This window comes from Quercus lobata, chromosome 10 (assembly GCF_001633185.2).
Source record: "Quercus lobata isolate SW786 chromosome 10, ValleyOak3.0 Primary Assembly, whole genome shotgun sequence".
Lineage (NCBI taxonomy): Eukaryota > Viridiplantae > Streptophyta > Magnoliopsida > Fagales > Fagaceae > Quercus > Quercus lobata.
Window position 1 is genome coordinate 5,775,423 of NC_044913.1, and position 130,585 is coordinate 5,906,007.

The window sequence follows — 130,585 nt, forward strand, 5'->3', positions numbered from 1 at the left end:
AGTGTAAGCTTAAACATAGAAGAGATAAAAGTCCCATTATGATTGACCTTTCACTTGAGTTGTAGCTCAAAGCATAATTTTTTTATTTACCAATAACCACTCTCCAAATTCACAATTTGTATAAAAGTTTGCAACTCTAGCATTTTCCTCCATTTAAAGGCCATAAAAAAATTATAGATATAAAATCTAAAAGAAAATATTCAAGCACTAAAAAAATTAGCCCAACGATTGTTGGGGATTATATTGCAATTGTGTTCTAATGGGAAGGAGGGAAATCAGTTAATGACAGTTATTAACAGCTGTGAGTTGGTTGTGATAGTTGGAAAGTGGTTATTGTGTCAATCAGTTAGAGTCGGGGATTAGGGAATTGCTGTGTGATGTATTAAGAGGGCATTACTAATTGAATGAAGGTTAAGCAATAAGAATGTTCTAAATTCAATTCCAATTCTTTTCTTCTTTTTTCACTCTCTCTCTCTTTCTCTCTTGGAGGTCCAGCTAACCTCGAATACAACTAGATACACACATTTCTTGATTTCCACACTTAATAATGACAAAAATTACCAATATTAAAGTTCAAAACAATTAAGTTCAATCAACCAATTTTGCTCAAAACAAACAGCCTGTCCCTTTAAAAAATTTTAAACAAAATAATTTTGTCCTTACACTGTAGCAAATGCACACATCAAAAACTCAAATAAGTAATAAATAAATAAAAACCCCTTTGCAGTAGAGCAACAAATTCAGAAGTCGGAGTCATCGCACGCAATCATAATGGGATTTTTTGTCTCTTTTATTTTATTATATATATATAAATATATATTATTGGTTAGAAATGCTCCTGCTACTACCGAAACCCCTCCTCCCTACTAAGTTACTACATTTGAAACTTCTAATAGCAATAATTAGACCAAAAATACTCAGAAAGAAAGGTGGCAATAGTATAGTTCAACTCAACTTAAGCGATAGAATGGAAAACACCACCTAAATGGGGTTTCAATTCATTTTACCTTTCGTTTGTAACCAGCACTCAACTCTAAAGAAATGTAATTGGTATTTTACTATTTTATAAAGCTTTTAAGAGGCGACCATTCACGGTTGAACTAGTTTGTTAAATTTCGATGCCCACTGGTCAGAATCATCCAATTTAACCCCACTTGAATCAATACCATCCATAGAATAAATACCAGCATTATTTTTCCAAGTGGTTGGGGAAAATTTCCAACCATGCCTACCACGCCAAAATCATATTATATCAACTTGAATTTTTTTTTTAAAAGGGTCTCCATGACAACTATATCTTATTATTTATCATAAAAATAAAAATAAAAACAGCAATACCTTATTAATAAAATCACGATAAGAAAAACCTGGTAAATAAATACTTTTTTTTTTTCCAGAGAAGCAGGTGTTGGAAATAAAAGAGAGATAATACCTGAATTTTCCTTGGAAATTATACAATTTAATTTACCAAAAAAATGTGGCAGAGATGAGGCGTGGACTAAGTCATTGTCTTGAGACAAATCGTGCCGTCTATGGTATATCCAATGTAGTTAGACAAATAGTTTCTGCACGTTGTCCCCAGGATACAACAGCCCAGCCACCTTTGCTGATTATCCTTGCGAGCCTACACTGCTCGTAGGATATAAACTCTCTATAGTACTTTCTTTTCCCATAAAATTCTGTAAAAGATAGAATATTTTGTGAGTAGTAAGAAGCAATAGATGGTAAGTGTTTAAGACAAAAAATTGTTTTTGAAAAGTTTGCAGCTTTCTAATTCAAAATTAAAATGTGTGTCTCTGAAACTTTTATTTCTTTCCATATATATAGAACCAAACATGTTGCTTGTCCTTAGCCAAAAAAATAAAACGTTTGATACCAATTAAATAGTCATAAAGTTATTGAAATTAATATATATAATAAATAGCTTTCTTTATATATATATATATATATATATATAATATAATATAATATAACATAAACCGGATATCAAGTCTTTGCCAGACTTTTGTACGTTGAGAACAAGAAAAGAAAGTATCATGATGCTATGCATTTAATGTCCCATAAAGTGGCTGAAGATTAAAAGCCATACAATTTCAAATATGCATAAATATAGTAAACGCTTGTGTATATATAGTAATATAAAATAATTCAGCAATAATTGTATATTTAAGTGCTGAAATTCTTCCATATATGACGTTATTATGTCATATTCAATTAAGAACGTTTGAATACAAAATGTTTAGAATGGAAAGTATATATTTGTAATAAAATCAAATATGCTGACAATTGTGGTATTAATATCACGTTAATGTCCATAAATTTCCTGATTAAAACCATTGACAAAAACTATTCAAATTTTGAATTATATTTGAATTTTCAAATTTAGCAATCAACGTATCTGATATTAAGGGATAATTAATACACATAAATGAGTATTAAATTAAATATAATATTTTTTATAAAAATATCCAACAGCAGGTAAATAAAAAACTTGAATGTGCGAGGCTTTATTAGTTTTTGGATCCGATAATCGAGTATTAAAGTCTATTGATTAAGGTTGAGCATGTTTATCATAATCAGTCAGTTTTTTTATTTTTTTTTTTTATTTTTTTTTTTTATATTATTATTTAGTCCAACAACTTCTTGTTAAATAGATATTTGTTTATTAATTTTTGATACTTTGACACAGAAAGTATCTTGCTTTATCTCTTTTCTAAGGCATGCGATTAAACTTTGATTAACATATTTTTAGTTTGTTTAGCCCAAAAAAAAAAAAAAAATAGTTCTTAATTTATTACTACTCGTACACAAGTTTTTGAAACTCCCATTAGATCACCACCAATCAAATCTAGTTATTTTGTTTAGAGGTAGTCCCATGTACGGCTCTAAACACGTTACATTTTTCACTTCTCAACAACGTATGAGGTGGTGAGCATCTAGGTATTCGACACATGACAAGCATTGATAAACTATTGTCCGTACACTCCTCCATTTAAGAGATAAAAAAATTTATCACCGCACACCCTTAATGTGATAGTCACTCCACAAATATAAGTGCTTGTGGGGTGTATGGGGCAAGAGATGGGGTTCAAGTCTCCAGGAAGGAGCTTCACACGCATATACATTTAGATTAAGTTAAAGTATAATTTCTATCTTGTATTCAAAATAAATTAAAAAATTAAAAAAAAAAAAAAAACAACCAGAGATAAAAGAATTTGGACAAATTTGTGGGGTTTACTATTTTCAATTTATTTACAATTATGTCATCAGAAACATCTTATGTATCTTGAAAACATCCTCTCAACTATTTTCAACATCTTATTCAGGAAAATTCGTTACAATTTAGGCTGTGTTTGAATCCACTTCAAAGTAATTCCGGAAATGATTTTCCGGAAAATAGGTGTGTTTGGTTGGTCCGGAAAATTCTATTTTCCGGAAATTGAAATCCGTTGACTGAAAAAAACGGCCTTTGACCACGGAAATCAATTACCGTCTCTATTTTCACTTCAAACGATTTCCAGAAAAAGAGAGAGAGAGAGAGAGAGCGCGCGCGCGCGAGGGAGAAGACCAATCCGCACCGATCTCCAGTCCGCGAGAGGATAAGAACAGTCCGACGACGGCGATCGACGCTTCGCGAGATCGCGCCGTCGATCGCGATCTCGCGAAGCGTCGATCGCGATCTCGCCTTCGCGAGATCGCGATCGACGGCGCGATCTCACGAAGCGTCGTTGGCGAGATCGCGCCGTTGATCGCGATCTCGCCTTCGCGAGATTGCGCCGGATCTAGATCGCGATCGACGGCGCGATCTCGCGAAGCGTAGATCGCGATCTCGCGAATGCGAGATCGCGCCGTCGCGAGATCGCGACGTTGATCGCGATCGCGCCGTCGCGAGATCGCGACGTTGATCGCGATCTCGCCTTCACGAGATCGCGCCGGCGAGATCGCGATCCGCCGGCGAAATCGCGATCGCGCGATCTGGATTTGTGTTTTCGGGTTGTGGCTTGTGTCACAATTTGTGTTTTCCTTTCTTCTTTTCCAAACACTAGAAAATATTTTCCGGAAAATTTTTTGGAATGCAACCAAACACACAGAAATATTTTCCTTTTCCAGAAATTAGCATTTCCGGAAAATACATATTTTCCGGAAAACGTTTTCCGGCAACCAAACACAGCCTTACTGAAACTAGTATTTAAAGAATATTGTGAAACAATAAATTCAAGTGAGGGACCCACCAATTTTTGGTTTGCAAAACAAAAATATATTTAAATCCTCTTTCCATATAGACCCTAAGTCTTAGATATCCCAAAATGTTCATTCTCAACTCGCTTACAGAATTACATGTTTTCAATTAAGAGGGATAAATTTGAAAATTAATATGAATGGTGGAAGGGTAAGAATGGTGAATGAGAATAGTAGTTGTTATATGCCACTTCAAGGGGACCTAGACTTAAGGGTCATCAAATAGCCCATGGCCCACGGCTCGACCCAGTAGCCTAACAACCCATGTGGCTAATGGGCAACCCGACCCGTTATTATTGAGACCCATGGGTAGCCCACAAGCCCAATGGATTAAGTTGTGGGCTAGTTTTTATGCCTATGGGCGCTTGATGGGGCATACCCAGTAGCACAACTCATTGGCCAAACTCGTTGCCCAACCTAATAACTAAAAATTCATAACAAAAATATATAGGATGAGTATAAAGGATTGATTTTGAGACATTATTAAAAAATAAAAAATTAAAAAAAAAATTCTTAAGAGAACTCCCCCAACCACTAAGATACTTAAAATGATTGTGTTAAATTTAGTTTAATAATATATATATATATATATATATATATTTAGTAGTCTAGCAACTTTAAATTAACCATTTGACCTTTTTTTTATTAAAGATAAAAATAAAAAACCATTTTAAAGCCTTAATAAAAAAAATTAAATAGGTTTCCATCAACAAAACAAAATTTTAAATAGATTTAACAGTAAAAAAAATAAAAATTAAAAAAAAAATTAAGCATTAAATTTTTTGATTATTTCCATCAAAAAAAGATTGATTACTCCCTTATTAAAAATTGATTATTTCCTTATAAAAATAATAAAATAAGATCCTAAGACAAGCTAATAAATAGCCAATTAGGCCCAACCTAGTATTCTAGCCCGCTAAAAACAAAATGGGCATATTCCATGGGTTGGAGTTTTCTCTTTCGGCCCAACCCAACCCAACTCATTAACTAGTTAATAGCCTATTATGCTCAATCCATTGTACCAATGGGCCAAGTAAAAATGGGCTGACCTGGCCCATTGACGACTCTTACTTAGACCTTCCTAGAAAGAATAATGTTGGGTTTGATACAAGGTAATGTTTTAAAATTTTTAGAAATATTTAAAAATTTCCATGTTTAGTTGCAAATCACACTAGGGAATCAGATGTTAGGGAAATTTGGATTCCCCCTTTCAACCAAGGGAGTCAATTTCGTACCGAAAACTGTACCGATTTAACCAATAGAATGACATATTTCGGTACCGGTGTACCGTTTCAGAATTACCGCTAATTATATAATAAGAATACAATTTACACATTTAAAAAAAAAAATTACTATTGTACAATTTACATAGGTTTTTTTTTTTTTTTTTTTTTTTTAGGCATAGAATGATATATATATATTTTTTTTTGGAGTTAAAGATTGGAATTGTTCTCATATTGTACATATATATATATATATATATATATAAACTAAGGTAAGTACTTTTTTTGGAGTTAAAGGTTGGAATTGTTCTCATATTGTACAGAGAGCAAACAAGTACTCCCCAGGCCACGTGTCCATTCGGACGGGTAAAAAGTGAACGAAAGGACTAGTCTCTTTCACTTCCCATCAGACCACAAGTTTCAAAATGTGCATAAGATATTCACGGAGGAAAAAACAAGGAAAAGAGGGGGAAGAGCAAAAAGTGAAATAGAAAAACAAAAGAAGAAAGAAGTAAAAGAAGGAGAAGCAGATGTTGAGGCGACAAACTTGAAACTGAGAACTGAGAAACAGCAGCAGCTTAGTCGATCTGCAATGACTAGTGAGCAAATTTTTCAAAGATTTTAATAAGCGTCAACTTCTTCTTCTCTTGTTATTCTTTTTCTAAGCCCTACCTTAGAGGTTTTGGTTTCGGCCCGGTATCAAATTACCGGCCGAAATCCTGAATTTACTCCGGTATGGTCAGAACAACTCCAGTACAACTAGTATTTTAGCCAGAGTGATATAGTAGATTTTCTGTACCGGCCAAGGTTCCGGCACGGAAAATACCGGCACAAAATTAACTCCACTCTTTGAACCCCTAAGTAGTAACGTGGATTTCCTTTAAAATAGATAGCTATCCAGATTCTCAAACTTAAAAGAAATTATATTTTTTATAAATTGACAATTTTATTCTTTTTCCTTATTATTTAAGAAATTAATATAAAATATAAAACAAATCATCAATATCTTTTTTCTTGTCTTTATTTTTTTCCGCAAAAATAATATAAACAAGATAAACAACTCTGTTAATATATTCTTTAACAAAGTTCTATTTAAGTTTCACTTGTGATAAAAAAAAAAAAAAAGTTTGAAGAAGATCCTTCATTATTGTCAAGTACTCACTTTTGTAGTTATGTATGTATTGCTCGACAAATTATTAATAGTTTATGTTGAGAGTGGAAGAGTCCCCATCCAGGCCTAGGGCCCAAAAAGTAGTTGGGCTGCAGGAAATGAGTTGGGCCCAGCTTATACACTACAAGGAAGGCCCAAGGGATAATGGGTTGTGAAGGAAAAGTGACTAGACCATCCTAAGTATTACGGAAGAAGAAGGTAACATAGGAAGGTAGTTTTCGTGGAGAAATAAAGAACTAGTCTTATCGGAACGATGCTACACAGATTGTCCACATATAGTTTCCAGGAGATGCCTAGAACCACGGAAAACTTCCGGAACACACAAGAAGGTTGAAGATATTTGCCTCCGCATTAATGATGGGGTTCTTACCTGACCTCTACTACATTAAATACAAATAACACAGCCTAAACAATACAAACAACCCTCAAAAGTCAGAGTTCCAGGATAAGGATGGGGAGGAAACTGATAAAGTTACAGGACAGTTGTAGTGATAAGAGCAAGGACTGAAGCTATAAAAGGGGAGAGAGAGGCAAAAGGCAAAGGATCCATAAGAAGAAGGAAGAAAATACATAGTAGAAAAATCTATATGAGGAAGAGAGATAGAGATAGGTAAAGAGAGTGTGGGTAATACCACGGGAACGAGAGAGTTACCAATTGTAGCACCTGAATAGAAATTGTAATACTTGTGGTCAAAGAAATCAACTGCTTGAGTTTCTCATTGTGGAGTATTTATCCCCTGTTATTTACTTATATAGTTTGTTTAAATAATTGTAGTGGTAATCTGTGGAAAACTCCTCAAGGGCTAGTTATTGTGTCCCCACAGTTTATATTCTGTTTTTCATTATTTATTTAGATGAAGATTTTTTTTTTTTTTTTTGAAAGGACTTGATAGTTCACATTCAAATCTAAAAATAGAATGAGAAAAATAAATAATTCATTTAAGATTCCAGGGAATAAACCAAACATTTTCATTTCACATTCCTAGGAATCTTAAAAGATTCATAATAAAACCAAACATAGGAATAGCTACATTCCTAGGCATCCAGATTGTAAGGAATCACATTCCTAAGAATTTGGATGCCCCTGGATGCCAAGAGTAATGTAGATTTTCTCGTACCAAACGTCACATAAGATAATTGGGAATTTATTTATCATTTGCATGCCAAATATAGTCCTTTGAATGAGCCTTTATACACTTGTGCCTTTCCCGCCCAAATAACTAACTTCCAGCAACTAACTACCTAACTAACTAACCCACCCAAGGTAGAAATCTTAGCTTACAAGACTCATACCTATTCCCAGTACATCATATACAGTATATTACATTTGATCACAATCATATTAGACTCCTAATATTCATCTCTTACCCTTCTTGAAATTTAAACATACACTTTACCTTCCATAAAAAAGGCCCTCACGTTCCTCACGTTTCCTTTTCTTCTATTTTGTTCGAAATTCAAATAAGTCTATATTATATTTGAACTGAAATTGAATTTTTTTCTTAATTTTAATTTTTAAATATATATCATCCTTATCCCATTCCATCCAGTTTATAAAATAAATAAATAATTAATTAATTAATTAAAAAAAACACTATTTATCCTTATCAGTAAAATAAATACTCATTCTTCTCCTAGCGTTTACAATTGCTAATGGATAATAAATGGTTAAAGTTGTATACAGTTGCTACAAGAAAAATGAAATTGTTTCGTGTTGATTTGATGAATCATCATTTCGTCATACATATCGGAGGATTCGAAGTGTAGAAGGTGAATAAAAAATGGGAAGGTCAACTGCTAACGGAGGTAACGCTCTTTCATCCAAATAACTTTTTTCTGTGAGTTTTAGAATATGATTTTATGCCTATGATTTGTGTATGAATGTTTTTGACGATGAAGAAGATTCAAACGTAGAAAGCTTGGGAAAATTTGTATGATTCGTAGTGGTAACCCTGGAACAATTAATTAAGTACACAGCTTGGTCCTTTCGGACAACCACTTCAAAAATAATTTAAATTTAGGACTATAATATCAGTTTTCTTCCCTTAATCTATTTTATTTTGATAAGAACTTACATTAATTGTTTCCTATCATGATATAGTTAGATTGGGTTTCAACATTGTAAGGAATCTCAATGATTAAGCCCAAGCAAGAGGCTTTTAAGAATGTTACGATTTCCATTGGAAACCAATTGGGAGGTAAATACATGCTCTCCTTAAAATTTTTTTTTTTTTTTTTTCGGATTCCAAAATAATCAACCATTATATGTGGATGCGCGTAGCAAAAATGCAAGAGGTCTTTCATGTTCTTTTTTTTGTTTAATTAATTTTTTATCAATGAACATTTTTATTCTTAATTTTCTTCTTAAATACTAGAGGTCTAGAGAGTTTTGACTATGTTTTATTTGCAAAAGAGAGAAAAGATAGAGAATGAGTGAGAGACCTGTTAAGAGAGAAAGAGAGTGGGAAAGAAAAATAAATAAAAACATAGCAACTTACGTTAGCGAATTGCTAAAATGTTTTAGATTTGGCACAATTGATGTAGATCTTGTTTTAGTGTTTTGAGCTATAAAATAGCATTTTAGCAAATTTCACATCTTTGATGTGAATGCTATAAGCAATCACGAGCATGCTTAGAGGCTCTTCTAAGTTGTTTTTTTTTTTTTTTTTTTTTTTTTTTTTTTTTTTTTTTAAATGGTTATATCATATTATGTGTTTGTGAGTAAAAAAACTTTTATGTATATAATTCTCATCACACCCTTGGGTATTGTTGTAATCAAAAAATGCAGCAAACCTCAAATTATAATGAAAGGAAATTGTTAACCTTTTAAAAAAAAAAAAAAGTGTGCTTAGACGCTAGTTTTTGCTAAGATGGTATAAATCATAAATGTATGCAATAAATGTTTATCATTGCAAAAAAGTCAAGTTGATAATAAACAAAGATAGTAATAATCCAAAAACAATGCAAGATTTTAAGCTAATGAATAATAAACTTGGAAAAATGCCCATACACCCCCTAATCTTTGGAGTAAATGGCCAAGACACCCTCTAAACTTTTATATTGACTAATTTATTCCTTAAACATTTCCCAACTTTCAAATCAATACACCAATTAGTCAAACGTTAAAACACTAGCGGAAGTGGAAAGTGAGACACACTTGAACTTGAAAAAACACACACAATCCCAAGAATTTGAATAACGATAGAATGAAGAGAGACAGACGTAGGTCTGAGAGAGAGAGAGAGAGAGACGATAGAACCAAGTGAAAAATAATAATAATAAAAAGATTGTTCTAATTCACTTTTGAAAAAAAATTGGTTAATTTTTGGGAGGGTCATGAAAATTGAACTCATCCTAGAAACCTCATCAGTAACATCGCCCTTTTTAATTTCTTTCTCTTGATTCTATTTGGCATTAGCTTTAATACATTACTTTCTTTTCTTCTTCTTTTTTTGGAGATACATACCTTTAGTTATTTCATATTAGGGAATGAGATTACCAAGCTATATAACAATAGGAATTGACATCATTTTTAGGCATCATATTACTTATTGTAATGAATAGAATAATGGATTGATGCTTGATGGACAAATACTTATTGATAGAGGGAAATATTTGAGAAAATAGAAAAATTACAAATATGCCACAAATCGACAAAGTGAGTAAGCTTGTTTTGACCCATGCGGTAGAACAGCACAACAAGACCACCAGGGCACTTTCGACATAAAAAGTGCAAGACGATGGTCGAATAAAGAAATAGGAGCCATGCCACGGTGGTTCTACCGCCTCTCTCTCTCCTCTTTGCCAGTCAAATATAATATTGCAGAAGCCTAAAAAAAGGACACACAATGCTCTCTTTGATGGAATAGAAACTAAACTGTTAGTTTCTTGTAGTAAACCTCTAATCCATGAAGGATTCCTTAAAATCACAAGGTAATTGGGTTCTAGAATCCACCTAAGACAACAATAGAGAAAGTCTATATTTTCATTAATCTCAAAATTGAAATACCTTTGGAGGCTACAATGCATTTAAATAGTAAAATGAAAACCTAGGGCGTCTAGGAAAACACACAATAACCCTAATTTGACTAAAAAAAAATTAAAAAAACCAAAAATGTAGGAAATAAATAACTTAAACCTAAAATAATGAAAATTACATAAATATACCAAAATTAAATAGTAGATTAAATCCAACGCCAAACCCCTCCACTTGAAACGAACACGGCATTGAGTTGAAAGTCAAGATCTGAAACATTCCGCTCCAAATAAACAAATACTTTGAATGCTTTAGTAACTTAATCAAGGCTTGAAATACATAGTAAAATTTCTTCTCATCTGCCTTCTATTTATTTGCAACATCAATTAACAAACGGTTGGTAATAAAATTAAAATTTTCTACTCTAAGAAAATCAACATATTGTGTAGTCATCTTCAACAAGTCAATTGAAACCTAGGGACTGTGAGTTGTGGGCTCATCCTCATATTTGACCTCAATTGAATCTTTCACAATATTATCAACGGTTACTGTCTTTTGATTTCTGTCATTATCCACAATCAACTCAACCTTCTTTTCTTTGATCTCTTCATCAAATTTATGACAAGTAGTATCTTCAAGATTCAATTCAACAACTTATTGCATGTCTTGATCTTTTATTAACCATTTCAAAATTTTCTTTAGAAACTGGCTACATCTAGTCAACTCTCAAACTGTTGTCTTTTCTTAACACAAGGACTTCGCTAACCTTTCATGTTTTGAACATAGTGCTTTTTGTACGAATATACAGACTTATAATCAACACTTGTGTAATCTAGTATATCATAATAATCATTAGAAACCTTAAATCAATTAATACCTTTTTCATTCTTTGCCAAGAGCAAATTGGATGCTTACCTCGACGTCTTTTGTCAATTTGAATGTCTTCCCACCATTCCACTGCTTCATCGTCTGATTTATTAGATGCAAGCCCTACTTTTTCTTCATCATAAATCTTCCAAAAATTAAAATTATCTTCCAAATCAAGAAGCCAGTTAATAAAATTCAATTGTAGTCTGGCCTTGTCAAATACCCCTTCTTTTGTGATAAGGATTAGGATGAGTTCACTACTAAGTTCATATTCATAGTATGAAATGGTAAGAAAAGACAAAGGCAAACATGCATTATTGCATTGTCTTGTGGTCAAAAGTTACTATTCTTACAAATTGTATTACGAAACACCCAAAAATTAATATTATCACATTATTATCACATTAGTTTGTAATCAGACAAAGGTAAATATATATACATTTTGCTGTTGGATTGATGCTAATCTCATTTATTATCACATTAGTTTGTAATTTTTTTAAAGTAAAATTAATATTAATTTTAACAATTTTCATCACAATTTAGTAAAGATGTGGACTTTATATATATATATATATATATATATATATATATATGGACAACAGATTTAACTAAAAAAAACCTAAATATATAAGTCACATTACTAATTTATATATATATATACATATATATTTAGACAACAGATTTAACTATAAAAACCTAAATATATAAGTCACATTACTAATTTTTCAAAATCCTTGATTGTAGATAAATTCTACCTTTAGTTTAAAACGGTTCTACATTATAGTACACACTATCTCTAGTTCTATATAAGCTACACGGCTCCTTTCAATTTCTTTGCACAGAACTTTTAATTTCTTCAAATTTGTTTTTCTCTACTCTCTCTCTCTCTCTCTCACTCACTCACAATTTCTAGCAAAGAATAAGAAATGGCAAGCTGCAGCTTGCTCTCTCTCATTACCATTCTCTTCTCTCTCCTAATCCCAACCCCAATTGCCTCCAGACCAGTTAACAGCCCTGAATTTGTAGTAAAAGAAGTACAAAGGTAATAAATAAACTATATATGTTACAATGTTACCTTAAAAAGAAAAAAAAAAAAGAATCAATTACTTTAGTTTTTACAGTTGAGATTCTACATTGTTAAAATGTGTCATTTTTTATATGGCAGGAGCATCAATGCCTCTTTGACAAGGAGAAATTTGAAGGGAGATTCCTCTTGCTCAACTGGGAACCCAATTGATGATTGTTGGAAGTGTGACTCCAATTGGAATAAGAATCGGCAGAAGCTAGCTGATTGTGCAGTTGGGTTTGGCAAGAATGCTGCTGGTGGAAAAGATGGTAAGATTTATGTGGTTACAGATTCCAATGATAATGATGCTGTAAATCCCAAGAACGGGACTCTAAGACATGCTGTGATCCAAGATGAACCATTGTGGATTATATTTGAAAGTGATATGGTGATCAAATTGAAGGTGGAATTGATTATGAACTCGTATAAGACCATTGATGGTAGGGGAGCTAATGTGCACATAACTGGTGGTGGATGCATTACTATTCAGGACATAACTAACATTATAATTCATGGGATAAACATACATGATTGTAAGCCTTCAGGAAATACTAATGTGAGAAGTTCCCCTGGTCACTTTGGGCATAGGGGTGTTTCAGATGGTGATGCTATGAGCATCTTTGGTAGTAAACATGTTTGGGTGGACCATGTCACACTTTCGAAATGTGATGACGGTCTGGTTGATGTTGTTGAAGGTTCATCCTTGGTTACCATTTCAAATAGTTTATTTACACAACATGATAAGGCTATTTTATTGGGACACGCTGATGACTACACTGCAGACAAGAGCATGAAAGTCACTATTGCCTTCAATCACTTTGGAGAAGGGCTTACTCAAAGACTTCCAAGGTAAAGTGCCAAAAGGAAAAAAGAAAAAAGAAAATGTGTAAATTAACCTATCAATTTAATTGGTTTGGTTTGTTTGTTATCTAGTTGGTACATTGTGATGTTTTAACATATACTTTTTCACATTAATTTGCAGGGTTAGGCACGGGTACGTCCATGTGGTGAACAATTACTACACCAAGTGGAAAATGTATGCCATTGGTGGGAGTGCTTCCCCTACCATCCTTAGCCAAGGGAACAAATTTGTTGCTCCAGATGATGAAAAAAGCAAAGAGGTAAAATCCCCTTATTTATTATTCAATTGCTTACTTTTTCAGAAAAGTAAATGCATCATTTTTAACTTAGGTTTCTCACTTTTATTATGTACTACCAATTACAATATATCATATTCTTGAATCGAGTTGGTCCAAAATTATTGCATTTATAATTTTTACTAAAATTTATCCTATTGTGAACTTGTGCAGGTGACCAAATACGAAAATGCACCAAAAAGTGAATGGCATAAATGGAATTGGAAATCTGAAGGAGATGAATTTCTAAATGGTGCATTTTTCACATCCTCCTCTGGAATTATTTCTTCCTCAAATGCTACATTTTTCACATCCTCCTTTAAATCTAGTTCTTCCTCAAGCGCTTCCGACATAACTGCAAAAGCATCTTCTCTTGTTCCCAAACTTACAGCTAATGCGGGTGCACTTAAATGCAAGAAGGGTTCTGCATGCTGATTTGTGATATCTCTCAAACATAGCTTAGAAGCCTTTTAGGGTCAAATACTTTTCTCTAGTAGAGATGTAACTCTTTTTATTTTTCCAAAATTTCACAATTTTTTAAAATAAAGAATTGTGAAAAGTTATTTGTTAAAATAACAAATTGTGATACTAAAGATACATTTCTTCACTAGTGCATAGAGCATTACAAGATACATTGGATTTCCTAACTGTTGTCTCAAGACTTGTTGGAGGTAACTTGGAGATCAAACCAAACCAATAATGCTAATAATGTCTATTTTGAAGCAAAAGAGTTGATGAGAATCATAATCTTCTCAAACTCAATAAGTTAATATATGTTAAATATTGTAGCCCAAGTTGACCTAAACTAATTATAGGATCTACGTACTTGTAGAATAAGTAACTTAACCTCCTGTTAATCTATGTTTAGTCTAGGATTGTTTAAATATTCTCTAATATATAAATTCTACATTAGGTACATTGTATCTTCCTCATCCTCTTCGCTATTTCCCTCTCCATGGAGATGCCATCTATTATAATGATTTGACATCCCTTTCCATATGAGGTCTCCTATAACCTCAACTTGTGTTCTTCCATACCTATTGTTACAATCATTACAAGGACATTTTATCTTCATATCCTCTTCTTTGACACATTGAAATGCAAACTCAACAAACTCTATTACTTCATTTGCAAATTCCTCACACGACCTATTAGAAAGATTGATCCAAGATTTATCAACCGGCATTCTATCTACACCCTCGAAAAATGATATCTCATCACACATCTTGGTAATTTTGTAATTAAAAAATATATCAACTCTAAATTATGATGAATGAAAATTGACAAATTGTACTAACTACACATTTTGGGCACTAGTTCAATATCAAGACAGCAACTGTCTGTTATCAAATAATAAACTTTTTTTTTTATATATACAAGATAAACTTTTTGAAGGAATTTTTTGACCCAACCCACCATGATGGGTCAAAAAAAACCCAACCCAACCCAACCACCCACATGAGTTGGGTTTGGTTGGGTTGAACCCATGGGTTAGACAATTTTTTTTATTACTATTATAATTAAATTGAGCAGAAAAAAATATATTACACTTACCACCAAAGTTGATAAACAAAATATACATTAATATATAAACTAATATTCCAACTTAGTTGTAAAAAAAATATGTTTAAGTATCCAACTGAGTTGATAAACAAAATATAAATGAACTACAAAACTAGTATCCTAATTCACTTATAAACAAAATATATATGAGTTCCTAACTCAATTATAAACAAAATATATCTAAAATTTTTAAACTTTTTTTATTAATTATATAATATATTTAAATATATATTAAAATAAATAATAGGATTTATATTATATATGATAGTAGGAACCAAGGAAGTGCTTCACAGCTGGTTTTTTTAAAAAATTATTAAATATATAATATATTTTAAACATATATTAAAATATGGGTGGGTCGGGTCGAGTTTGTAATTTTATAACCCAAACCCAACCTGACCCGCTATTAAAAAAAAATTGTAACCTAACCCAACCCACCAAGCCCTAAAAATCGACCCAACCCGCTAGGTTGGGTTTGGCGGGTTGGCAGGTTTTCTACACACCCCTACCTTTTAATATATAGAGATATATAGAGATATCTGATATCTATAACCTATGTTTGTCTCCCTTTGTAGCTTTATAGACAAAGAACAGTCAAACTCATAAAAAGACAAACTACAAAATACTAAAACATAAAATTTGGCTAATGTGTTGGCTGAACTGGATGCGCAGCTTGTGATTGATCTGTTAATGAAAGATGCGGGGAAGTTTTTTTTTTTTGAGAAACTTAGGCTCCGCTTGGGAGTTCATAAGGGAAAGGAATGGAATGGAATGAAATGATCATAAAATAATGGAAATGAATGGAATGGAATGGAATGTATTTAAGTAAGGGAAATGAATGGAAAAGAATAGAATGGAATGGAATTAAGTAACCTTGATTAGATGTTTTAAAATAAAGGAATGGAAAGAAATAAAAATGAATGGAATGTAAGTAATCTTGTTTGGGAGCAACATGGAGGGAATGGAATAGAATCATTTTATGACAATATTACTATTAGACCCTTATTTTAAAATAAAGAATTGTATATACTGGGGTATTTTGGGAGTTATAGTAAAAAATCATTAAATTTAATTCTATTCCCTCTCATTCCTCCCAATTTCGGGGGGAATGAAAATTTGAGGTTTTAAGGGAATAGAAAGGAATGAGTGTTCCCTCCTACCCATTCCATTCCCTCCTACTTAAACTCCCAAACAAGGGAAGGGAAGAATATTCTAAAATGATTCTTTTCATTCCTTTCCATTCCATTCCATTCCATTCCCTCCTTCCAAGCAGAGCCTTAACGATGAAAGATGAGGGGAAGTCTAATGGTAATGATGTAATTATTGCTGATTGCAATGGTGGGCTACTAAAGAGCCTGAGAGTCCGAATCTAGCACTGCTATAGGGAAACAAATAAGTGTGCTGATGCTCTTACTAGAAGAGGTGTTGTACTTTCTCAAGATTTTGTACTTTTTTGTTCCCCCAGCTGATGTTGCTCTTTTGGCTAGCCTTGATGTTGTGGGAACCTTGTATGAGCATAACTGCTCCTTTGCCTCTATTTCTTAGTTAATGAATTACTCCTGTTTACCAAAAAAAAAAACATAAAATTGAATGCAACACATGCACGGACCTAGAAAGTGATATATAATGCAGTAGAGGTTGGATTTGCAGCCATCTTCAGCCACTTGGTTGGCAGGTAGAGAGAGAGAGAGAGAGAGAGAGAGAGAGATACGTTATGGAAGTAAAACCCAAAAAAAGGGAGGGAAATTTTTTTGATCACCGGTGTAGGATCCCCTTGCTAGCAGTTTTTTGAGCCCCTTACTAGCAGTTGAGATGGTGTACCCTACTCTCTTAATTCCCAAAGTCTAAAACTGGGTTTTTTATTTTTTATTTTTTATTTTTTAACTCTCATTTGTGAATTTCATGACTTATTGTGACAAGATTATATTATGTTGTGACAAATATTGTTGTGACAATAAGTAATCAAAGAACAGAACCAGCTCTAAATAGACTTATTATGACAACAATTGCGATCTGCCACAATAACATTTCAATTTTAAAAGACCACAATAAACGTGAAAATGTTTAAGCGGAAAACTATCAAACTTATATACAGTACCTTAGGTACTGTTTCTTAGGTTTTCCTCTTAAGATTCTGTCTTGTGACTTAAGGAAAAAGCCACATAGTAGAATTTTAAGAGGGGAACCTAAGGAACAGCATCTAAGTACTGTACCTAAGTTTTGTCCTTATTTAAAACTAGTCGGAAACTCGTGCAACGCACGGGAACTTACCTATTTATAATAGACTAAAATAATTTTATAAAATTTTAAATTGATTATGAAACTATACTATTGCGTGAATTGCTCCTATCTTTTTGAGTTACAATTTGATGAATAAGCCAAATTTAGATATTGAAAAAAAAATAACTAAAAAGTTCTGATGTTAAAACGTTCGAAAGGGGAAAAAAATCAGAAAATTTACTGGCATTGCCTAGAAATTATTGAAACAAAACAAAATATATATGACTACCAAATAGAGAAATATAAGAAAAAGATAGGTTACCTTCAAGAAAATAATCCATAGTTATAACAGTTGAAATTTGCTAAACTGTTTCAAATATTGCAAAATATTGAACCCAAAAATTTAGATGGTCAAACTTTCAAAAGACAATAAAATTAAAAATCAAAACATTCAGAACCTACAAATTATTTAAAAAAAAAGAAGTCATTATTGCGAGACAATTTCAGTAAGGATGGAAAGCTTTTCTAAGTATTTTTTACCCAATTCTTCCTAATTGATGAAAAATTTGGTTCAAACATTGTAGAACACTTTGAAGGTGCAAATAATATAGGCTTCCAACATAATCTTTAATTAATAAACAAAGAAGCATGACACTATAAGAGAAAACATAAGATAACATATAGTACATATACCTTACTCCACAACTGTGAGAAAATATCCACACAAAAGGAATTGAAAACTTATACATACGTCTCCATAAGGTAAAGCTTATGGTTATATAATCTAAAATAATATAGAATATAGCATCTTTGAACCACACAAAAAGTTAGCAAACTTACTACAATACTTGTAGTTATACTATATATTGTAAAGTACTACTCCATACAAAACAAAAGCAAAAAAAACTAATTCACAAAAAAGAGAAAAAGCAATAGCAAGCGTACCAAAGAAATTGAAACTTAGGGTTTTCTCTCTTAGTGAAGACGGACAGAGAAGATTGCTTTAGGGTTTTCAAAGATTTTGTCTCTTATATATATATATATATATATATATATATAAGAGACTCCTATTAGGACTCTCTTACTATGTAGTTTTAAAAATTAAAATTTTTTTAAATTAAAATGATGATGTGGAAAATTGTGAGAGTTTCAAAGGTTTCGGTTTTATATATATATATATATAGATAGATAATAATAATAAAATGATATTGTATAGGTGGGTTTCTTTTATAGCAATATAATTAACCTCAATATTTATAAATAAATAAATAAGCTTTGTATATTTTATTTGGCAAAATCGCCCCACTTTTTGGTTGTTGTCACTTTGAAATTTGAGGTTTGGAGAAACTATACTCCACCCTAAATTTGAAGGAAAAAAATATTTTTTTTCCACCCTTGACATCTAATTGACACAATTTTATTAAATTAATATTAAAAATGTTGTGTACTAACATGCCATTTGCTTTCCAAAATTATCTTATTTCATAATTAAAATTCATTTATTTAAATTTTTAATTAAAGAATATTTTAAAATATTTAGAATGACTCTTTATTATTTTTCTGTTTTTCAACAGTTCTTAGACCCAACTTCAAAGAGTATTTTAAAATATTTAGTTGACCATGTTTGACCAAATATTTACCGATTTTGATCAAGTTTCGCAAAATTTTCCTCACAATCCGACCGTTTCATTGTTGTCATACTTCACAAACACTAATATATTAGCACATTCTTCCAATCCAACGGTTAGATTCCCGACGGTTTTTTGTAGTCATCAAAAAAGTTTTGTCCCAAATAACAATCTTTTTTGTAGTGAATAAGCATACGCACCCTTTCTTTTTGTAAAAGCAATGTGATGGTAAGTGTAAGCTTAAAAATAGAAGAGATGAAAGTCCCATTATGATTGACTTTTCACAAGAGTAGTAGCTCAAAACATAACTTGTGTAACATGAATCAAATTCCACTAAAAGAGCTTTCTTTTCTCTCTCCCTAGTAGGAGTTTATTTCCTCTCGTTTGAATACGAGTTGCTCCATCCCTAACCTTCCGTTTTAGGGGTTGTATAGTTACTCTTTTGTTCTCTTTCGGAAGGAGCCAAAATTTCTTGGTTATGGATCTAAGTATTCTCTCTAGCTTACAGAACCTGCAACTCACAAAAGAAGAAGAAGAAGTTATTCCTATCACTGTCACAAACTGCTCAGGCCTCTTTGAAGAATGTTCCCTAAGTCTTTTTGGGTGGCTTCTCTCTAATTGGCAACAGAACCAACGTGCTCTGATGAACACCCTTAGATCAACATGGAAAATGGGTTCAGACATGAGAATTGTAGAAGTTGGAAATAATATACTCCAATTCAAGTTTAGCTCAAAGTATCAATTGGAGTGGGTTGAGAGGTGTGGGCCTTAGAGCTTTGATAACAACCTCCTCTTACTTTGTAAATGGAAAAAATGGCTGACTTCCACAAATATTTCTTTCATCCATTCTCCCTTTTGGGTCCAAATTTGGGGTCTTTCTTGAGCATATGTCATAGGAAGTTAGGGAAGAAATTGGTAGCAAGTTAGGTAGATTTGTTGAAGTCGATAGGTGTTTGTGGCAATCTGATCAGGCAAAAATCGTAAGTGTCCGTGTGGAGTTGGAGATTGATAAGCCACTAAGAAGAGGAGCTTATATTGCAAGCTCTGATGGTGAACGACTATGGCTTACGTTTAAATATGAAAGGCTACCTACTGTTTACTTCATTTGTGGGAAGCTTGGGCATGATAATAAACATTGGCCAACGTTTGATGTCTGGCAAAGTGCTGGCCATCAATATGGGGACTTGTTAAGGGCTAGGTGGACTGCAAAAGTGGCAGCCAAAGAAAGGAACTCGAGCAAGGACACAATCCGAGTTATCTTCGATGAGCTAGAAGTGCAGCGAAAGACTTGGCCGACGACTGGTTCTGCTTTGGCATGTTTTGAGGTTTCAGGTATTGAGGGCAGGAAACAAAGCTTGGAGAAGGGTGATACCTGGGGAAGCGATAACACCACATGTGTGGATGGACAGCTCGCTAGTGACATACGAGTCTTCAGTGGATTTCCAGAGCAGGTAATGAGTGAAGCGACAGGGTAGGTTATGAGTGTTTTGGGTTCTTGTGAGAAGTCACGTGATCATCTAAGGCATGATATTTCAATTGAGCACAGAGGCATGGGCCAAAAGGCCCTACTTCACTAGGCCCAAAAGGCTCTATTTCTCAAGGGAGCCCAAGTACTAAAGCTCCTTTAGATAAGAATGAGAAAGACCACCCAATGAAGAAGAATGCGGCCAATGCTGTCCAAGTTGGTGTAATTTTTCAGGCCAAAGCTAATGAAAAAGGAAAACCAATTTTAGGTAAAGGCAGTCTGAAAAAAGTTGCCCGTGCGAAAGGAAAAGCAAGCGATGATCAAACTCTCGCCCAGATGATGGAGATAGGAACAAAGCGCTTGAGAGCGAAAGAAGCTTCAGAGGAAGAGAACAACCGGGCTCCTAAGAAATTCTGTGAACCGGTCAACTCGAGTTTTGCTGACTCTGTCTTTGAGCCAATTTAATTGGCTACACTTTTCGATGCTTAGTTGGGATCCTTGGGCTTTTCTTGTTTCTGTTAGTTTTGTCTACTTGAAAAGGGAGTTCAACAGGACAGTATATAAGCTTTTTAGCTGGCTAGTCTGTATAAGGTTAATCTTTTTAGGTTTGGAAGGGACCTTCTTTGTTTGCTATTCCTGCGCCAGCAGGTTAGTAGCTAGAGGTCTCTTTTCTTCTTTTGTTTTTCCTGTTGTACTTCAATTTCTTGTGGCAATGAATCTTTGTTCCCCGTCAAAAAAAAAAAAAAAAAAAAAAAAAACATAACTTGTGTTTTGAATTTTGACCCTCTAAGCAGGCCTTTTAAAATACAATTATCTTGGACCACTAATAGGGGGTACTTGAGAAACAGTGTGTGGGCTTTCCACATAGTACATAACTTCAGGAGTGAGTAAATTTGGACCAGCCACGAGGTAGTTGAACTTTAAGCCAATGCTTTAATACAAAAGGTTGATGGTCCTTGTTCAGTGATGATTTGTGTTTGACAAATTCAATTACAGTTTGGGCCTGTAACAGTCCACATGCATGGGTATTAGTATCACCATCTAATACAGCTTGGGCTTCTGGTCATTAGAGATGTTGCCTAGGCCGGGCCACTTTTAAAAGAAGGTACTGCACGGTGCACCATTGGTCCATTGCTAAACTAGAATCGATTTTGATTTCATAATCTTTTTTGCTTTTGGGTTGGGCTTCCACAATTCATATATGATATATGGGGCTTATAGCTAGTAGCGATGACTAATGAGGCTGTAGTACATTAGCCCTTGATCCATCGACACCCACCAGTAGTCTAGCAATTTTTTTTTTTTTTTTTAATACTTTTAGGCCTATTGGCATTCAAAATAAAAATGTATCTACTGGACCAAGAGGAAAATATATCCACCATAGCATATTTAAACCTATAGGACTGAAATGGTAGAGCAATTATGAAGCACTGAAATTGCTAACTATTTTGAAAATTCTAATCATTAGATTGCATGTCATTTATATTCTTAATACAGATATAAAATTTTGTGTCAATTAGATTTTATTTACTTTTCATTTTATAAACTTATTTTTTATGTATAATCTTGTACTACAAAAAACTGAAGTTTAAACATTTTGATTGATGACATAGATCATTAAAAATATATTTTTAAAAAATGTAATCCAATAGTAGATTTGTCAAAATTTACTTCCAATAATCTAGTAATGAAACAGAATCTTTCTAGTATTTCAATGCCAATTCAAACTTTAAAAAGTAATTGAAATGACTGGTTTAAAAGCACAATGATCTAGAGGGACTATGAGTTTCCATACTCGTGGTTCTTGTTTCACACTTTCAATCACGACAGTTACACACTCATAAGCATGACCGTCATGCTATGCTCTTATTATACGTTATGATAAGAAAATAGTAGCTGGCCATAGCCTTTCTTCTAGGAAACGACCGATCACACGGTTGCACTAGTTTTTTTTTTTCTTTTTTAATGGCCACTGGGTCAGAATAAAATAATCCCACTTGAATCAACACCATCCACTTTGTCTAAAATAAATACCAACATTATCTAATGTTTTTTCCAAGTGGTTGAAAAGAAAAAAATCCAACCACGCCAACCACGCCAAAATCATATAATATCAAGGTGAAATTAAAAAAGTGTGCATGACTACCATACCTTAATAAAATTAGGATTAAGTAAACCCTGATAAATAAAAAATATATGGAATTTTCAAAGGTGTATTAGTTTATTATGGGTTTGCTTAATAGTTTCCAAATGCATCGGTTAAGATTGAGATCGATTTGTGGGTTCTAGTTAGCATAAATTCTTTTGTTATTAAATAAGAGATCTAGGGTTGGATCTCCAATTACACCAAAAATATAAAAAGCAATCATCATAAATAGACTCTATACTATAGATTGAAGCTATTTCTTAAAAACAATCGACACTTATTTTTTTGAAGAATCAACTTTCAATCAAAAAAAGAATGTATCAAATAAAATATTTGAGATTTGATCCTCAACTGATATATCTTGATTTAACAATAAAAATTAATCATCAAGACTCTTGAATTTTTAGTGTAGAATTAAAAATCAATCATCAAATCAAGATACTAATTGAGTTTTTGACATAAAAATAAAATCTATAAATTAAAATATATATACACACACAATCAACTATTTTTTAAGAGTCAACTTTCAATTAAAAAATGTTCATTAAATTTTACTATATTACTTAGAGCTGATTCAATTCTTTTTAAACGGATGTAATCAAACACCCATGAACATATTCTTTAGCTTAATATAAAATATTTTATTTATATTATCAAATGAAATTATTTTATTTGGTACCGCGGAACAACATGGTAGACCTGACGGCGGAGGCGGCTCCGACACAAGTCTTTGAAACTCCAGATTAGATCACCGCCAATCAAAATCTAGCTTTTTGTTTAGAGGTGAGCCCATGTAAGACATTAAACACGTCAGCTTGTTCACCTCATCAACAACATGTGTCAACGTGTTCACAACTAATTGGTTAAATTCAATGGTCACAAACTGGCCTGGAACAGTGTATTCAACGCGTGGCAAGAATAGATAAACTATGGGCATGTTTGGTTAGCGTGAAAAAATAACCTTTTTTGTTTTTATTTTCAATTTCCAGTGGATCTCACCACTAAAAAAACACTAGTTTGATTTTAGCATTTGTATTTAGTTTTTATTATTAATATCTTAAAAGTTTGATTTGAATACAAAAAATAAATACAACTTTTCGACGTTATCGTTTTCTATAAATACGAATACAATGGCATATTTGTAAATATTATTTTTTTTAAAAAATTTAGTGATGTGATATGTGTGAATGAGAAAAGTTACTTTTTAAAAAAATAGAAAGCAATGACCAAACCTAACTTGATGCATTTTATAACCAAATTATGTATTCAAAATAATTTATTAAACGGTACTAAATTCGAAACTAAATGCTTTTTTAATATTAAAATAATATAGAATAAAGAAAAAAAAAATGAATATACCACTTTTTGAAAACAAACAGGCCCTATGTTGCTTGGCTGCTACAAGCGGACGAATTCACATGTGGAAATGGATGAGAACGAGTATGACAAGCCAGGTCAGATTGAGTCAAGCCCTTGTGTTCACCAAAAGTTATTATTTTAATTTATTTTTTATTTTAAATTTTGGATGACAAGGTCGGGTATTATCCATCCACTGGTCCACGTCAGATTCACAAAGTTCATCCACATTGTCTGAGTCTCTGAGATAATACATTTTTTTTAAGCAACTTTCCATGAAGGCAATGGGAATATATGGGGAACTTTGTTTACTCCATTGGAAATTATGAATGTTCGCCACGCCCCCCATGACTTTAAAGTTAACAGAATTATTAAAAGTTCAATTTTATTTTAAAAGTATATTACATATTAAGTTATAAGTATATTTTTTATACATGCGTACACATAAAATGTATTCTTAAATCAAATACCATAGTGTTCAAGATGCAGAGGTCATTGAGGCATTGGCTATCCGGCGGCTATCAGGTTTGCAATTGAAACTAGCTTTAATTGTGTTATAATTGAGAGTGACTCTCTCTCGGTGGTTAAAGCTATCCAAGATACTGCCGAACCTACTTGTCATATTGGAAACATCATTGAGGACGTGAAGCTTTTGTCAAAGACCATGAAAAGCTGTGAATTTCATCACACAAAGAGGGAGGCAAACCAAGTTGCTCACACTTTGGCCCGCAATGCTATCCATGTTGACACAGAGTTGGTCTGGATTGAAGAAATTCCCCATTGTGTGTTTGATGTAATCCGAATAGTTGCTGTGTAATAGCTATTTCTGCTTGTTTTCTTCTTTGTTCTATATGAATCTGTTTTCTCAAAAAAAAAATAAAAAATAAAAATACCATAGCCTGAACTTGTTTATAAATAGTATTTTACTATTATTATGTTTGAGCTTGATTTGTTTGATAGTTGAGTATAAATTTAAGCTTGACTTTGACTCATTTGCTAAATAAATTAATATAAACAAGTTTTTCCCGCACTTAGTATGAGTTTTTCATAAATAACTTAGTTCATTTACGGTTTTGGGACCTAGAGAATAGTTTTTTCGGTCAGGGCAATCGAATATGTCAAAATTGCACCATAAAAGGGTCAGGCCCCAAATCTACGGCAATCTGCATCATACATAATCAGAAGCAACACTCCTCACAATCATAGAGATTAGTGGCCGATCTTGACTACCTAAAGATAAGGGTAGGTAGAAGGCCACCTACATTCACATCCCACATTACTTACGCCTCAGTGCCTCACCAAAATAGCTCGCATGTAAAACAACATGACAATGGCGAGACTTTCCACTTGCAACCATGGGTAACATATGTGGCCGTAGCCACTGGCAAATTCCCAAATTTTCCTTATTGCTTGGAAATGAATAGAGAAAGGAGTGTACTCCACTATCTCAAACACTTTCTCATTTTTTACTTGAGCTTATTTTATGAATTAGCTTCACAATCTAACATTTGCTCGCGATCAAGATACCACATTAAGTAAGAGATTAGGGATTCAGTTCTGCCTACACTTAAAACTAACTAGTATCTTAATTTGATAATAAAAAAACTATCATTAGGAATAAACACAATAAGTTAAAACTCTATAATAAAAAATAAAAAAGATGCCACATTAAATTACATATGGGTCTATTGATTCTATTTTACATGTGATGCGTATATGACAATTAATTTATTTGATGTCATATATGACAATTAATTTAGACTTTGAAATTGCATAAATATTGTGATTTATTTTTAAATGGGTTGTCGTTGAGAAATAGAGACAAGTACTATTCTTTAAAATATTTTCCATTATAAATACATATTACCGTCAATAATGGCTAGGGAAATGGATACTTTCTAAGCTTTTGAACGTTACGTTCGGTTATATGGTAATTTTTAACCACTTAGAGGCGATAGCAATTTTTTTAAGCACTTAGACGTTGATAATCATGAGTTGAACAAATGGTAAGAGTGGAATGAAATTGGAGTTTTCTATATTTTATAACTTATTGATAATGTATTTGGGAATTTAAATATATAATTCAAAACCCAAGTTACTTTATTATTTGACAAAAATAAGAAGATTTAATTAAATACTGCGTAAATATATTAGCTCATTAATTTGATCCCCTTCTAATCTTTAAAAGATGAACTAGAACCTTGAATTGCCGAGTCTCCAAAAAACAAAATTCTCGAATTGCCAAGAGGCCCAAGACAAAAAGGAAACACTCTTCAACGGATTAATTTATATGTGATGCGTATCTGACAATAAATTCTACACTTTGCATGTATAATGTGATCTTTTTTTTAATGATTCTGGTTGATGAATGGTGACAACTATTCCTAAAAATATTAATCACATATAAAAACATATTTTTCATCATTAAAATATATCATGGTCAAGAATGATAATGGAAATTGATACTTTTTCTAAGCTTTTAAGCGTTACTGTTTGTGATAGTAAATTTTTTAACCAGTTTTTAATTTGTAAGCCAATTTATGATCAAAAGAAAAAATTTGTAAGCCAGTTTTTTAACCAGTTAGACTTTTTTTTTTTAGAAAGAATTGAATGAAATTGGACTTTTTTTTTTATTGTATAGTTATTGATAACGTATTTGGGAATTTAAATACATAATAATCTATAAAACGGAGTCACTTTATTATTTAACAAAAATAAGAATATTTAAACTAACTACTGCATAAATATACTAGCTTATTTGATCCCTTTAAAATCTTAAAAAAAAATGAACTAGAATCTCGAATTGCCTAAAAAAAAAACAAAAAAGGGACAAGAAAAAAAAATGGGAAACCCTCTTCAACGAATTAATTGGTTTGACAAAACATTGTTAACTTCCTTACCCAAACAAAAAGGACCACCCAAGTTTCATCTATTTGTCTCTATTCCTTTGTTTTTCCCTTCTTTTTTTTTTTTTTTTTTCCTCTTATGTCTTGATTGGGGATGAAAACACAACCAACCTACCTAACTTCAAACACCCCAAAAAGATTCATCACCATATCATAGTCAAATGCATTAGAGCAATATTAGAGACACAATTTTTTTACTTCTTATAGTATGCCTTTTAAAGTAATAATTTGTGATTGGAATATATTTATATATTTGTATAAATGCATCATTGACACTATTTTTATCACACACCAATTACAAAAAAAAATGTCAATTACACACTATCATCAGTTTAGGTTATTGAAATGACACTCCCCAAACATTTGTATAAATAACACTTATCCTCAAGATTTATCAATAACACGTATAAGTCTATGCCTAACTTTCTTAACAGTTTCTCTAAAAAAAAACTTTCTTAACAAAATATTTACTAAAAATAATATTTCTACCCAAGCTATGAGCAAAATGACACTCCACTCCACTAAGTTTTATATATATGCCACTCTTACTCCTTAATAGAAATTTGTACAAATGAGTTGATTTTTTTTCATTTTTTTAAGTATAACATTCTATTAGAGAAGTAATAGTGTATCTAAGAGAGTAGGATCTAGATTAGGTCCAGTGCTTTCAGTGCACTGGACCTGGTCAAATGGTGACATGTGTCTAAAAATAGACACGTATCATGATTCCAACGAGTTTAATACAATTAGACACTAAACCCAAACCTCCCAAAAAGAGTATAGGCTTTTAATGATGAAAGAGTATAGGCTAATTTGTTTCATTTAAAAGTATCATTAATACAAAAGTTTTAAGGAAATTGGAAATTTCAAATTTCACTCCAATACATCTCAATGGAGGTTGGTGCAACTTTCAAAAAAGAAATTAAAAGTGAATGACACGAGATTTATTTATTTTATTTTTTAATAAATAGGTAAAATTTTCCCATAAGAAAAATTTTAAAATTTATAGGATTTCCACTTTATCACCTGAACTAAACTGTATTCTGAACATCAAAAAAAAAAAAAAAACTGAACTCCACTTTTCCTTACCCAAAAAATAATAAGAAAAAGAAAAAGAATAGAAACAACTGTACTCACAAAAATCAGAATACAAAATGAATTAAAGACAGTGATGAAAGCGCGTGCGTGGCAGAGAGGGTTAGTCAATTTAACTTTTTTTTCACTTCTTTACTTCCTAGTTCCTACTCCCTTCTTATTCCGCTGTCTATAAAAATTAGCAACAACCCCAACCCCCAACACACGCACTCATTTCATTTCGTTTCATTTCTCATATTCTCTCTCTCTCTCTCTCTCTCCCCAACAAAGATTCTCATCTCTCTCTCTCTCTCTCACGGACACAAATGGAAGAAAATCAAACTACATCTCTTAACATTTCCGATGACTTCTACGGTTACTCCTCAGCCAGTGCCCGAGAGCTGCCGGAACCCGACGTCCACATCATCACCTCCGCTGCTCTTCGCATCCCTGCGCACTCTAGCATCCTGGTACTACTCTATATTTCCAGCCCATCTCTCATTTTTAGAAACTTATATAACATACTTTAATTACTTAGCCGAAAACAATACAGATGTCGATTCTAACTAATCTGTGGAAGATCGAATATATACTATATTCGATCCAATATAGCTCGAGTAATATTTTCAATATATTGGATCCGATACGATTCAGACACGTGTTCAAAATTTATTACGCGTCGATCTGTATCTTGTCCTGCACTAGAGCATTGGACAAAACCTTTGTATAGTTGATTTTGTGGTTTTTATAATTAGCTCTATACCTCGTATGGTCGTGTATGATTTAACCTTAGTAATTTCAATCTGACATGGTATGTTACTATGTTTCATAATATTGATTGATTTATGTTAATTTGTTTTGGAAATTGTGAAGGCTTCGGCGTCACCGGTGTTGGAGAACATCATAGACAGGCCACGTAAGCATCGGAGTTCGGAGAGAGTCATTCCGATTCTCGGAGTTCCCTATGACGCTGTTGTCTCCTTCGTTCGCTTCCTCTACTCCTTTAGGTTGGTACACGCTTTCTAGTTTCTAGTCGCCTCTTAGTTTTTACGGTAACTTCACGCAAAATAGCAGCCGTCCATTTCATCTACCGTATGTTACGCCTATAATCAATCCAACGGTCGTCAGTTTTCGGTCTAGTGTGTAAAAATAAATTTTAGATATGGTCAAAACTCATATCTAGTGTATACACGTGCTATTAAATAAAGGGGTACTTTATTACTTTACCTTATAGTACTTTCCTTTCTTTTATTTTAGAATTTTAGAATTTATTTACACATTTGACCCTGAAATTTTGAAATTATTTTTATTTTGAACCTTAAGATTTATTTTTTTTCATTTTAATTTGTTAATAATTAGTAAGTTTGATTTTGTTCAAAGATTATAAATTTATTATCTTAGCCGTCTTCATAACTTATTTGACTGCTAAGTTCTGATTTTTATTTTATGTTATTGGGATATATCATGTCGCTCTCATGTGATAAAAATTCCATCAAATCAATTGTTAAATCTCATCTCAAAAAACATGTGAGAGGGATATGATATATTTTCGTGACCATCATAATCAATTTAAAAATGAAATCAAACTTAATGAATGAAAAATGGGTGATCGTGTGAAATGACAAAAGTGTCACTGGTGGTTTAGGTGTTCGGAGGAGGAGATGGAGAAGTATGGGATTCATCTACTGGCGCTGTCCCACGTGTACTCGGTCCCACAATTGAAGCAAAGTTGCACGAAGGTATTGGGTGATTGGCTTACGATGGAGAATGTGGTGGATGTGCTTCAACTTGCAAGAATGTGCGACGCACCAAATCTCTACCTCAAGTGCATGAAATTGGTGGCCAACCATTTCAAAGCTGTAGAGAAAACTGAGGGCTGGAAGTTCTTGCAAGATCATGACCCTTGGCTCGAGCTCGAGATCTTACATTTTATGGATGAAGCTGAATCGGTAAATTACGCCAGTTTTTGTTAAATTTGTTACGTCATGATTTATCAATACATGTAACCGATCCTAATTAATCAATTGAAAATCCATAATCGATTCGAAGTTTTCATAATATACTTAGATTAGATCAACTTAATTATATATTTTAGGCTAAATCTGCTGATATGTTTTCAATTCAATTCAATTCTTTAGTTCTTTAACTTATATTGATTAAATTTGGATTTGGTAATAACAGAGAAGAAAGAGATCAAGAAGGCTGAGGGAGGAGCAGAGCTTGTATTTACAGCTAAGTGAGGCAATGGAATGTTTGGAGCACATATGTACGGAAGGTTGCACAAGTGTTGGGCCATATGACATGGAGCCCACAGAGAAGAAGGGGCCCTGTAGCAAGTTCTCCACGTGTCAAGGTCTCCAACTCCTGATTAAACACTTTGCCACGTGTAAGAAAAGAGTGAATGGAGGGTGCTCAAGGTGTAACAGGATGTGGCAGCTCCTTAGATTGCACTCCTCAATCTGTGAGCACCATGATTGTTGCAGAGTTCCTCTTTGCAGGTAATTTTATTTCATCCTCAATGGACTCTGCTTATATCAAGTGCTCTAGCGCATTGAAACCGACATGATACAAATATGTATTTGATTTTTGCCACGTGTTTAAATTGTGTCGGTTTCAACACAATGGAGCACTGAAACCAAGTCTTGCTCTCTCTTATATAATATTATATATGATTCATCTATTGGTCATATGATTCATTTATTTATTACTAAGTTTGTTTGTCACAAAATCGATATAATCATCAATTGATGATACAAATTGATCCCAAAAATTTTAGAACTAAATCTTAGTTGCTTTTCATATATAATCATTTAAATGGGCCATTGAGAAAATGAAAATTGAGAGTTTTGAGACACGTTTTTATATGGTTTTGAAAATATTTATATGTTATAGGGGTGGGGTACATCATATACGACCTTTGAATTTTACAATAGCCTATATTAAATAGGTTCATGTGCTTATCAAAAAAATATAAGTGAATAGGTTACATGAGTACGGCAGTATTGGCTTGTTCAAATTCGAATTAAAGTCTAGAATCGTGTTTGGTTAGCTTTCAATTTTCTCTTTCCCACTTATGGCAGCTGGCATGATTTAAAATTGGGTCCAAATGACACACATTAAACTTTCTATTTTTGAAAATATTTTCTCGGGAATTAAAAAAGCTGTTATTACTTTTTCAATTCTCGAAAAAAAATTTTTCAAAAATGAAAATTAATGTGTGCCTTTAGAAAACACATTAGTAAAATCCTTTAAAATTTGTCGACAGTCCACATTTATTGGCATGGTCCAGACTGATTTTCGATTTATATATAAATATCAATTAGTTTTGCGTAGTACATTTGTACCGTAGTACCCCCATTTAGTTTTATATTAGATAGTGACTCTGGCGGCTATCAATGCATGGTTGGCCTCCAATGAAGTTAGCTAAAAAAAGAGAAGAAGGGTCAGCCTCTATGGTATAGTTGCTAGTGTGTCATAATCGTATAACCTGTGATTTTAATCTTTTAAACCATAGGTAAGCTGGTTCTAGCTTTTGCTCCGTGCCAACCACATTCTTAAGATGCTATACATCAATGTCACAGCTTATTATGGACCAAACTTTGATTAGGAGCAACGGGCCATGAACTAAACTAATAAAGCCAAGAAATGGGGTCCCACTCAAAATGACAAGAAAAGTAAACCTTTTCTTTCTTATTACTTTCCCATAAGTCCAATAAGATTAAAGAAAATGGTCCTCTCATAGTGTACTAATCATGATCATGAATAGTCCACTATTAAACATGACCATAAGTATTTTAGGTGCTTGCTAGTCTCACTTCATGCAACAGATATTATGTCACATTTAGATACATGCATGATTACTTTCCAAGTGTATGGGCTCCACGATTGTAAGTCTGGGGACTTATGCACCATGAAAAGAAAAATACATATAGTCGACAATAAGATAGAAAAATACATATAGTCGACAATAAGATATTTTCTTCACTTCATACTATTGAAGAAATCGACTCCTACAACTTGTGCTCCACAATCATAAGTCTGAGACTCATACTATGAAAAGAAATATACAGATATTCGACGATAAAATATTTTCTTCACTTCATACTTTTAAACCAAAAAAAAAAAAGACAAATAGATTATTGTCGAGTCCAACGACTTGCCATTACAAAATACCCTTCAAATCTTTTACTGGTTTATAGGTGATTAGAAAAGATAGGATTGGACAAGTCCTACTTTCTATCTCTATCTCCCCTCGAACAAATATTATGATTTTTGTGTGTCCGGAGTCCAATGTATGCTCTGTCCTTTTCCCTAGTACACTATGGTGAATGGTCCATTGCCCTCTTGCATTTCTTTTCTTTTTACCCAACGGTGGCTATTGCGTGCACTGAATGCATGCTGCCGTGTTATTTTCAAACATGGGTTTGTCAATTGGTCATTGAATTGATGTAATTGTTTTGGGAATGTGACAGGCAATTTAAATTGAGAATGCAGCAAGACAACAAGAAAGATGATGCAAGGTGGAGATTACTGGTGAGGAAGGTTGTGTCAGCCAAAGCAATGTCTTCCTTATCATTGCCCAAGAGGAAAAGAGAGGAACTACAAGAGACCAACAACAACAACAACAATCATGGAATTAGAAGCTTCAGATTATAAATTTCTTAATTGCTCATTGTATTAGGGCCAATATATTATAAAAGTGTCATTATTCTATTGTCAATTATTTATTTTATTAAGTAGTAAGTTTGAGTCTTCTTTGTATATGAAGGTAGGCTAGTACTGTTGTGCAGCGCTTGTTTTAAAAGAGCGAGTCCCAAATTGTGAATCTGGGTTCAACACAGAATTTAAGAGTTAGTAGTACTGGTAGGTGAGACTTGAGAGTTGTTGCTTGTAATTTTAAATCTCTCCGTTTATTCAAATGAAAGTAACTTATAGTTTTGTTGTTTGTCTTCAATTTCCTTAGATTTCCGTATCTAGTTGCCAGATATTTATTAATTTTTTTCGGGAGGTAATACAAGGAAGAAAATAAAGTGATTAATTTATCCATCATATCTAATTCATATAAACTAACCCCTTCACACAAGTTATATGCATATTTTGAGGATTTATTTTATTTGATTTTTAAATGAATGAAAACTTTAGAAGTTAACCTCGTTTTGATTTCTATTAAAAAAAAATCCTCCTTCTGATTTCTAAAAAATAAATAAATAAGGCCAACCTCATATCAAATGCCCTTTAAAATAATAAAATGTAGTTTTTTTGGGGTAAACAAATATATATTTTATTTAAAATGGACAAAATAAAGATAAGGGAATCTTATCTATACCTATCAGAATCAAGAAGAGCCCATCTAGAATTGGAGTTTTTAAGTGACGTGGTTGCTTAATTTAAATCTCTCTATTTATGGAAAAGCAAGTTTACTTATGGTTTTGTTATTTTTCATCCATTTCTTGAGCTTTCTATCTTCCTTACCAAATATTTATTAATAATTTTTTTGGGGGTTTGTTTATAAAAAAAAAAATAAAAAAAATAAAAATAAAAATCTTTTTTGGGGTAATACAAGGTCGAAAATGAAGTCTATAATTTATTCACACGATATCTGATTACTGATTAGTTTAAATTATGTAATCTCCAAGGCATCACTTATCTTATGGGTATTAGTATTTAAAAATTTGGAAAAGACTGACATTTTCAACTGCCTCATAAGTTAGCAACTTATAGCTTTCATTTTCTTTGTTAAAAAAACTCAATTTTCTATTGTCATTTTTAAGGACAAGATGGTTTACCAAATAATAATTAATGCTCGGAATTTAGATAAATTTTTGTAATTTAGTGGAAGTACTGCCTTTCCTTTTCTCTTGCTCTGTCGTCATTTCTTTACTTATAAATTTATAATCATATCATGGTGGAGATGCTTTGCACTTTGCACCTTGAAAACGTGGTACACATAATTCTCTTGATCAAGATGCTTCAACAATTACTAGGATAATAACCTTGACCATCGGAAATTAGTGGAATCTTGACTAATGGTAAAGTAGTGGAACCTTGAAGGTTGGAGAAGAGTAGGATTAAAGGCACCCTCAAATGGACTAATTAATGGAGATAAGTTTATGTTCAAGATATTTTCGCAATAAATCTTAAGTATCAGATTATTACTAGTTTTAGTCTAAACTTAACACTGAAATTATTATTTGTCTACTAGTAACAGCAAGTAACAACTTATCATCTAAGATTTATTATGTCCCCTTAAAAAAAAGATTTGTTATGAAAATATTGTGGACATAAACAAAAAGTAATACTAAAAATATTACAAATTTTATTAGATAGGTCTTACAAATTGATGTGTTATCATTGTATCAATAACCAAAAAAAAAAAAAAGAAGCAATTAAGATAGTTTTTTATTATGTATTGAAGTGACACCAATCATATTTATTGGCACATTAGTTTATAAAACTTTCATAATTAAATTTCTTTTTTTTTTTTTTTTTTTTTTTTTTTTTTTTCATTTTCCTAAGGAAATATTGACAGGCTGTCATGGGCAAAAAACTTAGTATCGGTTTGAAAAATACTATAGCTAATATATTACATTATTACAACAAAATACTTATAAACTCAAAAAAAAAAAATGTAATTACTGCCATTTCAAGATATAATAATTAAATATTTGAATGACTTTTTTTTTATAATTGGTGGCATATCAATTTGTAAGATTTTATATATAATAAAATTTGTAGTATCTCTGTTTGGTGTATGTTTCTATAATTTTGAGCAATATCTTCCCCCTCCACCTTAGGGTAAAAGTGCTTGCTAAATGAAAAGTTCAATTACTACTGTATTAGACTACAGTTAATTAACGTAGCTATTTATACTATACAATGGAGAAGAGAAGATAGAAGCCTTAATTTGTAAAGGTGGTGATTGAGCTTAAGCAAGCTCAGGGAACTCAGAAGAACTGGGCATTTCATCAAAGGGCTGTACTTGAAGTGGGAAAAATCCTAGTAATATTTGTGTCAATTAGATACAGTAATCAGTTATAGGCATGTGTTGTATTGTGAAATCATTGTTGGGGAAATGATTTTGCCTATGACTTGTAAGTTTTGAGCGAAGGACTCGAGTCAGGAAACTCTGAAGAAATATTTTCGGTGAAATTATTGTCTCTCATGTTTTGTGTTTTGAATTGATTAGATATATCACTACATAAATACCTCTAACCCCACCCCTCCCTCTCAGGGCTTGAACCGAGGCTCTTGTGTTTTCTCATGCACTTAAGGCATAGGGAGGTACTATCTAGCTCAACTCACCCGGTACCAGTGGTATGTCTCTCACGTTTGAGATAGGAAAGTTTAGGTATACAACTTTTATGTCACAACTTTGATGTGATTTATTATATATGAGTGATGGAGAAAAAATTGTGAGTTCATGCGTAAATGATTATCTATTACTCACACTCAGTTATTTCAATAAGTTATGGTGAAAATTGTGACATTACATTGATATGATTTATTAAAGGATCAGACCTAACATGATTTTTCTCCAAAAGAGGGTGAAGTCATGCTTGCTGGCTGCTTTATTTAGTCCAACCGGTTACTCGTTAGAGTAAGACTAAACAGATGCATGCACCATTGGTTGTAGTCATTGCTGTCTGATAGTGTCACACTTGGTCCAAAAAGAAGTAATTTCATGATAGAAAGTAAAGCTAAGGTGCTCATCATGTTAAAAACATAGGTAATCAATGATAATGTTGGAAATACTCCTGCAACAAAGGAATCTTCTCATGACCCTACTTGGATCTACCATTTCCAATTACAATCTTCTTTTACAATTTTCAAATACCATATTAACACTTTCCTAGAAACTTCTCCTATGTGCTGAGAAAGTTTTTGCCTACAACACCACCAAGTAAAGCATAGAAAATAGAAATTCATATGATATTTTTCTAGCAGTTGTTTGGTGATGAGTTGCTGTGTTTAGCATTATCACAGAAAGTCAGTCAAGTAATTTGAAATTTATTCAGACAACACAAAATGGTTAGTACCTTTCCAACAGTTCTACAGTTAATTTGGCAATTAGAAAAATATTAAACGTCGGCATGGCGATTTTACCTTTATTTATCTTCTATGTTATCCATGTTGATGTGGTTTATCCAAATCCAAAAGGTACAAATAAAAAAACCTTCAGTTATTTTCTATGTAATCAACGTTGTTTATCCAAATCCAAAAAGTATATATAGAAAATCAATACATCTACTTTCACAACTTTTTTTTCACAGTTTTTTTCACAACTACTAAGATGATAAACTATGAATGAGAGATATTGAGTGATATTAGATGTGAATATCATCATAGCTTACCGACTTAAGCTGTAAAATCATTGTGAAAATGTGGTGTTTATAACATTAGTCACCAAAAAACAATAAAAAATGAGCATCATGTTTACCAAAATTACAATATCACAGTTACTATCATGTACAGCCCCGTCAAACAACACTAGCTACCTTGCTTTACTGCATAGTATGATGGACTAAATCATGCATTCTTTAACAATCACAACCAAAAGTTGGAATCTAAGAACAATGAAAATCATGATTGGCGTGCCCCTTTTGATACCTATCTACCAACAATATGTTTCCTATTACAACAATAAAACTGCACAGTGAAAGAAGCAATCTGGGGTCTTAATTATGTCCAACAATTAGGATCTTTTTTGAGTGGCTCTCCAGCTCTCTCAAATTCTTCCAAATGCTTATCTAACTTTCCCTGGGCCAGAGTTTCCGTATGTATTGTGCTAAGACACATAATGAGTACTTTTGTCATCAAATATTCAGTTTCCTAGGAAATTAGATTATAAACCATGCATTCTTGTGAATCTAAATTATACCATGTAACATAACATTAACATTTTACAGTAAAATGAGAAGATTTTAATGTTTTAGCTCAACTTTAATGTGTTTGATCGTTTACTCAAATATGTGTCACTTGCCGAACTATTCTATTTCTATCTATGCATGAATGAGTGGAGTATAGCTAGGACCTCCTCACTGTGTCGTAGATCAACACTAGATGTAATGAGTAGCTTGCCCTTTTAAACTAAACCTGTTTCCAAAAGCTTTTGCTCTAACACTTGAATATGTCTAAAGCATGCTGTCCACTACTGAAGCTCTTTTTGTCAGTGGCTTGAACACTCGTGTCCAAAGTTTCCTGAAATAAGTCTAGCTTTCCTTGCACTAAGCCTTGGGAGACACAGAATGAGCTATATGGAATCCCATTGGGGTTGCCTAATCATGGTTCTTGAATTTTGCATAATTTATTTTTAGCCTTGTTTAATTATGTTTTAATTTTCTTATTTAGACCACAGCACAAAAAGTGTTTGTAGGGTGTGGAGGGCACAAAAAGTGTTTGTGGGGTGTAGGGGGCAAGAGCCAAGATTCAAGTCTCCAAAAGAGAGCTCCACACACACACACACACACACACATATATATATATATACTTAGATTAGACTATAATAGAATTTCTATCTGGTATAAAAAAAAAACACACACACACACACACACACACACATATATATATATATACTTAGATTAGACTATAATAGAATTTCTATCTGGTATAAAAAAAAACACACACACACACACACACACACACACATATATATATATATATATATATACTTAGATTAGACTATAATAGAATTTCTATCTGATATAAAAAAAAATAAAAAATAAAAAATCTTATTTAGCCCCATTTTGGTTCATGAATTTTGAATAATTTTATTCCTTAGACCTTTTTTTGAAGTCCTACAAGTTTTTTAACAAGTACCAATAAAATTTCAGTCTTTCATTTATTATAAAAATAAAAATAAATAATAAATGGTCTCGTATAATAAAACCTTAAAGGGAAATGGAAGGGTCACATTCCCATCAATGGAATACTAAATGATCCATACGCAAGCCCAAATATGTTGGGCCAAGTGTTTATTCTAAAGGTCCAATCAGGAAAATTTAGGCTTGGAACGTCAACCTTCTTAGGCAAAATTTAAGCTTGATTATAGGAATCCTGCACCATGGGCTTGGTCGTTTTCAAGGCCAGGGAGACCATAAATCTCTATGGCCATTTGGGCTTTAGTTATAGAGACAAAGTCTATTTCCGTTTATTAGAACTTTAGGTTTGAATCCTTATCCCTTATACACAAAATATATATAGCTATATAATTGGTACTATCCTCGTCACACCGCTTTGCATGTGCAATGAGACTTTTTATTTTTATTTTTTGGGTTTACACGTTTTACTCATAATAGTTTTATTTCATTTTTTATTTTTAAAAAAAGTTGTATTAGTATTTGACTACTAATGTGAGAGAAAAATATGGAGGTGGGAAAAAAACAATTTAGTGATAAAAAAATGGTACGTTTGTGAGGAAAAAAAAAGTTTTATTTTTTATTTTTTTTTTCAAAAAGGAAAAGTTGTATTAGTATTTAGTACAATAGTAATTGACAATTAATGTGAGAGAGAAATGTGAAAGTGGAAGAAAAACTTTTTTTTTTAATTTAGCTAAAAATTAGGAGTTTTTAAATTACTAATTTTACATGTCTAAACCTATACTTTAAGTCTTAGAAATTGATGAATTTTAGGGTATTTTAGGCATTTAAATTGAGGATTCCAAATAGAAAAAGCCCCTTAAATAGTAGTATAGATGATATATGTTAATTTACATTATATTTTAATTGGATTAATTAGTACATATTAAAGGCTTAGTTAGTATTTAACAGTCTTGCCATTAACGTGCATGAATAGAATGACAAGATTAAAAATAAATGCAAGCTTTAAGGATAAAAACCCAAAAATTTTAAGCATATGAAGCAAAATCAAATTCACCCCAAATTTAGTGAATGCAATTTGCAAAAGAGATATGTGCATGATTTTTTTTTTCTTTTCTTGTATTTTTAAATGTGCAAGGTTTTTTTTCTTTTTTTTTCTTTTTGAGAAGATGGTTGCCTTATGGTTCTTGAATTTTGCATAATTCTTTTTTTAGCCTTGTTTGATCATGTTTCGATTTTATTATTTAGCCCCATTTTGGTTCATGAGTTTTTATTAATTAATTTTATTCCTTAAACCTTTTTATATGTCCTTGTTGGCCTTAGATAGTAATGCTTAATTCTACAAGTTCTAACAAGTACCAATAAAATTGCCGTCTTTCATTTATTTGCTTATTAAAAAAAAAAAAAAAAAATTCTATTATGATAATAAAAGTATAAAACTCAAAAGTGAGATGGGAGGGTTTACATTCCCATTAATGGAATAATTAAAATAATTGATCCATACGCAAACCCAAGAATGTTGGGCCAAGTGCTTAATCTAGAGGTCCAAGCAGGAAAATTTAGGCTTGGAAGTTGGAACGTCAGCCTTGGTGGGTAAAGTTGATCTTTGAACGTCTTTCATTTGCTAAAATTTAAACTTGGTTTGGAATTGGAAGCACTCCATCAGCTGCATCATGGGCTGGGCATTTTCAAGGCCAGGGAGACCAAAAATAAACTAGTACACTTTGTGAGTATGTGATTATGATGGAAAAAAAATATGGGTATATATATAGATTAAAAATTAAATACTTTAAGTTATTTTAAATTTTTTATTTTTTTGTTTTAAGAATTATTTGTGTGTGTGTGTGTGTATATGGCTATTTAATTGATGAAATATATGTTAATCATGATATTTTAATGGGACAAATTAGTATATGTTAAAGGCTTAATAAGTATTTAATAGTCTTTCCATTAACGTGCATGGATAGAAGGATAAGATTAAAAATGGATGCAAGCTTTAAGGATGAAAATCCAAAATTTTAAACATAAGAAGCAAAATCAAATTGACCCCAAATTTAGTGGATGCAATTTGCAAAGAGATATATGCATGATTTTCTTTCTTTTCTTTTCTTTTCTTTTTTTAAATGTGCATGGTATGTTGGGTGAAATATTATTCATGTCAATGATAATACAATGTCTCAAAATAAATTTGTTTTGAAAACTTTTGAGATAGTTGATCATGATGAAATTATGTCACTTTAAGTTGATGTGAAACACCTTCGAGTACCTTCTTAACATCTTCAAGATGCAATTTGATTTTAAATAGTAAAAAATTATTAAATATAATGGAGATAGAATATGATTGCTCGTTCATTTTATGTGATAACCAATGTAAAGAAGACATCTTAGACTCTTAGTTACATTTCTCTATTTGATGTCAATGTGCAATATACAAATTTAGAATGACGTAAGTATAACGTATGTTGGGTATTTACCATGTGCTTTAATAGTAGGAAGTCCTCCAACTCTTCACTTTGCGAGTAGAGGTTGAGAGTTCAAGTATTGACGCACTCCATTAATTGTGTGAATAATTTCACGTTATTTATGAGTAAGATTCAAGTAGAACGAAGGCAGTGAGCTCACCTATGAGCTCTCTCTTTTTAATTACCCTCTCTCTCTCTCCATTTAGTACTTTTATTCATTGGAAAAGACAAAAAAAGAGAAAAAACAAAAATTATATGATTGGGCTAAGTAGATGATGTGGTGATAAGATATGGCTGAGTTAAGTAGGTTGGCTATATCTGTATGAAATTTTGATATTACTTATTGAAAGGCCGACTCTCGAAATTGAAAGGTCATTGCAATGTTTATTACACATGTAACCCATGTTCTAACATTGTTTGTATTGTTGTTGATGTTTTTATTAAAAATATAACAGTAAAACCACTACTTTAATAGCAATAAATAAAATAAATAACATTAAATAATATAATAATATGCATGTAGCATATAATTTTTTTTATTTAAAAAAACATGTAGTATATAATTGATTGTTGGGTTAAAGAAACTATTTTCATTTTTAAATACTAATAATAATATAATTGTGGTGTGCTTTTATATTAGAACTCATTTCTCTCTCCCTTGTATGTGTGTTTGTTTCTCCAAAAAAAAAAAAACAATAATATAATTTATTTAAGGAGAACCAATGATGGAACGTTATTATAAACTTTTTTTTTTTCATTCCTTGTTATGATATTTCTAAGTAGGATTATTTTACTCTAAATCAATATTTCACAATTTTTTTTTTTGAGAAATAATTACAACATGCTACTAACCCTGCAGCTCGAACTATTTCCTCCCTAAACCCTCAAGCACTTTGTGCATGGAGAGATGTCAATTCAACTACAAGGCCTTTGGCCAATATTTCACAAATAGAATCAATGTTCCTTCCAAATATCTACAAAAATGCGATGAATGCTAAGTGTTTTTTAGAAATTCAACAATTTCATTAAGAAATACAATAAGATATAAAGTTTCGATAGTCTTGCCATTAACGTGCAGGAATAGAAGGATAAGATTAAAAATGGATGCAAGTTTTAAGGATGAAAACTCAAAATTTTAAACATAAGACGCAAAATCAAATCAACCCCAAATTTAGTGGATGCAATTTGCAAAAGAGATATATGCATAATTTTTTTTTCTTCTTTTTTTCTTTTTTTTTTTTTAAATGTGCATGGTATGTTGGGTGTAATATTATTCATGACAATGATAATACAATGTCTCAAAATAAATTTGTTTTGAAAACTTTTGAGGTGGATGATCATGATGAAATTATGTCACTTTAAGTTGATGTGAAACACCTTTAGTACATTCTTAACATCTCCAAGAAGATGCAATTTTTTTTTTTAATAAAAAAATCATTAAATTTGATGGAGATAAGAACATAATTGCTCATTCATTTTATGTGATAACATGTAAAGAAGACATCTTCATTATGTTTCTCTATTTGATGGCAATGTGCAATATACAAATTTAGAATGACGTAAGTATAATATATGTTGGGTATTTACCATTCGCGGAGATGTTTTAGTAGTAGGAATTCCTCCAACTCTTTAATTTGTGAGTAAAGGTTGAGAGTTTAAGTATTGGCATGTTACATTAATTGTGTGATTTCACGTCATTCTTGAATAAGGTTCAAGTGGGTCGGAAGCAGTGAACTCACCTGTAATTTCACTTTTTTTAATTACCTCTCTCTCTCTATATATATAGAGAAGAATATTACACAATTGGGCTAAGTAGATGATGTGGTGATAAGATAAATTGGCTGTATCTGTATGACATTTTGATATTACTTATTATTGAAAAGTCAATGCAATGTTTATTACACATGTAATCCATGTACTAACATTGTTTGTATTGTACGTTGTTGATGTTTTTTTCAAAAATATTACAGTAAAAACCACTACTTTAATAGCAATAAATAAAATAAATAACATTAAATAATGTAATAATATGCACGTAGTATATAATTTTTTTTTAACATGTAGTATATAATTTTTATTTTTATTTTTAAAATAACATGTAGTAAAGAGCTATTATCAAGAGTAGAGGTCATAATTGAAACTTTCAAAAAAAAAATATATATATATATATATAATATATAATTGATTGTTGGGTTAAAGAAACTATTTTCTTCTTAAAATACTAATAATAATATAATTTTTTTGAGGAAACAAATGATGGTACATTATTATAAATTGGTTTTTTTTTTTCATTCCTTGTTATGATATTTCAAAGTAGGATTATTTTACTTTTATATTTCTAAGTAGGATTATTTTACTTTTCATTCTTTTATTCGCAAACCTCCAAACAAGAAGAAAAAAAATGAATGTTTTATTCATTTTCATTTATATTTCATTCATTTCATTTTATGACTTCCCATATATGCTATATGTAAGTGGAATGAATATGAATGTATTGTGTTTTCTCTAATATGTTTGAAAGTATATAAAAAATGAATGCTAAATAAATACTTTTGCCATAATATATCTTACTTATCAATTTATCATATATTAAAATAAAGATAAATCAATATTTCACAAATAGAATCAATGTTCCTTCCAAATATCCATGAAAATGCGATGAATGCTAAGTGTTTTTTTGGAAATTCAACAATTTCATTAAGAACACAACAAGATATAACTCAAAGCCTCCACATTGCAGAGACTGACACCATCACACAATTGGAACAAATCCTATAGACTTAATCTATTCAACTAAGCCATATCAGCTTCACAAAATCACACACTTGGAACAACATAGCCTACAAGCCCTTTCTTGATAACTAAGCCATATCAATTGTATAACACATCCAACATCTACCACATTGAAATGGAATGGAATGAATATTTGTTCAGCTCCATTTTTTTAATTACCATATATATATATATATATATATATATATATATTGTGGGGACACAGTTTGGAGCCCAAACCCCTATCTTGTGAAGTCTTGGTCCAAAAAAGCCCAACACAATGAATTTTGTAGAGTATGGATCAAAAAACTAGGTTTAGATAAGTTAAACAGAGGCTTGCATGGGATAAATAAACACACAAATAAGAACAAAAGCCATTGCGTTGAAATATCTTATGGTCTGAGGAGACTAAAAATTTGATTTGTGAATACAGACCAATACATTAGGGTTTCTTTGCATGCTACAATATTCTACCCTGTTTTTTTCGTCCCTTCCTTATGGGGGCTTCTATACATTATATAGACTCTTCCTTATCATCTGAGCTTTACACTTGTTGATCATCCAAACCTCCACTTGAGCACCTATCCCATCAAACACCTCTTTCAGTCTTTTGTGAGTTATGGTTGCCAAGGTAACACTGTTCAGGAGTCTTCTCCATATTAATGCGGCCAGAAAAATAGCTATAGTGTATTTAATGTGGTGGTGGCAGCTTTTACTTAGATATTTTATGTTTTCTTCATTTTCACATATTTAGGGGATGTGCTTCAGTGAATTGGACGTACCTCCGCTTCAAGTTTTTAGTGTCTGAGGAGGAATTCCTCCTCAGACCTTTTTTCTTTGTTTCCCTGTGATAAAGTTTAACGTGGATCCCCTAAGCCACGATGCCTCCTCGGACAGGCTAGCGTCCTCGGACGGGCCCAAGGTCCAACTCGTTACTTTGGGCCATAGCCCCCACATATATATATTGGGCATTTTACTTATTGGAAAAGACAAAAAAGAAAAAAAGAAAAAAAAAAGGAAATAAAATGAGAGTGCATGATTGGGCTAAGTAGATGATATGTGGTGATAAGGTTTGGTTGAGTTGAGTAGGTTGGCTATATGTATCAGTTTGATATTATTGATTACTGAAAGTTCACTAACAATTTTTGTATTTTTGTTCATATTCTTATTAAAAATATTACATTAAAAACTCGACTTTAATAGCAATAAATAAAATAAATATCATATAATAACATTAAATAATATGGTAATATCCATGTCCATGTAGTTAGAATTGACTGTTGGGTTCTCTCAAAAAAAAAAAAAAAGACTGTTGGGTCAAAAAACAAAAAAACAATTTTGTTCCTAAAATACTACCAATAATACATAAATATATCCCATAAAAAAAAATTAATACGGACATATATATATATATATATATATATATGTGGGGCCCAATAATTTAAGGACCAAGCCCAATTGCTCCTGGAAAATCCGAAGGCCCAATCCGAGGAAAGCTGTGGCCCAAGCTCTACAGTGCAGAGCACAAAACAATTTTTGGAAGGCAGCCGAGGACAGTTTGGTCCTCGGCAGATCCTGAATCCCACCGAAATGAAGGGATAAAACTGGTATAGGGACGAATTTGTAAGGAGATCCAAAATATCTTGGGGAAGTTATCCTTACTACCCTTCCAGATAAGACCCAACACATGACAGAGCCGTACTCTGCAGCCTTATCAACCATACCCAACAATTCTGGGATTAGACTGATGGGACAAATATCAGTCTTGTAAAGATTGACCCTACACGTGGACGAAGGACAATGAACACGGACGAGTATAAAAGAAGAAAGTAAATAAATCTGAAAGGGATCCCATCCCACCGGAGAAAGAAAGATCACATGGGGGAGAACATCTCAACAACACCGGACTTCACTGAAGAAAGTCCGTCGTTGGATAACCGGGGTAAGGCCTCAATGGTCCTCGGATCAACTCCGAGGAGTCCCATCCCATAGGGTGCGACGTCTTAGGGCTTAAATGTTCAGGCCCAACTCCTTTTTCTACCTGAATTCCTCTAAAGCCAGGATCGGACATCGCCCCGTGACCAGCGGCTAGCTTTTCAAGCCCACTCTCTACAAATCATATTGTGAGGGATCTTTCGTACGCGAGCCCAACATCCTTATTGGGCCGCCAGAGAATTGTGTCCTTACAATATATATATAATTTTTTCACTCAATTGCATTACTCTCGTGTTAAGAGATGATACAATAAAATAGTTCATTATCTAGCTCGATGTGCTATTAATGTGCCAAATTTTTAGTTTCAATGGAGGATGTTCCACCCTTTTTTTCTTTGGTACTTCAAGCTGATTTTGCTGGTATTTCTTAATTTTTTTTTATTGCATTATCTTGTTCCTTGAAAAAAAAAAGCCTTATTCATTAAATCAACATATTTTTTTATTTGTACTAACCAAAAAATAAAAAAAAATCCTCATTCATTATGTGGCCCACGAAAATCGTTTGTACCTGACCAGTTCCAAAGCTAGATACAGTCTCTGCCACTTAAATTATACACACTCTATAAATCAACCTCTCTCTTTTGTCAAACCAAAGATAAAGAGTTTTTTTTTATTTGAAGAAAATGGCTACCACAGCTGACAACAACAACAAAAACCCAGCTCTGGACCCGGATACGGATACTCCGAACGACCAGGGCCATGAGTTTGCTCAATTCGGAGCCGGGTGTTTCTGGGGCGTGGAGCTTGCGTTTCAGCGAGTGGCTGGAGTGGTGAAGACTGAGGTTGGGTATTCTCAGGGTCACGTGCCGGATCCGAATTACAAGCTGGTGTGCACCGGAACCACGAACCACGTGGAGGTGGTGCGGGTCCAGTTCGACCCGAAAGTTTGCCCGTACACCAATCTTCTCTCTCTCTTTTGGTCTCGCCATGATCCTACAACCCCCAATCGCCAGGTACAACTTTTGATTCATTTCTCTTATCTTTTTGTGGTGTTTCTTTGGACAGTTGACTTAGGTGGGCCAATTTTGGTTTTTTAGTGGGCTCCACACTTTCAGTTTTCTATTTTTTAGTATTGTTTTAAATCAAATGTTATTATGAATTAAATGTGAAATTCTATCATATGTGAAAAAAAAAAAAAAAAGTTGGGTTTAAACAAATACATAGAATTTTTAGTATTTTTTTTAATGATTCCAAAATTTTCAGAATTTATTTTTTCAATAACTGATTGTGATATTGAATAGTTGGTTGTGGGGATGTATACTAAGGGTCCGTTTGGACGCAGTTAAATACTGAAAATTGAAAAATACTGTAGTAAAATAATTTTTAAACATTTGACATGGGACCTATTTTTAATAGAAAAGTTGTTAAAAAGTGAAATTTATGGGTCTATAAACAGTATATGATGTGCACGGACTAAAAAAATAAAAAAGTCAAAATTTGCAGTTACTGTTTATTCAACAGTGATAAACAGTAATCACAAATCTCACAAACGCGTGAAAAAAAGAAAAAGAAAATGCAGACGGTAGTTTTCAGCCCAATCCAAACATAAGCTAAAGGTGTTTTTTGGTTCCTGAGAAAATAATGTTGCTATAATTATAAGTTTATAACTTATTAAATTAACAAGTTGTAAAAAAAAATGTGATAAAATATTAAAAGTCGTGCCCTTTTGTATTTATCTTCTTTTGTTATTTCATTTATTAATTTGAGAGTATTTGAATCAGGAGGTTAAAAGATTTCCAATTTATTATTACTTTGTCCAATATTGTGTTTGAAAGTTAAGTGGCGAGTTGTGTAGTGTCACAACAATTTCCATTACTTTTGTCATAACTTGTTTATGTGGCTATGTGGCGTGTGGTAAGCGGTGGAAATAAAATAGTGGATCCATGTGGAGCCATGATTCTAACACTCCCAAGTCGTCATGTGGCAAAGTTGTGGAATTATTTATGGTACCAAACTTACTCCCTTGGATTTGGAGCAATAGATGTGACGATGGTGAATTTTTTGGACATTGCTGTATGTTGTTTGGTGCAACATTGCAAGATGCTGGGTGAGATTATAAATGAGGATTATATTTATATACAAGGTAGGAAATTAGGACCAGAATTTTTTTTTTTTTTTTTGGGTAGTAAAATTAGGACCATAATTGAGAGCTCATAGTACTGAAACTTGTTGGCCAACTGGGCATTGGTTTTCTTGTAGACTTTTTTGTTTGTTAGAGATATATTAGCCCATTAGCATAGGCCTAAGCCTAATTCTACTTTGTGTGCAAGTCAAGTCTCCTTCTCGTACTAGAAATCTATTAGTCTAGGGTTTAGTCTACTATATATACACATGTTATAATTCATTGTAACACAGGATTTGTACTACACTCTAATATATTATTAATGTAACCCTTTAGGGTTTCCTCCGTAGATGTAAGCCGTTAGGCTGAACCACGTAACCCTCGTGTGTTATTGTGTTTTATACTTTATGCTTTCGCTTCCGCATCTATACTAGCATATTCAACATGGTGTATCAATGCTAATATTTAACATGGTATTAGAGCCACCTTCTTGTAGTCATGGTTTTCTGTCCTTGCGGTATATTTAAGAGCAATCTTTGTCTTCCTCGGTGTTTTTCTTCGCTGCGTTCATCTTCTTTGGCTTCCTACTACTGCCGTCAAAACTCTCCGGTATAGTCAAGCCACCGTTAGAAGTCGCATCAACACTGCAAGACCATTGCCTTCCTCAAACTACCGTCACAGAGCCAAACTTCATTCAAGGGATCTTCTCAACCTTATCAAATCTCAAGATTTCATCAAGCTTCCATCTTGAGTTTGAGAGGGGGTGTTAGAGATATATTAGCCCATTAGCATAGGCCCAAGCCTAATTCTACTTTGTGTGCAAGTCAAGTCTCCTTCTCGTACTAGAAATCTATTAGTCTAGGGTTTAGTCTACTATATATACACATGTTATAATTCATTGTAACACAGGATTTGTACTACACTTTAATATATTATTAATGTAACCCTTTAGGGTTTCCTCCGTGGATGTAAGCCGTTAGGCTGAACCACGTAACCCTCGTATGTTATTGTGTTTTATACTTTATGCTTTCGCTTCCGCATCTATACTAGCATATTCATATGAGAGAGAGGTGGTTCTCATAATGGATGTAATGGATGTAATGGATTTGTATTACACTATAATGGATGTAACCCTTTAAGCTTGGGCCTATGCTAATGGGCTAATATATCTCTAACATTGTTAATCATATGAGAGATGGTTCTCATAATCGTTAGGAGAAGTAATAAAGAATTTAAAAAATTAAAAAATTAAAAAGAAAAAAAAGAAAGAAAAAGAAAAGAGAATTAAGGAGGTAATAGAGAGAGAGAGTGATTTTGGATATAATAGAATGGCAAAAAATAATACATGTAGTCAACTATGACTAGTTTGTTTGAGGATCCATACTTGATCCCAAAATTTGGGATTAAGGCTTGGTTGTTGTTATTATTATTGATTATTGTATAAGAAAGGTAATTCAAATGGATATTGATAGCAGTAGGATAAACGTAGTGGAAATACAATTTTGGTGTGAGGAGTGAAATTGCAAAATAAAAAACATTTTTTTGTTAAATGCTTACAATCTGTAGCTTGGTCAACTAAATCGTTAAAGAATGCTTATTCACGGAAATATTATGGTAGTCATATTTAACTAAGAGTGATGAACATAACTATGAGGTGGTTTGATTTGGTCTAAGTTGAATGTTCTAGATAGATGAGGGAGGTCAAAAGAACGTGTATTGAATTTCAAATCCTAGAGAAAAGACTAATTCCTAGCACAAAATAGAGCAATTAGATTTAATTTATGCAGTAGATTCAATCTTGTTGGATATATGATTCAGTCAACTGTCAAGTTGTGTTCCTTGAATTAAGAATCTTATTTTTGGTGTTTGATTGTTTCACTATGAACTCACTCAGTCACCAACTTAATATTTAATTTAAACATAGTTGCAAAGATCTTGGGGGTTGTAAACAATGAGATGAGGAATTACAAACCAAAAGGTTAAGAATCTTGATTAGATTTTTGAGGATTCCCAGCCAACCCCCAAGTTTTGAGACTAAGGCTTGATTGTTGTTGAGGGACCATGAGGCTTCGAGTAAACATGAAAATGAAGGGTTTTCCTGTACTCAGGATTGTAATCAGGTCCCTGATAATTTTCCTACTACTCATTGGAGAAAGTAGACTTAGTCTGCAGGAACCTTAAAGTTCACACATCATCTGAAACTATAAAGGAGAATAGGCATGATTCCACTGCAGGCTTCTGTCGAAGTAGAACAATTCAACTCTGTAAAACGGCCCTTTTGCTCTAATTATTGCAATTCTGAGATTCTATAACCTTGCCAACCAACAAGCCCTAGCTAGGCTCAGTGTTGGAGCCCTGTAACAGCCCATCCAACCAAAGTCATTTTGAGATTTCATTTCTCTTCCTTAAGATGGACCAAATGATAAAGGCTTAGACATGGTTGTTTACCTGATATTTTAAGGACATTTTTTCTGGATGTAATTATAAAATATGTACTGAAGAAGTAACCAAGCATTTCAAGTTTTCAACATGAATCACATGTGTCAGGGTGGTGATGTGGGCTCACAATATCGATCTGGAATATACTACTACAATGAGACCCAGGCTCGTTTAGCTCAGGAATCAAAGGAAGCTAAGCAGTTGGAATTGAAGGACAAGATGATTGTGACAGAAATTCTTCCCGCAAAGAAGTTTTACAGAGCTGAGGAGTATCATCAACAATATCTGGAGAAGGGAGGAGGCAGAGGCGCAAAACAATCTGCTGAAAAGGGCTGCAATGACCCCATCAGATGCTATGGTTGACAAATAATGTTTGATGCTATGGTCAAAATCCTATGTTGGAGTTCTTGCTTCGAACATCTGGTTTGGTTTCTAAAATGCTGCCAAATATTGGCATTGTACTTTACACTTTTTATATATTGAACACATTGTGTTATATGTTGAATGCATTATAGTTTACCAATAAAAAACGGATTCTAGTAATATTAGTATTTGTGTTTTCTTGGAGTTTTGTTATGTCAATTAATGATTACTCATTTAAGAATTGAATTTGATAATCAATTTATTTGTATGGATGTGCTGTATTGTTTGCCTATATTAATGATTCTAATTATCCCCTCAGCTGGAGACTTCTGACCTTGTTGCAAGTAGATGTTTTTGGATTGCTAGAAAATATAATTTGAAAGATATAACTTTTATTCACACACCCAAACAGGTCTCAATTTTTGTATTAACATCTAATCTCTAAAACATTATTTGTTTCTGAAACCATGAAGCATGCAACTTCTAACACGCAAGAAGAAAGGAAACCACAGCTGAAGGCGAGCAAAGTTGAAGTGAACGGTGAATATTGTTTAGAGTTCGTCTTTAGGATATGATGAAGGTCCTAGTGGATTAGTTGAGGAGTTCTTGATGGGATATGAAGCCTCCATTGCTATACCACAGAGTCCCTCCTTATCAGAGATGCCACGCTCCATCCGTATGTAACCCTTCTCCCCCCATTTAGGTCCCCAAGAATTCTTCACTATCCAGTACTTGGTTCCATCTAGGGTTGTTCCATAGCCCACAATAGCAACTCCATGATCAAGCTCTGTGCCACATTTTCCATTAAACACCCCCTGTGTTCATGCACAACCAAATTAAGATAAAAACTCAGTAAATTCTCTAATAATTAGCAAGTTATTGCCTTGAGCTCAAGAAAATATTTTATTTTGATCTTGGCTTTCCCTTTTACTATCTTGAAAACACATTTGGTGGCTGCAACTTTAAGGTCCTAGCTACTTTCCACAAATTTTATGTCACATTAGATTATCATATGGTATACCTCTGAGTAGAATTGGAAATCGGAACCCCCAGCCTCTATGGCAACAGATACAGGTTGATTTGCGACTGCTTTAAGTAATGCGTCCTCATCATTAGCAGGCACATGTTCATGTCCATCTATTGACACTGATGGAGAATTTACCTGTCAAAGCAATAGGCTTTATCTACATAGTTCTCAATCCATAGTAAAGGACAGTGTAAATTAATAAACAGAATTTAGTTCAAGTTGAGCACAACTTTATATATACCTTGGATGTATCACAAGTTCCATCTTTTGCATGGTAAGGGTAGTTATTTTCTGTTGATATGCCCCCCTTTCGCTTGATGAATTCGAAAGCATAATGCATTAGCCCTCCATTACAGCCATGATTGTGTTTAGTGTCACAGTCTACCAACTCTTGCTCAGACAAAGAAACTAGCTCATTGGTCTTGATTTGATTAAGACCCTCAACTGCTACAATGGTTGAAAATGCCCAGCAACTACCTGTATAACCAACAACCAGTCAGATCAAAGTATTATGTTACTAGAAGCAAAGGTCACTATGTTATCCCATTGAAATGTTCTATGAATACATGGAATTAATGAATTTGACAAGAATTGCACTTCAAGGTTGATGTGGATTATGGTGTGGCGTAATTGGCAAAAGAATGAACTTGAAAAGATTAAACAACGTAGTTTTGAATAGAAAAACTATATATAGGTTGAGGTGTGATATCTAATGGTTGCCTTAGTAATGGACATAGAAGGATTCATTTTAAACGCCATATAACATGAAGGAGAAAAATCTAAAATTTTATACTTAAAAAGGAATAAAATCAATATAACTCTTAAATGGTGAAATTTAAGAAAAAATAATAAAATGAACGACTTGGGTAAGGCTCGTAACAAACGAACAAGATTTTCTTTACCACAATGGCGTTGATTCTTCACATTAGTCACAGCACCTTTCAACCTCCAATCAACAGAAGCTGGAACACTGTCCTCCCTCTCATACATGAAGCTCCCACTCCCACGTGGCGTTCCTCGGAACATCATGTGGTGCTTAATCTTTGAGCCAGCATAAATGCTCCTAAACTCATGGTTAGTCATGTCAGCAAAGCTGTTCAGTTTCAGCTTGTAAGGCTTATCCATCTTGTTGGTGTTATGAACATGCATTACATTTTCCTTGAACACATTGAAGCGCTTGTGCTTCTCATCAAGACTCCTGGAGATTGTGTGGTGGCTCCTCCACCTCTCATACAAATCCCATAAACTTTCCTCAGACGCCAAATCGTTCTCATGAAAATCAAAACCCTTAGTGACCCCAAGAACCAAAGCAAGTAAGACAGCAACACAAAAGAACCTCATTTTCATTTGCTAGCTAGGATTCAACACAAGATGGGAAATGGAGACCTTGGAGCTGCTTTATATAGAGTAATGAAATAAATTAAAGAAACAATGTATAATAAATGGAGAAGTTACAGGTTGCTTATGGGCATCAACAATTTCTAATAATGAAGAAGAAGAACAAAATGGGGTTTGAGTGTTATTGAGAAGATGATGACTGGGATTGGTTCATCTTATATAAGTGAGCTATTTCACACATGCCTTTAGGAGGAGGAGGGAAGGTTTTTCTGGTCATTAGGGGTTAAATGGAAAAAGCTGTGTATGCTTGATAGCTTTACATGCCATACAAGTTGTGTGTGCTTGATAGCTTTACATGCCATACAAGTTATAATGTAAAGATGTGTGAGAGAGAGAGGATGAGCCACGATTTATTGCAAGTGCGAATTAAAGTACATATAACTGCTTTGCTTTTTATCTTTTAACTGAAATCCAAGTGCACTTAAATGGTTTTGATAGAATTATAGATCTTAAAAGTAACTGAATGAAAATGTGCAAGTGCAACTATGCAATTAATCCTTTTGTTAGACCATTCCTTTTGCAGTTTGATCTTTGAATTGATAATAAACATTTAAAAAAAAAATTTAAGAAAAGGAAGGGAGAGGGGGGAAATTTTAGAACATGGAATTACATTATATCACATACACTTTTGCTTATGTGATGAGCTTTAACTTCTTCTTCTTTTCTTTTTCTTTTTAAAATTTTTTGTGATAGTTACAATATGCTGCAAACTCTGCAACTCGAATCCTTTTTCCCTAAACCTACAAACGCACTTTATGCTAGTGATGAGCTTAACTAAAATTGAAAAGTTAATTTACCCACCATATAGTATTAATGGAATACTTAATAAATAATCTGCATCCCTTTTTTTTTTTTTTTTTTAATACAAGATAAAATTTTTACTCTAACCTAATTTAAGTATATATGTATGTGAAACTCTCTCTTGGAGACTTAAATCTCGAGTCTTGCCCCTCACACCCCATAAGTATTTATACTTGTAGAGTGATCATCACACCAAAGGTATGCAGTGGTACTGCATTCCTAATATTGTTGTTAGTACCCTTTTTTTTTATTTAAAAAAAAAAAAAAAAAAAAAAAAAAAAAAAAAAAAAAACTTGTTCTTCGGATTAATGGATTGCTGCTTTGCTTCTTGATACCCATTTGAGTAAGACATTTGAGAGATGGCTAATAAATAATAATTAAGTTGCATTGGTTTTATTTTGTATATATTTATCTACATATATATCATTTGTCGCATTTCAGAAAGTTCGATTTTTGTTGCGTAGTCAATTATTTCCCGGTCTAGATTGTCATGATTTGTTGGTAAGCCGAAATGAATGGCAAGAATCTAAAATTTTAGAAGGCCATAAAATAATCGTTTATGGAGTTTTCGATTGGCTAAAGCGTTACAGACTACAGAGTCCAAGGTATTGCTTGCAGGACACAATAGCGTGGTGTATTGGGCATTGTTCACTTCTATCGTTAGAAGTTAGAACACACATGGGAGAGATCTTATATTACATGTATGACGTATAGTACTTGTTTCTTGCAAGTGACAAAATGACCTTCAATTGGAGAGAATATGAGTAAGTAGCATATAATATCTTTGGGTCGGGTAAAAAAAAATTAACTTGTAATTGCTACATATTAAGAAAACAAGAATATGGGTGTTTTCACTGTTTTATACAGAACCGCATAGCCAACATGGTAGATATCAAGCTCAATACTCCAACATGAAGTAAAGCATGTCACTCCATGTGTTTTTCTAGTGATTTACAATAAAGTGGGCTGGTGATGTGACTTATTTGCCTTCATGAAGCTTTGGCTAAAGCCAATCAGTTGGTCATTGAAATCCAAATACATTAAGGGGTGCAATAATTGTCTCAAACCTATAATAAGTAGGGTATAGTCCAAATTAATAATCCATTCTGCAGTTTGACTTCGAACAATGACATAGGGTATTTTTTTTTTTTTAATAAATAATATCACTTACATAATTATAACAGGTAATAAAATTCACTCCTCTCCCATACTCTGATACTCATAACACTAATTATTGTTAGTGTTACTAGGCTAGTGATTCATAAAACCATTTAAATTTATATCTTATAGCTTTTCTGGTGATTTGATATAATTATTGTGTATTATTTGTATTGACTTTAGAGCGGAGTATCTCAACTATGGGGATTAGCAAGTGGAGGAGAAAATCAGGACAATGGTACTTTGGCATTAGATGAGAAGTATTTACCATTCTTTCTAATCTTTTGGCTTGTAATTGTTGATTAGTAAGAAGTTGTATTGTGTTGTCAAAAAAAAAAAAAAAAAAAAAAGATATGAAATCAGTTAGCAGGAACGGAGCCAGAGCCTTGAGTTAAGGGAGGGGCGGTTTTACTGTTGGCTGTGTGCAATGATTTCAACCTTTGACTCTACTACTACTTAGCTGCTAAGTGTTTTTTTTTTTTTTTTGGTTGTCAATAAGAACAAAACTATTTTTGTTTAGAATTTTGTAAATGACAAGGTTGTTTATTTTAAATAAAATTGGTTAATTGAGCTTAATTTTTTTTTTTTTTTTAAGTTTTACTATTGGTAATTTTTGTTATTAAGCTATTTTTTTGGGCTTGTATATTTTGTTTTAGATTTTAGATCTATAAATTTTTTTGTAGTCACTAAAATGAGGAAAATACTAGCACTATAAACTTTTTTTTATAAATTATTGATATAATAAGTGGTTACTGGTAAGTAAAAATATTATGTGAGTGGTGGGTCCATGTGCAAATCAATAAGAATTTGATACCAAAACAGTTTATAAAAATGTTGTAAAAAAGTTTGAGTATAGCATTACTCTTAAAAAAATCAATAATATTGTTTAAGGAAAAAAATGTAATTTTATAAAACAAAATTGCTAAAATTAGTACACATATATATAATAATATATATATATATATATATATTTTTTTTTTTAAATTTAGGATGGGCAAAGCCAGCTACGTCCCTTAGCCCTCAACCTTAAGATATAGCTACCATGTATCTCTTGTTCTGCATGTGTATATGAGAGAGAAATATCAGGCATAAACAAAATAATAGTGTTTATTATACACACTTCAAAGCAATTTTTGTGAGTGTCTAAAAGTGTGTGCATCAATGTGTATGAAACAGGAATTTCCCAAAACATCCACTCCAATCAGCACGGCATAGTAGAGGTTAAAGTGGGGCATCCGTTCAAGGAGAAATGGTGCCTATTGCTGTAGTAATTCAAGCACTAGGTGCCACCTCTCCTGCGACAGGAGCTCCACTGCAACCTCATATCTCTTTCCCAGCTCACTTGATCATCTTCTTAATTTGCGTATACATGTACTTACTAGAAGTTGAAGGGATTCATGTCACAGAAGGATGGCCCTAGCTGAGCTTTTGCTTGTATAACCTAGCATGGGCCATCTCTCCTGCGACAGGAATCCCTCAACCTCTTTTCTTTTCTTCCTTTGCTTCCTATTTCCATGCCTCTCATCATACCTTATAACCTTCATTTTATAGACCAAAATCTGGGCTCTTTCTCTGTCCCTTCATGTAATAATATATACAATGAAATTAATCCTATATTGCACTGAAGTTGCTTACATTTTGGTCAAAGTTCAAAGTCTTAGAATTTTTCTACTTCACATTTGAAACTTGCTGATAATTCCTTTAGCTTCCTCTTTAAGATAACTCTCCTAATACCTTGTAAACCCCACGAAATCTATAGACCAAAACTATCTATTTTCATGGAATATATTACAATGAAATTACTAGTGCAATGCAATGAAGATTACAGGGGCTTTTGCCGTCAATGAATTGGGTGGGAACGGTCATAAAGCATGGTCAATATTCATTGTTATACAATTTCTACTTCAAACACGAATTTTACTGGTAATTAAGTTTGATTTGCTGAGTAAGTTGGCGTTGGAGACTAGTTGATTTGGAAGAGACCGTGGAACTCGATGCTTTCAGTTTGGCCGTAACGTTCTCTTCTTCTTCTTCTTCTTTCTTACTCTTGACTTTTTAATGGATTTATAGCTAGCTGCTCACTATTAGAATTATTTGACACAATGTTGTAGGCTGTTTAGGTTGTGAATAGAGGCATGAGGTGCCAAAAAGTATTAGATTATGTACTCAAATTATAGTTGAGTGGTTTTGTGCAAACATGTGATCTACTTTTTTTTTCCCAAATGGTTTTTGCCCTTTTTGGCCATTTTTTGATCGGTTAAAGACCCAACAAACAAACCCAACTATTTTGATTCTGAGTCTGACTGACCTTTGATAATGAGAGAATTATCCTTTTACTGAAGGTATTAAAAATTTAAAAGCCCTTTCACTAAGGATTATTTGGGCTAAGCCTGTTAACGTAAGCTTGTCACTAAGTAGGGTAATAAAAGTGGTTAGATCTATGTTAGATTTATTAAGATGGAGTTTTAACATTGGCCGAAAAGTCCTGGCCCATGGGTTAGTGAGCCAAACCTCATTCTCCATGGTTGGGTAGTCAATAATATAAATATTAAAAAAAAAAAAAAAAAAAAAGATTATTTAGTCTAGTTCTAAAAATATGGTAACTTTTAGAAAGGTACACCGCTTATACTGCTTAAGCATCTGAAAATTTGCACCACTAAAGATATCATGCCTCAAGGCTTCAGAGGTGCCTTGCCTCGCCCATGCGCCAAGGTGAGCACCTGGCTCGCATTTTAATTTTCACAACGCTGGTTGCGTTAGTACGTTTATATAACATAGGTTGATTTTGTGTGATTTTGAAATGATTCCAACTTATCTTCATATAAATCGTCATTTTTTGGGTGTAAATCAGGCCAAACAAAGAGTGGATGAGATACAAGGTCTAAATATGTGGCTAGGATTTTGAAAAGCTGCAAGGAGGCTAGAACTAGATGTAGTCATATGCAGCTGAAGGCTTGCTGTTAGCTTTATGAAGCTTGAATTCTTCTGTTTCATTCAACATTTTATTTGTTCTTCACTTTTAATTCATTACATTTTCAAGACTAGAGTCATAGACTCATAGAAACTAGAGAAAAAAATAAAATAAAATAAAGAAGAAGAAGAAAGAATGTCTACCTAGGAGAATTAAAATATGTATGACTAAAGGAAGCACTCGCTGATATTAACATGGTTTTAAAAATCGAAACGATCAAATAACAAAAATTAGGTCCTGTCCTCAATTTTGTCGGACCGATTTAAGGTTAGTCTAGTCTGATTTTTAAAATAATGGAGATTGGCGCTATCATTCATCATGATATACTAACATCTTAAGTTTATTAATGAAATTCCAATCAGTCTTTCATAAAATAAAAATAAATAAATAAATAAGACCAAACCACTCATTCATCATCTCTTGTTGCTACCATTAGCCATGGTATGGTTGTTACATAGCATTTTTCCTATTTCTTTTGTTGAGAGCGATATGTCTTATGTGTACTTTATACGGATTAGTGTCTATAAATACAAGATATTTTTCATTTTAAAAAAAAAAAAGCTGTCAAGAAGGATAAAATCAAGTTTTAAAAATTCCTTTCATGTTGATAGGGTAAGATCCCTTCTCATGAAACCAATATTCTGGTACGGTAAGACATTTGATATTTAAAAATTAAATAAATGTCAAGAAAATCTAACTAAAAATAAAATGGAATTGAAGAAGATTATTTTTTCCGGGGAATACAGCCAAACATAGTGTTTATCCCACCATATAGTACACATAATAAGATAAATTAAAATACAAATATGATCATCTACTCTACTTATTGGATAAAGTTTAATTTGGTGTTAAATTATTAATTGTGTCAATTTAATTCCTCAACTTCAAAATCAAGTCAACTTTATCTTCCGTTTAAATTTTAGAGTAATTAATTAGTATGGCAAGTGGAGCAAACATTGAAATGCTAATGGAAATTGTAAAATTTTCAAAATAAGTGAATTTTAACTATTAATTCTATTTAAATTCAAATGGAAAGGAGAGATCTCAAAAGTTGATGAATTGAATTGACATAATTAATAGTTGAGGGACCAAATTGAACTGGCTATGTTTTTGAAACTTGCATGAGTTTATTATATTTGTTGTAATTTTTAAAAAGTTGATTTATCCTAAGTTTGCTTTATTGATTCCCTATTATGGTTCATACGGTAACGATCAGTAGATTTTGTTTTTATTTTATGAAAAGTAGATTTTATGTTGATATTGACAAAGGTTTTTTTTTTTTTTTTTTTGGCATTTAACTGATGTTAATGGAAGAATAATGTTTTTTTTCCCCTTTATGTGATAAATAGGGTACTATTTAAACATCTAACTATCACTTTACAATGATTTCTCTTATCATAGGTTAAAATATCAATTGATTTTTGGTTTTGGTGTAGGTGTAGTTAAAACTTAAAACTCTAGAACACATATTATATCATATTTTATTTGTTGAGCCAACCGCAACCAAGAAGAATCATGTTAAATTTTTAAATCCAAATTCTGGTGGGTTCTAGTTAACTCAATTGGTAAAATCTCTGATAGTTGAATAAGAGATCTAAGGTTCAATGCATGTCTACACCAAAAATCGACTGATGTTTTAGTCTGATAATAAAAAAACTATCATCAGGAGCACACGGAAACTCTCAAAAAATTTTAAATCCAAATTTTGATACCTGAGGTCCTGAGTATGGTAGCAATTTAAAAGTTAACTGGATCAAAAAGGTATCTGTGCCTACGAAAACTTAATGGCTTTATTATCAAATGGTTAGTGGGCTGGGCTGGCAACCTCCTATACAGCACACTAGACTTATTCGGTTTACTTAATTGGGTTGGACCGACCATCGCGCGACGAAATTAAGATCGGTTGTTCTGTTCATGAATCATGCGAGTTCTACTTCGACTCTGCAAAGGATTCAGTTTTAAACCCCAACTCCGAATTTGAATAGGATTTGTCAAAAATACCAAGTATAAAAAAAAAAATAGGGGTTTGCTCAGCCAAAAGCCAAAAATTTCAAACTCAAAAATCACAATTCGTTAGCATTACCATTCAGTGTTTTTTCTCTCTCTCTCTCTCTGCGAATGTTATAATTTTGTTTTTGGTTGTTTGTCTGTGTTTCTTCAAGTTCTGTCCTTTTGTTATTAGATTGCTTAAAATTTTAGTCACTTTACTTATTTTTGTTTAAAATTGTTCAGTTCTGGTATAATTGTCTGAGATTTACTCACTGAAAGTTACATAACAGAGTAGGAAGTTAAAGTCTTTGCTAATATATGTTAAAATTTTTGTCACGCTGATATTTAGTATTCCATCTTCTGCAATGTTGGTCTCACATGCTAGGTTGTAATGTTAGTGCTTGGTTAGAACTTAGAAGACTTACCTACATGTTTTACTGCTGTTTTAGCAGATGGTGTACAATCTGTAAAGAATTTAACCAAAATTCTCAACCTGTAAGAAACAAAAAAAATAGAGAAAATACACGTCAAAGAAAGCAATCAAACGCACAAGACAATATTTACGTGGTTCGGCAATTTGCCTACGTCCATAGAGTTGCAGAGATTTCACTATTATTAGGGAAGAAGAAAATACAAGAGTACGGCTACAGTTATTTCTCCTTTTAAAAAACACGGCAACCAACTCACAATAATAAACCCTAATCACCAAAGTCGGTTCCACAATGGGCTAAACAGGTCAAAAAAAATTTCCCGAGGGCGTTGCCCCCAGACCTCCAAAAGGCTTGTCCATGAGCGCTCCATGGACTAAACCTCAATAAATCTCGCATTAAAAACCACGCAATATTATTTGGGTCGGATCGAGTCGGGTCGTCAAATCAAATCAAACAAAACTAGGCTCCACAAAGTCCAACACAATCCGTTTAGTTTGTGAATTAAATTTCTAATATTTTCTTCAAAAAAAAAATTAAAATTAATAAATAAAGCTCCGTTTTGGTATAGTTTTCTAAGATTTATTATCTAAAAGTGTGGTCTTTGCTAACATGTGTTTACATTGTCATGCTCAGTGTGACGAGACAAACAGTTTCTGCAGCATGGATCGGTTAAGTGAATTTCCAGATGAAATTATTATCTACATTCTGTCATTTTTGAAGTTGAAAGAAGCAGCAAGGACTAGTGTCCTCTCTAGAAGGTACCGGGGACATCTGTGGAAATTTGCGTCCAGTAGCTTGGACTTTGATGATTCATTGTTACAATATCTCAGGAAGAAGAGCTTTTTTAAAACTTTACCTGGAATTGACAGGGATAGGTATGTCGGTTGGGTAAATCACGTATTGCAATTGCACCAGGCTCATACCATAGATGGGTTTAAAGTTTGTTTTCCTCTGGATGAGGAGTATAACAAATTGGATATTGACAATTGGATACTTTTTTCATTGAGAAAGAATGTGAAAAGGCTTTCATTGGATTTCAACCCTATTTTTCAGAAGGTGTATAGGGGATATTACACTCTTCCTACTTAGATTCCTCATGGTTATAGCCTTGATTCCCTAACAAACCTCTGTTTGAGTTATGTGGAAGTAACTAGAAAAGTTCTTAATTATATTTTATCTAATTGTCCATATATTGAAGCATTACATGTGGAATCCTCAGCATCTTTAGTGAATTTTGTTAAATATAAATATTATTAGCAATTACCATGTTGTATATGCTAGAATGGATGCAGAAAGGGAAACAAAGAATAGGAATACTGAGAACACGAGGGTTACGTGGTTCAGCCTTGTCGGCCTACATCCACGGAGGAATCCCTTAAGGGCTACATTTTTATTGTGTAAGAGTGTAGTACAATAACCTGTGTTACAATGAGCCATAACATGAATATATATAAGTGACTAAACCCTAAACTTCTAGTACAAGCAGGACTGAGCTTGGGCCTATTACATTAGGCTAATATGTCTAATATATATCTCTAACACCCTCCCTCAAACTTAAGGTGTAAGCTTGATGAAGGCTTGAGGTTGGATAAGCATAAGAAGATCACTAGGAGATGCCGTGAAGAATGCCTTTGAAAAAACCACAATGAAGAATGTGCAAATTTACCAATTTCGGAGTTTCAAATGAAGAAACGGAGTTTGAAATTGGAATCTACACGAAAAACGGAGCAAGATAGGCCTTTCTGGAAATTTTGACTTTTGGTCAAAGGTCAACGCAAAAGTCAAAGTCAACTGGTCCAGGGTCAAAGTCAACAGATACTGGTCCGGGTCGGTTCCAGGTTTTCGGGTTAGGTCACAGATCGGGCAGTAGAGCCGCTGACGGCATCCTATGACCTGTCTCTAACGTGGACTAGGGCTGATGTGGCATTTGCTAACGTCATGAATGACAGCATCACAGATTTCGGCACGTGGAGGAGAAGCCAGAAACCCAGGTAGCGCGTGGGGGCACGTGCAACAGCGGTTGAAAGCCATATTTCTTCCGTAGGCAGATCGGTGGTCGACATGGCCGATAGGACGGCACGTGTGGCCAATGGATGAGCTACACAATAGGAAATTGTGGCAATGCGTGGGAAGGATTCGAAAACGGTGGCAGCACATGTTGGCGCGTGTGAACGCGATAGACGGCCGGACTTCTCGGGTTTTGCAGATCGCCGAGCAATGAGGCCAACATGGCAACGCGTGTGGCTATGATCTAACTAGGTCTCGAGATTTTGGCGGCACGTGGAGACGTTTTGGAGCTGTTAGCGGCGCGTGGTGGGGCGTGAGCTTTTCGTTGATGGCCAAGTTTCTGGGTTTTTATCACGGGAGGTCGTGGAGCACGTCTGTGGTGTTGGTTTCATCAGGCAAAGCAGGGATTTGCACAGATCTGAAAAGTTAAGTCACGGCTTTGCTTGAGTTTGTAGATCTTGGACACAGCACTGAGCCACGGTGGCTGCAAGATGCCGTGGAGTCTAAATCCAGCAAAGAAGCATGCGTGACTTCTAATGGTGATGTGCATGTGATATTCTTCTTTGCTTGCTAGAGATGTTTTGTTTGATGCCAAGAACGAAGTTTGGCTCTGATAGCATGTTAAATATAAATATTATTAGCAATTACCATGTTGTATATGCTAGAGTGAATGCGAAAAGGGAAACATAGAATAGGAATACTGAGAACACAAGGGTTACGTGGTTCAGCCTTATCGGCCTACATCCATGGAGGAATCCCTTAAGGGCTACATCTTTATTGTGTAAGAGTGTAATACAATAACCTGTGTTACAATGAGCCATAACATGAATATATATAAGTGACTAAACCCCTAGACTACTAGTACAAGCAAGACTGAGCTTGGGCCTATTACATTGGGCTAAAGCACTTACAGATATTACGTTGCGACTTTCTAGAAGATATTGAGATTTCCACTGTAAATCTTGTTTCATTCAAATATTTTGGGCTTAAGATAAGCTTGTGTCTTGGGGATGTTCCCAATCTTGTTGATGTGTATGTGGAAGGTCTGTATGCTAGCTATTTCGTGTAGAAATGTTGCCCTATTTCAAGTTGTCTCTCTCAGCTGCAGACAATTGTACTAGACGTGTCTGTTGAGTTTAGTGATAAAAACACTTATAAACAAACACTCATGATCGTTAACTCCATTGTGCTTTTTTCTTCTTTTTTCCCAAACATCAATGTTTGTTTATATGAATGTGCTCATTTTTCTTGGTTTAATTTTTCAGAGGTTCCCTAAATTTCCAGAGTTAAGAAACCTCAGGCAATTAACATTGATTGTATCTTCATATCTTGCCAACAATCTCCTTTGTTGCACTTCCATGCTGAAGGCATCTCCCTTTTTGCATAAATTTACACTTGAGGTAAATATTGTTTTTATTTATAATTTTGGAGTTATGGAATTTATTGTTCAGAGATTTTTATAAGGTTTATTTGCACTTGAGCTTAGCACTTCGTTGTCTTTTTCTTCACGTTTTGTAAAGCATATTTGCTGAAATGTTTTTGTAGTTTGACAAGCTGAGCTATTAGATGGTAAATAACTTCCAATTAAAAAAAAAAAAAAAAGGAGTATGATGGATCTTTGAAATAATAATCTAATAAAAATTTGTTTAGTGGTGTAACTTAACCAAAGAGTCTAGTGGTAGCTTGATACGGATCTTATATGCGTTTGTGTGTGTGTGTTCTTCCACCCTTATTGTGTCTATTGTGATGCATCTTCGGTTGAAGTACAATTATTTAACTCTGTCTACCTGTTGGAGAAAGTCATGAATTTGGAGTGGAATTGTTGAGGCTTAGTTGATTATTGCTCCTTTCTCATTTATTAGCCCTTTAATTATTATATAATTGTAAGAATCTTTCTTTGTCTTTATCTTTTATTTCTTTAAATATTTCTAACTTCTAATTTCCCCCCAAGTCAAACTGGTGCTTGTTGCAAACTAAATTTCTATGTGATTTAAGATATATTTTTCATTATTTGAAAACAAGTTAAATCACTACAAACAGCTTGATTTTTTTCAACATATTTTTATCCACAGTCACTAAAAATTGTTGATAGAAGCTTCTATTTTCTACAGTTATGCACAACCGTGGAGGCATTGAGTAAATTTAAAGAAATTAGCATACTTATTTCAACAGTTATGCACAACTGTTGAGGTAAGTGTTAAAAATAAAGGGGCTCCCTTTCCCAGTGTTTTTTTTCCCTCTAAAATTTCACTTTTAGCACCGTAAAAAGAGTCTAAAAATACTTAAATTGGGAAAAATTTTACCAACGGGTTGATGAATGTCGAAAAAAAAATTAGATATTTTATCAACAATTTTGTAAATGTAGAAAATCAGTAACACCAGGAAGCTACAGCTTACAAGCCAAAGAATTCTCACTTTCTATCTCTCTCTCTAAAATTCTCTCTCTTATTCTCACACACACATACAAATGCAAACGTTTTTTCTTTTTTCACAGTGGCATTTGTTTCCCACTCTCTTCCTCTCTCTCTCTCACAGAAAAACCTAATTCCATTTTTCCCGTATGGTAGATCGATTTCCTTCGATTTTGGCTATTCGGATGGAAAATTTCTCAAATCTTGAGGCTTCGGTAAGTTATTTTCTATATCTATTTGTGTTTTGTAGTTCTACTTCTTTTTTTCAATGTTTGAGAGTCTCTGTATTTGATTGAGAACCTAAAGCACTTGGAGAATTTTGAATTTTGTGGTTTTTGTTTGAATTTTTTCTTGAATAGAGCATTGAATTAGAAATGCTATGCCAAACTTGGATATGGGAAGAATAGATGGGTGAAAATTAAGGCTTACATGAAAATTAGGGCTTGAATTGGATGTTAGGGTGATGAGGTAATCAAACTTGTTGAAACTAAGATCAAACTTGGTAAAATCACCATTTTAATAGTTTTTCTTTATTTATTTTTAATACTGAGATTGAGGTGCATGATTCTGGATTTAAAAAATTTTATTTATTTTGAATAATTGTTTTAATTTTTGCCTATCATGATGCTCTTACTCAGCTCATTCTAATGATTTTTGGAATTGTACTTTGTTACAAATCAACTTGTTCTTTTAAGTTTCAAATCTATATTGTTGGATTTCTCATTGGTCACATAATATAGATTTAAGATATCGGCATCATGTTCAAGAATAAAGACAAGAAGTTTGTTTAAATCCAATATTTAAGAAGGGGTGCAATTTGACTTGTATAAAAATAAAAAAGATGAGGTGCAATTTGTCCAGTATGTCGTCCTTAGAAATTGCTAGTTGTATCTATCTGTCAAAATTCAAATGCTTGAATAAGTATAAATTAAAAAATGGCTTGAATGAGTAAAAAATTGTTGGTTATGTAGATCTAGAACTCTGGTGAATGTACAAAATTTAAGTTGAAGGCTTTAGAAGTTGATCTTGAAGCTTAAGGATGATGGGTGCTTGAGTTCATCCTCAGTAAATTGAGGTTCTTAGAAGACCCTTTTTCTGTATATCAATTTTTACACTGTTTGCATTTTACTTATTTAGTAGTGAAGGCTCTAATTGTTGCATGATAACATTATAGTCATATCAGAAAAGAAAGTTTTTTTTCCTTTTTTTTTTTTTTTTTGGATTAGCAAAGAGAGAAAAGATATTTTGGTTTTAATTTTAGCTTGCTCACCATTACATGGGTCAAGGATTTAGTGTTGGGATTGATGATTTGGCTAATCAATGCCTCTGTAAGGTTGATATAAAGCCATGGTTGTACTCTAAAAAAAAAAAAAAAAGTGTCTCAGAATTTAGAAGTGGATTCTAGTAAAATTGAGATTTGCTGGAACTTAACTAATGCTAAATTTGGTTATGGGCCAGAGCCAGTGGAGGGATTTTATTAACTTGGTCTTACTCTCAGCAATTTAGAGATTACCAATCACAAGGTCTTGCTTTCTCACTTTTTTTTTTTTTTTTTTTTTTTTGAGAATGAGCTTTCTCACTTATTTTGTATGCTCTGTTTAAACTCAGTTCATCAAAATTTTGTAGTTTATTTTTTAAAAAAGGTCTAAACTTTCCTGAGATTCTCTTGTGGGATTTCTTTTTTTATTGTTTTCCTTTTCCAGTCTGCCCTTACAGTAGAGTCATTCCCAATAACCAAAAATCTTAGTGATGGAGTATACTCTGTTTCAACATGTAAACAAGGTGCAATTGAAGGAGTTGTTATTGCAACTGGAGTACATACCTTATTTGAAAAGGCAATTCATCTTGTGGAAACTACTACAATCGATGGACATTTTTAGCAGGTAATTTCAATATATTATTTTGGATGAAAGTTTCACTTAGAATCTCAAAGGCTGGTAGAATGTTTGAGCTGTAATATTTCTAAACAGTTTCATCTTTTTTGCTTGGAGGTAATGGGGTAATGATAGGTAACAATGTGAAAGAGTTTTGCACTTGTTTTGTGAGAATCTGTCAATGTTTGGGTATTTGATGAGTTACCATTTGCCTTGATCATTCAGGTCATAATTGCAATAGGAAACTTCAGTATTTGCTCGATTGCCATTGGGCTGGTAATAGAAATCATTGTCATATATGGGATTCATCACAGGGGTAATCATGTTGGGGTAGATAAGCTTCTTATGAGAAAGATGTTTATGTGCCAAACAATTCTGAGTGGACCCTTAACATATAAACAATATCTCATCTAAAATCCTTCTCAATTGTTGGGTATGTTACTAGATGAAACATTTTGTAGTTTTTGTCATAATGGTTACTCCTGCTTAGTTGGGTACTTCTTCTTCTTCAATGCCATCTTTGCTGCCACCACATCCAAGCTCACCACTAGTGTATCCAGATTTATATGGCAAGCTTTGAAAAATGGCTAAGGTTCAAGTACTTAAAATAGAGATTGGCTCTGTTGAGGTCAGTTTACTAGATAAAACATTTTGTAGTTTGTGTGCTAATGGTTACTCCTACATAGTTGGGTAGTTCTTCTCGGTACAATCTTTGCTGCCACTACATCCAAGATCACCATCAACTTATTCAGATTTGTACGGCAAGCTCTGGGAAATGGCTAAGGTTCAAGTACTTAAAAGTACTCTCCAAATACTTTTTAGTGTACAAGGATTTTAAGTGTACTATTCAACAAATGTTTTGTGTAGCATGTAGTGATTCCTATTTCAAATTTAAGAATGTAAATGGCAGTAGGCAGAGTAGTTGAGTTGTGTTGATTTGTACTGTTTGTTTCATTGTGTTAAAAAAAGAGTAGTTTATTGATTGTTGTAATTCAATTTGGAATTGCACAATTGTGTTTATGTTTATATTTTGAATTAGATTATTAAATTTTGATAAATGTGAAAGAGCATATCCAATTTTTTTTATAAAGAAAATGCTTATTTCAACGTTTGCAAACCGTTGAAATTTGTCTCAAGATACCCATATTTCGACGTTTCTTAACCGTCGATAAAAGTATAACATTTTTTTCAACGGTTGCATAGGCCGTAGAAAAACATTCTCGACATAGTTTTTAATGGCGGTTTTCGACGGTCATTTCAACAGTCGAAAATAGTATTTTCGACGGTTTCTAGTACTATTTTCAATGGTTTCAACCGTTGAAAATAACCAAATTTCTTGTAGTGAATGTTCTAATGTTTTCTGCAAAACTAATTCAGTACACAATACTATTTTCGACGGTTTCTAGTACTATTTTCAATGCTTTCAACCGTTGAAAATAACCAAATTTCTTGTAGTGAATGTTCTAATGTTTTCTCAAAACTAATTCAGTACACAATGAAGTTGCTAGTTGTGGATCACAGAATCTCTCTCCCTTGTATTTTTTGAGCATTCACTGCAAAAAATTAGTCCATTCTTTATTGGATAGAATTCAGTATAAAAGATAAACATGATAACCCTATTTTACTTGTAAAAAAAAATAATAATTAATAAAAAAAAACCATGATAAACCTACTTCAAGTGCTGTTTTGTTTTTTCTCCACAAAAAAAAAAAAAAAAAAAAAAAAAAAAAAAAAAGTGCTGTTTTGTTTTCAGTTTTTTTGTTACTTTTGTTGGGTGGAATGCAATAGGTGTAGATGCATGTGGATTAGAAAAGCTAGTTTTGTCGATATGAGTAGCTCTAGCACTTGGCTTTCCAGATTGAAGCTGCAACTGGTTGGCTCCGTAGACATTGGTAGAATGGGTTTTATTTAGAAAGAAGCCCATTTCAAGCGTTACAGAACCTACAAGGCTACAACAGTCTCAGCACAGGAGACAACCTACTCTTTTTTTTTTTTTGATAAGTAGGACTGTAGGAGACAACCTACTTCTATTAAACAAATAAGGAAGAATAATAAAGTAGTGGACCTATAACAAGTGCCAAGTCATTATTTCTCTGCTATTTTTAGCTATCGGTGATAATTGTCATACCAATATTCCAGTAGTTTTTTTAACATTCTATCTTTTAACTAGCCTAACACTGCAATTTCTTCCTTGTGACAGTTGATAGGGCTAGATAATGCCCTTGGCACAATAAAGGAGCAGAAGGCTAAATATCCACACCAATGCCTCAAGATGCTTGAATTGATTGGATTTGTGGGTGGTACACTTGACGTGGAGCTTGCCCTAGACGTACTCAACAATGCTTTGTCATTGGAGACGATAATTATTGATACGCGAATTCCATTTGGGAAGCATATTAGTGATCCTGAGAAGAAATTAACTGCTATAGCTAGAGCCAGGCAACTAGAAACAACTTTACCACCAGGGATTAAAATGGTGATAGTGTAAATGTGTTGTGAAATATAAACCTTTATGTATTCATGGAGTAAGCTTAGGGTGAATGTAACTGTTAAGCTGTATTTTCTTTTCGTGTGTTACAAAAAATCTTTAATTATTTGCTTTTTACGTATTTAAAAAAAAAAAAAATGAGTAACCAAATTTTTTAAAAGTTTAAAAAATAATTAAATCCTAAAAAATAACCAAGTGGAAAATGTGCCATAGTGCATGTAATCCTATTATTACACCATCCATTTTGCAGTTTGAATCATGAACAATGACATGGGGTATTTTTTTTTTTTTTTTAATAAATAATATCACCTGTATAATAAGAAGTAGTAAAATTCACTCCTCTCCCATAATGCTAGTAACACATTAGTATTCATCTATTGGATAATGTTCTCTTTGTTAGTGTTACATCTACCAGGGTAGTGATTCATAAGACTATTCTGATTAATATCTAGCTTTTCTAGTGATTTGGAATAATTCTAGCGAGTATTATTTTGAATTAACTTTAGAGAGAAGTATCTCAACTATGGGGATTGGCAAGTGGAGGAGAAAATCAGGACAATTACACTTTAGATTGGAAGGATTGCTTGGATCCTTTATATTCCATTCTTTCTCTAGGCTGAGAACTCTTTTGGCTTGTAATCTGTGCAAACATTACATTCAAGATAGAAAAAGAAGAGACATTTTTTTTTTTGGTAGAAAGAAAACTGCATTAACGAAACAACTAAGGGGGAGGGGGAGGTTCAGTGATGGTTCTGTTATAATACAGTCCAACTTTGTCTGAGCTTAAGAGCTCCAAAAGATCCACAAGCGGATCATGGTACAAAATAAAAGTCCTATCTTGAGTAGTTCCTATCCGAGCCAAGAGATTAGCACACGAGTTGGCTTCACTAGAAGAGACATTTAAATCTTGTAACTACTACGAACATCAATTGCGCCCACCATGTTTGGAATCAGTGGTGAAAGGGAGAACAATACCACTAGCCCGTTTCTCGATGAGAGTGAGCAAGGCATCAGAATTGCACAAGATGTGCACCAAGGTTGTCAAAATTGGGATTCTACATATGATCGTTAAAGGTAGGTGGGATCGTAGATCGTAAGATTGGATCGTGATTCGTAAGATCTTACATATTTTCATATTTATAGCAAAAAACACATTGATAATGGCTTTGTATGTTGAATAATCATGTAAATTATAAATTCATCCATAAGAAAACTTAAATTTGCATCATATGATGTAATTTGCATGTCATACATCACTAAGTCTATACTAACGAAACAAATATATTTAAGTTTTAACCCAATGTATCTAAAAAGTTCAATACATGTTTAATTAGCAACCAAATACCAAAATATTTATCAAAACATATAAAAAATATTTTCAAAATTCTAAGTTCCAAGTTTGAAATCCAAAATAAGTTAGCACTAAGTCTATACTAACGAAACAAATATATTTAAGTTTTAACCCAATGTATCTAAAAAGTTCAATACATGTTTAATTAGCAACCAAATACCAAAATATTTATCAAAACATATAGAAAATATTTTCCAAATTCTAAGTTCCAAGTTTGAAATCCAAAATAAGTTAGCAAATGGAAACTAACTAACTACAATATGAAATCCAAAAGCAAGATGAATATTAAGATGAAGTAAACATTTAATTATTCTCATTCTAAGATTCTTATAACCACCATCCTAAATTCCTAATCATCATCATTCATTTGTTCATCTATGTAGACATTATATATTTGTATATTAGAGCTGCAAAAGATATCAAAATACAATTTCACACTCAACTATTCAAGTTATACTACTCAGCAACAATTAAAGAGCATGCTTAAAAAAATCAATCAATCAATATACAAATACAAGCATAACTGATAAAATTATATAAAAAAAAATATTTTAGTAATACTAGAACACAAATTAGTATATTGATCAAATAAATTTAACAACGTTAGAGCTTAAAAGGCAGCAAAACCAACATCAAATTCTTCATTTAGAAATGATGAAGCATTCTTTCATTTTGATTACAAGTGAACTAGAAACTAGAAAACATTTGTTTAGGTTAACATAATTTTATAAAATAAAAAATAAAAAGTCATACCATCAGAACATGAAAAAATAAAAGCCCTCAAAACTTCATCAAAACAAAAAATTTATCCCATAAAAAAAATAAAAAAAAATAAAAAAAAACAAAACCAAAAATTTATGTTTTTGGTAGAATCGGTAGGATCCCATATGATCCTACCATTTTTACGATCTTTGTGCAATCCTAAACGTTTTGGTAAGATGGGATCGTAAAATCATGCGATCCTACAATCCAGATTGGAATTTTGACAACCATGATGTGCACAGCCTTGGTAAATGGACGAACGACATGGATGATTTCCAAAGCAATGAAATCATCCATGTGCTGAATTGGCATTGTGCATGGTGAATCCCGGAGTAGCTCAACGTACAAACAAATGTTAGCCACTTGCTAAGTAACGCTTCTCCACAGAGAAAACTAGAGCACTCCTCTTCTTAAGAAACCCCAAATTCTATGCCCGCCCCTTCTTCACCACATGTTTCAACCTCTTCACATTATTGATCAAGAGGCGCTTAGGCATCCTAAGACCCAAACCCAAGCTGAGTTTGGCCTTGACAAGCTTCTCGGAGGCCTTATCTCTATCAATCAAATTCTATCTTAGAAACACAATCCACATCATTAACTCTTTCATCCTCCTTTCCTTCTCATACCATGCCAATTTGGCTTTCTATCTGTCAAACCAAATTGGAAAAGGTCTAATTCCATAGCTTGAAATTAATCAATAACAATTTCAATTTATAGAGCAACCAATTCAATTAATCAATAACAATTTCAATTTACAGAGCAATCAATGCAATTAATCAATTTCAATTTCAAATTACAGAGCAATCAATTCAATTAATCAATAACAAATTCAATTTATAGAGCTATCAATTCAATTCAAAAGTCAATATAGAACAAATTTAGTAACTAAAATCAAATCAAATTGAAATTAAGAACAACAAAATTAATTTACAAAACTCACTCACCCTCGAAGAGTCTCTGATAGGACTCATTCTTGATTTTCTTTAGCTGCTTTCGCACCGAACCCGCAACAGGAAGAACCTCAAAAATCATGTTCGCACGTTCTTTCACCACGTCGAAAATCGCCTGGGGAATCACCATTGCAGTGCAAAGAGATTGACGAGTTGTGAAATTTGGGAAACGAATGAAGAGAGAGAGAGAGAGAGAGACAGAGTGTGAGTGAGAGAGTCTGAGTGAAAGAGAGAGGAATATAAATAAAAAGAATTGAAAAATTGTTTAGAAAGGCGGGAATTGTAAATTGGAATGCGATCTTACACGTTGGATTGATCCAACGGATCAAAGGGAGTGAAATTTGTCATGCCACGTCATTGATTCGCATGAAATCCAACGCGGGTTTTCGAGGAGTCAGAGCATGTGAGCAAGTTTTGAAATTATTGCGAATTTTGACGGTTGAGAGATTTTGGGGAGTGTGTTAGAGAGTGACTGTAAAATGTTAATTCAAACCAATTCTATCATGCAATCAACCTATTCTATCACGTCACAATTTAGTAATTACCAATTGGTAACTCTCCAAAGTATAGGAATAGTTAGTATAGAAAGGCGGGAATTGTAAATTGGAATGCGATCTTACGCATTGGATTGATCCAACGGATCAAAGGGAGTGAAATTTGTCATGTCACGCCATTGATTCGTGTGAAATCCAATGCATGTTTTCGAGGAGGCAGAGCATGTGAGCATGTTTTGAAATTATTGCGAATTTTGATGGTTGAGAGATTTTGGGGAGTGTGTTAGAGAGGGACGGTAAAATGTTAATCCAAACCAATTCTATCATGCAATCAACCTATTCTATCACGTTACAATTTCGTAATTACCAATTGGTAACTCTTCAAAGTATAGGAATAGTTAGTATAGGAATATGTTTCACCCTCTCTAGTATAGGAATAACTTGTATTAAGGGGAACTATTGGGGAAGAAAATTTCAATCATCTCCTAAGTCTCTCCTAATCCACTAATCATGCCCAAATGTCTCTATATATTATGGTCATACATCAAAGCCAATCAAAGCAAATTCTTAAAATATAGGTCCGATTTCTAGCAAACTTTAGAAAATAGTACCCTTTTCTCACTTATACCACACTTAATAAAATTATTTAAAGATTTGAGACACAGATTTGGTAGCTTTTCGGAAATTGTGGGAATTAAATGGAGAGAGGAAAAAAATCTAAGTCTGAATTTGAGTATGTGAGAGGGAGTGGAATATATAGAAGGAATTAAAAAAAAAAAAAAAAATGAGCGGCAACTCTAAAAAACCGTTGGAACTCCATGTCACCAATCCACGTGAGGGAGGGAAGAAAGGTAAGATTTGAGAAAGTGGGAATTTTTTGGATTGATTGCCGTGAAAAGATATCAGCCAATAAGCATTTAACACGTGGTTCCATAATTGCTTTGGAAATAGATTTCACCATTAACAAAGACCACCAATTCATTATCTCTTGTTATTATTACCATTAATTATTTAACCATGGTATAACTGGAACTTTCTAGCATTTTTTTTTTTTTTTTTTGGCTAAAATGCAAAATTAACCCTTTAAGTTTCTTAACCTTTCATTTTAGTCATTAATTGAATTTTTTTAATTAAAAAAATTTGAAGATAAATCTAAAAAATTGAAAAATTAGCCACAAAATATAACAAAAATGGATGGAAAGCCCTTAATTGAATAAACTTGAAAGTTAGAGGACTGAAATGAACGAAAGCAAAAGTTAGAAGATTGAAATGAAATATAAAGAAACTTAGATGGTTAATTTTGCATTTTAACAATTTTTTTTTTTTTTTAAAGTCTGATTTGTCTTATGTGTATACTTTATTCGGATTGGTGTTTAGTTTTCAAATTTTCATTAATGCAAAGGCTTGTCAAGAAGATTAAAATCATGTTTCATGTGAAGATCTTCTCTAATTTTTTTCAATTTTTTATTTAGATGTAAAACATTTAATATTTAAAAATCAAATAAATACTACTTAAAATGAAAAGGAATTGAATGATTTAATTAAAGGAAATCCTTTCTTGAACTAATAGAACCAAATATAGTGTTTATCCCACCTAATAAAATAAAATAAATTAAGTCAATTTTATGTCCCCATTTAAATTTTAGCCAAATTAATTAGGATGGCAAATGGAGCATACGGTTGAAATGCTAATGGAAATTGTAAGAATTATAAAATCAAGTCAACTTCAACTTCAACTTCAAAAGTCAATTTCATTCTCAAAAAAAAGAAGAAGTCAACTTCAACAAAAAAATTTTTTTATTGAACTTCAACAAATTAATTCTATTTAAATAATAGTGTAGAGTAGATTTAAAGATTGATTTGACTTTTTTTTTTTTTTTTAGAAACAAGACTTTTTCTAAAGTATAGACATAATTAATTTTTGAAGGGACAAAATTAAACTTTACTCAATTGTTAAATGACTCAGTTGAATGAAAAACAGTTGATTTTATCCTACGTTTGCTTTATCGGGTCTTGGATCCAATTGTTTTGTTTTTTAATATAAAGACGCATTGGATGTAATCATATTAGTCAATGGGCCGGGTCGACCATTTATAATGTTATTAGTCTTGACTAAATTCAGATTGGTTGTCGTTGTTCTATTTAAGAATCATGCGAGTTCGATTTCGACTTTGAAAAGGATTCAGTTAACCCGAAGCCCAAATTTGATTAGTATTAGGCAAAAACACCAAATTTTAAAAAAGGGATTTGCTCAGCAAAAGTCGAAAATCTACAAACTCAAAAATCACAATCCGTTAACATTGGCATTCATCTCTCTCTCATATACACAAACACTCGCATGATTGTTAACTCCATTGTGCTTTTTTCTTCTTTGTTAAAAAAAATAAATAGTAATAATTAAAAAATTAGTAAAATCTAAAAAAAAATTAAAAAATAATCTAAAAATTAGTCATATCTATAACAAAATAAATAAATAATTGTAAATAACTATAAGTGTCATACAAAATCTAATATAAATGTAAAGTAAAATTAATATTTTCAAACCTAGTTTAATTTACTCGAACGTGAGATAAAGCATGTCACTGATGGAAGCCTCAAGCCTTGATTGAATGAACCAAAACAACACTATTTTAAGGGTAGTTAACAGACCAATTTAACGGAGGACAAATGGAAGCCTCAATTGAATGAAAGTATTAGAGAATTGAAATAAATTCTTGTGAAACTTAGAATGTGAGTTTTATATTGTAACTTCTTCTTCTTTTTTTTCTTCTTTTTTTCATAATTCGATTGTTACGATTAAGAAGATGGGTTTTGAATAATGTATGTCTCCGTTAAAGATACCAAGAGGTGCAAATAGAGTTACGAGGCTCTTGGCTAATTTTCTTATAACTTGTTTTTACCACATAACCTAGTTTCAAGCATTAAAATCACGTAACGTACACCTAGACACTCTCACAACGTGGTGTTAATGTAGAGATTGAGGATGTAAGGGGGAAAAACGGTGATTTCCCCCTTAATATTAAGTTAGTTGAGTGTGTGTTGTGTCGATGTGTATGGTGTCCTACATCGGACATATTTTTAGGGTCTGTTTGAGAATAGATTATTTAGCTGAAACTAAAAAATTTATGCTGAAAATATGGTTAAAAAAAAAAAAAAAGCTAAAAGCTAGCAAAATAGTACAATGAGACCCATAAATAGTACCAAAAAAAAGAAATATGACCCATGAATAGTAACAAAAAGAAGTTCAAAACTCAAATAAGCTGAAACTTGCATTACGTCCCAAACAGACTCTTAATGTCTGTTTGGAATTAGTTTTAGTTTTTAGTTTTTATCTTTTATGTACAATTTTTTAAAATTTCACGTTTTCTCATTTTTTCCAAAATACAAATATACTTAAGCACACCTCCAAGCTCCAACAAAAATTTAGATAAATTGTCCCAAACGGACACTAAGTTGTATGAGCTTTATAAATAATTATAATGAGTTTCAATTGTGATTAGACTACTCCTTTTAGGACCTAGTGCCTATATGATACATGGAAAAAAAATATTAACAAAAAGTTAAGTAAAGTAATAGTAAAACGAATAAGATGAATATTTTTGAATTATAATCAAGTTAGTGTAGATCAGTATACTATTTTTTTTTTTACACTTTTTTTTTTTTTTGAGAATCAGTGTAAATCAGTATACTAGATAGGTATCCATTTAATACTATCACAATTTATTTATGACCAAACATTTAGGGGTTATTTGGTATCAGAGTTTAAATAGCAGTTTTTAGTATTTAAACAATAATAACACTTTTGACACGTATTTTTATAACACTCAAATATATATTTTCACAAATCTAAAAACTGAACAACAATACTAAAAATAGATTCGTTTCTTTATTTGCGCCCTTTTCATTCAAACTATTGGGCCTTAGATTTTTAATATAAGCAATCAATGGCTGTGTAGTCATTTAGTTAATGGGCCGGGCCGACCAACTTTTAATATCATCCGCGCTCGACAAATTTCATTCATGAATCGCATTCATTTATGCGAGTTCGACTTCGAATCTGCAAAGGATTCAGTTAACGCCAACTCCAAATTTGAATAGGATTCGGCAAAATACTTCAAATATATATACTTCAAATTTGAAAAGACTTGCTCAGCAAAATCTACAAACTCAAAAATCACAATCTGTTCTCTCTCTCTCTCTCAAGGGTGTCTCTGCCAATACTACTTGTGTGAGAAGGCCAGAATAATGGAGCTTGGATCTAAGTCTCAACCACAAAAGGTTTGTCTTTCTCAAAAGCAACCCAAATTTTATAATTTTTTTTTTGGTTGTTTTTCTGTGTTTCTTCAAGTTCTGTTCTTTTGGTTATTAGATTGCTCAAGTTTTTCAAATTGAAGTCACTCTTTTTAAATTTTGTTGTTTTAAAATTGCTCAGTTTCTGGTATAATTGTCTGAGATTTACTCACTGAAAGTTACATAATTGAGTAGGAAGTTAAAGTCTTTGCTAATATATGTTAAAATTTTGTCACACTGTTTTAGTAAAAGATTTTGTAATGTTGGTTTCACATGCTAGGTTGTAATGTTAGTGCTCGGTTAGAACTTGGAAGACTTACCTTCTTGTTTTACTGCTGTTGTGGCAGATGGTGTACAATCGGTTTAGTTTATGAATTAAATTTCTAATCTTTTCTTTAAAAAAAATTAAATAAATAAAGCTCCGTTTTGGTATAGTTTTGTAAGATATATTATCTGAAAGTTACTGAGTAAAGTGAAAAAGTTATAGTCTTTGCTAACATATGTTTACATTGTCATGCTCAGTGTGACGTGACAAACAGTTTCTGTATGGATCGGTTAAGTGATTTGCCGGACGAAATTATTGTCTCCATTCTTTCATTTTTGAAGTTGAAAGAAGCAGCAAGGACGAGTGTCCTCTCTAGAAGGTGGGGACATCTGTGGAAATTTACGACTGGTAGCTTGGACTTTGATGATTCATCATTACAATATCTCAGGAAGAAGAGCTTTTTTAAGACTTTACCTGGAATTGACAGGGATAGGTATGTCGGTTGGGTAAATCATGTATTGCAATTGCATCAAGCTTATACCATAGATGGATTTAAAGTTTGTTTTCCTCTAAAAGAGGAGTGTAACAAATTGGATATTGACAATTGGATACTTTTTTCACTGAGAAAGAAAGTGAAGAGGCTTTCATTGGATTTCGACCCTATTATTACAGGCTCGGCTAGGGGACATTACACTCTTCCTGCTCAAATTCCTCATGGTTATAGCCTCAATTTCCTAACAAACCTCTCTTTGAGTTATGTGGAAGTGACCGGAAAAGTTCTTACTTATGTTTTATCTAATTGTCCATATATTGAAGCACTACATGTGGAAGCCTCAAATTCTTTGGTGAAATTAAAGTCTTCTAGGCCTTTGCTCAAGCTAAAGCATCTAGAGATATTACGCTGCTTCTCTCTCAAAACGATTGAGATTTCCGCCATAAATCTTTTTTCATTCAAATATTTTGGGGATAAGATAAGGCTACGTCTAGGGGATGTTCCCAATCTTGTTGATGTTTCTATGGATGGTTTGTATGCTTTTGATTTTGTGAAGAAATGTTGCCCGATTTCAAGTTATCTCTCTCAGCTGCAGACAATTGTACTAAAGGTGTATGTTGAGGTTAGTGATAAAAACACTTATACACAAACACTCTCATGATTGTTAACTCCATTGTGCTTTTTTTTCTTCTTTTTTTTCCTAAACATCAATGTTTGTTTATATGAATGTTCTCATTTTTCTTGGTTTAATTTTTCAGGGGTTCCCCAAATTTCCAGAGTTAAGAAGCCTCAAGAAATTAACATTGATTGTAACTTCATATCGTGCCCACAGTCTCCTTTGTTGCACTTCCGTGCTGAAGGCATCTCCCATTTTGCAAAAATTTACACTCGAGGTAAATATTATTATTACTTTATTGTTTATAATTTTAGAGTTATGGACTTTATTGTTTGGAGATTTTTTAAAATTTATTTTCACTTGAGCTTAGCACTTAGCTGTCTTTTCCTTCACATTTTGTAATGCATATTAGCTGGATTGTTTTTGTAGTTGGACAAGCTATTAGATAGTAAATAACTTCCAATTAATAAAAAGTTTGGCATGCGTGTAAAAAAATAAGTATGATGGATCTTTAAAATACTAATTGGTGTAACTTAACCAAAGAGTCCAGCGGTAGCTTGATACAGATCTTATATGTGTGCGTGTGTGTTCTTCCACCCTTCTTGTGTGCATTGTGATGCATCTGTCCCTTGTAGTTTATGAGTGTTCACTGCAAATAAAATCAGTCCATTATTTATGGGTTAGAATTCAGTATAAAAGATAATCATGATAACCCTGTTTTACCTGTATAAAATAATAAAAAAAAAAAACCATGATAAGCCTATTTCATGTGCTGTTTTGTTTTCAGTTTTTTTTTTTTTTTTTTTTTTTTTTTTTTGTTAAGTGGAATGTCATAGTCGTGGATGCTTGTGGATTAGGAAAGCTACTTTTGTCCATATGAGTAGCTCTAGCACTTGGCTCTCCAAATGGAAGCTACAACTGGTTGGCTTCTTAGACATTGGTAGAATGGGTTTTATTGGTCTTGTAGTATGCTTTAGTTTTCCTAATGTTATGATTATGTTCTAAAATTCTTTTGGAAATAAGCCCATTTCAAGCGTTACAGAACCTACAACAGTCAGCACAGGAGACAACCTACTATTTTTTTTTTTTTTTTAATAAGTCAGAGACAACCTACTTCTATTCAACAAACAAGGAAAAATAATAAAATAGAGGACCTATAACATATGCCAAAGTCATTATTTCTCTGCTGCTTTTAGTTATTGGTGATAACATTGTTAATTGTGTTGCTATACCTATATTCCAGTAGTTTTTTGAACATTCTATCTTTTAACTTAGCATAACGCTGCTATTTCTTCTTTGTGACAGATGATAGGGCTAAATAATGACCTTGGAAAAATTGAGGCACAGAAGGCTAAATGTCCACACCAATGCCTCAAGGTGCTTGAATTGATTGGTTTTGTTGGTGGTACACATGACATGGAGCTTGCCCTAGATGTACTCAACAATGCTGTGTCACTGGAGACGATAATTATTGACACACGGTTACCTTTTGTGGAGAATACTAGGGATCCTATGACGAAATTAGCCGCTTTAACTCGTGCCAGGCAACTCGAAACAACATTACCACCAAGGATTAAAATGGTGATAGTGTAAAAGTATTGTGAAATGTAAACCTTAATGTATTCATGGAGTGAGCTTAGCTTCAACTTTGCAAGAATGAAGCACATAAGTTTATTTAAGTTTATCATTGAATGTAGTGATTGACAATAGGTATATCTCATGCTTTTAGGGGAAAAAGTATGTCTCATGCAGCTTACTGTAGTTCTGGCTACAATGGTGTGTTGAGGGTGCAGCTTGCACATTTATGATGAATGTATCTGTTATTGTATTTTCTTTTCGTGTGTTACTGTTACCAAAAAGCTTTAATTATTTGCTTTTTACTTTTTTAAGGATAAAGAATGTGTTTACTGTTTAGTTAACTCGTCGAAAATATTTTAATGCCAATGGGTTTTAATTCAACAATAGGAGTGTTATCAGTTATCACTTTATCACTGTTATGTTATCCCATAATGTGTTTAAATGTGTGAGCAAACCTATATTAAGGTCAAAAACCTATAACAAGGCCCATTTGGTCTTGGAGGTGCAGTAAAGATCTGTTTTGGGAATGATTGATGAACACAAACAAAGTTTATTTGTCAATTGATGCCATTGATTACTAATGATGCCATTGATTATTTCATTTAAAGAATTGAAGATATGTTCAAGAGTGTTCAAGGATAAAGCTTGATGTTTATAAATTAAAGTTTGATATTCAGACGGGATTTCACCATCTTTAGTCTTTACCAAATAGATGAGGTTGGATTGGAAGTATTGAGAAAGACAAAAACAAAATTTTCTAGTAGAGATGCCAAGACAGAATAACTCTTTTTTTTGGTTATCTTAGTCTGGTGGTTGTCTTAAAATTGAATTTCTATAATTTTATTTGGGACTGTCCCTTCTAATTTAGGTCCATCCTTTATAATGTAAGTTTATTTGTCAATTCTTGGGACCTTCAAGATCCAAAACTGCAGACTAATAAAATAAGGCCATCAGAACAACAAACTACACCGCATGCAAGGAATCCCACTACAACCGATTAAAGATTGGTTTGATGGGAAATTCGAATGGATGGTTCACAATAATATTCCAAGTTAAAATACAACATTAAATTTTCCAAGTTAAAAATTAAATTACCATGGAATTCAAGCTTGATCCAACTTAATGAAATTTGAACACAAATTTGGGGTTTCAAACATTATATCCTCTATTCATTTCAACCGAATCAGTTGTAGAATTGCTTAGAACAGCCCTCTAAGCATAGGAATTTACACAATTCATAGTAGATTTAACTAAAAACCCCACAAAAAAAAAAATCAATTTCCCCTTTTCTCCTATTTCAAAGTCATAGTAAAACTAACTACTAAAAACACACAAAAAAATCAATTTCCCCTGAACTTGCCCTTAGGAGAGTTGGTCTGAAGATGAATCAGAGTAGCTCTTTCCTTGATCATCAGACTCGCATAGAAGAAGAACACCCTCTGTCAAAGGAAAGATAGCATGAATGACCTCCAAGGAAAGGAAGTCATCTATGTCACCAATAGGCACCACCGTCCCTGGCACATTTAGCGACCGATAGAGTGAAATGGCAAACAAGCAAATGCTTGCCACCTGCCAATTAAGCCCTTCCTCTGCCAAGAAATATTCTCTCTCCACGTTGTACAGAGTAGCCCTTCTCTTTTCCATCCAACCTCTGTTCTTTGCTCTAGACTTCTTCATCACAGCTGTAGTGTCCAGCCCATTTTTCACCATCAATTTCTTTGACACATTCAATCCAGCAGGTAAATTCAGTTTGGCTTTCGCCAATTTCTTCTTGGCTCTGTTCCAGTCAGCAAAATTGTATCGCAGGAACTTGATCCACAGCTTGAGCTCTTCATACTCTCTATTGCGATAATAACTTGCCAACATCACCTCCTGTCGATCAAACCATATAGGCAGTGGTCCGATGCCACACGCTGAAAATAAACACAACATTCAACATTCCAGAGACACAACAATTAATAGAAACTGAAATTCAACGCAATTGCAATTCTAATTTATTATAGAAACTGAAATTACAAGAAAGAAAAACAAAAAAATAGAAATTACCCTCGGAGATCTTGCGATGGAGCTCATCCCGAATTCTCTTCACTTGCTTCGTCACAGACTCTTGGTTTGGAAGGAGAAATTCAGAAAGGTTAATGGCACGACTTTTCACCAATTCGCAAAGCTTTTTTGCTTCGGGAATCGCCATGAGTGTGAATGTGGGTAGGTTTTTTTCTGCTTTGGAAATTGGGAATTCCAGAGGGAAATGAATGAAGAAACAGAGTATGAGCCTGAGTTGAGTCTCTGTGAGGCGGGAATTTAAAGCGGGTAGCGGCAAATTCATATAAACCGTTGGATGATTTAAAACCATTCGTGTCCGTTGATTTTTTACTACGATCCGTGTGAATAAAGATTTTTTTTATTGATCCGCATAATCAAAAATCAACTTATAACTATCTGCCACGTGTTCTCTACAAATTGTAACTCACTCGTTAACGTTGAAACTCTCTACAACTTATATACTTTCAATATAAAAATATAAAGATATATTTATGTTTGCTTGAGATTTAATATTTCTTGTTTGCCTTGTCAAAATTTTGATATAAAAAATATAAAGATATATAATTGGATTATTTTAGTTAATTTTTCTATTTGTACTAACCAAAAATATTTATTTATATTTTAAATAATTATTAAATTAATTATGATGTCATTAAGGTTCAACCTTTATTCGATTTCGATCCGACCTCAAAAACTTTGAATATTTTCTTTTTATATATGAGGAGCTCTTTTTATTTTGAAGTAAAATATTTTCCGAAAAATGTTTTCCCATTTCATGTGCTTGTTTGTATGTAAAATATGGTCAAACTTGTAAAATATTTTCCGTTAACTATAAAATCCTTTATAAAAAGTCATAAAACATTTTACCTTAAAAATTTGGGTAAAATATTTTAATTTTAAATGTATTTATATATTTGCATAGGTTACATGCAAGTAATAAATAATAAAGGAGATCCATGACTATTAAACGATGCTTAGAAATTAGAATACAAATCAAAAATAAAAATATTTATTAATTTTCAAATGCACTATTATTATTCCGAGCATGAATGCACTATTTCTTTTGTAAAATGGTATTTAATATCTCTTATTTTCATGTCCCGACCATGTTCTAGAATATATATATATATATTAAATAACATGACCGAGACACGCATGCAGAAGTGTTCCATGAGTATCAAGTGTTCGACATGGAAATGAAGTGTCTGTGTTTCTTAGAATTTTTCACTCTTCGAGTAATTTTACTGTTTTTATATGTTTTTACTAAGTTTATGATCCTTGTAGGGACACGATTTTCAGCCCAGACCCAAAATGTAAGGGATACTGGCCCAGTGAACCCAACATAATAAATTTGTAGAGAGTAGGTAGAAGAAGTAGGCTTTAGTAAATGGGATAACAGTTATAATGAGTTTCCAAGACAATCAAACAGAAACGAACCAAGTTTGTACAAGAGAGTTTGTTCTTGGCACAATCCGAGGAGCTCTGTTCCGGTATATATTGGATAATAATGGTTACAGGAGTTGTTGAGATTGCTACAATGCTTTCTCTTCTCCTTTTTCTCTCTCCGATCCTTGGGGTCTCTACCCTTATTTATACTACATATCTTCCTTCATCTCTACCCTACACGTGGATATTTGATGGTTTATGCTGATACTTGTCCCATCAGCCCCCTCTAGAAGTCTTCTGGGGTGGTTGTAAGGATGCAATAATACTGTGCAGAGGTCACTTCCTCATTAATGCAGCCAAGGAGTTAGCTGGGGTGCATTCAATGCGGTGATAGTAGCTTTTCTCAAGATATTTTGGGATTCTTCTCTGTCTTTTGTTCCTGCAATGCTTATCCATATTTCCAGAACTTCATGGATCGCACCTCTAGATGGCAGGCATCCTTTACGGATCTCTGCCTTGGCTAGCCGAGGACAAATTCATCCTCGGCACAAACTCCTAGAAGGCTAGGCCATTATGTTCAATATTGTCTTCCTTATCCACTAGCATGGGTTTCCTTGGCTATACTTACCCATCCTTGGACGACCCTTTATCCTCAGCTTGGGCCTTAAGCCCAAAACCCAATTGTATAATCTGGGCCCATGACCCCACAATAGCCCCTCAAAATTCTGGTTTTTTCCTCTCATCCGAGGAAAAAGGTGGGGTTTTGAATTCTTAAGAGTTAATTCTGCTTTGATCCTTTGATTTACACCCGGCGGAGTGCCGTTTCACGCGCTCCATATTTGTACTGTAAATTGCTCCTTTCAAAGCTACCAATCTGAGGAGTTAGTTATAATTTTGAGTCTGTCTTGACACTTATAGAAAGATGCCATGTGTGTTAATTTTCCCAAAGCATATGGTTCGAGGACTCATGCATAACTAAGGTTTTGCTTAACACTTAGCAGGAGATCCGAGGAGATCCGACATAGCTATGGTTTTTCTTAGCAGGAGGTTTGAGGGACTCGACATAGCTAAGGTTCCGTATAACTCTTAGTAGAAGATTCGAAGGGATCCGACATAGCTAAGGTTCTTCTTAGCAGGAAGTCTGAGGGACCCGACGTAGCTAAGGCTCTTCTTAGCAAGAGGTCTGAGGGACCCGACATAGCTAAGGCTCCGTATAATGCTTAGCAGGAGATCCGAGGGGATCCGACATAGCTAAGTTTCTTCTTAGCAGGAGGTCTAAGGGACCCGACGTAGTTAAGGCTCTTCTTAACAGGAGGTCTGAGGGACCCGACATAGCTAAGGCTCCGTAAAACGCTTAGCAGGAGATCCGAGGGGATTTGACATAGCTAAGGTTCTTTTTAGTAGGAGGTCTGAGGGACTCGACATAGCTAAGGCTCTGTATAACGCTTAGCAGAAGATCCAAGGGGATTTGACATAGCTAAGGTTCTTCTTAGTAGGAGGTCTGAGGGACTCGACATAGCTAAGGCTCTGTATAACGCTTAGCAGGAGATCCGAGGGGATCCGACATAGCTAAGGTTCTTCTTAGCATGAGGTCTGAGGGACCCAACATAGCTAAAGCTCTGTATAATGCTTAGCAGGAGATCCAAGGGGATCCGACATAGCTAAGGTTCTTCTTAGCAGGAGGTTTGAGAGACCCTACATAGCTAAGGCTTTGTATAACGCTTAGTAAGAGATCCGAGGGGATCCGACATAGCTAAGGTTCTTCTTAGTAGAAGGTCTGAGGGACCCGACATAGCTAAGGCTCCGTATAACGCTTAACGGGAGATCCGAAGGGATCTGACATAGCTAAGGTTCTTCTTAGCAGCTTCAGTGCATGTTAATTTCCCCAAAGCAAGAGGTCCAAGGACCCGACATAGCTAAGATTCTGTTTAACCGCTTCTCCATCCATGCTTTGACTCTCGGCTTCTTTCTCCAATGGGAATTCAGCGTACTGGGCTACTAGACCCGCGAGAACTAGCCCCTTGACAAGTGTACAGAGAATATACTTGGCGTCAGAAGCCCCTAGAACTGCGCCCCATTTAGCAATCCTCCCCGCGTAATCAGTACTTCAAAGTGCAAACCTGAGCGAGAGCTGAGTTATGACAATAACTGTGTGTTCTTGGAAATAATGGGGAAGCTTTCGTGTGGCATGCACCACCGCCAAAATGGTCTTCTCGAGGGACTCTTGCTGATAAGAGCTTGATCCCACCATGATTAACCATTGCATTCACCAACGCATAAGCTCTCCCCACAGACAGCGCCAATTGTAGGGACACGATTTTCAGCCTAGGCCCAAAATGTATGGGATACTGGCCTAGTGAACCCAATACAATAAATTTGTAGAGAGTGGGTAGAATAACTAGATTTTAGTGAATGGGATAATAGTTATAATAAGTTTCCAAGACAATCAAACAGAAACAAACCAAGTTTGTACAAGAGAGTTTGTTCTCAGCACAATCCGAGGAGCTCTGTTCCGATATATATTGGATAATAATGGTTACAGGAGTTGTTGAGATTGTTACAGTGCTTTCTCTTCTCCTTTTTCTCTCTCCGATCCTTGGGGTCTTTACCCTTATTTATACTACATATCTTCCTTCATCTCTACCTTACACGTGGATAGTTGATGGTTTATGCTGATACTTGTCCCATCAACCCCCTCTAGTAGTCTTCTGGGGTGGTTGTAAGGATGCAATAATACTATACAGAGGTCACTTCCTCATCAATGCGGTCAGGGAGTTAGCTGGGGTGCATTCAATGCGGTGATAGCAGCTTTTCCCAAGATATTTTGGGATTTTTCTCTGTCTTTTGTTCCTACAATGTTTATCCATATTTTTAGAACTTCATGGATCGCACCTCTAGATGGCAGGCATCCTTTATGGATCTCTACCTTGGCTAGCCGAGAAAAAATTCATCCTCAGCACAAACTCCTAGGCCATTATGTTCAATATTGTCTTCCTTATCCTTATCCACTAGCATGGGTTTCCTTGGCTATACTTACCCATCCTCGAACGGTCCCTTATCCTCGGCTTGGGCCTTAAGCCCAAAACTCAATTGTATGATCTGGGCCCATGACCCCACAATCCTAATTTAAATAAAATTAAAAATTAGAAAAAGAAAAAAAAAAAGAGAAATAGGTAAATTGTAAAATACACCTTGAAATTCAGGATTGCTTGAATTTTACATAAAATTGAAATTTATACTAATTTTACTTTCCATTAGCAAAAGGAGCCCTTCATTAGGCGACTCACACGTGGCCCTTAAGTGACATGCTAGTAAGCCTAATACGACACCGTTTTACACAAGGTAGAATTCCACTAGACCAGGCCCACTGAACGATGCCGTTTTGGCCTGAAATCAAAACCCAAAAGTCAAAACAAAGATGTGCAACGATGCCGTTTCACCAGAACTCAAAATCCCATTCCAAAATAACATCAATACCAAGAGTCCCAGACAGCTCCACCGTCGACGGCTCCACCTCGACCAGATCAGGTCCAAGGCGACGGCGACGGCGACTGTGAATTTCTTTGGTCTTTCTCTCTAACTGTTCTCTCTCTCTCTCTCTCTCTCTCTCTCTCTTGCTTTTGCATAATTGCCATGGCTGGATTTGTTATGATTTTTGTGTTTTCATTCATTTAACGAAAATGGGTTTTTCTTTTCTGGTCTCCAATCCTTTTATATTGTCCAAATTTCGGTTTTTCTTTTTCTGGGTAAAAAATATCAGTCTTTATCTGCTACATGTTTGACAAAATGCCTCAGAGAGTTGAGTTTGTTACATGTTTTGCTATATAGTTGACTAATTGAGTTTATGTTAAATGTCAGGTCCAACATGGTTTAGAATTTATATTTGTGTAGTCCCCTTTGAAAATTTTGTTAGAATGGAGAGAATTGTTTGGTTTTCATTTTGCAAGAGAAAAATAAAAATGGGTATTGGAGTTTATTGACAACTTATACTTGTTTTCTAGGTAATGGTTATTGTTAGTTTCAGAACCAGTCATGTATATGAAAATCTAATCTAAGCAATTCAAACTCATTTTTGAATTAAAAAAAGAAAAAATAGAAGCAAGCTCCTGTACTACTCTGCTATTTTTACAAGCTTCTTCATGGTCTCATAGTTGATGGTTAAACTCATTGTGTAATGTGTACCTCTTTGAGTAGCTAACATATATTTATATTATCATGGTCTGAAATCTTCAGTGTGATGAAAACGAACAATTTCGACATGGATCGGTTAAGTGAATTGCCGGATGATATTCTTGTTCCAATTCTGTCAGTGTTGACATTGAAAGAAGCAGGGAGGACAAGTGTTTTATCTAAAAGGTGGAGATATCTGTGGACATTTACGACTGGTAGCTTGGACTTTGATGGGGAGGGATTGGTTAAAACGTCTTTAAAATTTAGAAGGCGTAGCTTTGTTAAAATGGTGAACCGCGTATTGAAATTGCATCAAGGTCATACTATAGATGAGTTTAGAGTTTGTTTTGATGTGAATGGAATGAAATTCAAGTCTGAAATTGACAATTGGATAAGCTTTTCATTGAGAAAGAAAGTTAAAAGGCTTTTGTTGGAGTTCAAACCTATTATGTCAGACTTTCGTTATACTCTTACTATGAAATTTCTTCATGAAAGCTCTTCAAATCTATTATGTGGGGATTTCCTAACAGACCTCTGTTTGAGCAACGTGGAAGTGACCGGAGAAGTTCTTGACTGTGTTTTATCTAATTGTCCATCTATCGAAGTGCTACGTGTGGAAGGCTCACAATCTCTGGTGGAGCTTAAGCCTTCTTGCCCTTTGCTCAAGTTAAAGCATTTAATGATATTGTGCTGCAGCTTTCTTAGAATTGTCGAAATTTCTGCTATAAATCTTGTGTCATTCAAATATTGTGGGAAGGCAACAAGGATGCTTCTAGGGGATGTTCCTAATCTTGTTGAGATGTATTTGTCATTTCAATATTCTGACATTCTAGTTGACAATCGAATCCTGCCTTCACATTATTTCCCTCAACTGGAGACAGTTATAAATAATCTTCTGGAGATATCTTTGTCATTTCAGTATTCTGACATGCTAGACAATATTATCCTGAATTCATGTTATTTCTCTCTACTGGAGACACTTGTTCTAGAATTACCTACTATGGTAAGTGATAAAAACACTTTCATGTTTGCTAATCCCATTGTGTTTTCCCCCTAATTTTAAGGTTCTTTATGTGGTTCACATGTTCAGAAATTTATTCACCTCCCCAAATTTTCCGAATTAAGAAATCTCAAGCAAGTGAAATTGGTTTTCTATGCAATTCAGGTTGACAGCCTCCATTTTTGCTCTTCCTTGCTGAATGCCTCCCCTGTATTGCACAAATTTACAATCAAGGTAAAGATGGTTACTTCAGACGTTAATTTTAAAGTTGTGGGATTTATTGTTGAAACATTTTATAATGCACATTTTCACTTAGCCTTAGCTTTAACACTGACTACAGTTTATATTATGCATGTGCATTATATAACCACATTTGCTTTGTTATCAACTGCCTATAATTCCCACATGATTGTTTGTTGTTGTGTCTAATATTCTGAAAAATGTACAACAAAAGTTATTCCTAAACTCTGTTTTCAAACTCCTTTTTTGTTTCCTTGTACAGCCCTTACCAGGCAGTTTTTATTGTGTTCTTTACTGTCTAGAGAGGCTATCTATTTGGTTCAAGTTACACATGGTTTAGATTTTATCGATGTTTAATCACTGAATAACTTTTTTATTGGATGAATTTTTTTTTGGCCAATCCACCGTTAGATTCTTTGATTATGTCCTCCATGTTTGCAAATATCAAAGTTATTAGAGTTCAATCACTATATTATACAAAGGAATGTTCAAATTTTATGTTTTATGTTCTTTAAAATTATACACATAGCATGTGTTTATGGATTAGATAATAAATAACATTTACTTAACATGAAATTTGGCTTGTGTAACATTACCAAAGAGTTACTCTATGGTCAATGTGTGACTTGGCTAACCCTATATACATGTGTGTGGATGTTCCCCCCTTATTGTGTTGTGATGTCTGTGAATTAAATTAGTCCATAGTGCACTTGCTAGTTGTGGATCATTCTCTCTATCTCAAGAATTATAATTTTCTGAGTGTTTTCTGCTAACAAAATGAGTCCATTCTTTAGTAGATAGAATTTTGTATAAATAATAAACATGATAAGCTTATTTCAAGTGCTAATTGTTATTAGTTTTTTTTTTTTTTTTGGTAAATGTTGTTTGGTTGAATATGGTATAATAGTAGATGCCCCTAGATTAGGAAAACTACTTTTGTTCATAAGAATAGATCTCAGTGCTCGTCTTTCCAGATGTAAGATTAAACTGTTTGTCTTAGTATGCTTATATTTTCCTTCTATTGTAATGATATTCCAAAGTTCATTTTGAAATAAGCTGATTACAAGCCTTTGAACCTAAAGCGGTCTCAATTGACACAGGAGATTATCTACTTCTTTTGACTAGCATAACACCTTTACTTCTTCCCTGTGACAGTTGATAGGGCTTGAGGATGTACCTGCGGAAGGAAACAGAACGGTGACGAGGGATGAATATCCACACCAATGCCTCAAGGTGTTTGAATTGATTGGTTTTGTTGGTTGTGCAATTGACATGGAGCTTGCCATGTACATAATCAACAATGTTGTGTCGTTGGAGAAGATTATTATTGATACACGAAGTCTAGATGTGGAGGAAATGCTACTCGATTCTAGGGATCATGAGAAGAATTTAGCAGCTATTGCTTGTGCGAGGCAACTAGAAACAAGATTACCTCTAGGGGTGGAATTGGTGATATTGTCATAGTTTTGTAAAATAACCTTTTTAGTGACTAATAAGTGAGCTTAGGGAAAAAATGAGTTTAAGTTCAACTTGGTAAGGTTAATCACATTAATGTATTGGTGGTGCATATCATGCTGTGCATTTTGGTTTTGGTGGTATGTGTTATTTTGCACTTCTGTGAATGTGATGAGATTATAGATATGCAAAGCAAATTGATATTGAAGAATTAGTAAAAAAAACCAAATGCCAGAGAATGTTTCTCATATATCCAGGATGAGATTATAGACTACAAATTTATGTAAATGTGTCTTTAAGTTGCTACAACTAAGCCTTAAGTGTAGGTTCAGATTAAATGGCAGTAAGTATAAGTTGGATGAAGCAAATGAAGTAGTTTATAAATGATGTCTTGAAGTCGAACGCATGACCTATAAGTTATCAATAAGTCTAGAGGCAAAACAGATTTCACAAGACCTGCAAGAATGCCATTATACTTTCTGTCTATGAGGAAGGAAAATTCCATGAAACCAAAAAAAGAAAAAAGGAAAAAAGTGCAGAACTACATCTACACATACACAGTAAAACACTAGCTAGCTACAGAATTGTTTCACAATACAATGTGCAAGAACTGAATCATAAAGTTTTAATCCCAACCTCATAATAGCAAATATTCAACCGCACAATGAGAACTAGAGAACCAAAAATATATTTACTTGCATTGATTAGACAAGTCATCTCACTCTCATCCTAATCAACTCTCTCTGATTAGCACTCCCTGCAACAAAGATGAGCTTTATGACTCAAAAGTAATATGAGTTTTTAGTGCAACCTATTTGGACTAAAGTCTAAAGGATCCACTCCTAGTTGCAGGGACGAAGTGAAAAACCTTCCTTTGGGGGGGCCTATCTTAGGAGTTGGGTCATTGGGATACACATACAATGTGATGAGGGTGAAAACGACATGCTTAGGTTGCAAAAAAAGTCATTGGGATTTTTTGTTTTATTGGTTCAATTGCATAAGTGATCAAATTAAACAGCCAAAACTTTTCAAGTATCAATTCACTAGATTACCTATACCTTCATTTTGAACCAGGATTTTACAAGCTCCTTTTCCCTAACAATATTTTGAAAAATTTTGGTTTGAAATCCTAAAAAATGATGCTGATAATGGAAATTAGAAGCAATATACTACCACAGTTCATTCAAGATTTGGACACAAAATCACTGCAAGATCTATGATTGTCAAACTTAATTCAAAAAATAATGTCCAAGCAGAAGGAATATTCCACTCGCCAGAAGTTCATTGGCTCACTAATTCAAATAATTCCCTCCATGTGCATGTGGATCCCTCCTAGTCAATAATATATTGGTTGATCCAGTATCCCAATGACCCAACTCCTAAACCAAATTATTAAGGTATAATCTAGATTTAATAACCATGTTTGTATGCTTTTCTTATTTCTTAATAAACACTAGAAAATATAAAAAATGATGTCCAAGTAGAAGGAATATTCCACTTGTCAAAAGTCCATTGACTCACTAATCCAAATAACTCCCTCCATGTGCATGTGGACCCCTCTTGACCAATGATATACTAGTTGAACCAATATCCCAATGACCCAACTCCTAAACTAAATTATTAAGGTATAATCTAGATTTAATAATCATATTATGTATGCTTTTCTTATTTCTTAATAAACACTAGAAAATATAAAATAAAGGATGCCATATAATTGCAGCCAAATATTCTCTAAATTATAAATATACTTAGCAAAAATAAAAAAATCTTTGCTAAATAAAATCTTATTACATATCTTAAAATTCTATGTACAAAATCATATCTCAAATTCGAAAGTCATATTCTATGCATATTAAATATCTTACTAGCTGCTTTAATTTTATGAATTACAATATGAGCTAAGACTTAAAACTCTATCTTATCCTCAAGAAAATAAAAAAATAACACCATACCTTGATTTAAAAGTACAATGTCAATCTCATTATACTCTTCATTCTAAAAATAAATCAATAATGTAATGGGCCTATAAGGATAGTTTTGTTCAAAATTAAAAAACTTGTGGGTGAAAATGACATGACCCGGTTGCAAAAAAACTCACTGGGTTTTAGTATTTTACTAACTCATTTACATAAGTAGTCAAATTAAACAACATCGATTTAGGTACTAGGTTGATCGTTTCTCAAAAAAATAAAAATTATTAAGTTCATCGATTCAAATTTTACTAATTATGATTCGTAAATATGACACCAAATTTTTATACATACAATTCAATTAAATAATTAATTATTGAAAATGTGTATTAAGCTCATAATATTAATATTTATTATTGATAAACAAGATCAAAATATTATTCTTCAGAAAAAATAAAAATAGAGAATAAAATTTTTATTTTATTAGTATAAATCTCTACTCTATGATGCTGACATGGGCTTGCCACCTTATGTACACAATAATGATTAAGAACAGGACATCTCTCCCTATCGCAAACCCTAATTCCATCAATTTATCATACACAATCTAATTCGATCAATATGTAAGTATTAAGATTACTTAATTCTCACACGCTTTTTTTATTTATTTAATTTTGTGTGTTAATATTCTGTTTGGTTGCTGAGAAAATTGAAGGAATACGAGGAAAAAAAAGAAGAGCTCATCAATTAAACCAGAGGATACGTTGATGATAGAGCTCTCTGTGTGAGATTTTTTTTTTTTTTGAATTTGATGATGATGGAGATGAATTTTTTTCACAGGTCACAGGAGGTGATAGCGAGGGAAGCGATAAAGCACGCATTGAAGGCTCTGCGGAAGCGGCATTTGCTTGAAGAAGGTGCTCATGCTCCGGCTTTCATCGCGATTTCTAGGCCGATCGCTTCTCAGGTACTCTTATCTCTTGCAAAATTGGTGATTTTTTGGAATTCTGATTTTGTGCTGCTTGTGAACTTTCAAATTGTTGAAAAATGCACTCCAAGTGTTTGTTGAATTGCTAATTAGGGAAAGATAGGATATGTCGATTGTGAAACGCAATGTTAGGCGATCTTAGGTGATATAAACTGCTTAGCTCGTCAAGGGTGAATGCCCCTGGACTACCTGGCCACTGGTCTGGCGAGTGGGGTTAGTTGTCTGTAGGTTTTACTGGCTAGAGGCAAGTCCAAAGGATTCTAAAAAATTGTTCGAATTGCTTTTATTTACAGTCCTAATGTTTTGGGTCGTTGCAACTCACAATGTTACTTTGATGATGGCGCATAAGTTAGTAAGCATAGAAGTTGTTTTCCAATGAAGAAATAAGTTTGTGAATTGCTTGGCTCCACCATAGGCACTATGACATGGCCTAGATGTAGTTTATACCTGATAATAAGTGACCATATTGGGATTGGGTGTGTTTACCCTCCATGGAGGAATTTGGTGCAGCTAGAAATGAATACTTGCCATTATTTTTCTGTGCTCTTGATTTCTATGCAACTTTACATTGCAACTTTATATTGTTTTGGTAATTTTGAATGTTGTGAGTGAGATCCTTGGTGCGTGTTTGTTAAGGGTTCAGAATGGAAAGAGAAAGCAGAAAATTTGGAGTTGGAACTTCAGCAATGTTACAAAGCTCAATCTCGATTGTCTGAGCAACTTGTGGTGGAGGTTGCTGAGTCCAGAGCTTCAAAAGCATCGCTTCAAGAGAAAGAAGAAGGAATCACTAATCTGCAGACAGAGTTGACCCAAACAAGGTTACCTTTTGCACATGTTTTAATGCACTAGACAGATAGTTTGAAATTTTCAGGCTTTTGTGGGAATGGATGATTCCAACTCAGGTATTTGCTGCAGGGATGAATGCTCTCAATTACAGGCAGACCTAGAAGAAAAAATTAAAGCTTTAGAATTGCTTGTGAGTGAGAACCATCAACTTAAAGCAGAACTGGAAGAGATGACTAATAAAGCTAAGAATGCTGAGGCTGAAAATAAGATGTTAGTTGATCGCTGGATGCTGCAGAAGATGAAGGATGCAGAACGACTCAATGAGGTACATCATATTTTTTCCATAATTTGAATCAAAGCATTTAATTGGGTATAAGAATATAGTGTCAAAATTTTTTTTCCCAGTTTTTTTGGAATCTTCTGGTATTAAGAGTAGCACTCCAACAGAAGATTGATTGGGATTTAGAAGGATTGCCTGTGGAAGTGTTTCTTTTTTTTTTTTTTTTTTTTAATATTTGTGTGTGTGAGTTATGCCACTACTTGTAGGAAACTCCATCAAACTGTTATTAGTTTTTTTTTTTGATAAGTAATAAAAAATCATTGATATCAAAAATCAAACTGTTATTAGTTGGAACGTTATATAATTTATTTATACAAATACCTTTGTGTTTACCAATCAAAAAATACTACTGTGTTTGCTTGTACATTTCTGTCATAGCTTGTGAGTGTCTAGGAATCACTAATACCCCCTACTAAAATGAGATTTGTTCAAGTTACATATAGGGGTCCTCTTTCTTATGGATGATTTAGAAAAACCTAACTGCAGGAAGAACAGTTCCTGCACAAACCAGAATATAGTGTTTTTGGAGAACTATGCAAAAACATGTATGTTGAATGTTTAGTGCATTCAATTTGTGGGTAAGATAACTGAAACCTTAATATAAGATGTATTAAATGTTGCCAAGAGCTTTGTAGCTCAGTGGCAATTATTGTTCTCCTTTTTGAGGAGAATCAGGGTTCAACCCCTCCTCCACTTATCGTAACAATCAAATTATAAAAAATAAAAAATAAAAATTACCAAAAGTTATTTTATTGAGGTGTGAGATTGATTGTGTTAAGATAATTGTGGTCCTTGTGGATATTTCTCAAGCTTCACAATGAAGATGTAATTGCCTTTCTCTTGTCATGTGTTTTAGAGGAACATAATCATATCATTTTGTGGGTGCTGCATGATTTAAAAGACATAACCTTCTTCCCAGAAAAGAATATATATGAAAAGCCAATGAACTTTGGCTCAAATGGCACCTCCTTTCCTTGTAGGAGCAAGGTGGAGGGTGTAATTGTAGGTTCAAAACCCACCAAGAGCGTGTGTAACTTACCAATTAAAAACCAAAAGAATGATATATATATACATGCAAGACTGCAAGAGGTTTAGTGAGAATTGGGAAATTTTATGTACTTCCTTTCAGTTTTGGACAAGGGGAGATTTTCTTTTCTTGTTGCTTGTTTTCTGTTTATAACTAAATTTTGGTTTACCTATTTCTTGGTCTCCTGTTATCTTCTTTGTGGGTTCAATTGTATATATTTTGTTACACTTTACATGAGGCTTGCCCTTTAAAAACCACATATTATATATCATAGATGAACACATTTTATAAAGACCGCATATTGGAGCAATTCTATGTAAGCTTCTGATTTGACATATAATATATAGAAACAGATTAATCAGCGGAAGGTTTTGATCTGTTTCCCTTGATTGTAAATGAGTCTTGGTTTATTTATTGCAATCCTGTTATTCATAGTGTATATCTGAATAACCTTAGTTTTCTATGATCTACTAGGCAAATGCAATTTATGAAGAAATGGTTGATCGGCTCAAAGCTAGTGGTTTAGAAAAACTTGCTCAACAACAAGTAGATGGTGTGGTCCGTCGAAATGAAGATGGTGCTGAATTTTTTATGGAGTCAACCATTCCCTCTATATGCAAGCACAGGATCAATGCCCATGAAGGTGGCTGTGCTTCCATATTGTTTGAGTACAATTCTGGCAAGTTGGTCAGTGGAGGGCAGGACAGGACAATCAAGATGTGGGATACAAACACAGGATCACTAAGCCATACTCTCTATGGTTGCCTTGGCTCTGTTCTTGATCTTACCATTACCCATGACAATAGATCTGTCATAGCAGCAAGCAGTTCGAACAACTTGTATGTATGGGATGTCAACTCAGGTCGGGTCCGCCATACTCTCACTGGCCATACTGATAAAGTTTGTGCTGTAGATGTAAGCAAAGTTTCGAGTCGTCATGTTTTGAGTGCAGCTTATGATCGTACCATAAAAGTTTGGGACTTGAATAAAGGTTACTGCATTAACACAATCATTTGTCACAGCAATTGCAATGCTCTTAGCTTCAGCATGGATGGACTAACCATTTGTTCTGGTCACGTTGATGGGAATCTTCGATTATGGGATATTCAGACAGGAAAGCTACTTAGTGAAGTTGCTGCACATTCACTTGCTGTAACATCTATATCTCTGTCTCGGAACGGAAATGTAGTATTGACTAGTGGAAGGGACAACTTGCATAATTTGTTTGATATGCGATCTCTGGAAGTGTGTGGCACGCTTAGAGCGTCTGGAAATAGAGTGGCGTCTAATTGGAGCCGGTCCTGTATCAGTCCAGATGACAACTATGTTGCTGCTGGATCCGCTGATGGTTCTATCTCCATTTGGTCTATATCTAAAGCTGATATAGTGAGCACTCTGAGGGAACACACTTCTCCGGTGCTGTGTTGTTCTTGGAGTGGGCTTGGGAAACCTTTAGCCTCGGCAGACAGGAATGGAATTATATGTACCTGGACATGATGGGTACGCTGTCAATATTTAAATTAGTAACACGGAGACTGGTCAGTTTCAAGATGTTTAGATCTCTTATCTACATTTTCATATACTGTATATTAGTTAAAATTAGGTGTGGGATTGGTGTAGATATTGAATTTTAAAGAATTGTACATTGTGATTATCCCTCCTACAAAAAAAGAACCAAAAAAAAAAAAAAATGAAGATTGGCTAATACCTAATCACGGATTTAGAAACTTCCACTTCCAATTCTCGCAGTCTTGTACTGCTTATGTATCACTTGAATGTTGAAACCATAGTGGGTAAGCATGGTTAGAGAAGATATTTAGATCATGCAGCAATTCCCAAGTCTCAGCTGCACTTCTGCTTTTTACTGCACAATTTACATACTGACCTCCTTGCTGCAGGTGAGAATGATGATACCATAACCCCACCAGGTCCTGGGCTCCCAGCTTAACCGCCATTTAGAGTGAGTTTGGAAGTTTGGAGGGAGAGGAGTAGAGAATATGAGGGGAAAGAAGGAAGGAGGGGAGGAGAATGGTTATCATTTGAATTTATTTATTTATTTATTTTTTTTTTTTTTTTTGTGTGTGTGTGTGTGTGTGTGTGTGTGTGTGTGTGTGTGTGTGTGTGTGTGTGGATGTTTTAAGAATGTAAATGGGAAGGAGAGAAAATGATAAGATGTCATTCAAATCGATTGTTATATCCCTCTTTTATGCCATTTAACGGAATAAATATAAATTAACATCATAAGGGTAAAATTGATAATTTAAAATAAATTAATACAAGTGGGAACCCCTACTACTCTAAAATTCCTAATTTGAAGGAACTAAAAATGAGGGGTGTGGATGATAATTTAAATGGAGAGTAACATAAGAAATTCAAGATTTTTTTAGTCGTTTTAAGTCATCCAGGAGAGTTCAGAATAAACAGTTCACATTTTGGGGGAGATGAATGTCCTATTCCAAAGTAGATGGGAGGTAGGTGCCATAATTGAAAACCTTAGGAGAGGCTAATGCAATTTTTCCTATCTATATCTATAAAATATTTAAAAGTCGAAACATTGCTTTTAATATTTTTATGCTCTTATTGAGGCACATTATCGACTGCATCACCATTTTTTTTGTTATTGATTTGTTCCATTTTTTTTATAATATTAAATATATTAACCAATTGACTTAACATTTTCATTTTGGACAGTTTTTTTTAATAATATTTTGGACTGTTTTAACTTTACATTTAATTTGCATTTATACATTCATCTATTTTTAATTTAGAAAGAGTTCTTTTCACACCTTTCTTTTTATTGGTTACTCTTACTTCAATCCATTTAGTCTAGTTTGGTCTAGTCCGGTTTACTTGGTTCAATTCAGTCCACTTAGGTCCATTTCAATCCATTCACTGAGTTAATTAGTCCATTTCAGTCTAAATCAGTTCATTTCAGTCCATTTGGTCCAATCCACCTCGGTCAATTTGGTTTACTTTGGTACACTTCGGTATAATTCTGTCTACTTTTGGTTCATTTCGATGCACTTTCTTAAGAATAGGAAAATATACATTTAAGTTAAAAGTACTTGTAATGGTGGCAAAAAGAAAGGCCCAAGCCCACTAAGAACAATGGTGCCTTGTCCTACAAATCTTGCTCCAAATAATAAATTTTTAAGAGAGTGGGTCTTAAACCCAAGTGCAATATAAAGATAGGTCCAAGTCTAAGACTATTGAATTCAGAATAACAGGTAAACGAATGTAGGACAACAGTTGAGGATAATACCCTCCTCAGGCAAGTTCGAGTATAAATCTTTTATTAATAACTTAAGCTCAAATTCTCTTACAAGGTTCTCCTTAGTTCTCTCCCCAGTTTTCTCTTTCTTGGAAAATGTTCGTCTCCTTTTTCTAGGGGGTTCCCTTTCTTCAATAGTTTCTTCCCTGGCATCCTAGCCCTCCATCTGTACGTTTCAAGTGATCCTTCAGGATACTTGTCCCATCAGGACCATTCTGGAGGTGGTAGAGATAGTTGCTAGCTGTGATGTTACTATTCAGATGTCATTTCCTTATTAATGTGGTTGATTAGGTTGGTGCAGAGTATTGAATGCGGAGGTGGGAGGTGTCTTCTTCAGGAAAATTCCTCCCACCATCCTCGCAGGTCTCGTCCTCTCTTGTTGATGTCCTTTTCTTTATCCTCGGGCTTCAATAAGATGTTAGTCATCCCTTTGCTCTCTTGTTCTCCTTGGGTGGGTGGAGTCCCTTTTGCCTATTTTTCTTTATTTAGATTGGACGCCTTCGCCTTCGGATTAGGTTCCTCGGTCTTTGGCTCCCTCACAGTACCTATTCTAAATCGGAATTTATTAAAATATATATATGACAAAAAGTAGTATTATTATTTTTAATTGTTTAGTTTAATGATTTGTGGTATTTTTTTTTCCTTTTTCCCCTTAGCTAATATTAGTAGTTTAGTTTTTGAATAAATTATACAACTTTAGTGTTTTGATAAGATATAATTTGAATTTGAAGACCAATTGAGGATTATTATTATTATTATTATTTTTAAAGGGTTAAGAAATTTGAAGATTTATGACACTAAAGTTAATAAATAAAAGGAGGGAGATGACAAGTTTTGCTTTTAGTTTCTTTTTAAGTTCTACTGATGCCAAGCACATAAAAAAAAAATTCTCTTTTGTTAATAATACTAGTATTAAGTATTAACCAAGATACTAAGTGTAAGTTTGGATCCAGAGTTATGCGTTTTGCTTTTTTTTTTTTTTTTTTTTTTTTTTTTTTTTTTTTTTTTTCTACACGCGTTTCAGGGGACAAGCGGAACAGTAGAGTACTATTCAGTACTGTTTGGCCCCTTTTTTTGACTTTTCTGTCAATCAGTGGGTCCGTGCACTGTTCACGGGCCCACAAATTTCATTTTTTATCAATTTTTTCATTAAATATAGGTCCCACTGTACTATTTACACATTTAAAAATTATTTTGCTACAGTGTTTTAAGTTTTCAGTTTCAGCAAAATAAGTTCTATCCAAACAGACCCTAAATATGTTATTGAGGATATGTTTCAAGCGGAGGGAGATAATAGAAAAGAGAGAACTTCACCTATTCTCTCCTTGCCCTTCCCACCATATCTTCCCCATCTAAATATTGGGTTTTGTTAGACTTCTATTAAGGTTCCTAAGAAATAATTTTTTATTATTTTTATTTATCTATATTATAAAATTCACAGAACTTAAACTCTGTGGTGACCTTAAATTCTATTTTTAGCAGTCAACAGACCAAAGCGAGTAATAATATCCATAATCTTTTTGTCATTTGTAATATCAAGATTCTAGAGTTCAAATTCAAAATCCTTGGTAGACTAGCTTTCTTCAAAGTCTTTTGCTACATTTGTCATGACATGTACCCAGTGTTCCAGTCTTGGACATTCGTCTCTAAATTGTATAGAATGAAAAGAAGCATTCTATAACAATGAAGATGCTATCACTTTAGAAACATGATAATATAAATAAACCTCAAGCCTCATTTTCTTTCAATGATAAAAAATAAAGAGGTTAGAGTTCTTTCATTGACAATCAAGGATAACGATCCCAACATTTCTCACCCTACAATCCATAACACAACCAATGGAAATTCAAAATAAAAATCCTGAAACCATAAATGAAACACAAAATAATTTCCTCATCTTTCCTTTGTTGCTTTTTTTGGTCCCCTTCCCCAAGAACAAATTCAGTGCACAAATTTTACAAAGAATAGGTCTACCCAGCTCGAATCCTATCCAACCAGTCAACACTCTTTCGTGCCTTTTGTAGCTGTTGATCAATGCTTCTCCTAGATTTCTCATGGTATTCCACACTTCTCCGTGACCTTTCCATTTGGTCATATGAGATTCCTAACTTATCTAACTTGTCAATGTTATGAAACTTGTAGTCATGAATTTTCAGTTTTTCAGACTTATCTATGCTCTTCCTAGGTGTTTCTCTCCAGTCAGAACTCTTCCTAGGAGCCTCAAAAAAATCAGTACTCCGTCTGGACTTCTCCGATCGGTCTGTGCTGCTCCTTGAACCATTCCTTCGTGAAGGTGACTTTTCCACTGACAATATGAACTTCTTTAGATGCCTAAGATATTCTGGATAAAGTTCCAAATCACAGTGGTTTCCTCCTTTGAGCCACAAAGGTTCATACTTCTCCTGACACATTTGCCAAAGCTGCTTGCCATGAGAACAGTCGACAACTTCATCAGCAGTTCCCTGAATGACAAGGGTAAGATACCAAATCAGATAATTTAATACTTAATTCAGAGATTGTGCTAAGTATAACTAGAAATAACTAGAGAGAATACGCATGTGTAATGCAAGATTGACTCATCCCATGACCATGGACCAAGACAAACATTGTCAAGAACAGCAGCTGCTAGAACTCCATATAGCAGTGCCACAAAACAAAAACAAAAACAAGAAAAACTTAACTTTATTTTTTAACTTCTGATCAACGATACTCTCCCAGATTTAAATTTTTATTTTATGTGCCATATTTGACCAAGACCTCAACTTTATGGGGGTGTTTTTGTTCCACACATAGCATATAAGAAAATATTGTTTAAACCTCAAATTACCTTGAGGAACTTAAAGAAAAGATTTGGAAACGTTCTTTAATAGAAGGTGTACATGCAAGTAACATTTAAAACCATAAATGTCTGGTGAGCAACTTAGTTCACCTGTTTGTTAATTTGATGAACAACTCAGATGTAAAAAGGTACTTGGATCACAACAAGTTGGCATTTGCCACAAATGACGAAAGATCTTTTTTTAGCTCTATTTAAAACTATATCCTCTATTAGGCCAATGATCTCTAGCTCAAATTGCGCCTCCAACCCCTCCCCCCCTCTCTCTCTCTCTCTAAAAAGGGGATGGAGAGTGAGGTTGTGGGTTCAAAATTCATTGGGTGTGCACATGTAACTTGCCAATTAAAAAAAAAAAAAAAACCTCATATCTTCTATGAAATCACAAACTGCCATGTCTTCTTCCATTGCTAATTTTCTAGCCGTCCTCTTTCCTTAGATGCCTCCTACAACAACAATAGACAAAGCCTTAGTCCCAAATTTTTGGGGTTGGCTATGGATCCTCGACAGATTAGTTAGGGTTAGTTATGTGTATTCTTTTCCTCCATTATACTCTATCTAAAATCATAGTCTCTATTACTCCCTTAATTGACATGTCCTTAGATGCCTCCTACTTAATATAAATTTAACCTCTTTGCTAGTATACGCTTTAAGTCTTTGTTGACAAATTATCTCCTTGTCATAATTGTCACTACCTCAACCTCTTTTCTAGGATACACCAGCCTGTTTCTTAATTGCCAGGCATTCAACAACTCTAAACTTCTAATTAGTCTCTTACTATTGGATAAGGCAGAATGCAGATATTAGATTAGAAACTACACAGCATCCCATACCATAAAATTTTCACTCCTCTTAAATTGAAGCTAGTTGATGTCGTGAGCAACAATATAAACCAAATTTAAAAAGGTGATAGGAACATATTTTATGAATAATGGTAACTAGGTTTATGCTCCATTTCTACTTTATTCACCTCAACAAAGCCCTATTTTAATTACTGGAGGTCAACTACACATTCTATAATAATCTTGCTGCAACAGATTCTGCTCAATCCTTACTGTAGACGTAAACCTTTATCTCTTATCTCTAGTCCTTTAGGTGCCTTACATAAATAACAGTTTCATCCATTGCTCTTACTTGCATGTGATACATGAGCGTCTGGTATTCAACCACCATCTCTGGCTTCTTACAGAAGCACATATTCTATCCTTACTTCTTTTGCCACTCATTCTTCAACATTTCCATTTTCAGGAAATTACCTGAGTCTCCAAATTTTCTATCACACTTATTTTGACATTATTTTCTGCAACAGTTTGATTCTAAAGTTTTTATAATACTAAATGGTATCATTTTATTTCTAGTATAAGCCCAACTACCCCCAAGAATGACTACATGGGTTGTTACAATTGCATGATACTGCATTAATGTAGTCAACTAAAGAAACAATAAATAGAACCAGCATGTAACCAAAATTCGATAACGGTAACACTCCTATATTACACTATTGGCAAACAAGATATTAAATTCTGGACACTTACATATTCTATCCTTACTTCTTTTGCCACTCATTCTTCAACATTTCCATTTTCAGGAAATTACCTGAGTCTCCAAATTTTCTATCACACTTATTTTGACATTATTTTCTGCAACAATTTGATTCTAAAGTTTTTATAAGACTAAATGGTATCATTTTATTTCTAGTATAAGCCCAACTACCCCCAAGAATGACTACATGGGTTGTTACAATTGCATGATACTGCATTAATGTAGTCAACTAAAGAAACAATAAATAGAAGCAGCATTTAACCAAAATTAGATAATGGTAACACTCCTATATTACACTATTGGCAAACAAGATATTAAATTCTGGACACTTACGTGAATTACCAGTACAGGACACTTTACCAAAGGAATTTTGTCAATATTCTGCACAAAAACAAAGTAAATTAATATTCAGACACAGAACAAACACAATATTTTTGGATTTAACAATCTTTGACAGTGTTATAGATCAATAAACAAGAATTCGACCTTATAGATGTCAAACCAGTATGTGCGCTTCACAGGATACATGACTCTTAAGCCTGATAGAATAGGGCTATGAAGAACAACAGCTCTTAGTTTAGGTAAACGGGCAGCAAGATCCAAAGTAGGGCCACTTCCAACAGATTGGCCATACAGAATTATATCTCCTTGCTTAGTACCATAGTTCTCTTCTAGACACTTGTATGCTGCCTCAATGTCTGCATAAGTATTTTGCTCACTTGGCTGCAGAAAGGTTCACATATGAGATTCAGGGTGCTATTGTGTAGCATTTTTTAATTGTAGAACTATAAAAGGAAATTAATATTGCCTTAATTTTTTTATACTGTGGTTACCTTTCCTGATGACTGCCCGTAGCCAGAATAGTCATACCTGCATAAATTTAATAAGGTGATTGAGAGTATATTCAATACATGAGGCTCAAGTGGAAAGTCAGTTGCCTCTTATCTAGATAACTCTACAATAAGAGAGCCATCATATAATAAAATGGGCACTGTAATCTATGGTTTAATGCTGCCAAGGAATATCTTGTGGTGTTCAGCCTTAGAACAAAGGCTCACGCATATGACAAGCAAATATAATCTTCAATAAATAATAATCATAATTCTTATTGAAACAAGGAAACATTTTTCTGAAGTATAGGCAAGTGAAGCTCCTTTTAGGCTTGTTTTTGCTACTTTGCTTCCATATGTAAAAAAGTTTTCTTTGCCACATAACCAAAAGAGATTCTTTTCTTCTGCTTCCAACAAAAATCCTTTTTTTCTTTATTCCTTTTTTTTTTGGGGGGGTGGGTGGGGGGTGGGGTGAATTCAGGAGGGTGCAGGTAAAAGAATCCTACTCAAAAGGGGAAAAAAGTAGTAAAGTCATTCTAAATTACTAAGGCATAATTAGTGTACAAATGCACACGAGTAAGTATTTAGAAGCTAAATTTTTGTGCAATCAATGTCACAGATAAAATAAGCGGCACGGTTGGTGAAATATCACACATTCTGATCCCACATGGTGCTTAAGTTTAATTACTAAAACAAAAATAAATAAATTAATTAAATTTGAAGGGGCAAAACTTGATTTTGTAATCTATCATTAAAATAAATTAATGTACTAGTCCTAACCATGCATTGATGCATTCACCAACATTTATTTAAATCCATCTATAAAACTTTTTTCTTTTCTCATTACACCTGGACCAAAAAGTCAACCACAAATAGAAATTAATGTACTGGTCTCAACCATGCATAGGTGCATTCACCAACTTCTTTAAATTCATATAACACTTAATTTTTCTCCCACTAAAACCCTGGACCAAAAGTATACCAGAAAAACAAATCGTTGTACTAGTCTCAACCATGCAGATGCATTCACCAGCCAATTTGGTAACTGTTGTGGAATCAATTGATTAAGCTTAGCAGGGTAATAGAAATTCATATGATTCTCCATATCCACTACCAATGTCTATTTAATTGGGTGAAGAATGAAAACAACCTAAAAATAACATTAGATGTGTAAGAATTCAAATCTATACGGATAACAAATGAACAAAATCTATGTGTGTGCATTCTTTTTTCCCATCGGATGCAAGATTCAGACCTAAGAACCAACCCAACCCAGCCACCCTACATCCCAATCTACTTGAATTCCTTATTTCATCTAATTTATCACCAAGTTTTCAATGAACAAAGTTTCACTCTAAACTAGTTTGGAGAGAAACTCTACAAACTCCTCATATATTTTTATATTGAGTGTGAATTTTGAAAATCTAACCGTTAGATTGTATATTCTTATTATATTCTTCATGCATATAAAATTTCAAGAAAATTAAACATCAATTGCTGTCTCATCAAACAAATGTTAAAATTTCGAATTTTTATGATCTAAAATTGTGTATAAAAAATGTTTATTAATTAAATAGTAAATAATATCTAATTTGAACGAAATTTGATATATATATTAAGAAAATAAAAATCAATGAAATTTAACGTTAGATTTTCAAAATTAACACGTATACGAAGAATTTTGAAAACTTCCCTCTAAACCACTATCTCCCATTACTTTTACCCAAAGAAACTTTAAATTCCCACATAAACACAAAAAAGGGTATCTAAAAGTCATCTTAGTTTCACCAATTCACACACAAAAACATGACCAAATTTCACATGTGTGAACAAAATCTTCCAAAATGGACAAAAGGGTAGAGAGAGAAGAGGTACCCAAAGAGATTGACACGCAAATGGACGCTGAGTTCGACGAAAAGCTCGTACATTTGGCCAATATCAGCTGCATTTCCATGAGAGTAAAGGAGGGTAGAGGTGGCCATGGGGTGCCGAATATAAACGGCAACGATCTCAGTGCCACGACGCGTTGGAAGCCTCAGAACCTCGATGTTTTCACGGCGAGGGAAAGAGTCCAAGACCAAAAGGCCAGTGGCATTATCTGTAATTAGCTTGTAGGAAGGTGGGTTTGGAGGAAAGAAAGCAAATTTTGCAGCCATTGATGAAGTCATCCCACCCATTATTCTCTCTCTCTCTCTCAATCTCTTTGTATGTCACTGACTGAAGCAAGTACTGCAAAACTGTGTTTTTGGTTATAAGATGAGAGAACAAGAGAGAGAATTCTCAGAAGGAAATTGACATTCCTTGGAATTTTGTCAAGTTTTCTTGTGCTTGGTGTTTGCACAGTGAAAAGAGACAAGAAGAGTCAATGAGAAGTGTGCGTAAGAGAGATTTGTGGGGAAAGTGTGTGGGACTGTTCTCTCTCTCCTATTCTTTAGTTTTTTTTTTTTTGAGAAACAATCATATAATGTACCCACTTGGTCTCATGTAGTTGTCCATTACACTATGAACATGCTCCACGTGTCATATCACTTTCCCTTTTTTTTTTCTTTTCCCTCCCTAATTTGTTGAACTAAAGATGAATAATGAATATCACTGCTAATATAAATTTTTACTATGGATGAGTTATAAAGTTGTTTTAGATTGTTATCTAGATGGACCACTTATGATATTTTATCGTCTCCATTTATAACTTATCACCCTAGTGTTTGAGAACAAAATTATGACTATAGACTTATTGGAAAAAAAAAGAAAAAAAAGAAAAAGAAACCCACCACCAATCTAGTTCAAAAGTGGCATGTAAGGATGCTAACAAGAAAGGGTGGGATTAGGTGATGGGTCTATTTCGTCCTTTTAAGAATTGAAGCAAGACAAATTGGGATAATGAGAACTTTTCATATGCGTCTAAGGTATGAGACATCTCTCTCACTGAATTTTAATACTAAGTATGCAATTTTTTCAAAACATTTTTCACAATGAAAGGTTGGTTGTGAGTGGTGGTAAAAAGTTGTGGGTTTGCCACTACTTATAATTGACCATTTTAATAATTTTGAAAATTTTGTGTAAATAATACTAATAGTATTGTTTTGCCATCTCTAATGAAGTAACTTTTCTAGAAAATAAAAAGAAGCGACTTTAGTATAAATGAAATAAAGATGAAAAAAGAAAAGATAGGGACAATGGTAAGACTTAAAGAGTGTCAAGAGAAAGATGAGTGTTCTTAATAGGTTAACAGAACGTCCCTTAAAAAATAAAAATAAAAACAGAACATGTAACCAAAAACAAAAATTAGGATTATGTATAAAAAATTAAATAATATATACACAGCAAAGAAATAGTCAAAACCTGTTCCCATTCCATTCTTATTCAAGACTAGGAAAATCTATAGAGAATGGAGCAGGATAGGAAGATATGAAATAGTGTTAATTTCTTTTTCTTTCTTTGTTTTTCCTGTGTCTTTAATGTATTTTAGTTATGAGCTAACTCGAGTAGATCTCTTGCATTCATGCCCCACTATATTTTTGTTTTATTATTTTTGACCATAACTAAAATACAAATAAATGAAAGAATCCTCCTTTTTTTTAAAAACTTGGACATATTTGGCTGTTGTTAACCCAAAAATTTTCACTATTATAGGGGCACCATTTATTTATAACGCCTGTGACAGTTTTATTACAGAAAGTTTTGTTAAATTTATATCCTTAAGTAGTAAGTAGTAAGGCGATAATTATCGTCACAATAAAGCTTCAATGGAATTTTTAAATGCAAGAATGAAAATCCATGATTAAATCTTATCTTGTAAGTTGTAACTGAGTTTATGGTACCTTATCATTAAAATTCTAAATAACACAACATTATATACCTTCAAAAATGTGTATATTTGGTTCAAAACTTAATTTAATTAAATTCGTGGAACTTTTGTCTTTTAATATTGGCAAAACAGAAAATAGAAAATAACAATCAACAAGAGAAGATAAAAATATATGGATGAATTCCTTTTGGGGCCTTTTCTTATATAATATTTTTTGAAAACTAACAAATAAAAATTCCATAGAATTATTTTATGGAATTGAATAGGGGAAAAATTTACTTCCAAATCAGTTTAAATGAATCTTCCTTCAACCCATTACATGGCGGTTGAAAAAATCATCCATATATACTTTTTAGTTTTTAGTCACATGCATGACTTTTTTTTTTTTTCAAAAACCATAATGAATCATATGACCTTTTTAATAAGTCTTGTAAACTTGTTAAAATAATACACCTTAATAATCATATCAATTGTCATGTAGTGGATTAGAGAAAAATTCCTGCAAACTAATTTGGAGGAAATATTTGTCAATTGAATAGAGTGATCTTAAAGGACAGAGCTAGAGAGAGAGAGATTTTTTTTTTGGTGAAGAATCAAGTTGAACTGACTTTTATTGAAAAAACTAAAGCAGATCACGAATTACAAAAGGAAGGACATCAAGTGGAACCTCTTTCAAGCCACATGTGAAAATATCCTACAAAGTTTTCCTTTTTTGCTAAAACATGAGCAACAATATTGCCCTTGCGTTTAATACGAGTGCCTTTAGCTCTTCCAAAAGGCTGACATACTTTGCAACCTTTAATTACCTCACCATACTTAGCTAGAACTTCTTCTGCACAGCAGCTGATTAATAATGGTTTGAGCATCACTCTCAAAAATGGCTACATGAATTCCAATCTCTGCTGCGAATGGAAATTTTAATTGTTCTATGGAAGTTATATATTTTGAATGAAAATTTTAATGTGAAGTTGAAAGTTATTTTTAAAAATATTAAAAAATATAGGGAAAAATGCTAATACACCTCCTGAACTTTGGATTAGTGGCCAAGACATCCCCTAAACTTTTTTATTGGCCAATTTACTCCTTAAACTATACACACATGCCAAATTAATGCCCCCGTTAGTTTCGCATTAAAACACTAATAGAATAAGAGCACATGAGAAGCACGTAAAATTTAAAAACTAACTAAATCACACAATAGAAAGAAAAGAGAGAGAAGAGAACTAGTTTGACCATTAGAGAAGAGAGAGAGGCGGTAGAACCAGAGCCACCGTGGAGCGGCACCGAGTTCTTCATCCGGCCATCATCTCACTGCCTGTATCTTCAAGCCCTCTATTTTTTTTTTTTTTCATTCTTTCTAATGCAAGTATTGTTCTTTTTCTATCGTGTGATTTAGTTAGTTTTTAAAGTTTACGTGCCTTAATTCTGTTTGTATTTTAACGTGAAACTAACTGGGGTATTAATTTGGCAGGTGTGTATAGTTTAGGGAGTAAATTGACCAATAAAAAAGTTCATGGGTGTCTTGGCCACTAATCCAAAGTTTAGGGATGTATGAGCATTTTTCCTATATATATATATATATATATATAAGAGCAAGAAAAATTCATTTATAAAGGTACTAACTACTAAGAAAGAGATTATTGTTCATTTATAATGTGGTCCGGGGCTTTATAAAATCAAAATTAATACGGGTCCATATTTTGCTAATTGTCTTAAATAGATTGACCACGAAAAAAATCTTTTTTGAGAAACAAACACACGCACACACACAGGGAAGAGGGAAAGGAGATCATGAAAATAATCAATACTATATATGGCTATATGCTAGTGTCTTCAAAAGTTAAGGGTTTGTTTGGTTAGCTGAAAAAAGTGGAGTTTTCTGTTTTCATTTTTTGTTTACAGTGGGGCCCACCACAAAAAAATTTGCACTCAGTTTTCAATATTTTCAGTATCCTAAAAGTTGGATTTGAATACAAAAAATGAAAACACTTTTTTAGTGTTTTCATTTTCATAGAGAATGAATACAATGGCAATTCCGCAAATATTGTGAAAATGCAAAGGACCTCACTTGATTGATGTGAGTGTGTGTAAGTCAAAAAAGTAAATTTAAAAAAAAAAAAATAGAAAACAATACCAAATTGTGTATGATGAATTTTTTACCCAAGTTATGCATTCAAAATAATTTACCATTTCTCAAGAAAAAGAAATTTACCAAAACACCCTCAAATGTGAAAATAGATCATATTTTCTATAGTCAATTTTAGAATTTTAATACAGAAAAGAGAGAATGAAAAGTGAATATACCACTTTTTAAAACCAAACAAGTCCTAAGAATTTTAGGCAATAAAGAAATCATGCAGGAATATGGTTCTCCTTATAAGTCTAAGTAGACAAATTTTTTTTACCATACAGTAGGAATTGCTTTTACAGGTAGATAGTGAAAAAGGGGAAGAGTTTTTTCGAATCACAAACATAAAATAGCATAAACGATATTTCTGGTGTAAGTGATGAGCCTATATAAAAAAGTAATTGTAGGGGCCAGTTAATCAAGAGGTACTATTAAGGCTATGCTAACTGGGCCTATGACCCGATCCGAGGACATTAGATCATCCGAAGAGGTCCAGATAAGATTATAAGGAGAATGGAGTAAAGAGAAGAGTAGAGATAATATGAGATAAGTCCAACGAGTGTCCGAGGATAAAAGTTATCTCGGCAACGAGTGTCCGAGGTCAGTAAGAGTACCATATCATTATGGACATTCTTCGAAGTTACATCACCACTAGGAGTTAGACATTGAGCAAGGGATAAGAAATGAGAAGAGTAACAAATATCTTCAAAAAGCTGTTACCTCCGCATTAAATGATTCCCAACCAACTCTCTGGTCGCATTAATGTGGAAATGATGCCTGAACAGTGATCAAGTAGTCTTACAGCTACTGGTTGATGGTTCTGAAAGGTGCTGGATGGGATAGGAAGGAGTTCTCCGAATCTTACCTATACGTGTGTGGTAGGGATGATACCAAGATTGTAGTATATAATATGGGATCGGGAGAAAATCAGAGGGGGCGAGGACAAAACTACGAACTCTTGTATAATTTTATTGATCAACAAGACAATAGAATAGAAACTCCTCAAGTTACTTCGAGGACAGATTTTTCTCATCTTACTTGTGTCTAACAGCCTTAAATTACCAAATTTTATTGTTTTTCTTCTGGAATAGATCTAGTTCTTTCATCCACGTTCTACAAATTCATTGTTTGGGTCGCTTGGGCTAGAACCCAATCCTATATTGCGTCCAATCCAATTTCAATCCTTACAGTAATATTTCTCCAAATTTATTTATCACCTTAATAATTGTGAAAAAATTATTATTTAAAAAAAAAATAACATTACTCTACCTTGTATGATACTTCCAGGCACTTGGTTTTTACAAGTTATCCCATTTTGTTATTTGTGTGTTCTTATCACTTGAAAACGTAACTTTAAATTACGTTTTCAATTATAAATCACAGTCTAGGTAAACACACTTTGTAAGAGCATTAGCATTCTATATCTAAGGCTTTTTTGGCATTTCATAGTTAAAAAACATTTGCATCAAAAAATGGTATACCTCACTATTGCAAAATTTTTTGCAATAATACTACGGTACAATTCTAAATTTAGAATTGTACTATAGCACTATGCTAAATATATATATATATATATATTTTATTCCACCCTTAGTTGAAAAAAAGTGATGATATGAAAGAAAATATAATAAAAAAAGATTAAAAAAATAATATTTTAATGAAAAAGTAAAATAATAGAGTTTTTGAATGTAGAATGTATTATAAAATGATATGGTATAATTGATAAAATAATTTTTTAAGATGATAAAATAAAATAAAGTAGTATTCTTCAATGCTGATGCTCTAAAATAAGTTTTTTCATGTTTCCAATTGAAGCACTTTTGGCAGTGCCTCTTGGACTCCTGGTTGTGTATTAATTTTTGTTGCTTAAACTTAAATGATAAATCTCTCCGAAGAGACAGCAGTTCAGTCTACCAGATAAATCTCTCAACAACCAGATCTGAGTAGCACATATTCTTAAAAAAAGAAGAAGATCTGAGTGATACAAACATTGATAGCTGTCACTGTTTAGAGATACAGACATATATTAATAGCTATCACTGTTTAGTTAGTGATTAAAATAGACCAAGGACCCTCTGTACGTACCAGAACTTTGAGCAAGTTGAACTGGATTAAACATGAGGTTGACAAAGATACATCCCATGCACACTTGATTGCGCAAGGCCAATCGTGTATGATGAATATCAATGATGCATAAATGTGAATGCTTGAATAGCTGAGTATCATGTCAACTGAACTGGCACACAGAGTACGGAAGATCTAATTAACCTTATGTTTTAAAGTTCCATGCAAAGACTCTTCACTCCTGCAGACACAGTCAGAAAAAGATAAAAACTGTTACACACTATACGCTTATTTTTTAAATCTGAAACGGTGTTTTTAACTCACAATTTCGGAATTTCAAAGAACTCGCTTAGAGCATTTTTATCAAGTCTCTCATAAAAAATGTCATTTTGACACTCCAAAATCCTATTTTATCATTTTAACACATCATTTTACAACATACCATTTATCAGATGTTCTATACTACAATTCTATATATTAAAATAATATTTATAACACATTAAAATAATATATTAAATCCTCCCATTATCAACAACAACAACACCAGCAACAACGGCACAACCACCACCACCACCACCACCACCACTGCCGCAACAACGGCTACCAACCACTGCCGCAACAACACCGACAGCCACCACCTACATAAAGTCATCCACCAACGCCACCAGAAAAAAAAAACCCACCACATTCACCAACGCCACCAGAAAAAAAAAAACCCAACCAGAAAAAAAAATCCATAAAAACCCACCACATTCACAAACCTCAAAACTCATCCCAAATCAAACTATCCAATCCCAAATCATTGTTATCCTCCAATCCAATTTCTCAAACCAGATCCAATCCCCAAAATCAACCATAAACAATCCAAACAAATAAGGGGAATCGAATCTTAGTGAGATCAGGCAGATTTCGGCAACATCGGTGGAGGTGAAGCAAGTTGCTTGGCTAGCGGCATCGACAAAGTCGAGCGGCGTTGGCGCTGGAGGAGAGGCGAGCTGCTTGGCGAGTGGATGAGGTGAGCTGCTGGCGAGTGGAGGAGGTGAATCGGATCTTAGTGAGATCGGGCAGATTCCGGCGGAGGCAAGTTGCTTGGAGTGGCATCGGCGGAGGCGAGCGGCGTTGGCGCCAGAGGAGAGGCGAGCTGCTTGGCGGATTGTGAGAGGCTGAGATAGAGAGAGAGGAGAGAGAAGGGCTGAGAGAAAAATGAAGGAGGCGGACGAAAGAGAGAAAGAGAAAAAAGAAAAAAAGAAAACATGAAAGAGGAGAGAGAAAATCATTAAAAAATTAATTTTTATAAATAGCATGGCTGATCGTACCGTTCTATTTTTAGAACGGAACTGTTCACATGTGCCAAATGTTTTGGCATTTGGCACACCTCATGAGGGAGGATTTTTGGTGTTTGGTGTGCCAAATGCCAAATATAATGCCAAATATTTGGCATTTGGCACACCTGATGAGAGTGCTCTTAGTAGTTACCAAACTCTTTGGTTTTGTATAGCACATTCACTTAAATATAAAACATTACATATTTTTTTATCTATTTTTTTATTCATACGTATTTTCATATATTTTTAAATATATATTTTCAGTTTTTAAGTGTATATACCAAATACTCCCATGATATCTATAAAATATTGGGTTTGAAATTTTTTGTTAGCATCTTGAAGTCACTTTTATGAGATTCTTTTTTCGTAATAATCTAGCGTGTGTAGGACAGAAGAAGAATAGTAAAATATTTAAAGAGGTAAAATATACTGGCTCCTATAGTGGTAGATTTTGAATGTGTGTGTGTGTATATATATATATATATATATATAAAACCTATGATAAGGTGAGTAGTGTACTGTCCCATTTATTATTTTTTAGAAAGTATGTTAGTCTTTGACTAAGTTGCACGGACACAGACACGGACACGAACACGGATACAGGGATACGAAAATTTCTGAAAAATAAGGACACGACACGGCGTGGACACAGCAATTAAATAATTAATTAAATTTTATATTTAGGCATATTTTTTTAATATTTTTAGACATAAAATACGTTTATATCTAGAATTTAAATTATATAAGAACTACAAATAAGTAAACTAAAACTTAAAGTAGTACAATAATACAAATAAAATATTTAGAGTACAAACCAGAAGTAAAGAAACAAAAAAAAAAAAATATATATATATATATATATATTTATATAGACACAGTATAACACAGTGCCAGAGAGCAAAGAGAGTGGGATTAAAAAAAAAAAAAGCATTTATAAGTAATGCAGTGACAGTGAGGTAAGGTTGGCCAAAGCGAAGAAAGAAAAAAAAAACAAAGAGAGAGAGAGAAGAGAAGAGGTCGGACCTATCGCCTGTCGGTCTTGTCCACGCCGAGAGAGAGAGAGAGAGAGAGAGAGAGAGAGAGAGAGAGAGAGAGATTGGAAGGCATGGCGTCGACGGTGACTATCTATGGAGCTCGCCGATTGGCCCGACCTAACATCGGCAAGGGACAGAGGGCAGCGGGGCAAACACCAGAGGGAGGGTTGATCTGTGATTTTCTGTTTTTCTTTTTCTTTTTTTTTCATTGCTGGCGTGTCCACTATGTCGGAGCTGTGTTGGTGCCGTGTCGGAGAAGTGAAAAAAAAAAAAATGAGGACATCGCTCAGACATTCGAGTCTGGCGAGTCGTGCCGGTATCCAAGTCCGACATGTGTTGGACACCAACACATCGCCAAAAATGGCGTGTCGATGCAACCTAGGTCTTTGATGAGCTTGCTCACTATGTGTTTGAAACACTCTACTTTTTCAAAAAGTACTTTTTAACAGCTTTTACCAAACACTCAATTTTTTCAAAAAACATTTTTTCATACTGCACTTTTTGAAAACCTCACTTTTTCAAAAAGTCTAATTTTAAAAAGCTGAACCAAACTTACCCTTAATGAGTTAGCACTAGAGTAGTGGCGACTCTAGGATTTTTTTTCTAAGGGGGTCAGTAAAAAGATACATTTTAGGTAAAATATGAATCTTACGGTCTAAATGGATTTCTTATTACAAATTTGTCTATAGTATGCACTAGTAATATAATAAAAAATAAACTATAGGTTCATTTGACATATTTTTTCTTAATATAATAAACATGTTAATTGTTGTTGTTAAGTGAATTTTAATTATTACTACTTAAAATACTTTTATTTATTAGTTTATGACAATTATATGTTTACATTGTACTATCAATGTAAGATTTATATTATAGATAATTATACTATACACATTTACAAAAACTATACAATAGTGTACACATTTGTTTAGAAACAATGTAAATATTACAATGATAGTACAATGTAAACTATGAATTTTCCATTAGTTTATTTCAAATTTATTAAGATCTAAATGGGTTTTTTAAAACAATTTTAGATGAAAAAAAATTTACTTTGTTGTTAGGCCTACTATTTCTCCCAGATTTTAGATAAATTTGGATTGTTGTTTAGCCTTTTTTTTGTATTTAAAAAGATCAAAATATTATTAAGATGATCATAATTAAACTTATTTCAAGTGGGTTTAAAAAAAAATTTAGATTTAGAGTGTTCAAATTTTTATTTAGGAAGGTCAAATAAAAAAAACAAAATATATTATTTATAAAAGAAAAAAATTAGCTCAGGAGGTTCATTTGAACCCCCTAAACTATATATGACGCCGCCCATGCACTAGAGTTCAAATTCTAGTAACAACATATTTCAGTATTTTTTTTTTCTTCAAAAAACTATTTTTTTAGGTTCCAATTTTCTTGAATTTTTAAGCTCTTGTAATTTGTAACTTTCTGCACATCTAGCAGCTTCTTGTGTACTGGAGGTGAACTTTTTTCAATAAAGAATTTACTAAATTAAAGAAAACAAGAAAGAACAAAAATTTAGTATAAATTGTGTGAAATAAAAAAGTGTATACTTTCTCTTTTTAGTATTTCATCCGTTACCTATATTTGGTTCAAAGACAAATTCTCATTTATATTTTTTTTATATACTTTTTTTAGATAAAATTCTAATTTATATTTGGTTGTACTCAAAGGTTTACTACTTTCTCTTCATAGTATATTTCACCCGTTACTATCTATAGCATTAACACACTACTTGTACTTTATTATATACGTTTCGAATTTGTTATAAAAAATTAATGTTTATTTTCAAAACGATATTGAAAAAATAAATAATTTAGTTGATTTAATAATTTCTTTATGGGGTAAAGATTAAAGAAAGGGATTTTAAAAGAGAGAGAGAGAGAGAGTGTTAATTATCAATATTAATAAATAATTAAAGGATTTTCCATCTTTTTATATATTTTTTCTTATAAGGATACATATTGAATTCAAGTTTTAGGGAAAATTTCATTTTAAACTCTATAATCTAAGGGATGTAACAAATTGACGCTATAATTTCAAAAGTAATAAATTGAACTCTAAAGTTTATAAAAGTAACAAATTAAACTTTATAGTTTCAAAATAAACAATTCAAACAATGGTTTTTTGAAAAGCAATAAACTATTAAACCTCAGTCTATTTAAGTGAAATGACATTTTATTTGAGGTTTGTTATTGGTTTAGGGGTTAATTTATTACTTTTTACAAAATCATGGCATAATCTATTACTTTTGAACTATAGGACTTAACTTGTTATTTTTTGCACCTCAAGATTTAATTTTTTATTTTTAAAATTATAGAATTTAATTTGTACTCCCTTAACATATAGGGTTAATACGAAAATTTCCCAAAGTTTTATGTAAGAAAGATTAAAATGACCTTTTGTTGCTATTTCTTTGAATATTACTCACTTTTTATATTGTGAAAAGAGTACAACATTCTTTTTAAATAAAGACTACAACTACAACATTAATTTTATTAAAGATTACAAGAGATCAAGCAAAAAAAGAAAAAGAAAAAGAAGATTTATGAGTATTTAATTCTTCATTTGATGCTATATAGCATATATGGTATTTCAACGAGTGCATTTCAAAACCTACCTAGCATATATGGTATTTCAACGAGTGCATTTCAAAATCTACAGTAAGTATTTCTTTTTTTTCTTGTTTTAATATGGTTTTTTTTCAATGAAGATTTGATTTGGAACACACAAAAAAAACCTCTAAAATGTGGGAGTGATGTTATGAATACTATAAATTTTACTAAATAGATCTCGCAAACGGATGTGTCACTAATAACCTTGGTGCACACCTTTGGTGTGATAGCTACTCCACAAGTATAAATCCTTGTGGAGTGTAAGAGGGTAAGGATTGGGGTTCAAGTATTTAGGAGGGAGCTTTACACATATATACACTTAGATTAGACTATGATAGAATTTCTAACTGATATAAAAAAAAAAATTAAAAATTAAACACTCATTTATTATTTTGTTGAAGTGACGCATCGATTGCATTTATTATCACATTGGTTTGTAATTTTTTTTTAAAGTAAAATTTATAATGATTTATAATATTTTCATATTACAGCATGCATATTTAAGACATGCATACGTTGAGCGGTGAGACTATATATTCTGAGCCCATTCCCATGACTTCCAGGACCACAACACCTTATTAATATTAATAATGCTAGGTAGGTTTACAATGGTCACCTCCATGCATGAAGCTCCTCTAGAAATTAGAAAATACAAAAAAATAATATAAATTTTATTACAAAACACTTACAAAATGCTAATAATAAAAGTGATTAGTGTCAATTCAAGATAATAAATGAGTGTTCAATTTTTTTCTTCTTCTTATTAGTGACATCAATTTGTAAGACACATAAGTAAAATTTATAGTATCTTTAATATCACTCTAATCAATTCATTGAGTCTTGCCATTAAAGCATACACTGTAGGAACCTTTTCACCTTCTAGGCAGGGGCGGAGCCAGGGGGGTCGAGGGGGGGCTGTTGGCCCCCCTGGCTTCGCAAAAATGTAGTAGGGTGGCCTTTAAATTTTAGTAAGAAGAAGGTTTGTATTTGGTTTGACAATATATCCATCTCAAAGTTGCATCTCTTTCTTTTATTTTTTTTGGGTAGAAAAAGGTGCATCTCTTAAGCCATGTAGCTTTGGCTTGGAGTTGGCCCGGCATGCATATAATAGCCAACTAGCTTTGGCTGGGACTTAGTGTCAATTCTCCACTTCACCATGTGGATCCTTACTAAAAAAAAATTCTTTATGTAATAATTATCCTACTTCATAAAATTTTGTATAATAAACCAAAATTTTGAGATAGTTATATAATAACACAAAATTACGTTAGTTGTATTTGGTGTTTGGTGTTTATACTTAATTACTAAAAATATTTTCATTTATAAATGGAATTTTTACTATATAAAAAAAATAATAAAAAAAAAAAAAAAAAAAAAAAAAAAAAAAAAAAACAGAAGATGGTTTATTTATGCAAAAAAAAAAAAAAAAAAAAAATCCTTTACAACTACCCAACATACATGTAATATGTGTGTTTCAATATACATGCATCGTGTATATAAATTTTGCCCCCAGGAGTCAAATTCTGACTCCGCCACTGCTTCTAGGCCTAGTAGTATCTCTCATTTTTCTCACAAATTCTAAGGCTTAAAAGTAGGAACCTTTTGTTTATATTTGCTTGTCTTCTTTTCTGCTTCTTGAAGCTTTTGCTCTGGCTTCCTAATGCACCTATTTAGTACAATTTAATGATCAAGCAGAGTTGATAATTAAGTAGAACTGGTAGCTAGCTTTTTGAATAGGCTGCCGATGAATGGGTTTTGAGTAATGGCATATGAGTACTGAAAAGAAACACAGTAATGGGTGATAGATCAGAATTTAAAAAGCGGCTGTACCAATTCATCAATTTGAAAGAGTGATGTACTTTTCTATCATTCAGATAAGATTCAACTAAAGCATGAATATTAATTTGTAAAGACACTAACACAAATCTATACAAATCAAGAAATTTGTAATTCATCTGATGTCTCTTGATATTTCCAACGAAAATTTCTCATATGTTCCAACGACCCTCCTGCCATGTTGTTGTAATTATCAAATTATTAAAGCAAAATCTATACAAGGGTGTGCAGTCTCAAAGGAAGCCAATATGGTCATCCTCAGCAGAAAGTATGAATCATAATTTCTTGAGATTGATGAATTAAGGAAATGCAATGAACCCCCCTTGCCTGCCTGAAGAATAGAACAAATTATAAGAGTGAGACACCGACATGGATTGTATCATGGAATTCAAACAAACAAAACAGTAGCTAGCACATCCACTTCAAATGTATCGAAGTCCAGCTTTTGCACCTAGTACAGCTGAGTGAAATAGCTTGCAAGCTTTAGTACTAAAAGCTTAGGATAAAGGGCATGCTTATGAATTATGATCTTCTGGCCAAGTATGTGCTTGGATTAATTAGTTTTTTTGGTCAGTTTATAAGTTTATTTGCTTATGAATAGTTTTTATATGATTTTTTTTTTTAATCAACTTTCAACAAATAAGTAAATTATATAAGTTGTTCAACAATTAAAAAGCTAATTCAAATACACTTTAATAAATGAAATTAGATTTACCGACAAATATTAGAATACGAATCTTCAACACCTAAACCTAATTGCTCAAAAAGTGGTTATAAAAATTGATCCCTCCGTTTTAAAGATATATTCTCCTTATGGCTTATAAGTGGTCACATATTCAACTAACTAATAAGTGTCTTTCCACCTACTTCTCTAGCTTTTCAAAGAGTGAAAAATTCAAACCCAACTTTTTTTTTCTTTTTTTTCTTTTACACTTCCCAAATTGTTTTAGATTAAATTATTTGAGCTGCTCTCATGAGAAATAAAGAAGAAAAGAAGCGGTATTTCATGTAGATAAGATGTTAAACAGAAAGAACACAAATGGACTATATTAACGAAAATTGAATTCAACACATCAGCCATGAAGTCTTGGTGAAACTTGAAATTTGTATGGCCTATTGATGGATGCAGCTTGTTCAAGCATTCTCCTCTCTGGCCATTACTGAATTTGAAATTGGAAAATTTACTTAATTTAATCATGATATCGAAAGATATTAGATACAAACATCTTAAAAATTATTACAATTTAGGGAAACAATTTTTTAGAAACCCTAGACAAAATCCTCAGATCTCCATAAATTTTTAAGAATCTTAAGTATACACCCTAAACTCTTCTAAGAACTTTTAATATTATGAATTGTTTATTGACTTTTGTGAACTGATGGCCTTTCTATCGGACTACCTATGATTCTATACACAGAAAAACAGTGTTTCAAGACACAAGAAAATACAGGAAATGTTGAAAGTGATAAATTTCCAGCTATGTATCCCAAATTTAAGTTGTTAATCATTTACCAATTATTTTAACACTCCCTCGCATATATATATATATGCATTTAGACTCCATCTTAATAAGAAATTAAAACCCAATATATGAGATTTTAAAATTTTTAATATGAGATAGGCCGTAGAGATAAGGATTCGATAATCTTGATACCATAGTAAGTATGCCAATTTCTTATCTTTTAACATGCGTTATTGCGCTTAGAGTACTCACATCATAAGGTTTATAATAGAAAAAATGTGTCAAATTTACATATTTTTTTGTCCAAAAATGACCCACATTAAATAAGCTAAAATTGTGTAAATATATATATGCATTGCTGCTATAGTAATTGTGTGAATTTATTCCCATAAAAAAAAAATTATGTAAATTTATATTGACACTATTTATTTTACATTTAATTTTTTATTCTATTTTTTTGTATTCTAAGGATGAAAAAAGAAAGAGTTGATGGTTATTGCTGTATGTGAAAAAAGAAAAACAACTAAATAATATTGATATTTTTAATTATAAAATATAGTGTAAAATAAATAAGTTAATGCAAAGTATTTTGAAAAATAAATATATAAAATAGAAAATATAGATTATTATGTTAAAATACACATAAATTTTTACACAAGTTAAGGGAGAGGCTCTAATATTCAGTAACACGTACGGACTGTTCACTCTCATCAATTAATACCTACTAAAAAGTATTATTGAAAAATGAATTGTTGGAAGGGTTTTACCCATCACTATTATCTTTCATGAATACTTAGATATATAGTCCATGAATATATATGATTATCCCATCTTATTAATTGGGGACCAGTAGTGTACCACTTGCAATCAGCTTTATCTTCTCTACCTACTAAAAAGTCTATAATGAAAAATGAATTGCTGGAAGGGTTATTCATATTTTGATTCATATACCTATTTCTTTTGATTCTTTTCATAACTCTCAGGTGATCCCAACTCCCAAGGACCCAACTGCCCTAGCATTACCTTTTAATTGACAAACCTCGAAAAGACACTACACCAATATCAGTGTGCTGTTATAAATTATATGTCACTCGAGAGTAGTAGTGTTAGTTCCATGCACACGTACTAGAATAACTACAGATAATGGATCTATTGCTCTTGGAGGCAGCTTCACTGCTGTCAAAGCATCTACAGCAGTGAAGTTAAATTTTTAGTAATTTAACTACATTAAAAGTTATTTTATTTATTTTATCTACACACATGCTGCAGCAGTGGATCTATTTTAACTTTCAATACAATAAAATAATATATTCATCACAATAAAATAATATTTCTACTACAATAAAATAATAATATTTCTACTATAATAAAATAATATATCACCACCACCATAGCACAAACATCCTCCACCACCACCACACGGCACAAACATCCACCACCACCACCACCACCACCACCACCACCAGTACACAATAGAAAAAAAAAAAAAAAAAAAAAAAAAACCCAAATCCTCAATCGGAGACAAACCCAGCACACCACCATAGCACAAACATCCTCCACCACTACCACCACCAACACCACCAGTACACAACAGAAAAAAAAAAAAAAAAAAAAAAAAAAAAAAAAAAAAAAACCCAAATCCTCAATCGGAGACAAACCCAGCACAAATCAGAGACAAGCCCACGCGTCGATGCTGCCCACACTACATTCCTCGCGACTTTGTCCTCTCAATCCAGCGCCCCAGATCGTCGCAAGGCTTGCTGTATCTCGGCATGGGCGTATCGGGCGGCTAAGAAGGTGCCCGATACGGTCCTTCGTTGATGCCCGGAGGTTCTTATCAAGCGTATTCGAATGTCCAGAATATTCTTCAGAGTCGCAGCTTAGGTCGACGACGGTCCTTGCGTGACCTACATCGGCGAAGGTGGTTCCAGCAACTTCGTCAAAATGGTATACAACGGAATTGAATACGGCGACATGCAATTGATTTCTGAAGCCTACGATGTGTTGAAGAATATCGGCGAGCTGTCAAATTCGGAGCTCGCCGATATTTTCGCCGAGTGGAATCGCGGTGAGTTGGAGAGACCAGATTGAGAGAGAGAGAGAGAGAGAGAGAGAGAGAGAGAGAGAGAGAGAGAGAGAGAGAGAGAGAGAGCGATGTTCAGGGATGAATGAGAGAGAGAGAGAGTGAATGAGAGAGAGAGAGTGAATGCCATTATGGAGTGACGGTGATGAGTGAGGGAGGAGTGATCTGGGAGATGAGTGAGGCAGATAAGAGTGACGGTGGAGATATGGAATAAAAGAATGAAAAAAACTGAGGGGAGATTTATTATTTTAATCGGCAGTTGATTAAAAAATTATTATTATTTTAGATGAGTGCTACAGTGCACATCTATTTATAGATGTGCACTGTAGCAAATTAGCCAAATTTTATGGCTTTGACTCCACTGCTGTGAGCTTATTTTGCTATATTGGTGGAGCTAAAATAGCATTATAGCTTTTTAGCTCCACTGCTGCAAATGCTCTTAGAACCAAATTTGATTCCCTTCTATTTCTTTGTTCTCCTCTACCATTTTTCCCTTATTTGAATGTTAAAACATGAGCTATGCTACTTCACAGACCTGTTTTTAGAGCTGTTGTAGGAAGTTGAATTGTAGTCCTCCCAACATTCCATTCCTCACAATGACACTTTCATAGCTTGAACTCATGATTTTGGCTTTGATCAATACCAATTAATGGTCCCTCCCAACAAACTTGCTTTAATGAGCTTTGTTATCTTATTTGCTTTGAGTTATATATATATATATATATATATAAATTTTTTTTTTAAAACAAAAAGTATAACTTTAAGCAAATAAACTTCATTAGAAAAATTAATTGATTGATTTTTAAGTAAGTTGATTTACATAATATTTTTTATTTTTTATTTTTTTTGTCTTACCTCTAAACAAATAAACTAATAAAACTTAAACAATAAGTATGATCCTAGAAAGTTGTTGCACTTGGGCCACATTCCAACACTAGTGCTTTTCTCATTGCGGTGACTAGCCACTAATTCTTCATCCTTCTATTGTCATTCTTGCTCTCGATCTCCTCGAATGATTATGGAACAGAAGAACATTTTGACAAGGGAGTAATCGATCTTTGCAACAAATCTTGGTTTTGTGGTGTTGCACTTGCACACCCTACATCGAGTCTTTCAAATATGAGACGGTACAGACAGAAATGGTATATATTTTAATAGTTTTTTATTTTCTTTTCTCTTTTCTCTCTCCTCTCTCTTTACGTTTTCTTTTCTCTTCTCTCTCACCAGTTCCCTCTCTCTTACCTTTGTTCCTCTCACCGATTCCTCTCAATCTCTCTCACTTTCTGAAGCCGCCACCGCTAATCTTGCCTAGCTGCCGTCAATATCGTCAACCACCGTCAATATCGTCAACCACCGTCAATATCGCTCAGCCATACTCGATCTCGCTGATCTCACTCACGGTCTCACCTTCTCTAGTCACGACCGATCTCACCTCGGGGTCGCCGTCGATCTCACCCTTTTCCCTTTCCTCTCTGTCCGCCTTTCACTCTACCTCTCTCTAGTTGTGGGTTTTTTTTTTTTTTTTTGCAATTTGGGTTGATATGATATTGGTGAGTAATTGTGGTGGTTGGTTTGCAATAGAGGTGGGTTGTAGTGGTGGTGATGGTGGGTTCTAATATGATGGGTGAGTTGTGGGTGATGGTGGGCTATGGGGGTGGTATGGGTTTTGTGTTTGTTTTTTAAATTGTAAGCGGCAGGTGGTGGTGGGTTGTGGGCTATGGGCGGTGACAGTGGCAGTGGTGGTGGTGGGCTGTGGGGGTGGTGGCCAGTGGTGGCTCTCGGTGTTGTTGCGACAGTGGATATTGGTGACTGGTGGTTGTGCCGTTGATGTTTTTGCTGTTGTTGATGATAATGGGGAGGAGATAATATATTATTTTAATGTGTAGTAAATATTATTTTAATGTATAGAATTTAATGATAAAACATTTGATAAAGGAGATATTGTAAAATGATGTGGTAAAATAATAAAGTAGGTTTTTAATGTGTCAAAATGACATTTTTTTTAAAACACCTGATGGTCTTACGCACTACACACTTATTTTTTAAAACTGAAATAGTGTTTTTAACTCAGAATTTCGGAATTTCAAAGAGCTCGCTTAGTAGGCTGTGTTTGTTTCATGTAAAATATTTTCCGGAAATGCTATTTTTAAGAAAGGAAAATATTTTCAAGTGTTTGGTTGCATTTCAAAAAATGTTTTCAAAAATATTTTCTGGTGTTTAGTTGTGTTCTTGAAAATACCATAGAAAATACATTTTCTACTTGTTGCTCACATTTTCTCAGCTGCCAATCAAATATATAATATCATTCCCCAATACAGAAACACAAACAGAACCCAGGAAAAAAATTCATCAAATCCGGTCAAATTGAGAGAAGAAGGAAGAGAGAGAGAGGTGACTGGGTTCGACGAGAGGTGAGATCGCGTGGCGGAGGCAAAGGCGAGATCGCGCGGCATGGTGCTACGATCGCGATCGGCACGGTGCTGCGATTGCGATCGGTGCGAAGGCGAGATTGCGATCGATGCGGTGTTGCGACGATCAGACCCGGTTCAAAAGGGAGAGGGAGATCGAGAAAGAGAGAAATCGGCAGCGCGAACTGAGAACTCGGCGACACGAACTCGACGGCGTGATCTCGCCTCTGCGTCTGGGGTTGGGCCATTGCTCACTCTCCCTACTCTCTCTTCTTTCTCTCTCTCTCTGCCGTTCTGCTACGTCTGTGAGTTGTTCTTTCTCTCTCTCGTTCTCCCTTTGTGCGTCTGTGAGCTCCTCTCTTTGTGCGTCTCAGTTCCGGAAGTGATTTGAAGGTAAAATAAAAACGGAAATGCTTTTACAGGATTAAAGGGCATATTTTACGGTCAACGGAAGTTATTTTCCGTTTGACCCAATTTTCCGAACCAACCAAACAGCCCATTTCTGAAATTAGTTTGAAGTCAAACAAACACAGCCGTAGTTACCAAACTTTTGGGTCCGTTTGGTACACCTACTCAAATACATGTTTTCAGTTTTTAAACAATAATTCACATATTTTTACACATTTTTCCATTCACACGTATTTTCACACATGTTTTCAAACACATATTTTCAGTTTTTAAATACATATACCAAACACTCCCTTAATATCTATAAAATATTGGGTTTGAAATTTTTTATAAGCATCTTGCGGTCACTTTCATTAGATTTTTTTTTTTTTTTGGTAATAATTTAATATATGTGGAACAAAAGAATTATATATATCTGAGAAAATAGTTAAATATTCAAAGAAGTAAAATATATTGGCTCTTGCAGTGGTAGATTTTGAGTGTGTGTATATAAGGTGAGTAGTGTAGTGTACTATTTATTATTTTTTTTAAAGTATGTCAGTCTTTGAAGAGCTTGCTCACTGTGTGTTCGAAACTTTGGATACATGACCGTCAAGGAGCAAGGGAGAAAAAGGACAGGAGTATTTTTTATGAAAAATTTCGAGAAAATTTTGTTTTTAAATGAATTAATTTTTTTTATAAAAAAAATCTAAAAACTACAAAAGCAAATACCTACTTTTATACGTTATCATTTATAAATGATTGCTTTCCTTGTGAATAATTGGGTAAACCAGTCTATTTAAGTGTTGTGGGATCACTACTACCATTTTTCCTTCCTTTCTAATTTTCTTTCACAAATCATATATACAACCAAAAAACATCATGAAATTTCTCCATTCATGTTCCTTTCTTCTCCTTTTTCTTCTCTCCCCTTCATTTTACCTAACATAATTTTCTATTTTTAAAACTAAAAAACTTGTCTGGCAATCCAAAACATACAAAAAACAAAAATTGTTCTTAAAACTCAATTTGTGAAAGAAACTGAAAATACACAAAATGCTGTTTTTAGTTTCTAGTTTTCAAAAGTCAATGAAAAAAAACGTTTGATTTAATGAATCTATCTAATTTAATGAGTTAGCACTAAACTGCAATGGTGGCTCTAGGATTTTTTTTCTAAGGGGATCAGTAAGAAGATACATCTTAGGTAAAATATGAATCTTACGGTCTAAATGGATTTCTTATTACAAATTTGTCTATAGTACGCATTAGTAATAGTATAAAAAATAAACTATAGGTTCATTTGACACATTTTTTTTAATATAATGAACATGTTAATTGTTGTTGTTAAGTGAATTTTAATTATTACTGCTTAAAATACTTTTTTTTATTAGTTTATGACGATTATATGTTTATATTGTACTATCAATGTAAGATTTATATTATAGATAATTATACCATACACATTTACAAAAACTATATAATATTGTACACATTTGTTTAGAAACAATGTAAATATTACAATGATAGTACAATGTAAACTATGAATTTTCCATTAGTTTATTTCAAATTTATTAAGATCTAAATGGGTTTTTTAAAACAATTTTAGATGAAAAAAAAATTTACTTTGTTGTTAGGCTTACTATTTCTCCCATATCTTAGATAAATTTGGATTATTGTTTGGCCTTTTTTTGTATTTAAAAAGGTCAAAATATTGTTAAAATGATCATAATTAAACTTATTTCAAGTGGGTTTAAAAAAAAATTTAGAATCAGAGTGTTTAAATTTTTATTTAGGAAGGTCAAATAAAAAAAACAAAATATATTATATATATAAAAAAATTGCTAGCTCAGGGGGTTCATTTGAACCCCCTGAGCTATACATGGCACGGCCCATGCACTACGTAGCTTCTTGTGTATTGGAGGTGAACTTTTTTCGATAAAGATTTTTCTAAATTAAAGAAAACAAGAAAGAACACAAATTTAGTATAAATTGTGTGTTATAAAAAGGTGTATACTTTCTCTTTTTAGTATTTCATCCGTTACCTATATTTGGTTCAAAGACAAATTCTCATTTATAGTTTTTTTTTTTTTTTAATAACTTTTTTTAGATGAAATTCTAATTTATATTTGGTTGTACTCAAAGGTTTACTACTTTCTCTTCATAGTATTTTTCACTTGTTACTATTTATAGCATTAATACTACTTGTACTTTATTATATACGTTTCGAATTTGTTATAAAAAAAATGTTTATTTTCAAAACGATATTGAAAAAATAAATAATTTAGTTGATTTAATAATTTCTTTATGGGGTAAAGATTAAAGAAAGGGATTTAAGAGAGAGAGAGAGAGAGAGAGAGAGAGTTAATTATCAATATTAATAAATGAATAATTAAAGGATTCTCCATCTTTTTATACATTTTTTCTTATAAGGACACATATTGAATTCAAGTTTTAGGGAAATTTTCATTTTAAACTCTATAATCTAAGGGATATAACAAATTGACGCTATAATTTCAAAAATAATAAATTGAACTCTAAAGTTTATAAAAGTAACAAATTAAACAATTCAAACAATGATTTTTTGAAAAGCAATAAACTATTAAACCTCAGTCTATTTAAGTGAAATGACATTTTATTTGAGGTTTGTTATTGGTTTAGGGTTTAATTTGTTACTTTTTACAAAATCATGGTATAATCTATTACTTTTAAAACTATAGGACTTAACTTGTTATTTTTTGCACCTCAAGATTTAATTTTTTATTTTTAAAATTATAGAATTTAATTTGTACTCCCTTAACATATAGGGTTAATACGAAAATTTCCCAAAGTTTTATGTAAGAAAGATTAAAATAACCTTTTGTTGCTATTACTTTGAATACTACTCACTTTTTATATTGTGAAAAGGGTACAACATTCTTTTTAAATAAAGACTACAACTACAACATTAACATTATTAAAGATTACAAGAGCTCAAGCAAAATATATATATATATATATATTTATATGTTTATGAGTATTTGACTACCTACCTAGCTATTGAGTATTTAATTCTTTATTTGATGCTATGGTATTTCTACGAGTGCATTTAAAAATCTACAGTAAGTATTTTTTTTTTCTTGTTTAAAATGGTTTTTTTCAATGAAGATTTGATTTGGAACACAAAAAAAAACCCCAAAATGCGGGAGTGATGTTATGAATACTATAAATTTTACTAAATAGATCTTGCAAATGGATGTGTATCTAATAACCATGGTGCACACCTTTGGTGCGATGGTTACTCCACAAGTATAAGCTCTTGTGGGATGTGAGAGGGTAAGGGTCGGAGTTTAAATCTCTAGGAGGAGGCTTTACACACATATACACTTAGATTAAGTTATGGTAGAATTTCTATCTTGTATTAAAAAAATAACCAAAAAAAAAATTTAAACACTCATTTATTATTTTGTTGAAGTGACGCATCAATTGCATTTATTATCACATTGGTTTGTAATTTTTTTTTAAAGTAAAATTTATAATGGTTTATAATGTTTTCATATTACAGCATGCATATTTAAGACATGCATACGTTGAGCGGTGAGACTATATATTCTGAGCCCATTCCCATGACTTCCAGGACCACAACACCTCATTAATATTAATAATACTAGGTAGGTTTACAATGGTCACCCCCATGCATGAAGCTCCTCTAGAAATTAGAAAATACAAAAAACTAATATAAATTTTATTACAAAACTCTTACAATATGCTAATAATAAAAGTTATTAGTGTCAATTCAAGATAATAAATGAGTGTTCAATTTTTTTTTCTTCTTATTAGTGACATCAGTTTATAAGACACATACAATAAAATTAATTTATAGTATCTCTAATATCACTCTAACCAATTCATTGAGTTTTGCCATTGAAGCAAACACTGTAGGAACCTTTTCACCTTCTGGGCTTAGTAGTATCTCTCATTTTCTCACAAATTCTAAGGCTTAAAAGTAGGAACCGTTTTATATTTGCTTGTCTTCTTTTCTGCTTCTTGAAGCTTTTGCTCTGGCTTCCTAATGCACCTATTTAGTACTATTTAATGATCAAGCAGAGTTGATAATTAAGTAGAACTGGTAGCTAGCTTTTTGAATAGACAGCCGATGAATGGGTTTTGAGTAATGGCATATGAGTACTGAAAAGAAACACAGTAATGGGTGATAGATCAGAATTTAAAAAGCGGCTGTACCATGCTATTCATCAATTTGAAAGAGTGATGTACTTTTCTATCATTCAGATAAGATTCAACTAAAGCATGAATATTAATTTGTAAAGACACTAACACAAATCTATATAAGTCAAGAAATTTGTAATTCATCTGATGTCTCTTGATATTTCCAACGAAAATTTCTCATATGTTCGAATGACCCTCCTGCCATGTTGTTGTAATTATCAAATTATTAAAACAAAATCTATACAAGGGTGTGCAGTCTCAAAGGAAGCCAATATGGTCATCCTCAGCAGAAAGTATGAATCATAATTTCTTGAGATTGATGAATTAAGGAAATGCAATGAACCCCCCTTGCCTGCCTGAAGAATAGAACAAATTATAAGAGTGAGACACCAACATGGATTGTATCATGGAATTCAAACAAACAAAACAGTAGCTAGCACATCCACTTCAAATGTATCGAATTCCAGCTTTTGCACCTAGTACCGCTGAGTGAAATAGCTTGCAAACTTTAGTACTAAAAGCTTAGGATAAAGGGCATGCTTATGAATTATGATCTTCTGGCCAAGTATGTGCTTGGATTAATTAGTTTTTTTGGTCAGTTTATAAGTTTATTTGCTTATGAATAGCTTTTATATGATTTTTTTTTAATCAACTTTCAACAAATAAGTAAATTATATAAGTTGTTCAACAATTAAAAAGCTAATCCAAATACACTTTAATAAATGAAATTAGATTTACCGACAAATATTAGAATACGAATCTTCAACACCTAAACCTAATTGCTCAAAAAGTGGTTATAAAAATTGATCCCTCCGTTTTAAAGATATATATGGTCCTTATGGCTTATAAGTGGTCACTTATTCAACTAACTAATAGGTGTCTTTCCACCTACTTCTCTAGCTTTTCAAAGAGTGAAAAATTCAAACCCAACTTTTTTTTTCTTTTTTTTCTTTTACACTTCCCAAATTGTTTTAGATTAAATTATTTGAGCTGCTCTCATGAGAAATAAAGAAGAAAAGAAGCGGTATTTCATGTAGATAAGATGTTAAACAGAAAGAACACAAATGGACTATATTAACGAAAATTGAATTCAACACATCAGCCATGAATTCTTGGTGAAACTTGAAATTTGTATGGCCTATTGATGGATGCAGCTTGTTCAAGCATTCTTCTCTCTGGCCATTACTGAATTTGAAATTGGAAAATTTACTTAATTTAATCATGATTTCGAAATATATTAGATACAAACATCTTAAAAATTATTACAATTTAGGGAAACAATTTTTTAGAAACCCTAGACAAAATCCTCAGATCTCCATAAATTTTTAAGAATCTTAAGTATACACCCTAAACTCTTCTAAGAACCTTTAATATTAGGAATTGTTTATTGACTTTTGTGAACTGATGGCCTTTCTATCGGACTACCTATGATTCTATACACAGAAAAACAGTGTTTCAAGACACAAGAAAATACAGGAAATGTTGAAAGTGATAAATTTCCAGCTATATATCCCAAGTTTAAGTTGTTAATCATTTACCAATTATTTTAACACTCCCTCGCATATATATGCATTTAGACTCCATCTTAATAAGAAATTAAAACCCAATATATGAGATTTTAAATTTTTTAATATGAGATAGGGTAGAGATAAGGATTCGATAATCTTGATACCATAGTAAGTATGCCAATTTCTTATCTTTTAACATGAGTTATTGCGCTTAGAGTACTCACATCATAAGGTTTATAATAGAAAAAATGTGTCAAATTTACATATTTTTTTGTCCAAAAATGACCCACATTAAAGAAGCTAAAATTGTGTAAATATATATATGCATAGCTGCTATAGTAATTGTGTGAATTTATTCCTATAAAAAAAATTATGTAAATTTATACTGACACTATTTATTTTACATTTATTTTTTTATTCTATTTTTTCGTATCTTAAGGATGAAAAAAGAAAAAAAGAGTTGATGGTTATTGTTGTATGTGAAAAAAGAGAAACAACTAAATAATATTGATATTTTAATTATAAAATATAGTGTAAAATAAATAAGTTAATGCGAAATATTTTAAAAATAAATATATAAAATAGAAAATATA

At 33.1% G+C, this 130,585-nt stretch overlaps 11 protein-coding genes across 19 annotated transcripts; 8 read left to right on the forward strand and 3 right to left on the reverse strand.

The window, feature by feature from the left end:
* Positions 1 to 12,336: 12,336 nt before the first annotated feature.
* On the forward strand, positions 12,337 to 14,169 carry LOC115965331 (probable pectate lyase 5). Its single transcript, XM_031084525.1, has 4 exons — positions 12,337 to 12,518; positions 12,642 to 13,391; positions 13,525 to 13,663; positions 13,853 to 14,169. Exons 1-4 carry the CDS (start codon positions 12,403 to 12,405, stop codon positions 14,111 to 14,113), a joined length of 1,266 nt encoding a protein of 421 aa, XP_030940385.1. The 5' UTR covers positions 12,337 to 12,402; the 3' UTR covers positions 14,114 to 14,169.
* Positions 14,170 to 28,245: 14,076 nt separating this feature from the next.
* Positions 28,246 to 32,975, forward strand: LOC115964914 (BTB/POZ and TAZ domain-containing protein 1-like). Its single transcript, XM_031084140.1, has 5 exons — positions 28,246 to 28,506; positions 28,910 to 29,043; positions 29,682 to 29,985; positions 30,218 to 30,534; positions 32,509 to 32,975. Exons 1-5 carry the CDS (start codon positions 28,363 to 28,365, stop codon positions 32,690 to 32,692), a joined length of 1,083 nt encoding a protein of 360 aa, XP_030940000.1. The 5' UTR covers positions 28,246 to 28,362; the 3' UTR covers positions 32,693 to 32,975.
* A 12,614-nt stretch (positions 32,976 to 45,589) lies between these two features.
* Positions 45,590 to 50,192, forward strand: LOC115963990 (peptide methionine sulfoxide reductase-like). Its single transcript, XM_031083270.1, has 2 exons — positions 45,590 to 46,032; positions 49,689 to 50,192. The coding sequence occupies exons 1-2, from the start codon at positions 45,703 to 45,705 to the stop codon at positions 49,941 to 49,943; spliced, it is 585 nt and encodes a 194-aa protein (XP_030939130.1). The 5' UTR covers positions 45,590 to 45,702; the 3' UTR covers positions 49,944 to 50,192.
* A 123-nt stretch (positions 50,193 to 50,315) lies between these two features.
* LOC115962831 (vignain) lies at positions 50,316 to 52,633 on the reverse strand. Its single transcript, XM_031081704.1, has 4 exons — positions 51,873 to 52,633; positions 51,212 to 51,447; positions 50,965 to 51,105; positions 50,316 to 50,758 (listed from the first exon to the last, which is right to left on the reverse strand). Exons 1-4 carry the CDS (start codon positions 52,315 to 52,317, stop codon positions 50,495 to 50,497), a joined length of 1,086 nt encoding a protein of 361 aa, XP_030937564.1. The 5' UTR covers positions 52,318 to 52,633; the 3' UTR covers positions 50,316 to 50,494.
* Positions 52,634 to 60,327: 7,694 nt separating this feature from the next.
* LOC115964256 (F-box/LRR-repeat protein At3g58900-like) lies at positions 60,328 to 60,807 on the forward strand. Its single transcript, XM_031083608.1, has one exon. It carries the CDS (start codon positions 60,328 to 60,330, stop codon positions 60,805 to 60,807), a length of 480 nt encoding a protein of 159 aa, XP_030939468.1.
* A 3,221-nt stretch (positions 60,808 to 64,028) lies between these two features.
* Positions 64,029 to 68,559, forward strand: LOC115965954. 7 transcript variants are annotated; one of them, XR_004086231.1, is made up of 3 exons: positions 64,029 to 64,351; positions 65,595 to 65,659; positions 65,840 to 67,006. XR_004086231.1 is itself a non-coding variant. In XM_031085277.1 (3 exons), exons 1-3 carry the CDS (start codon positions 64,286 to 64,288, stop codon positions 66,791 to 66,793), a joined length of 264 nt encoding a protein of 87 aa, XP_030941137.1. In that variant the 5' UTR covers positions 64,047 to 64,285; the 3' UTR covers positions 66,794 to 67,006. The 7 variants fall into 7 exon arrangements, 2 of the variants coding, with proteins under 2 accessions (XP_030941136.1, XP_030941137.1); XR_004086233.1 differs by lacking the exon at positions 65,595 to 65,659 and adding an exon at positions 68,211 to 68,559 and having other exon boundaries at positions 64,043 to 64,351; positions 65,840 to 66,019; XM_031085277.1 differs by lacking the exon at positions 65,595 to 65,659 and having other exon boundaries at positions 64,047 to 64,351; positions 65,919 to 66,019; positions 66,697 to 67,006.
* A 7,545-nt stretch (positions 68,560 to 76,104) lies between these two features.
* Positions 76,105 to 79,551, forward strand: LOC115965656 (F-box/LRR-repeat protein At3g03360-like). Its single transcript, XM_031084928.1, has 4 exons — positions 76,105 to 76,333; positions 76,868 to 77,725; positions 77,862 to 77,996; positions 79,025 to 79,551. The coding sequence occupies exons 1-4, from the start codon at positions 76,301 to 76,303 to the stop codon at positions 79,310 to 79,312; spliced, it is 1,314 nt and encodes a 437-aa protein (XP_030940788.1). The 5' UTR covers positions 76,105 to 76,300; the 3' UTR covers positions 79,313 to 79,551.
* A 913-nt stretch (positions 79,552 to 80,464) lies between these two features.
* Positions 80,465 to 81,546, reverse strand: LOC115962449. Its single transcript, XM_031081287.1, has 2 exons — positions 81,344 to 81,546; positions 80,465 to 81,210 (listed from the first exon to the last, which is right to left on the reverse strand). Exons 1-2 carry the CDS (start codon positions 81,486 to 81,488, stop codon positions 80,660 to 80,662), a joined length of 696 nt encoding a protein of 231 aa, XP_030937147.1. The 5' UTR covers positions 81,489 to 81,546; the 3' UTR covers positions 80,465 to 80,659.
* Positions 81,547 to 86,155: 4,609 nt separating this feature from the next.
* Positions 86,156 to 89,788, forward strand: LOC115965995 (F-box/LRR-repeat protein At3g58900-like). Of its 2 annotated transcripts, none has more exons than XM_031085329.1 (4): positions 86,156 to 86,309; positions 86,960 to 87,899; positions 88,062 to 88,130; positions 89,292 to 89,788. In XM_031085329.1, exons 2-4 carry the CDS (start codon positions 86,964 to 86,966, stop codon positions 89,598 to 89,600), a joined length of 1,314 nt encoding a protein of 437 aa, XP_030941189.1. In that variant the 5' UTR covers positions 86,156 to 86,309; positions 86,960 to 86,963; the 3' UTR covers positions 89,601 to 89,788. The 2 variants fall into 2 exon arrangements, with proteins under 2 accessions (XP_030941189.1, XP_030941188.1); XM_031085328.1 differs by having other exon boundaries at positions 86,156 to 86,292.
* A 2,226-nt stretch (positions 89,789 to 92,014) lies between these two features.
* On the forward strand, positions 92,015 to 96,333 carry LOC115963581 (autophagy-related protein 16). Of its 2 annotated transcripts, XM_031082640.1 has the most exons (5): positions 92,015 to 92,124; positions 92,342 to 92,468; positions 93,126 to 93,307; positions 93,405 to 93,600; positions 95,117 to 96,333. In XM_031082640.1, coding segments are annotated over exons 1-5 (1,530 nt in total). In that variant the 5' UTR covers positions 92,015 to 92,122; the 3' UTR covers positions 96,140 to 96,333. The 2 variants fall into 2 exon arrangements, with proteins under 2 accessions (XP_030938500.1, XP_030938499.1); XM_031082639.1 differs by lacking the exon at positions 92,015 to 92,124 and having other exon boundaries at positions 92,167 to 92,468.
* Positions 96,334 to 99,630: 3,297 nt separating this feature from the next.
* LOC115963583 (alpha/beta hydrolase domain-containing protein 17B-like) lies at positions 99,631 to 105,554 on the reverse strand. The gene is made up of 5 exons (XM_031082641.1): positions 104,994 to 105,554; positions 103,122 to 103,158; positions 102,775 to 103,011; positions 102,622 to 102,669; positions 99,631 to 100,375 (listed from the first exon to the last, which is right to left on the reverse strand). Exons 1-5 carry the CDS (start codon positions 105,293 to 105,295, stop codon positions 99,884 to 99,886), a joined length of 1,116 nt encoding a protein of 371 aa, XP_030938501.1. The 5' UTR covers positions 105,296 to 105,554; the 3' UTR covers positions 99,631 to 99,883.
* Between the last annotated feature and the right edge of the window lie 25,031 nt (positions 105,555 to 130,585).

Bases quoted from the DNA above. Each gene is read 5' to 3' on its own strand.
- LOC115965331 (XM_031084525.1), top strand. From the start codon at position 12,403: ATGGCAAGCTGCAGCTTGCTCTCTCTCATTACCATTCTCTTCTCTCTC. The intron at 12,519-12,641 runs GTAATAAATAAA...TTTATATGGCAG, and splicing joins GTAGTAAAAGAAGTACAAAG to GAGCATCAATGCCTCTTTGA. The intron at 13,664-13,852 runs GTAAAATCCCCT...GAACTTGTGCAG, and splicing joins ATGATGAAAAAAGCAAAGAG to GTGACCAAATACGAAAATGC.
- LOC115964914 (XM_031084140.1), top strand. From the start codon at position 28,363: ATGGAAGAAAATCAAACTACATCTCTTAACATTTCCGATGACTTCTAC. The intron at 29,986-30,217 runs GTAAATTACGCC...TGGTAATAACAG, and splicing joins TTATGGATGAAGCTGAATCG to AGAAGAAAGAGATCAAGAAG. The intron at 30,535-32,508 runs GTAATTTTATTT...GGAATGTGACAG, and splicing joins TGCAGAGTTCCTCTTTGCAG to GCAATTTAAATTGAGAATGC.
- LOC115963990 (XM_031083270.1), top strand. From the start codon at position 45,703: ATGGCTACCACAGCTGACAACAACAACAAAAACCCAGCTCTGGACCCG. The intron at 46,033-49,688 runs GTACAACTTTTG...CACATGTGTCAG, and splicing joins CTACAACCCCCAATCGCCAG to GGTGGTGATGTGGGCTCACA.
- LOC115962831 (XM_031081704.1), bottom strand. From the start codon at position 52,317: ATGAAAATGAGGTTCTTTTGTGTTGCTGTCTTACTTGCTTTGGTTCTT. The intron at 51,448-51,872 runs GTAAAGAAAATC...TTGGTTATACAG, and splicing joins GAAGAATCAACGCCATTGTG to GTAGTTGCTGGGCATTTTCA. The intron at 51,106-51,211 runs GTATATATAAAG...TTGCTTTGACAG, and splicing joins GAACTTGTGATACATCCAAG to GTAAATTCTCCATCAGTGTC.
- LOC115964256 (XM_031083608.1), top strand. From the start codon at position 60,328: ATGTGTTTACATTGTCATGCTCAGTGTGACGAGACAAACAGTTTCTGC.
- LOC115965954 (XM_031085276.1), top strand. From the start codon at position 64,286: ATGGTAGATCGATTTCCTTCGATTTTGGCTATTCGGATGGAAAATTTC. The intron at 64,352-68,210 runs GTAAGTTATTTT...TCCTTGTGACAG, and splicing joins TCTCAAATCTTGAGGCTTCG to TTGATAGGGCTAGATAATGC.
- LOC115965656 (XM_031084928.1), top strand. From the start codon at position 76,301: ATGGAGCTTGGATCTAAGTCTCAACCACAAAAG. The intron at 77,726-77,861 runs GTTAGTGATAAA...TTAATTTTTCAG, and splicing joins TACTAAAGGTGTATGTTGAG to GGGTTCCCCAAATTTCCAGA. The intron at 77,997-79,024 runs GTAAATATTATT...TCTTTGTGACAG, and splicing joins TGCAAAAATTTACACTCGAG to ATGATAGGGCTAAATAATGA.
- LOC115962449 (XM_031081287.1), bottom strand. From the start codon at position 81,488: ATGGCGATTCCCGAAGCAAAAAAGCTTTGCGAATTGGTGAAAAGTCGT. The intron at 81,211-81,343 runs GTAATTTCTATT...GTTTATTTTCAG, and splicing joins CCATCGCAAGATCTCCGAGG to CGTGTGGCATCGGACCACTG.
- LOC115965995 (XM_031085329.1), top strand. From the start codon at position 86,964: ATGAAAACGAACAATTTCGACATGGATCGGTTAAGTGAATTGCCGGAT. The intron at 87,900-88,061 runs GTAAGTGATAAA...TATGCAATTCAG, and splicing joins TTCTAGAATTACCTACTATG to GTTGACAGCCTCCATTTTTG. The intron at 88,131-89,291 runs GTAAAGATGGTT...TCCCTGTGACAG, and splicing joins TGCACAAATTTACAATCAAG to TTGATAGGGCTTGAGGATGT.
- LOC115963581 (XM_031082639.1), top strand. From the start codon at position 92,313: ATGATGATGGAGATGAATTTTTTTCACAGGTCACAGGAGGTGATAGCG. The intron at 92,469-93,125 runs GTACTCTTATCT...GTGTTTGTTAAG, and splicing joins CTAGGCCGATCGCTTCTCAG to GGTTCAGAATGGAAAGAGAA. The intron at 93,601-95,116 runs GTACATCATATT...ATGATCTACTAG, and splicing joins ATGCAGAACGACTCAATGAG to GCAAATGCAATTTATGAAGA.
- LOC115963583 (XM_031082641.1), bottom strand. From the start codon at position 105,295: ATGGGTGGGATGACTTCATCAATGGCTGCAAAATTTGCTTTCTTTCCT. The intron at 103,159-104,993 runs GTACCTCTTCTC...AAATTTATGCAG, and splicing joins TTGCGTGTCAATCTCTTTGG to GTATGACTATTCTGGCTACG. The intron at 100,376-102,621 runs GTAAGTGTCCAG...CTTGTCATTCAG, and splicing joins GTCCTGTACTGGTAATTCAC to GGAACTGCTGATGAAGTTGT.